Source organism: Nerophis ophidion, linkage group LG03, assembly GCF_033978795.1.
Source record: "Nerophis ophidion isolate RoL-2023_Sa linkage group LG03, RoL_Noph_v1.0, whole genome shotgun sequence".
Lineage (NCBI taxonomy): Eukaryota > Metazoa > Chordata > Actinopteri > Syngnathiformes > Syngnathidae > Nerophis > Nerophis ophidion.
The window spans coordinates 89964382-90108560 of NC_084613.1; the positions used below are offsets into that span (position 1 = coordinate 89964382).

The window sequence follows — 144179 nt, forward strand, 5'->3', positions numbered from 1 at the left end:
GCAAGAGCGATCCGGACCGAGAAAGTGACGATTTCCCCATTAATTTGAGCGAGGATGAAAGATCGTGGATGACGATAGTGAGAGTGAAGGACTAGAAAGAAAAAAAAAGGTGAGGGCAGTTGGAGCTATTCAGATGTTGTTAGACACATTTATTAGGATAATTCTGGAAAATCCCTTATTTGCTTATTGTGTTACTAGTGTTTTAGTGAGACTATATGGTACCTAAAAGTCGGAGCGGTGCAGCCAGTGTCTCCGGTGGTAGAAGGTAGGAGAGTCCGCAGCTGCAGGAGGACGCAAACTCCACTTATGTCTACGGTAAGAGCCGACTTATTACCACAACTTTCTCACCGAAACCTGCCGGTTGACATGTGGTCGGGAACTATGTTCGCTTGACCGCTCTGTTCCATAGTAAAGCTTCACCTTCGGGAATGTAAACAAGGAAACACCGGCTGTGGTTGTGTTGCTAAAGGCACCTGCAAAAATGATTATCAGTTTTAACATCAAATATGTTGTCTTTGTAGCATATTCAACTGGATATGGGTTGAAAATGATTTGCAAATCATTGTATTCCGTTTATATTTACATCTAACACAATTTCCCAACTCATATGGAAACGGTGTTTGTATAAAATCAACGTTAATGTAACTGGGGGTGTACAATTGGACCCAAAAGGGTCCATTACTATTCACTATCTGTCATTTAGCTGGCAACACCCTACAAGTACCTCAAGGGGTCCCTACCCCTCACTTTTTGTATTTATTTAGTTTGCCTTTTCTCTGGGCCACCCCTACAATGTTATTAATTTTCTCTACCTACAGTAAAAAACAGTATCTATATCTGTAACGTACGAAGGAGAAAGGAGACGACACACAGGTAGGGATCAGTTCAATAGGTTTATTGAACCTGATGATAATGTGTATGGGTGTGTATGCTACTCTAAGTAAATGGTGCAAGACGATGTGTAGAATTAACAGTGTAAATGTTACCAGAGTTGGTTGTATGTGCATGTTGGATGACTCCTTCATCAGAACAAAGGGGCAAGGCGAGAAGGCAGTCAATGAGCAAGCAAGCGGTCGGGGCCTGGAGAGAAGCAACAGGGTCTGTGTCGAAACAGGGGTCGAGGATTAAGGGAGGCAGTCCGGAATCCAGAGGGAAGTCGAGGCACGCAGCTCTATCATGGGAAACAGGGGAAGCACTGCGGGGAAAACAGATGACTTAAGACACGGGAACAGGGAAGGCACAGAGAGAGAGCAAGTACGCAGGAGGGAAGCCCCAGACGGGATCCTTACTACGAGGAGCGAACTACATTCTGGCACTGGATGTTTGGGTCCGCTGGTCTTTATTCTGTATGTCTTCATCACCACCGCGTGCGCTGATTGCAGATTGCCTGCAGCTTTGCAGACGCTTGGCCGCGATGCGGGTAGTACGAGCAGGGGTGTGTCCCGACGCGCATCTAGTGGAGGTGCCGGCAGAGCTTGCCGCAGATGACATGCAGGGTTGTGCATGCGCCGTGACAGTATCGCCCTCTTTAGACGAGGCTCCCGACGAGCATCGGGGAGCATTGGGGTTAGCACAGTAAAAATGCTCAATAAGAGAGGGATCAGCAAGGTAGATCTGTCCTCTGGCCCATATCCTTCCCAGTCGACCAGGTATACGAGCCCCCTACCTTGTTGATGGACCCTAAGGATTTTTCTGACCGTCCACACCGTGTTGCCAATTTCCAAGAACCTAGGGAGGGGTGGGTTGGGGCCGAGCGGCAGGGGTAGAGGGGAACAAAGCGCTCTCCGCTACCGGCTTAATCTGGGAGACATGTACTAAAGGGTGTTGCTTGACCGAGGGTGGGAGAGCCAACTTGACAGATGCAGGGTTTATAACTGACAAAATAGTATAAGGTCCAATGTAACGTGAGGCTAATTTCCTGGAAGGTCCCTGAAGGTTGAGGTCTTTGGCAAGCAACATAACAAGTTGTTCCAGCTGACAATATGGAGCCTGGATGCCGCGCCGGTTTCCCCTGTAGCGCGTCCTCTCCATAGCCCTTTCAAGTGCCGCCCGAGCGGGTCTCTACATCTTCTGACACCACTCTTGTTCTTGCTGGGGAAACATGGGGGATTGATAACCCAGTGAGCACTCAAAGGGAGACATACCGGTAGCGGAGCTCTTCATGGCACTGTAGGAGTATTCATCCCAATGAATAAACTTGCTCCAAGACGCTGGCTGGCGGTTAGCAATGCAGCGCAGCACGGTCTCTAAACTATGGTTGGCCATCTCTGCCTGCCCGTTGATCTGAGGGTGGTATCCAGAGGTGAGGCTGATCGAGGCCCCGATCCCCTTGCAGAAGGCTCTCCGTACTTGTTAGGTGAACTGAGTACCCCGGTCAGATACGATGTCCATCGCAAAACCATGTTGCTTGATGACGTGCATATGAGGAGGTCAGCCGTCTCCGAGGAGGAAGGAAGCTTACAAAGCGAGATGAAGTGAGCTGCCTTGAAGAAATGGTCGACAATAGTCAGTACTGTGGTGTTACCTCTGGAAACTGGAAATCCCGTAATGAAGTCCAGAGCTATGTACGACCATGGATGGGCAGGAATCGGCAGAGGGCACAGGAGACCAGCAAAAGGTCTGTGCGAGGGTTTGCTGCAGGCACAAGTGGTACAGGCAGCGATGAACTCACGTGTGTTTACCGCCTTGGATGGCCACCAAAAAGGTTGTCGTGTGAAGAATAGTGTTTGTTGAATCCCCGGATGACAGAGAACAAACTGGATTGCCTCCAATCCAGGACCCTGGATCGAAGCTCGCAGTAGACAAAAGCTTGCTGCGAGGTCCACTTCCAGGTCTTGGATTGGAGCGAAGTGCAGTCTTGACAAGGTCCTCCACCTTCCAAAATACCATTCCAACAATGTGTGCAGGAGGAAGGATGGGTTCGGCTACCGACGGGTAGGTGGGTTCTTCCATGAACTGTCTTGATAGTGCGTCAGCCTTAGTATGTTTCGACCCCGGTTTGAAAGAAAGAACATAGTCGAATCTACTGAAAAAAAATTGCCATCTTGCCTGCCGATTGTTCAGTCTCCTGGCTGAGTGGATGTGGAGAAGGTTGCTGTGGTCTGTCAGGATCTGGAATTGGGGCTTGGCTCCTTCCAACCAGTGTCTCCATTCTGCCAGAGCCTCGGAGACCGCCAGTAGCTCTCTATTTCCAGCATCAAAGTTCCGCTCAGCTCGGGAAAGACGCCTAGAAAAGAAGACACATGGGTGAAGCAGATTGTCAACCTTGCAGCTTTGAGAGAGTGTAGCCCCGATCCCAGAGTCTGAAGCATCCACCTCCATCAAGATGGCACAGTCCAAGTCTGGGTGGATCAGGACCGGAGTGAAGATGAAGCTCTTCTTCGGTCCTTTCAAAGGCTTTACTGGCCTCATGAGTCCATAGAAAAGGAGTATTAATAGATGTGAGGGAATGAAGTGGGGTGGCTACCCTGCTGAAGTCCCAGATAAACCAACGATAGAAGCCAGCGAACTTTAGGAATCTCCTTAGTTCCGGGTGGTGGCCAAGCTAAAACTGCCTCGATCTTCTTGGGGTCAGCCCTGATGTGGCCTCTCTCGACTACAAATCCCAAAAATTCCACAGAAGATGCGTGGAACCTACACTTCTCCACCTTGACGAATAGCCGATTCTCAAAAAGGGGCTGTAGGACGAGATGGACGTGCTCTTTGTGCTCCTGCAGACTGCGAGAAAAGATTAGAATGTTGTCCAAATAGACCACGACGAACTGATCCAACATGTCCCGGAGAATGTCATTGATGAGTGTCTGGAAGACAGCAGGGGCGTTGGTGAGTCTGAAGGGCCTTACCTTATATTCGTAATGCCCTAGAGTGGTGTTGAAAGCCGTCTTCCACTCATCGCCCTCCTTGATTTGTACCAGGTAATAGGCGTTCCGCAAGTCCAGTTAGGTGAAGGTTGTGACTGGTGCAAGAGGTTCAAAGGAAGAATTAGGCCGGGGTAGAGGGTACTTGTTCATAATTTTATTCAAAAGACAGTAGTCAATGCAAGGTCTTAAAGATCCATCCTTCTTGGCCACAAAAAAATAATCTAGCCGCCAACAGAGATTTAGAAGGTGTGATGATTCCTGAAGCTAGGGACTCTGTAATGTAGTCCGTCATGGCTTCCTTTTCAGGGAGTGACAGGTTGCACAAGCTCCTGGATGGCAGGGTAGCGTTAGGGAGCAGTTCGATGGCGCAGTTATAGGGTCTGTGAGGAGGAAGGGATTGTGTGTGTTCCTTGCTGAACACAGTGGCGAGATGGTGGTAGAAAACCGGTATCTGGGCCATATCAATGTGAGGAATACTGGGTCTGGGTTTGTTGATCCAAGTAGATGCAGACTTGTGACAGTTAGCGTGGTATGGGGTGCTCCACGCCATGATCTTGCCTGAGGTCCTGGAGATGTGTGGATCGTGTTGCCACAGCCATGATATCCCGAGGACTAACGCGACCTTCTTCTCCTCGACCAAGAAAGTGGCCGTCTGATGGACTCTTCCCACACTGTTGCCAGCGATGCGCAGGACCCGGTCATGGACCCTTGGGGGTCCTGTGACAATCCGTCACTTAATTTCTGTTGTTTCCTTGTTTTGTATTTACTTCCCATCAGTGCTCTTAATGTGTTTCCATTTCCTGTTTGTCCTGCTAAGCACAGCGGGTCTTCCCTCACCTGCTATTGATTGACAGCCGGTCCACACCTACTGCCAATGAGCATGTCTCTATTTATGCCTGTCTCGAGCAGTCCTCAGTGCTCGATGATTGCTTTATGTTTGTGAACTGTTTCATGCAAGACTGCATCCTCCTCTGTTTGTTAATTAAAATCATCTTACCTGTTCATCGTCTGCTGGTTCATGCATCTTGGGGTAAAACAATTGCAGCCAGGCGAGTTCCTCACAGAAATTGAGTAACAGTTAGAGCATCAGTTGCTCAATTAGCAACATGTAAACGTTTTTAATTTAGCTACCAGTATAGTAGGGGTGATGGGGTGAGTGAACAAATTAGAGGAGTATTGTGAATCTAGATGCAGGAAAAACCTTGCGAGTTTTGAAAAATGTGTTCATAACTGCCACACCTTTAGTTAAAATGTAAAACCTATGGACAAAATATAATTAAATTGGCCCTGCTTATTCTTACTTCTTTTCGGACATTTGGATTGTGGAAGTGTTTCAATGTAATGTTTCTCATTGTCACTTCTTAAATCTGTCAGAAATACATCAACTTTTCTACCATATGAATGAATAAAAGAAAAACATGCACAAATTAACCTAATACCTTTTCAAATACCTTAAATTTAGTTTTCAAACAAATATTTTTTTGTGTGTGTGTGTGAGATTTTCATTAATAAAAAAAAAATAATGTGCCATTTTGTACTACTTCATGTAAAAAGTGTAATGAGACTGTTGAAACTACTGCACCTTGCCGTGACCCACATATAACACGTCAGGGTCGCCATAACCAGTGGGAACTAATTATCGGTATTTGCCTTTTGCTTTAGTTCCAGGTGCACGTGCACTGTGGCTCTAAAGATCGTGGGAGATCTTCTCCTCTGAAGCATGGAAATTCTCATGGGAGGTCCAATATTGACGAGGAGCTGTTTTTACACCTTTGAAACGTTTACCGATCAAACTTGTGAAAGAAAATCTGATGAAATCCACAACTAAAGTTAGGACGAAGTAATAATTATGTTGTTTGTGTGTGTGCGTGCGTGTGCGTGTGTGTGTGTGTGTGTGTGTGTGTGTGTGTGTGTGTGTGTGTGCGTGTGTGTGTGTGTGTGTGTGTGTGTGTGTGTGTGTGTGTGTGTGTGAAAATAAAAGAGTGAGTCATCTGTAATGGTCAGTGATGCATAGCATATAAAGTGCTATATTGGTCCAAGTCAGTCATCCTCACACCAATCTTTCCAACAAGAGTAAGTATTTAAATATTTATTGAGCTTTGACAACATCTTTATATTTCACGTCAATGACACACACATACGTCAGGTCCTTAATCAACACACACACTTCAACTACAACATTCACATGTCGCCGCGCGCCTCACGAGTAATGCTGACAATTAGCAGGATGAGGGGGCGGGATGAAGGAATGAGCGGCAGAGAGAGAAAACAGCAGGGGGAGTGGGGTGATATGGTAAGAGTGTGTGTGGGTGTATAGATTTTCTCGCTGAGGATGGCAGTTTCTCACAGACCATCGCTTCAGAGCATGTGACACGCAAGGCACAAGCCCGAATGTACACATGAACTAATGCAAACTTACAGCAACAGGCTGGTAAAAGTCCAAATACACTGTGCAGTTTATTTGAGGTACTTTAAATAAACCAGGGGGAATCAAGACTTTTTCTATATACAGTGTGTATAATAATGGATTAGATTTATATCGCGCTTTTCAATTGTTAGATACTCAAAGCACTCACAGAGAAGTGGGAACCCATCATTCATTCACACCTGGTGGTGGTAAGCTACATATGTAGCCACAGCTGCCCTGGGGTGGACTGACGGAAGCGTGGCTGCCATTTTGCGCCTACGGCCCCTCCGACCACCACCAATCATTCATTCATCATTCATTCACCAGTGTGAGCGGCACCGGGGGCAAGGGTGAAGTGTCCTGCCCAAGGACACAATAGCAGCGATTTGGATATCAATAGGTGGGAAGCGAACCTGCACACACTACGCCATGCCGCCCTGAATATATATATATATATATATATATATATATATATATATATATATATATATATATATATATATGTCTTGATTGGATTATCCAGAGAATAGTGCTCGATACCGTGGTAGAGCGCAATATCAGGAGATGATTGAGGGAACCCCTCATGAAACAGTTCTGTAGAGATGAAGTAGTCTTGTGATTTTTTTCCCACACCTACATATATATATATATATATATATATATATATATATATATATATATATATATATATATATATATATATATATATATATATATGGATATATATATATATATATATGGATATATATATATATATATATGGATATATATATATATATATATATATATATATATATATATATATATATATACATATATATGTCCATTTTCTATCGCTTGTCCTTCTCGGGGGGTCGCGGAGGTGCTGGAGCCTATCCCAGCTGCACTCCCACCAATCATTTATTCATCATTCATTCACCAGTGTGAGCGGCACCGGGGGCAAGGGTGAAATGTCCTGCCCAAGGACACAACGGCAGCGATTTGGATGTCAATAGGTGGGAAGCGAACCTGCACACACTACGCCATGCCGCCCCGAATATATATATATATATATATATATATATATATATATATATATATATATATATATGGATATATATGTATGGATATATATATATATATATATATATATATATATGTATATATATATATATATATATATATATATATATATATATATATATATACATATATATATATATATATATATATATATATATATATATATATATATATATATATATATATATATATATATAGGGCTTCACGGTGGAAGAGGGGTTAGTGCGTCTGCCTCACAATATGAAGGTCCTACAGTCCTGGGTTCAATTCCAGGCTGAGGATCTTTCTGTGTTGAGTTTGCATGTTCTCCCCGTGAATGCGTGGGTTCCCTCCGGGTACTCCGGCTTCCTCCCACTTCCAAAGACATGCACCTGGGGATAGGTTGATTGGCAACACTAAAAATTGGCCCTAGTGTGTGAATGTGAGTGTGAATGTTGTCTGTCTATCTGTGTTGGCCCTGGGATGAGGTGGCGACTTGTCCAGGGTGTACCCTGCCTTCCGCCCGATTGTAACTGAGATAGGCGCCAGCGCCCCCCGCGAATCCGAAAGGGGATAAGCGGTAGAAAATGGATGGATATATATTTATATATATATATCTATATATATATATATACTGTATATGTGTATATATCTATATATATGTATATACTGTATACATATATATATGTATATATACTGTGTATATATATATATGCATGTATATACTGTGTATATACAGAATATATATATATATATATATATATATATATATATATATATATATATATATATATATATATATATGTATATAGTTTCGGTAACACTTATGTATGGGGAACACATTCACTATTAATTAGTGTCAGAGTTAGTTGTTGACGAACCCCAAGATGCAGAGATGGAGGCAGGCATGGAGTGAGGAAACATGATTTAATTAATATATAGAGGTATTAACAAAGGACGCGCACAAGGCCGATAACAAACAAATGAGTCTTTAGCATGGAAGCTAGCAAGAAACAAAAAGGGGCTCAGCGTGGAAGCTAGCTGGTAGCAAACAGGAAAATAGAGGTCGTTACTTGTAGAGTGAAAACAAAACGGAAGCAGGGACCAAAAAACAGTAAGCTACAAACAGATCCCGCAAGATAGCTTACCGCTACGCTGCAATGACTTGACATGAAACGACATGACAGGAGCGACAATACGGAAGTCATAGATAAGACAAATCAATAATCCAGCACTGACTGGAAGACAAAGCAGGTACAAATAAGAGAGGGCTGATTGACACCAGGTGTGGCCAGGTGCCAATCAGCTGCAGCTGAGGGGAAACAAAGCACTCAGGGAGACAAACAGGAAGCTGAACCAAAATAAGAGTGCTGACAGGAACTAAGGACAGGAAATACTAAACACAGAGGAAAAACTAAAACACAAACAAACTGTCAGTGGCAAGCCTGACAATTAGTTGCTTATTAACATGCAAATTAGTAACATATTGGCTCTTAATTAGTCATAAATAAGAACTTATTAAGGGATAGGGTTAGGATTAACTAACAAAATACAAAACTACAAATGTCGGTAACACTTTAGTATGGGCGACATATTTACCATTACTTAGTTGCTTATTAACATATATGTTCCCCATACTATAAAGTGTTACCATAGTTTATTTTGTTTTGTTAAATTACCAATATTTAACGACAAAGCATTGTGTTTTAATTAGTTATTGCCATCAACATTTAACCTTTTTCTCATTGTGTCTTTTTGCTTTATTGTTTTTCCCCATTTTCGGTGGGGTTTTTACCAATTTAATTTAATTTCTCCAGTGTGCTGCAGACCAATCAAAAACAATATAAAAATGCCCCTCAGGACTCACTTTGGATACCCCTGTGTATCACTTTAATTCATACAGGATTCATACATCTGTTTTTTATATCGCTTGTGCTCATTTACCTTTACTGGCAACCTTTATTAACATTTATTCTGTTCAACTAATATTAAAGTGTTGCATGCCACGTGATCCCAAGATGCAGAGAACAGCAAACGATGTACAGGTTAAATAGTATTTAATATACAATGCAACAGCTATTGTGCAGCTGGGAAGTGCGTCGGAAGCAAAGGGAAAGCTACAAGACCACAAGCACACTTAACAGACTACAAAGTAATGAGCCAGCAAGCTGCAACAGCTGAAACTAAAAAGACCTGATTAGACAAACGAGACACAGGTGCACTGGCAAAGTAAAAGTGCTGCAAGACAAAGATAACCGGAAGTGGAACTGAAAAATAAGTGCACAAGACTGGAACAGAGGAAAACACAAACATATGACCAAACACACAGGAGCCACCCTGAACAATATACATATATATGTCACAAAAAATAATGCAAAAATACAAAAACCATCTCTATTTTCCTTTTTAGTTTGTGTACAACAAATATGGGGGTCATACTCCATGCCAGTGACGTGCTGACAGGGGAGGCAAGTGAGGCAGTGCCTCACCTGCCACCAGGTGGCTTAACCATGAGATGTTCCAAAACAAAGTAATAAAATAAAATAAGTTTTAATATTCATCTTTTGGTTTATGCTTTCTATGTGATTTTGGTGTGGTTTCTGTATATTTTGATCATTTTCATGGTCAAAATTGCGGAAATTCCATGTTTCCTTATCAAAACAACGCAGCATACAAGAAGCGAGGCAGACACAGGCGGTGCCTCCACGGCTACACACAGTGTGTATTGGGCGTGTGCGTGCGAGGGGGCGCATGATTGTTGCCAGGGGAAAAGGCTGGCCATGAGGCAGCATGTACCTCTGCCTCAAGGTAGGGGGCGATATATTGTCAACTTGCAGCTCAAGGCCTCGCCACACTGGGAGAAGTGGGGGCGCTCAAGCTAGAAGCCAGACTTTTTTTTCTTTTCTTTTTTTTTTAAACTGTATTTATAACAAACAGGCATTTTTATTAGAGTAAGCCAGCCTTTGTGGGTGTTTTTTGTCGGATGCAAAAATATTGTTTAATTTTTTGGTATTAAATTCAATTAAATGAATGTGTCTGCCAATATGGAGGATTAATTATACACTGCATCCAAGATGAAATACTTCTCTAAACTGGACTTTAAGACAAAATTAATGAGGTCATACAAAGTATGTTTTCATAGAGGATAGCTATTGCTGGTTCAGATACAAATACAGAAAGGTAATATACACTCACAATACTTGATTTATTTTGTTAAAAGGAAATGGGACCTAAAATTATTTAATAACAACTTTATTAAATACTTTTTGGAACCATTTATCATATCATTATATCATTATGATAACGGTTTTATGAAAGCGAATAACTCCCTTTTTTTGCTGTATCTCTAATGTGCGTCCTAAATCAACAATAACTGGAGCTGCACATATGAATTTAAGTAAAAAAAAAAAAAAGGAGAAAAAAAAGTATGCATGTCTCATCTGGTGTTTAGCTCACCGCACGTCACTGCTCTATGCACATTAGTTGTCTTAATATCAGTTAAATTCAGCTTCAAACTACCGTATTTGCTTGAATTGCCGCAGGACATATAGTATGCGCCTGCCTTGAATTACTGCCGGTCAAACTCGCTTCCCAAAATAATTAGCGCATGCTTAGTATTACCGCCTGGTCAAACTCGTGACGTCACAAGTGACACTTCCTCTGTCATCATTTTCAAAAAGGAGGAGGCTGATTTATTTGAAATCGCATAAAGGGAAGAGGATTAAGAGCTATTCAGTAGGATTTAAGGTCCAACCATACATCACACTCAAATTTTTACTGCATACCTTTGGTAAGTGCCGGAGTGAGAAGAGGTTTTAAAATAATTAGCGCATGCTTACTTTTACCGCATGCCTTTGGTAAGCGCAGGAGTGAGAAGAGATTTTAAATTATTTAGCGCCCCGGCGGCAATTCAAGGAAATACGGTAAATGACGGTGATCATTAAAGTTGTTTTTATTTGCTTGTTATATAGCTACAGGCGACATATCTACCTCCGTTCCCATGGCGGCGAGTGTGGAGAAGTAATGTGTTTCAGTTGCTTAAGCGGTTTTCACAGAAGAAACGATGTGGCTTGTGGAAACAAACTGTCATCCATCTTTGGCTTTTCTGTCCACTCAGGTGAGCATTGAGATATTGTGTTTAGGCCTACACTGTATCCCAGATCTCGCCAGGTGTTTAAATATATTTCCTTGTTTTTTGACGCCAACCTGCAATTCATTTGAAGAACTGGAAAAAAAAAAATTCCACCTCACATAATGCTGAGATGGAGTTACAGGAACGGGAATTAACTCAAGTTTGTTGCAATTCAAAGTATCCAAGTAAAAATGTAATCATATAAAAGTAATTATCATGTGTTTCACATTTTTGACTTAAATTCCAAAAATACTTTGCAAAGTATTTCCAAATATATCAATTTTGAATTATTGGATACAGAAAAGAGTTCTAGGAAATGGAGGTACTTTTCCACTATTTAGAATTCCTAAGTAAGAACAATTTCCCTTGAGTATCATTTAAGTTTGTCTAAGTCTAAGTCTAAGTAAGGATGGTGAAATCAAATTTTTGGATGTGATTAATCACAAAAAAATGATTGCAGTTTTATTGTACTGTATAAATGCAGATTAATCACAAAATGTGTTTTGACCGCACACGCTCCTTTACTTAACTGTGGATGGTTACCTGAAAGGTGGTGTGGGATGTTATACGGTTAGTGATCATGTCAATGCATATGCTAGTACTCCAACTAGTGTGCTCGCTGGCAACGTTTGCTTCAAAACACATCCTGACTGAAAATAATACTGTTAATAGGTTTTGAGCAATTAAATGATGTGCATTCAATCGAAAAACATTCACATATGACATTCTGACAATAAAATTATATTTGTGTCAAAATATGAGGGCCTTTTTTTAAGCTAATTCAAATTACCCAAACAAGTAATTTACTGTGATCGTCGCGATTTATCGAAATTCAAAAACTACAATTGAATCTGATTGGAAAAAATTATTAGCACTATTTATAAAACATTAGAATAAATGATCTGTTTTATAGAAATTCTCAATTGTTTACTGAAAAACCTTTGCTGTATAAGGTAAACAAAAACTCAATCTACTACAGCATTTTGTACCTAAAACTTGTCTGAATGTAAGAAACTAAACATATAAAGTCCACATTAGATTAAGGGTGTCTCGATACAACTTTTTTACTTTCGATACAGCCTTAAGTAGTCACCAATACTGATATTGAGCCGATCAATACCAGCACAAATCATATTGCACACAGGTGTGAAATATTTAGAAAATGTTTGATCAAGTAAAATTACTCAGAGAACAACGGTGGGTATGAAAAACAATAACCCTATGACTGTTCTGAATTAAGGGAGAGTGGTAACATGTTTTTAGCGCCACATGGTGGACGACATTAATTCAGTAAATTAAGCTCACGATGCACTAAATTAAATGATGCGGACACGTTTGTTACAGGATACTTTCTAATATGCTTCTACTTCTAAGACTTCGTATGTATAAGTAATATGCAACGATAATTATATGATAAGTGTTTGTATTTTACGATAATTATATGATAATTGTTTGTATTGGACTGCAATATAGTTCTATGAAGGACCCTTATAATGTATGTCTAGCTTGTGTGCCTAGCTGTGTAGCTGTTAGCTCCATGTAGCCTATAGACTACCATGTTTACCTTTTGTTAATGACTTCACTAAAATCCAAGAAAGGACCAACTTTTTATTGGAGGACATTTCGATGTTAATTGCTTTGCACAAGTAACTGCTTGTATAGAAGCTAATTATTGCAGCGATTTTACATGCAAGCCAATATTAGTTTTTTTGCTGATATCTGATAGCAATATCAGATTGGGACACCCTATACATGCAGATCATAGTAATATTATTTCCATGAAACCAACATTTTTAATTGAAATTTCGCGTCATTTCAATTCTATTTTCTTTCATTTTAATTGCAATTGTACTTCCAGTTGCAATCTTAATTCAGATTCAATTCATATTTGTGGGGACTGCTTTGGAATTCTCCACTCTGTTCAAAATGTTGCACCAGCCATGCTCCATAAAATCAGTATAAACAAATGAGGATGTTGGGTGGGATGCATTGTGATCGTCTACATCAGGGGTGTCAAACTCAGTTTAGATGGGGGCCACACGGAGAAAAATCTACTCCCAGGAGGGCCGGGCTGGTAAAATCACGGCACGATAATTTAAAAATAAAGACAACTTCAGATTGTTTTCTTTGTTTAAAAATAGAACAAGCACATTCTGAAAATGTACAAATCATAATGTTGTTTATAGTATTCTATTTGTATTTGTTGTTATTTATACTTTCTCAATAAATTATGCAAAATTGTTCATCAGTCAACTCATTGGTGTTAGTTATCAATCTCATCATGATTCAAAAATTATATCAAAATCAAATTACAGGATGTTATTTATGTGGTTTGCTCATGTTCCTCGACTGATGTACTAACATGTGGTTTATTTTGTTTACATATTGAGCATCATCTGCAAAGATAAAAATAATTGCTATTGCCACATCTAGAGGACACATTTAGAACAGCGGTTTCTTTCATTCAAAAATTTCAACAAATTTTTATACCGCGTAAACTCGTCCCGTGGGCCGGATGAAACCGGTTAGGCCAGCGGGCCGTATGTTTGACACCCCTGATCTACATGCATTAATGAGTCCCCTTTTTTTTTACCATGATATGCACGCTTTATAGACACTCTGAATTTGTTAAACACACACGTTGTGCTTTCTATGTTTTGTCATTATCGCTGTCTTTTCTGTGCTGGATGTCCCCACCAGACTTAAGCTCCATCAGCTCCACTTCATGCTTTGCTGCAGTCTCCAGCTCCTTCTGCTTGTTGTAAAACACCACAAAGTTGTTAATGATAGGGTGTATAGGTAAGGCGATGGCTATGACTCCACACAGGAAACTCAGGGCTGCGTTACACTTGCCCAGAGTGGTTTTGGGGTAGATGTCTCCGTATCCCACCGTAGTCATGGTGATGATGGCCCACCAGAAGGATTGTGGAATGCTCCCGAAGAGAGTCTTGGGGTGACTTTGCTCCATTGTGTAGCCCAGGGCGGCGAAGACAAAAATCCCCACGCCCATGTACATGAGGAGCAGCCCCAGCTCCTTGAGGCTCCTCTTGAGGGCGTGTGTGAGTGTCTGGAGTCCTGAGGAGTGGCGCGCCAACTTGAAGATGCGCGCTATGCGCATGATGCGCAGCGCCTGCACCGCCTGCTGAACGTTGGCCAGCTCCATCATGGAGAAGGTGCCGAGGTACGTCAGACTGAGCACCACGTAGAAAGGCATGATGGCCATGAAGTCGACGATGTTCATGAAAGAGAGCGCAAAGTGCAACTTGTCGGGTGAGGAGGCGAGGCGCAGCAGGTACTCTGCCGTGAACCACATCATGCAGGCGGTCTCTATCGCCTCCAAAGTCGGGTGTTCCACCAGCTTCCCCTCGGCGTCTGACACCTGCAACTCCGGGATGGTTCCCACGCACATCACCACCGCCGACACCAGGACGGAGAGGAAGGACGCGATAGCAATTACGCGCGCCGGGAAGGAGGAACCAGGCTTCTCCATGAGCCTCCAGACGACCCTCTGACACTGCTGGGTGCCAGAAGCGTTCTGGTCCTCCTCCAGATCCTCCAAAATTACCTTCACCTTGCCGGCGATGTCCTTCAGCTCGCCCTCCTTCTCGCTCAGGTAACTTTTACAGCAGTCATCCAAAACACTCTGGTCGATCTTCCAGAATTCCATCTCCTTGATGAAACAAATGGGGCAAATGCCGCGTTTTATGTGGATTTCATCCAGGTAATAAACATCCATGATGCACTTGAAGGCATCTGGATCTCGGTCGAAGTAAAACTCTTTCCTGTTGGGGTCAAAGTCGTCACAGAGAGAGGAAATAAGTTCGTCGTTGTGCGCCGAGGAGCTGTTCAGCAACTCGGCCAGTCGGCTCTCCGGGTAACGATTGAGAACATCCCCAAAAAGCACCACTCGGACCCCGCCGATGTTCACCGTGATCTCAGGCTCATCCTCGCACCTCCTGTATCTGGGCTTCGGGATCGTCCACATGTTGTTGGAGCAAACACACTGCTGGATCCTATTAGTAGAATTAGCGCGTACTGCAGATTTTAAAGTGCAATTGTTTTCCTCTTCAAGCTGACAGAGTGACTGACACAGCTTGTGTGTGTCTTTTTGTAGCAAGGAGAGTGAGAGGGAACACTTTCACTGCTTGCATTGAGCTCACCTAGCGGTGAGCTTCCGTATTACATCGTTGCTTCACTGATCCATCATCAGACCTGATCTATTGGGTAGGGCAGGGGTCGGGAACCTTTTTGGCTGAGAGAGCCATGAAAACCAAATATTTCAAAATGTATTTCCGTGAGAGCCATATAATATTTTTTTTAACACTTACAACGTGTATTTTAAGACCAACATTTTTAGAGTATAATAAGTCTCTTATTCTTTTTAATAAGATTGTTATTCTAAAGCTAACCAATAATAAATATAATACTTCTAGAACAGGTGCGATAGAAAATGGATGGTTGAATTAAAATGCATGAGAATGTTTTATAATTTGAACGTTATTTTTAACACTGCGATTAACAGCGGAATTATTCATTACTTATCGTGTTAAGCGATATCAGCTAAGATTTATCTGAGAGCCAGATGCAGTCATTAAAAGAGCCACATCTGGCTCTAGAGCCATAGGTTCCCTACCCCTGGGGCAGGGCAATCTTTTTTCGGTCCTGTTCTGAGCTTTTTTTCCCAAACATCTGTTTTTGCTGTGTTGTTCACATCGTAATTGTTATCAAATTGTTTGATATTGTTAAGGGTGGGCGAAACTGCAAATTTTGGCATGGATCTGATACCAACTAAATCAGTGGTTCTTAACCTTGTTGGAGGTACTGAACCCCACCAGTTTCATACGCACATTCACCGAACCCTTCCTTAGTGAAAAAAAAAAATAAAAAAATTTCAAATTCAAGACAAATGTATATGTTTTGGATAACACTTTATTATAGGGAACATATTCTAACTAACAGACATAATTTAGAGTTATTTGGACACTAGGGGAACATATTATAAGTAATAAAGACTAGTTATTTGGTTTGGGTTAGGGTCAGGGTTGGAGGGCTAGGGTAATAATAAGGCCATGCCGAATAGGACATTAATAAGTACTTAATAATGACTAGTTAAGAGCCAATATGTTACTAATTTGCATGTTAATAAGCAACTAATTAATGGTGACTATGTTCCCCCATACTAAAGAGTCACCATGTTTTTTTACTGGTGCACAAAATGAACCGTGCATGAACATCACCTTGTTCAAACAACAAAACCAACACTGTGCATAACCTCACAACAAATTACACACCTGCAAATCAGTCAGCTGTTGCCGTATCCGTAATACGCCGATAAGGAGAAGTTTGTATTTACGCGATGAGTCGGGTGTGTTTTGACCTCCGCCGAACCCTTGAGGCCGACTCACCGAACCCCTAGGGTTCGATCGAACCCAGGTTAAGAACCACTGAACTAAATAAAGGTTTGGTATATTACTTTTGAAGATCCATCCATTTTCTACCGCTTATTCCCTTTTGATGTAGCCTGTCTCAGCTGCATTCGGGCGGTAGGCGGTGTACACCCTGGACAAGTCGCCACCTCATCGCAGGGCCAACTCAGATGGACAGACATTCACACTCACATTCACACACTGGGGCCAATTTAGTGTTGCCAATCAACCTATCCCCAGGTGCATGTCTTTGGAGGTGGGAGGAAGCCGGAGTACCCGGAGGGAACTCACGCGGTCACGGGGAGAACAAGTTAACTCCACACAGAAAGACCCCAAGCCCGGGGATGGAACCCAGGACCTTGGTATTGTGAGGCACATGCACTAACCCGTTTCACCGTGCTGCCCTGATATGAATATGATTGCTTTTAATTTGTTAATCGTATCAGAATCATTTTTGTAACACCATCAACCAAAAAACAGTAATTCCCTTTAAATACATACAATTGTTTGAGCAAAATAAAATGAATGCATGTAAACAAAAGCCACAACTTCCATTGACTAATTCAAATATTTAGGATTTTTGGCCAAATATTTTGGATTTTTGCCTCCAAAGCCCTTCTTGTGTCCATCTTATCACATCTGACTCTAATGCTACTCTCAGTACCAAAAACCAATACTATCCATATTTTGTTTAAGTATTTTGTACTACTGCGATGAGATGGCGACTTGTAGCTGAGATAGGCACCACGCAGCGGCCCCCGCGACCCCAAAGGGAATAAGCGGTAGCAAAAGGATGGATGTTTTGTACTAAAAGCTACATAAATACATACATTAAATAAAAAGGTAAATACTACTATTGACTTTCTGTTCAAACAATTGTATGTAATAAAAATAATTGGGTTATTTTTTTTACATTGTTATCTAAGTATGTTTTAGAGCACTGACACAAAAATCCTCAACAGTATTGATGTTATCTTTGACCAAAGCTTGCTGACATCTTAGTTTTTTTAAGTACCAACACGAAGATACATGTAAATATTTTGCACTCATGCTGTGCCTTTTTATGCAATTAAAACAATTTCACTTAACATTTGAGATCATTGCATTTTGCACTCATGACTACACAAAGCTTTTCTACAATTCACTACACATTTCTTGGTAGAAACTCGAATATTCTTGTGATAAACAAGAACTTTGATTTTAATGACGTCATTAGGAATAAAAAGACTCGCAAAAGCAATATTTACATACACCCAAATCGTCAGGCGGATTAGCACTTCCAAACATGAGGTTTTACTCCTGGGCCACCAACATTAAAATTCTTAATAATGGCTGTAATATGAAGCATTTGATCGCCTTCTGTTATGGCTGGTTATGGAGGCTAACTCAACTAAACCAGTATCTCTTAAGGCTGTGGTTCACTCCCCTATCCACTCTCCTACTTCCGCTTTTTACGAAAAATCCTATTGTAAGCGCTATTTTGTTTTACAGACTATTTTTAGTCTTGCACCCATCACTGCTAATTATGCTTTCCCTCCCTTTCTTGGTCAAGTCTGGGGATCAACGACATTAAATATGTATACATTGTCAACACTTTTGCCTATCTTCAACAATTTTGTGATACATTTTCATTCCCTAATTAACCCTTTCTTTTTAAAATATCTAGAGATCCAGGGTTTTGTTCTTAATACTTTCCCTAGGTTTCCAGATTTACCGACGGACAGTCTTAGAAGCGTTTCTGACGCATATTTACAACTAAGCTGTTATTTTACGTCCTGAGTCTCTAAATTCATTTATGTCACTTTGGGAGGAGACTTTAGGAGTGAACCTATCTGAGGATAGCTGGACAGATATTTTAAGTAGAGTTCATAAGTCTTATCTGTGCAAGACAAAGCTTCATCCAATGCAAGCTAATACATCATACTTATTATACCAAGGTTTGACTAGCTAAGATGTATGAGGGAATATATGAATAAAGTGATCTGTGCCAACAGTCTCCAGCTAATGCACATGTTTTGGATCTGCCCATCCCTGTGCAGTTATTGGACAGAAACTTGTCTGTGGTCACTGATGAAAGGATTGAACAGAATCCTTGAAGGGGATGAGGTGGCACCCCATTTATCTACCCGTAACAAATCAAAAAATAATCTTGTAGCTTCCACTACTCTGGTTGGAAGACTGTGTTGAATTGGAAGGCGACAACGCCTCCTTGCCACACACACTGGTTTAATGATGTTTTGTATTTTCTCAAACTGGAGTAAATATTTGTTCTGCAGCGTTTCAAGAACTGCAGGATGCCTTTCAAAGATATGTAGGAGAAACTGATCTGAAAATTAACACTTATTGAAACACAACTGTGTTGTGGGTGGCTGATGTCTTTTGTGTGCTTGTTGGTTTTTATCTAAGGCCATTCAAGAATGCAGATGTCTTGTGTTTTTTTGTTGATATTAGTCTGTGGTTCCTTTTTATTTTATTTTTGTATTTGTTTCTATTAATACTATAATTGGATAAATACTGTATATATATATATATGTTTTATTAATATTTTACTTGGAAAAATCATTTGATGTACTTGTGTATACTTTCGTAAATTGTCCATCCACCCATCCATTTCCTACCGCTTATTCCCTTTTGGGATCCCGGGGGGCGCTGGCGCCAATCTCACCTACAATCGGGCGGAAGGCGGCGTACACCCTGGACAAGTCGCCACCTCATCGCAGGGCCGACAGACAGACAACATTCACACTCACATTCACACACTAGGGCCAATTTAGTGTTGCCAATCGACCTATCCCCAGGTGCATGTCTTTGGAAGTGGGAGGAAGCCGGAGTACCTGGAGGGAACCCACGCATTCACGGGGAGAACATGCAAACTCCACACAGAAAGATCCTGAGCCTGGGATTGAACCCAGGACTGCAGGACCTTTGTATTGAGGCAGACGCACTAACCCCTCTTCCACCGTGAAGCCCACTTTCGTAAATTGTATGTTTACAAAACTTAATAAACACATTTTTAAAAAAACAACAGGAATTCGGGTCATAGGACTTCCATGTGCCCCACAGAATAGCAATGTAACCGTTGCGGTGGTGTAGAATTGTAGACGACATTATACTCTAATTTGCAATATTGACAATGGACACAAATTTTACAAAATATTGGGTTTTTAAAAAGAGTGTATTTATAAACTTGCATAAACATGGAGGATTCTTAGCAGAACATGGAGGTTTCTTAAAAGGAAGTGTCAAATGTATTTGTGGCAGTCCAAATGTATTTGTGGCAAGCCTCCACAAATAAATTATTGTCTGGGAATTTTTGTGACTTGCTGTTGCTACAGTATTTAGGCAATGTGCTGAGGTGTAAAATATGGAACCAGGTGTAACAGATGCAAGCTAGTGTGACCGTGCGATAGTAGTGCAAACCTCACACCCTGATGCATTAAGCGCTGCACTGGACAATGAGTTGACAAAGGCTTTTGTCATTGGTTAGCAGTGCTTGACTTAACTCAATCTGTGGGGATATGTGGTCACTGGTTCGAGTGGTTCAAGTGTGCAAGGCTGGACTGAGAGGTATGAGCTGTGTCACTATATAAATTGTATGTGTTTTTGGTGTTTTGTGTTGCTATCTTAAGTCCAACAAGTTGATGTTAACGGGGAAGCAGATGTAGGAGAAGTAGTCCTGTTGGCTGAATCCTGGGATGTCACAGGTCACCTGTAAGCAACGAACACTCTCATACATCATTGATTACACAGCATGCCTATGCAGGTTCTCATTTATCCAGGTCATTGTCGTCATTCCACAGTAATCGTTTATAAATGACTGTCGTTTGCTTTGACCGTTAGGATTGCTCGTTTGCATTAAAACAGTTGTTTTTCTCACCATGATAGGGTGAAACCATCCTTGCCCAGGCACACCCTCCAGGTTTTTGGAGTATAAATACTTGGGGTTTTGGCACCAACTCTTTCTACTAGATCCGACCAATCAAAGTCTACGAGCACGAACTGGTGAAGCATACTCGGATGAGCGTCTTCCCAGACAAACTAAGCAGTCCAGTTGCGACCGATTGAACGCCCTGAGATTAAACAGCAGTATTATTTCACAAGTGTGCCTTAGGCTGCCCACAAAACAAGGCCACTCTGAAATGTGCAGTTTTGCTTTGTTGCGGATCTGAGGAGGAGTGTTAAGAATGGCAGTCAGTATCTGGAGTTACCACCATTTGTGTCACACAGTGCAACACATCTCCTACACACAGAGTTCATCAGGTTGTTGATTGTGGCTTGTGGAATGTTGGTCCACAGTTCTTCAATGGCTGTGCGAAGTTGCTGGATATTGAACAGGCTGTCTTATACGCTGATTCACAGCATCTCAAACATGTTCAATGGGTGACATGTTCGGTGAGTATGCTGGCCATGCAAGAACCGGGATGTTTTCAGCTTCCAGAAATTGTGTACAGATCCTTGCAACAGGGGACTGTGCATTGTCATGCTAAAACATTAAGGTGATGTTCTCGGGTGAAGAGCACAACAATGAACCTCAAGATATTGTCATGGTATCTCTGTGCAAATGCCATCAATAAAATGCACTTGCGTTTGTTGTTCATAACAAACGCCTGCCCATACCATAACTCCACCCCCACCATGAACCACTCGATTTACAAAGTTGATATCAGCAAACCGCTCTTCCCATGATGGCACAGAGAACACCTCTGCCAACGTGCCAGGCGCCATCGAATGTGAGCATTTGCCCACTCAAGTTTGTTACAATGACAAACTGCAGTCAGGTCAAGACGCTGATGAGCTTCCCTGAGGCGGTTTCACAGTTTGTGCAAAAATTCTTCGGTTATGCAAACTAATTGTTGCAACAGCTGTCCGGGTGCCAGGTCACAGACAATCATGGAGGTGCACCTGCCGGATGCATAGGTCCTGGGCTGGTATAGTTACACATGGTCTGCAGTTGTGAGGCTGGTTGGACGGACTGCCAAATTCTCTGAAATGCCTTTGGAGACGGCTTATGGTAGAGAAATGAACATTCAATTTACGGGCAACAGCTTTGGTGGACAGCCCTGCAGTCAGCATGTCAACTTCACGCTCCCTCAAAACTTGCGACATTTGTGGCATTGTGCTGTGTGATAAAACTGCACATTTCAGCATGGCCTTTTATCGTAGGCAGCCTAAGGCACACCTGTGCAACAATCATGCTATTCGTTCAGAATCTTGATATGCCACACCTGTGGGGTGGGATGGATTGTTTTGGCTAAGAAGAAATGCTCACTAACGCATAATTAGTCAAAGTTGTGAACGATATTTGAGAAGAATGGGTATTTTGTGTATATAGTAATAGTTTTAGATATTTCAGTTCAACTCATGAAAAATGGGAGCAAAAACAACAGTGTTTTGTTTATATTTTTGTTCAGTGTATGTAGTAGGCTTTGCACGCAACTGCAATTCCAAGAAGCTAGGTGGCAGTAGTGTATAGACTACTTAGCCAGGAAGTAGTCTGTGTGTTTATGTTGAATGTGCCACGCAGTGTAATTATTGTATTTATTACACACTGATTTGATTGTACCGTGCATCTTAGTTGTATTTTTCTTAACCAAAATTGAAGCTGTTGAAATTGCCATGTAAAATCGGAAAGGCTAATCGGCAGCATGTCTACGAAAATTCAAATGTAAATTAACATGCAGCCAGCACATTTCTAAAAAAATGGAGCCGTACAGTACTTTTGAGTGCCTTCTTTTCACTTTGTTGGCATGGAAAATTGCAACATTGCCTAAGGGCCGTCTGACTGAGTCCTTTCTGAGTGCTAACCTGCTTGTTTCCTGGCCAAGGGTTTGAACTGATGCTGAGTATGCAACTGTAAAAGAGGTCACGTGCAACAAAGGTATAAAAATATGGCATCATTTGATTGTAAGTGAATCTGTGCCCAGTAGTTCCGACGAACATCGGTCAGTACCTATAAAAGTTTTGGGGGTGATCTGGATCACTGCTTGGATTCAGGAAAGTCTTACTATTAGGAGGTATACTGTAGGACCTGGTGGAGGTCTGCGCTCTCCAAGTGATTTTATTAATTAAGAATATTTATTTGATTAGGTTAGGTTAGGTTAGGTTACTTTATTAGTACCCAAAGGCAAATTTGTTTTGCAGCCAGCAAGATCAGGACATCCATTTAAACAACAAATTTGATTGTTCTGTGACTATAGGACCTCATACTTTACTTAGATTGTGTTTGTTTCTGTTTAACAGTAATGTGTTGTTTGCAAACGATGCATCTCTTTGAAGTAAACAAATTATGTGGGGGGGTAGGTTCATCGTTTTTACTATCAAAACCACACGTAATTGGCCAAAATGTCCTGTATGGCACCGTATGGCCAAAATGTCCTGTATGGCGCCGTATTTGTCGACACTGAGCAGAAAGTGTGATGGAGGGGATACACAGTCATGGGCACACAAACAAGAGTGGGAGAGGGATGAATTTATGAGATAAGATAATATTAAGATATAACTAAGATAATTATAGACTACATGCTGGAAAGCTGAGGAAAATGAACATGAGGGAACAAAAGCTGAAACACTTTTTGAGTTTCTGGTTTCCAGAATATTGTAATGGTTTGTCTAATACACAGTATTTTTGTTGTCGATTTTCATAATAGAAATTTAAAGCTTAAACAAATCAGAGAAAGCCACGTGAAGCCAGGGAATAAAATAACTACCCTACCCAGCATGCAACAGGAGTGACGAGCATGCGCGGTAGCCCGGTATAGGTTGTGTCGCCATGACGGCATCTTGTATGTTGTGATATGCACGCTCTGAAAGTAAACGTTAAGAACTCAGCCAACACTCGTCGTCTGCATTATTCATAAATAGACAGACAACACATATACTCCGCTGTATATGCCTGGTTGTCTGGATTTCGAACTACCTCACCGACAGGCCACAGTATGTCAGACTGAAGGACATCACGTCCGACACTGTGATCAGCAGCACCGGAGCACCGGAGCACCGCAGGGAACGGTGCTGGCCCCTCTTCTCTTCACCCTGTACACCGCTGACTTCTGCTACAACTCAGAGCTGTGTCACATCCAGAAGTACGCGGATGACACAGCCATCGTCGGGTGCATCAGGGACGGCAGAGAGGAGGAGTTTCGGAACCTGGTAAGGGACTTTGTTGTCTGGTGCCACACGAACCTCTTGCAGCTCAATCCGTCAAAGACCAAGGAGCTGGTCATTGACTTTGGGAGGTCGAGTCCACGGTCACAACCTATTGTGATCGAGGGAGTTGAGGTACAGACCGTGGACTCATTCAAGTACCTCGGGGTTTGGGCGGACAATAAGCTGGACTGGACTGTCAACACGGACCACCAGTACAAGAAAGGACAGAGCAGGCTGTACTTCCTCAGGAGACTGCACTCCTTCAACATTTGTAGAAAACTCCTGTGGATGTACTACCAGTCTGTGGTTGCCAGTGTTTTCTTCTACATGGTAGTGTGCTGGGGGGGCAGTACATCTAAGGACAGCTCCAGACTTGAGAAACTGATCAGGCGGGCCGGTTCTACAATGGGAATGAAACTGGACTCACTGGTGACAGTGGCAGAGAAGAGGACTGTTGACAAACTAGTGAGCATCCTGGATGATGGCAGTCACCCTCTGCATAGCGTTATCAGTAGCCAGAGGAGCCTGTTCAGTGCTAGACGGCTTCATCCCAAGTGCAGGACTAATAGACTCAAAAACTCCTTTGTCCCACACGCCATTAGACTGTACTACAACTCTCTGGGACGGGGGGCGGTGAGTACTAGGATGACAGGGGATGCAAAAGAATAACATTGCAATACGTTTTCATAACATGGTCACTACTGCCTACTTTGTCTTGTTATATTTTTATTTTACTGTTATAATTTTATTCCCATTGTTGCTTTTTATTTGTTATTCTTATTGTAATATTTCTCAATTTTGTTCTCCATTTAAACCCCCATTATTTACTTTTTACTTTTTTTAAATTGATCTCAACTCTGTACACTGCTGCTGGAATTTTAATTTTCCTGAAGGAACTCTCCTGAAGGATTCAAAAAAGTACTATCTATCTATCTATCTATCTATCTATAGATATATGTATATATGTAATGTAGTAACAAGCACATTAATAACAACATTTAATATTTATGTATTTTGATCATTTTAAGCATACACGACGCATTAACATAAAAATGCATCACGTTTGCTTTTTTTCCCCTTCATCTCTGATTATTACTCTCCGCAGATTTCATGAGAGCCAACAAACAAAATAAAACATCACTTACTGTATAAAGTCTGCTGCCATTAGGATGCTGACTGCTAGGATGTTCATACATTCCCATTTAGGGGAAGAATGTCTCATAATGCTCGCGAAGAAACGGGGTAGAGGAGCAAGGGGAACAAATGCTTTTCGTGTCGTCCTCGACAGTTCCAGGACCGATGTGGTTGTCAGTTTGTCCCAACTTGTCGGATTATATCAACAACCACTTTGTCCAGGTGAGAGGCATGATTTATGATGTACAATAAACTTACATGGAGCAGAGAAACAGGGAAGCAGATGATCAGTCGATGATGTAAACATCGGCACATAGTAAGTGATAATGGTGCCGCTATAAATAGTTTGTCTGCGTTAGCGCTTATGATATTAATATCACTAAGACTTGTTAATATTCAAATCACCAAATGTTGTATTTTTGGCGCATTTTGAACGAATGTTTATCAATTTTATGGGTGGAATAGTGGAGGTCCCATTGGCTTTACTGTAAACTGACTTTTATTTACGTTTAAATTAAAATTTAAAATTTTTTTTTTTCTTCTAAAATCTCCATCCACTGTCATGTCTCTCATGATTGTGAACAATAGGCAAAATTCCCCCCCAAAAATGCAGTTACCCATTAAAAGCGTATGAATTGGCTCCATCCCATTTAAATTATTTTTTCATGATCACTTATACATTTACCTACAATCTTTCAAAGTACGCCCAAATCTGCACTGATGCAGGTAAATTAAACAGTAACCTAATGTGAAAATATTTTGTTCAGTAATGTAACACAAAGTGTATCTTTTTTTAATTGGGATTTTTGCATTTTACCATTAGGTTTTGCAATCATGTTGAGCAAATACTAAAGCCATCCATCCATACTCTACCGCTTGTCACTCACGGGGTCGGGGGGGTGCTGGATGAAAACATTTAATATAAGTTTGTTTTTTACAGGACAAACAATCTCACATGTCATTTGGTTATAATCATTGAGGAGTCTTTTTTAGGGAGCTGAATTTCCATTTACTATTTTACATCATCAGTTCTATAGTTTTTTTAAGTGTTTTTTTTTCCTTTTTGGACTGGTATTCTACTCTTCCTGTCGTTGTTTTATTAGTAGAATGTACACATATGCTTCAAAGGAATTCTCACTGTGGTATACTGAAAATGAACAGGGTGCCAATTTCGGTCACTTACGTCACTGACTGCAGAAGTTGGGTCCAGATACGCAAACAAAGAAGAGAGTTTTTCACTCAGTTTCTCAGAACACTTCCTGTCTGACTGAAGCAGAAGAGCCTGATAGTTAACAGGCAGTCCGTACCTGGAGAGACCATTGAGACGTCATTAAGAGACAGCAAATGCATTCTATAACATGACCACTATTACTCACCTGAGAACTGACTCCACAAAGATCCTTAAGGCTTTCAGGTGAATCCAAGAAATGATCACCTGGTTGTATATTGCCTTTAGCCATTCCATAAAAGTGCCCTATGGAGAAAGAAGGCATAGCATTAACACAATTATGTATTTAGACATGTCAACACGTTCACCATCAATCTAGATCAGGGGTGTCAAAATTATTTTTTTATTGAGGCCCAAATTGCAGTTATGGCTTCAATGAGCCACTTGTTAGTGAAAATATATTAATTTTAATGTATAATCTCCTTGTGATATTATTACACAATTCCCTATGTATTTTTTGGGGGGGGGGGGGTTTTGGACAAATTGATGGATAACAGACATACTTTTGAAATCATAAGTCAGGAAAGGGAATATACCGATATGTTAATATAGGCGTGTTCAAACTTTTTCCACCAAGGGCTGCATACTAAAAAGTCAAAGTATTTTGATTACATTTTTTTAAGAGATGCTAAAAACGGACATTGACTATCCAGTATATTGAAAGACAAGACTGTCATATTTGTGTTACACGTGACAAAGCACACTATTCTTATTACAGTGGTAAAAAAATAGTAGTCTTTTTTTTTTTTAAAGAACAAAAAAATGTAACGTAATGACAAAAAGCTAAAATTTTGACACTAATAACTACACTTTGACAACGCTGACCGGAACTTTTGCAGTTGGCCAAACAGCTAAATTTTTGTTTCATCTGACATCACATGGACAAATATAAGAACTTCTGGAGGAAAGTTCTGTGATCAGATGAAACAAAAATTTAGCTGTTTGGACACAATACCCAGCAATATGTTTAGAGGAGAAAAGGTGAGGCCTTTAATCCCAGGAACCCAAGCGTCAAACATGGTGATGGTAGTATTATGCTCTGGGCCGGTTTTGCTGCCAATGGAACTGGTGCTTTACAGAGCGTAAATAGGACAATGAAAAAGGAGGTTTACATCCAAATTTTTCAGGACGACCTAAAATCAGCCCAGAAGTTGGGTCTTGGGCGCAGTTGGGTGTTCCAACAGGACAATGACCCCAAACACACGTCAAAAGTTGTAAAGGAATGGCTACATCAGGCTAGAATAATGTTTTAGAATGGCCTTCCCAAAGTCCTGACTTAACGTGTGGACAATGCTGGAGAAAAAAAGTCAATTTCAGAAAACCAACACATTTAGCTGAACTGCACCAATTTTGTCAAGAGTGGTCAAAAATTCAACCATGCAGAAGCCTGCCAGACGCTTGCCAAGGGACATATGACCAAATATTAACATTGCTGTATGTATACTTTTGATCCGGCAGATTGTCACATTTTCAGCAGACCCATAATAAATTCATTAAAGAACCAAACTTCATGTTTTTGTGACAAACAAGTTATATGCTTTGATCACTATCACACAAATTATTGGAAACTCAAGACAGCCATGACATGAATCAAGTGTATGTAAACTTTTGACCAAGACTGTGTATATATGTGTAGATGAGATAGGCACCAGCGCCCCCCGCGGCCCCAAAGGGAATAAGCGGTAGAAAATGGATGGATGGATGGACATATATATATATATATATATATATATATATATACATATACATATATATATACATATACATATATATATATATATATTGTATATATATATATATATTGTATGTATATATATATATATATATATATATATATATATATATATATATATATACACACACAGTATATATACACACAAGCACATGTATTAGTATGAATATAGACTTAGACTTAGACTAATGTTTGGGTCAGCTTTGTATTATAAGTGACAAAGTATAGTTTTTGGTATAAAAAAATTCAGCTTTTTCTCATTGCATTACATCCATCCATCCATCCATTTTCTACCGCTTATTCCCTACGGGGTCGCGGGGGGCGCTGGCGCCTATCTCAGCTACAATCGGGCGGAAGGCAGGGTACACCCTGGACAAGTCGCCACCTCATCGCAGGGCCAACACAGATAGACAGACAACATTCACACTCACATTCACACAGTAGGGCCAATTTAGTGTTGCCAATCAACCTATCCTCTATATTTTTTTTACTATATACACACACACTAATATATATATATGTATATATATATATATATATATATATATATATATATATATATTCAACTTCAGGAAGCACCAGTCCAGCCACACTCCAGTCTTCATCAACGGCACAGCGGTGGAGATGGTTAGCAGCACCAAGTTCCGGGGGGTGCAGATAACTGACAATATGACCTGGTCCCTACACACCGGAGCTCTTGTAAAAAGAGCTTAACAGCGCATGCATTTGTGCGCGATTGAAAGGAGCACAACTCCCTCCCCCCGTTCTCGCCATACTCTACAGAGGCACAAAAGAGAGCCTACTGACCAACAGCATCTCTGTCTGGTCTGGAGCCTGCAGTGCCTCAGACTGGAAGTCTCTACAGAGAGTGGTGAGGACGGCTGAAAACATCATCAGGACTCCTCTTCCTCCTATCCAGATCATCGCAAAAAGCTGCTGCCCGACCAGGGTTCAGAAAATCTGCAAAGACTCCTCCCACCCCCACCAAAAACTGTTTTCACTGCTGGACTCTAGAAAGAGGTTCTGCAGCCTCCGTAGGAACGTCCGTAGAAGAACCTCCGTGTTCTGTAAGCGCTTCTTCCCTCAGGCCGTAAGACTATTGAACGCATTAAAATAATCCTTTCAATTCCCCCCCAAAATGGATTAACTCGCTGGAATATAAAGACAATATAACATACATCCATAATCGTGGCTGCATATGCAAAAGTGCAATATATTTATCTTTACAGTAATCTATCTATATCTGCACCTTATTGCTCTTTCATCCTGCACTACCCTGAGCTAATGCAATTAAATTTCATTCTTATCTGTACTGCAAAGTTCAAATTTGAATGACAATAAAAAAAAATCTAAGTCCAAGATACATTATATATATATATATATATATATATATATATATATATATATATATATATATATATATATATATATATATATATATATATATATACATATACACGTATATATATATATATATATATACATACATATATATATATATATATATACATATATACATATACATATATATATAGAAAAGGTTTGGACATACCTGAGTTATTAGGGTAAGATTTATAACTTTTTTGTCATTACATCGCAAATCTTTGCTTCTTTATTTTTATACATGCTCACTGTTGTTTTACGTAGAAAAAATATGCTGCGGGACAACAGAACTCGAGTTGTGGACACCCCCGTGTTAACACAATGTTTTTTGCATGGTCAGATAATTCTCAAGTTTAAAAGACATGCAATTGTATGCAGTTCATGCAATTTTTCTGACAAAATTGAAAGAACAAATATGTTTAATGAGAAAGATGAAGTGCACATTATTACCAGGCTTTCGCAGGCCATATAAAACGATGTGGCAGGCCAGATCTGACCCCCAGGCCTTAAGTTTGATACTGGTGATCTAGATAAACATACGTAATGCTCTTTTTTGTGAACACTGAGCTCCATCCTCTCCTGTTGCTGCTTCTCGTCCAGGTCAAAGCTGTACTCACGCACATTGAACCTGTGTGGGTTCAGACTACACAATGGTAAACAAAACGGACAACACGGTTTCATTTCAAAACGTTATATTCCTTCCAGTAACGCATCTTGCTTACTTGTTTTCCTTGGCTTTGGCTTTGAAGTCACACACCACTCTCTTGAATAGTGTCACAGAAAATATACCTACTGATCTGTCTTCACAAAGTTTTCTGATGATGCACAAAAAGAATGTGTCAACAGAGTTTTAGAAAAAAAAACATCAGAGCAGTTACATTCTGATTTACAAACCCCGTTTCCATATGAGTTGGGAAATTGTGTTAGATGTAAATATAAACAGAATACAATGATTTGCAAATAATTTTCAACCCATATTCAGTTGAATGCACTACAAATACAAGATATTTGATGTTCAAACTCATAAACTTTTTTTTTTTTGCAAATAATAATTAACTTAGAATTTCATGGCTGCAACACGTGCCAAAGTAGTTGGGAAAGGGCATGTTCACCACTGTGTTACATCACCTTTTCTTTTAACAACACTCAATAAACATTTGGGAACTGAGGAAACTTATTGTTGACACTTTGAAAGTGGAATTCTTTCCCATTCTTGTTTTATGTACAGCTTTAGTTGTTCAACAGTCCGGGGTCTCCGCTGTCGTATGGGGGAAAGGTCTGGACTGCAGGCCGGCCAGGAAAGTACCCGCACTCTTTTACAACAAAGCCTCGCTGTTGTAACACATGGCTTGGCACTGTCTTGCTGAAATAAGCAGGGGCGTCCATGATAACGTTGCTTGGATGACAACATATGTTGCTCCAAAACCTGTATGTACCTTTCAGCAATAATGGTGCCTTTACAGATGTGTAAGTTACCCATGCCTTGGGCACTAATACACCCCCATACCATCACAGATGCTGGCTTTTGAACTTTGCGCCTACAACAATCCGGGTGGTTATTTTCCTCTTTGTTCCTGAGGACACCACGTCCACAGTTTCCAAATATATTTGGAAATGTGGACTCGTGAGACCACAGGACACTTTTCCACTTTGCATCAGTCCATCTTAGATGAGCTCGAGCCCCGCGAAGCGGGCAGCGTTTCTGGGTGCTGTTGATAAATGGGTTTGGCTTTGCATAGTAGAGTTTTAACTTGCACTTACAGATGTAGCGACCAACTGTATTTACTGACAGTGGTTTTATGAAGTGTTCCTGAGCCCATGTGGTTGTATCCTTTCCACCAGGGGTGCCCATTACGTCGATCGCGAGCTACCAGTCGACCGCGGGGGGTGTGTCAGTCGATCTCGAGCCAGGCTTTTAAAAAAAATAGACCTAAAAATTAGTGATCATCAATCTTCACCAAGACGTCACTTAAATGACATTCACGGTACCGGAGGGTCTTGTGAGATGACGCTGGCTGCTGCAAGATCATTATTATTAAAATATGACCGAGAGGAAGGCGAGAAACACTTTTTATTTCAACATACTCTCGCGCCGTACCTTCCGTCAAAACTCTAAAGGCCGACTGCACATTTCCTATCTTCACAATAAAAGCCCTGCTTCATGCTGCCTGCGCTAACTAAATACAGAGTCTCGGAAAACTAGCGTGCACAAGCGATCCCTCAGAAAGCTGGCGTGCACATCACTTGTGCACGCCAGTTTTCCGAGACTCTTATTTTGTTAGCGCAGGCAGCATGAAGCAGGGCTTTTATTGTGAAGATAGGAAATGTGCAGTCGGCCTTTAGAGTTTTGACGGAAGGGACGGCGCGAAAGTCTGTTGAAATAAAAAGTGTTTCTCGCCTTCCTCTCCATCATTTTTTCATAATAATGAACTGGCAGCAGCCAGCGTCATCTCACAAGACCCTCGGGTGCCGTGAATGTCAATCAAGCAAGCTACGGAATTTGCCGCCAATGTTTTTCTTGTAAAGTGTATGGAAGCTGGATGAATTAGATGCCAAAAACCAACCACTTTCATGTGGTATTGTACAGAAAGGACAACTTTTTTTCTCCTCCATTTGAAAATGTGGGCTTTATCATCATTACTGTCTGATTCCAATCAATGCAAGTCATCAGAATCAGGTAATACACCAACTTATATTCTTGTCTTCGTGAAAGAAAGACATCTATATGTGTTACACATGCTTGTATTATCATTAAACACATTTAACTTGTTTACAAAAATGTCTCTTTCAAAAATAAATAAATATAAATGATATATATAAATGAGGTAGATCCCCTCGAGTTGGTCAATTGAAAAGTAGCTCGCCTGCAGAAAAAGTGTGGGCACCCCTGCTTTACACACGGATGTCCGTTTTTGATGCAGTACCGCCTGAGGGATTAAAGGTCTGTAATATCATCGCTTATGTGCGGGGTTTTTTTTCAGATTCTCTGAACCTTTTGATGATTTTCTTTGTAATAGCTCGTTGAGAAATGTTGTTCTAACACTGTTCAACAATTTGCTTACAAAGTGGTTACCCTCGCCACTGTGACGCTTGTGTGGCATTGTAATGCCGGATTGGTTCTTCCGGGGATGCGTCGAAGCGATGAACACAACAAGGTAAGTTATAAATGGATTTATTAAATAAACAAATGGCTTAGCGTAAAAGCTAGCGAGAATATACATACAAAGATGAAGGTCGAGAGTCGTCACTGTTGCGCGTGGGCAAATTAGGATCCGAGACTGAACAAAGAAAAGAGGAAAGCTTATATAGGGAGAAATCAAGGAGAACCAGGTGTGTAGAAAACGAGGAGCAGGTGAAATCAATGTGTAACCATGGTAACGGACTAAACAGGAAGTAAGTGGGTCAGAAGAGAATGAAACAAAGATGGAAAAATAAACATGTGAAGATCTGAGTCACAGATCGCAACAGTATTCCCCCCCCCAAAAAGACAGATTCCAGATGTCTCAAAGAAAATAAAAACAAATAAGAAACAACTTGAACCCCCTCCCCAAAAACAGAGTCCACAAACGAAGGGAGGGCGGAGGGAGGCCACGGTGGAGGGTCGCCAAGTCGTGTGTCCCCGAATCCACCGAGGACAAGTCAAGTGGCGGCGGCGGATGGAACGCCGCTGCCGAAAAAGTTTTGGCGGGCGACCTCGAAAAGGCCACATTAGTGGCCGCATCGCAGGATGAGGTGCCCGGCGAGGCGGACGACCCGGGCACGGCCACATCCGTGGCCGACATGGAGGAGGGAGTGTCTGGCGAGGAGGATGACCTCGCAGAGGCCACGCCCGTGATCGACGTGGTGGACGACGCCTCAGCACCGAAATCCCAGCAGGCTTGGAAGCAGCAGACGAGGGTGCGGGGACTGCAGCCAAAGCAGGCCCGAGTGCAGCTGGCGAGGATGATGCGGGTGCTGCAGCCGAAGAAGGCGTCGGAGGCGGCCTGGGAGCCGCAGGAGTCGTCGGAGGCGGCCTGGGAGCCGCAGGAGTCGTCGGAGGCGGCCTGGGAGCCGCAGGAGTCGTCGGAGGCGGCCTGGGAGCCGCAGGAGTCGTGACTGGTGTGAGCTCCAGCCTCATCGTCGGCGCCGGTGTGGGCTCCAGCTTCTTCGTCGGCAGTGCTTGGCGGCGTGGAGCTGGTACCGGCGCTTGTCGAGGAGCTGGCACTGGAGTGGGCTCCAGCCCTGTCGACATAGGTGAAGGTTCCAGCCCCGTCGTCGACGCTGGTGTGGGCTCCAGCCCCGTCGTCGACGCTGGTGTGGGCTCCAGCCCCGTCGTCGGCGGTGCTTGGCGGCGCGGAGCTGGTACCGGCGCTTGGCGGCGTGGAGCTGGTACTGGAGTAGGCTCCAGCTCTGGAGCTGGTACTGGAGTGGGCTCTAGGCTAAAGTCTGTAACTGGTATGAGAACCAGTTCTGGGTCGGAGGCTGGTGTGAGAACCAGGTGGGAGTCTAGTGCTGGCTTGAGAACCAGGCTAGAAACATTTTCTGGTGTGAAAACCAGGCGAGAGTCTAATTCTGGCTTGAAAACCAGGCGAGAGTCATGTGCTGGTGTGAGAACCAGACTGGGAGCAGTGCAGAACACCGGTGGTGGAGGACGTGCTGGAGGTAATGACCTCGCGAGTCCGAACACCGGTGGAGGAGGTCTACAAGGCCGTTGAGACTTGGCCGGGGGAAAAACAGGTGGAGGAGGTCTACAAGGCCGTTGAGATTTGGCCGGGGGAAAATCAGGTAGAGGAGGTCTACAAGGCCGTTGAGACTTGGCCGGGGGAAAAACAGGTGGAGGAGGTCTACAAGGCCGTTGAGACTTGGCCAGGGGAAAAACAGGTGGAGGAGGTCTACATGGTGGCTGTGGTTTAGAGGGTAGTATCTGTGCTACCTCCGTAGCACAGCTATAGGTCATAGCCCCTTCCTCCAGACGGGGATCCCAGACCCGTTCCCTATGGTCAGGGACTGACCTTAAGGGAGGGTGGTGGGAGGCTTGGAGGCGGGCCGACTCCTCCCCTTTAATTTGTCCAGAATTTCCTTTAGAAAAGGGAGGAAACACCTTGGACTTGGCCGGAGAATGAGGTTTTAAAGGAGGTGTAGGAGAAAAACTAGGTGACTGAGGTTGACTAGAATAATAAGAAAAAATATCCTGATAATTCTGTATCTTGTCATGAATGTTATTGATATTCAAAAAAGGTTGGGAATGAGAATTACTGTCCACAATATAAAAATCTTCTGAAAAAATGTCATCAACAGAGGCCGGTGTTGCGTCACCGGTGGGCGTTCCCCAATTGACGTCATCGCTTGTGTCAGAAAAAGTGTCATGGCAGCTTAAGGAATGATTTGAAAAAAAACAAGCAGGATTACCGGTAATGACGGGTGAATCCTGGACGGGGTGAAACTTGCTGTGTCCATGGGGAGGAATAAGTGGTGCTGGAACATTACTGCCGTGCGGGGGGCCTCTCCACTGGACCCCCCGCCTCTTCGGGGCAGCGCGAACGGCTTCGGAGGGGACTTCAGGCCCACAGTCAAGTCTTTCCTGCTCCCAAGCCACGAGCTCCAACCACAAACCCAAGTCGAAGGGTTCCTCCCGTGGTTTCGACGCGGAAAAACATTTTGATGCTCGGATCCTACTGTGACGCTTGTGTGGCATTGTAATGCCGGATTGGTTCTTCCGGGGATGCGTCGAAGCGATGAACACAACAAGGTAAGTTATAAATGGATTTATTAAATAAACAAATGGCTTAGCGTAAAAGCTAGCGAGAATATACATACAAAGATGAAGGTCGAGAGTCGTCACTGTTGCGCGTGGGCAAATTAGGATCCGAGACTGAACAAAGAAAAGAGGAAAGCTTATATAGGGAGAAATCAAGGAGAACCAGGTGTGTAGAAAACGAGGAGCAGGTGAAATCAATGTGTAACCATGGTAACGGACTAAACAGGAAGTAAGTGGGTCAGAAGAGAATGAAACAAAGATGGAAAAATAAACATGTGAAGATCTGAGTCACAGATCGCAACAGCCCCATCCCTGTTTGTGAATTACTGAGCATTTCATGGAAGCTGCTTTTACACCCAATCATGGCACCCACCTGTTCCCAATTAGCCTGCACACCTGTGGGATGTTCCAAATAAGTGTTTGATGAGCATTCCTCAACTTTATCAGTTTTTATTGCCACCTTTTCCAACTTCTTTGTCACGTGTTGCTGGCATCAAATTGTAAAGTTAATGATTTACAAAAAAAAATGTTTATCAGTTTGAACATCAAATATGTTGTCTTTGTAGCATATTCTAATGAATATGGGTTGAAAATGATTTGCAAATCATTGTATTCCGTTTATATTTACATGTAACACAATTTCCCAACTCATATGGAAACGGGGTTTGTAGTTAACTAAAACATAGTCAGATGCTTACTGACCACGGACTAGTCTCCAAAGTCAAAAGGATGCATTAATTTAGTATTTGTCAGTGCTATAGCCTATCCGGTGAAGTAAAGGATAAAACCAGCTGATAGTTGTTAGAGTCTCGGTTTTATTACGTATGCAAATTGAAGCAATTGTTCCCATTAGAAATATTGTACATCCAAATTATCAGTTCCAGAAACCCAAAAATATTAACACTAAACACCTTTGATAATGTTAAAAATGTCAATATAATAAAACTGTGTGTAATCACGTGCCTTTATTTCCATCAACTGATGCATGACACCGCTGTTGCTCTACGGCACAATATGTCCCAATGTTGAGACGTCACAATGCTTACAACTTTTTTTGGCCCGATGCTGGGTTATTTTGCATTTGAAAAAACCCGAGAGACTAAGTCACCAAAGGGTCGGATTTGGAATTTTTTTTTTGGGCTTGTGGGTAAATTTTGAGGGGGAAATTTCCACAAAATTCATGGAACCGCTGTTTTATCCTTTACAAACAAGCAATCATATACAGACTCTCTTATTTGCTGTAGCTAAATGTTTCAACATTTTCAATCAAAGTTTATTTATATAGCCCTGAATCACAAGTGACTGCACAAGCTCCAACGACATCATCGGCTCAGATCCCACATCAGGACAAGAAAAAACTCAACCCATTGCCTTATTTAGTTAAGATTTTTGAATATTACAAGCACATGTATTAGTATGAATACACCAAAAGGCTTATGATATGAGAAAGACCACTCACCTGCTTGACCGCGGCACCACAAATTCTGACAAAGATTCATATGTGTTTTCCCACTGCATATAGTCCCTCCTGTGATTCCAACACACAATGAAAGCAAACTAACTATGGCAGAAGTGTCCCATTTGTATTATCCCTCAACATACTCTAAACATCAAACAATTTCATTACTAATGCTATACATTATTATGTATTACAATAATTTGCTTTGCCACCTACAATACAGAGTTATGATGAATGTTTTTTTCAAATAGTACAGCACATATTGATCAAATTTGGGTGGATTTTAACATTTTGATCAAAGCTCTGACACCCCCTGAACTATGGCAATGAAACAATCCAAATAGGATTATATAACACAATTGTAAAATCCCTTATTTTCACAGCGTCTGTTTTCCTGACCTGCTGACCAGCACCAGGAGAGTAGTCAGATACTCTGAAAACACCAGATCTTCTCTCCTCACAATGCCATTCATGCTGCATGTTTGCAAACTGCCTCTGAAAATATAAATGTACTACTTTAATATGGAATAATGTCATGCATGTGTCAATTTAAATTAACTCACTTTTGTTGTTGCTCCAGTCTCTGCAAACGTGTTTTCACACTGTTGTACGTTGCAGCTCTGGATTTGAATTCCATCTTCACCTGGGAAACTTCCTGACACAGACACATGCAGCCACCAAGAGCACAGGCAAGTGTTATTTATTTATAGTACTGAAACATATTTGCAGCAGTTATATTGGTGTTTGATTTTATGAGAATAGTTTAATATTGCCGCTATTATCTTTTTATATGTTTATCTAATGTAGAGCAGTCATCAAAATAAAGTCCAAAAACTATATTAAGACTAAAATGTAATCAGATTGGAATTGTGTGAGTCTTAAAACAGTTAAAACATCTCTTTTGTTGGACTACTGTAGCCCCAATACACACAAAACTTTAAATAATGCAGTTGACTTTTGAGTTGAGTTCCTGATGTCACTGAATTAAATCTTACATGACCAACATTCAGCATTACAAAACTTGTCTATGCATTTTATTTCACAACTTCACCACTGAACAAACTATCTTTTACGACCTTTATACACCTGGTTTTCTTTATAGGCCCCTTAAATGCTACATAATACTTTTTAGCAGTGGGAAACATGTTAGAATTCAGTGTAGTTTTTTTTCTGATGTTCATGGTGTACCCCGACTACCGCCTGAATGCAGCTGAGATAGGCTCCAGCACCCCCCACGACCCTGAAAGGGACAAGCTGTAAAAATGGATGGATGGATGTTTGTAATACAGTATATAGTTTTATTTAGTGCTGTCAAGCTATTTACAAATATAGTGAATAAATAATTAATTATGATACTCTTAAATCAATTAATATAATCTATATTTAATCTCACCTTGAAGAATGCTGAGGAAAGCCCCCGACTTGAGGTATTTTTTGTATAAATTCATTACAATATATAACAAAAAAGTGGAATTTAAAGTAATTTGTTCTTTTTAACAGACAGTGTTTTATTTACTGAAATAAAACACCAGGTTCAAAAGTACTGAGGTTATTAACACATCAAAATAAGAGGAAGAAAACTTTTCTGAACAATAATCATTGAATGTTTATTTTGTTGCCTTTTCTCTGCTGCAGATAATATAAGATAAATAAAACAGAGCCATCAATCCAAGTTCTAGCAAATGTTACTAATATTGGTTTAAGAGAACAGATCAAACAAATATTTTTTTTATATTGGTCACAATTACATGTTATACTTTGTAAACTGGATCGAGGAAAGGCTGGCTTTGATTGCCTTTCCTGACTGTCAATCGCAGCTGTCTCATACGCGTATATTAATGTGCAACATTACAGAGCATCCGGAAAGTATTCACAGCGATTATTTTTCTCCACATTTCATGTTACAGCCTTATTCCAAAATAGAAATCAATTCATTTTTTGTCCTCAAAATCCATCACATATTCCCCATAAGACAATGCGAAATGTATTAAGACTAAAAAAATAAGAAATCACATGTACACAGGTAGTAAAAGCCTTTTCCATGAAGTTCAAAAATGAGCTCAGGGGCATCCTGTTTCAACTGATCCTCTTTGAGCTGTTCCTATAGCTTATTTGGAGTCCACCTGTGGTAAATTTAGTTGGTTGATAATTATTTGGAAAGAAACACACCTGTCTATATATAAGGTCACACACTTGACAGTGCATGGCAGAGTCCAAACCAAGAATAAATTCGAAATAACTGTTTGCAGACCCCAGGGACAGGATTGTCTCAAGGCACACATCTGGGGAAGAGTATGGAAAAATATCTGCTGCCTTGAAAGACCAAATGAGCACAATGGCCTCCAACATTCGTAAATGGAGAAAAGTCAACACCACCAGCACTCTTCCTATAGCTGGATGAGTGTCTAAACTGCGCGATCAAGGAAGTGGAGGTGACCAAGAACCTGATGGTTGCTCTGTCACAGCTACATCATTCCTCTGTGGAGAGAGAAAACCCTTGCAAAAAGACAACTATCTCTGCAGAAATCCACCAATCAGGCCTGTATTGTATAGTGGCTAGACGGAAGTCATTCCTTTGTAGAAGTTTGCCAAGATATTAAAGGAATTGCTACAGGAAAACTATGTAAATGATCTCGAGTGGCCCAGCCAGAGCCCAAACTTCAATTCAATTAAACATCTCTGGAGAGATCTAAAAATTGCTGTGCATCGACGCTTTCCATCCAACCAGATGGAGCTAGAGAGGTGCTGCAAAAATGAATGGGTGAAACTGCCCAAAGATAGATATGCCAAGCTTGTGGCATCGTATTCAAACATACTTGAAGCTGTAATTGCTGCCCCCAGATACATCAACAAAGTATTGAGCAAAGGTTGTAAATACTTATGTACATGTGATTTTTTTTTTATTGTTTTTATTTCTAATACATTTGCAAAACTTTGTGAAAATAAAACTTTTTCACATTGTCATTATGGGGTATTGTCTGTAGTATTTTGAGGACAAAAATTAATGTTTTAAATTTTGTAATGATGCTGTAACAAAACAAAATGCGTAAAAAGTGAAGCGCTATGAGTACTTTCAGAATGGACAGAGTATATCATGTCTTAAACCAGGGGTTCAAACTCAAATTTACCTGGGGGCCACTGGATGCAGAAACTGGGTGAGGCTGGGACGCAAGAAAATATTTTTTAAAAAATCTAACATGCACTTTTTAATGAATTCACCTTCTATGAATGGCTTTCCCGCCCTAGCAAACATACTTGCCAATCCTCACGATTTTTCCGGGAGACTCCTGATTTTCAGTGCACCCCCCGACAATCTACCGGTGCAACCATTCTCCCGAATTTGTCCCAATTTTCACCCGGCCGACATTATTAAGGGCTGCCGTTACTGCACTGCCTTTAACGTCCTCTACAACAGTGGTTCTCAACCTTTTTTCAGTGATGTACCCCCTGTGAACATTTTTTTATTCAAGTACCCCTTAATCAGAGCAAAGCATTTTTGGTTGAAAATAAGAGATAAAGAAGTAAAATACAGCACAATGTCATCAGTTTCTGATGTATTAAATTCTATAACAGTGGAAAATATTGCTCATTTCTTGAACTATTTGGAAAAAAGATATAAAAATAACTAAAAAACTTGTTGAAAAATAAACAAGTGATTAAATTATAAATAAATATTTCTACACATAGTCGTAATCATCAACTTAAAGTGCCCTCTTTGGGGATTGTAATAGAGCTCCATCTGGATTCATCAACTTTATTATAAACATTTCTTCACAAAAAAAGAAATCTTTAACATCAATATTTATGGAACATGTCCATAAATCTAGCTGTCAACACTGAATTCTGGATTGTTGTATTATTTTTCCACAGTTTATGAACTTACATTCATACTTCATTGCGGTATTATTCAATAAACATATGTATAAAAGATTTATGAATTGCTGCTGTTTTTTAAATTGTTTTCAATAAATGTCACTTGTCCCTTGGCATACTGTATCTTCAAGCACCTCCAGAGGTTCGACTCTGCGCACCCCCAAAAGTAAACTACTGCTCAACTACATGTCATCGCGCACACTTTTGTATCCCACAACCAATATACCAGTTCTGAATCATGTTGTGTGAGACTTGTGCAGAACAACGTCAGTGGCTGCATGACGTACTTGTTCAACAGCCATACAGGTCTCACTAAGGGTGCCGTATAAACAACTTTAAAACTGTTACAAATATGCACCACATTGTGAACCCACACCAAACAACAATGGCAAACCTTTTTTGGGAGAAATTCCGCACCCTAACACAACTTAAACACAAGAGAACAAATACCCAGAACATCTTGCAAGGCTAAGATATACAACACCTCAACAGACGCAAGTAGGGAAGGTGGGCTGTGGGGGGTTGGTGGTAGCAGGGGTTTGTATATTGTAGCCCTGCAAGGTGTTCTGGGTATTTGTTCTCTTGTGTTTAAGTTATGTTAGGGTGCGTAAATTCTCCCAAAATGTGTTTGTCATTCTTGTTTGGTGTGGCTTCACAGTCTGGCACATATTTGTAATAGTGTTAAAAGTTTTTTTACGGCCACCCTTAGTGTGACGTGTGTAGCTGTTGATCAAATATATCTTGCAACAACACAAGTGGTCTCACATGGCCAAATGCAACATACAACTGGGCTGGAACGCTGTCAGTTTAGGATGTAGGGGGCGCTATAGACAGTGCCATAATGAAACTCCCTGATTATTGTTGTTCTGGTAAATATCGACAGGGGCTTAGAGAGAATTGTTGCCATTTATTTAATTCAGGAGTCTCCCGTGGAAAAATGGGGACGTTGGCAAGCATGAGCTATCAAGCGCCGTTTATATTAAACTCGCGGGCCGCACCAACATTAAATTGTCATATCGAAGCGCGGGCTGCATAATAACGTCTCGCGGGCCGCAATTGGCCCGCGGGCTGCATGTTTGAGACCCCTGTCTTAAACCTTATACAACGTCAGAACATGATGTAATTTATCAGCAGCAGACATGCGTGCATGCACCTTATGGCACGCATAACAACATTTCTCACGATGTAAAGGTGCTTTGATTTTTATCATAATGTACACATCATTGTACATTTACTTTATCAATATATTGATGCACATGTGTATAATACAAACGTTTGTAGCATGAAGTCAGTTTGATGGGGGTCAATCCCCACCCGAAAGTGATGCCATTTCTACATACCTTGTCTAATAGTTGCGCATTACAGTAAAAAAATAAAACATTGCCTCTCTACGCTAAAAACAAGACAACATTCAAACTTACACAAATCATAAACATACTTCTGACATGACTAAGTTTATTAAGAATATTTGCCAGATATAATTAATCCTGTAACAAGTATTTAATGTGGGCAACATCAGTCTTGTGACAGAGTGAAACCTCATTTTGGCTGTGGCTATATAATATCTTTATAGTGTAGAGATTAAAAATGAACATAACTCGCTAAATATGCCTGTAATGAATTAATCGCAATCAACGAGACGATTTCCCAACCATATTCTTATTATTCAATGTTACGCAAATGTTCTTCATTTGTACCTTTTTGATGATGTTTACCAGGCTGGAGAGAGGCAGCGACGTGGGATACTTGACTTCGTCCCACTGGAAGTTGGTCACATAGCTCATCATGTCCACTGACATATTCACACACATACACACACATTCATATGTTGGAATATAAAAGTATGAGGGAAAACGATAGGGCAAAACTGCAAAAAAATACCTCTTAAAGACTTCAAAAGGGCCTTGAGGGTAGAATGAAGATCCTTCTGCTTTGTGATGTGGGCTGTTAGTGTTTGAGGAATTAATTAGAAATATGATGTCTACTGTACTGTACTATGTCTACGTACAGAGCTGAAAGCTCCAGACTGTATGTGGGTATTTATGTATATTGTTCCCACATTTAGCCTTATTTGCCTGAGGCATCTAGGCACATTACTTAATGGGTTTCCATAGCGTTTCATTAACCCCACAATATAATTAACGTGTGTCTGTATGTGCGGCTGTGTGTGACTCACCTCCATTGGCTAAGATGTCTTCCATCACTTTGTCACCGGCTTGCTCCATCACCTCCCTCATACATTTGCATGTTTGTATCATCACGCTTGGATCACACAGGAAGAATAGCACCATTAAAGGCCTAACTAGGAAAGGTCTTGGCAATCACTTGTGCATTTAATGAGTGACACTCATGAAAGTAATCAAACTTACGTTACTTGAAGAGCACAAGAGGCCTCCAGTGGACAATTTTTTTTGGTTTTCAAATTTCTCATCAACGCAAATACACTCCTCATTAATATAAAATCAGTAGAGAAAACTAACCATCAGTCGTCTTTAAACATGAATTAATCATTGTGCGTACTTCAGTTAAGCTCAGTTATTCATTTTAAGTAGGACTTACAAATATACGAAATACGCTAAGAGAAAAGAAAAATGTTTTACCTTTCAGTAAATATGTCGAGTGTGGAGAGTTCATCTGACACGCTTAGTAGGCTGTCCAATATTCCCACCTTAGGTCAAGGCATACATAAGTCTTAAAAAGTGGCTATCACAAACAAATTATGCCTGAAATTTAAAACTGTTTGAAAATGTGACAGCATACTGAAGAGCTCATTAGGTTGGATGGAAATTTCACAACAAACTTAAGGCAGCAACCTTAGCATCAAATCACAGAAAATATTTGAAAAAAAAAACCCCTCACTAGCCTTTAGATCTGGAATGGAGAATTTGCAGCAGGAGGCCAAGTTAGTTCTGCCAACGAAGCGTTTGAGTTTCTCAACACTTTTTGAACTGGTCTTGTCCAGTGGGACAGATATCACCCACGCGTCTTGCATGACTCTTGGTTCTTTTTAAAAATGTTGTTTGGCACTAAAAAGACAAAAAGCAAACATTTTGACCAGAGTAATATGTTCATATGGGAAAACAAACTCTAAAAAATCTGTTTTGTTAAAATTGTCAGAAAATTCTGAAAGAAGGCACTCACAAAAATGAAAATTGGAAAGAGAGAATTTTCTTACCTTCAAGATATATCTTCTTTGGAATCCTGAGTCAGTCTATGTCAGTCTCCAACAGAGGATGCAGTGAGTCTCCTAAACTTGAAAGACAACTGATTTTAAGGTCATAAAAGCCAATATATATCCATGCTGTATGTCTTTAAAAAACGTGTCACTCATAGAAAAATGTTTACATCGTAGTTAAACAACTTTTGACAATTTTTCCACATTTGATATACTTCTTTTGTCTCTCTGGTAATCGGATGTGTCATGCTCCTACATTTACAATCATAGCACTCAAATTTGATCACGTTATACCTGCTACAATACTTGCGTTTCTGAAATAACTCTTTTTTTTTTTTTTTTACTTCAGATGTGTCCAAACAAACAAATAGGCCAACAGCAATACTAAAACAAATCAAAGAATGCAAAGACCGCTTTGATATTTTTGACTTTATTGTTTAATATAAAAAGACTAAAGCCCGCAATATTTATGCATATAATGACAGAACATGAATTTGTTATTCGTACCAACATATAAGCTCTTTCTCTTTGTTGTGCCCGTTAACTATATTAGCCTATCACTATTTTAACTGTTTTAGTTGAGGGGTTATATTAAACGGGTCATAATTTTTTTTTTTTAATCAAATAAACTGTAATTTGTGAATAACGTGAAATAAATCTATACTTACGGGAGGAACGTCCTGTAAACTTTAAGTCGAACTCTTCTGCGGTTATTTATTATTCAGATGAAAATGACCAAATGTCGTTTATTGACCCAAATGATAGCGGAACTTCCATGGACTGTATTGGTTCCCAGGCGGACACATTTGTTGCACGGACGTATACTTCCTGTTTAGCGCCGAAACATCAACGTGGGTACTGTACCCCTCGCCGCTGTGTTATGAGTATTCACAACCTTGTTAAGCTTCCAACATGCAGGTTTCTAGTGTAAATGATGTGAAAATTTACAATTTGAGCCATGGGAAGTGTCTACCAGAGGTAAGAACTACCATAACTTTGCTTTCATTAGCCAAAATATTGGTAGAAATTGAATATAAAATATTTTATTGATCCCTGGGGGAAATTCAGCAGACATACCTATTTGGCTAATTACCTGTGTTTTGAAACACAACTTAACTGATTTGTTTTAAAATATGTTCTATGTCATGAATTAAAATGGCTGGAGAGCTACTTGAATGAGAGACAGCAGATGGACCAACATCAATCTACACTCATGAACATAACCTGTGGAGTCCCCCAGGGGTCGATACTGGGACCCACAGTATTTATAATATATATCAACGAAATATGTCAAGTATCAACAGTGCTGAAGTTCTTCCTCTTTGCTGATGTTACAACCATTACATGTGCAGGTGACGACGTGAAGCAAATTCTGACTTCTGTAACTGAGGAGATGATAAAGTTTAATACAAACAAATTGTCTCTGAATTTAAAGAAGACCAAAATAATGCTCTTTAGCAATTGCAAAAGTAAAATACCGATCAAGATTGTTATTGATGATACACCAATAGAATATGTTCAACAAAATTCTTTCTTAGGAGTAGTAATAGATGAAAATATCTTATGGGAGCCTCATATAAGTTACCTCAGGACAAAAGTTGCAAAATATATTGGAATGATGAGGAGATCATGTCATTTATTGAACACCAATGCTCTGCTGTTGTTGTTTCATTCATTTATTATGTTATGTTTAAACTATTGTGTTGAAGTCTGGGGAAATTGTTGTGAATCACATCTAAAGCCTTTAGTCACTCTGCAGAAAAAAGGGCATCAGGATTGTGTCCAATGTTCACTACAGACATCATTCAAATCCACTATTTATGGACTTAAAGCAACTTAAACTGAACGATGTGATCAACTTTAAAACTGCTCAAATTATGTTTAGGGCATCCCAAAACTCTCTACCATCCAATATAAAGAACTTATTCCATGATAGAGATGTTCACCATAATTACAGTTTAAGAGGAAACAACAAATTATATTTGCTTGAATTTAGAACCACTTTAAAATCAATATCCATTTCAGTGCCTGGAGTCACTCTGTGGAACAATTTAGGGGACAAGTTAAAAACGTGTTCTAACATTATTCAATTTAAAACACTGTTTAAAAAAGAAGTACGAGGAGGAAAGAGAGTGATGCCCTCAGCACAGAGCGATGGTAGAGAGGTGTATGGTCAGAGAGTGTTTGGGCCCGTGTGTGTGTGCGTGTGTGTGTTGTCTTGTCTTGTCTCATAGTATTGTTAGTGTGCAGGAGTTTTTCTTGTTTTTGTTTATAGAGTATTGTTCTTGTATTATATTGTTTATGTTAAATGTGGAATGAGTGAGAGGGGTTGGGCTATTATAAGCAGCTGCTTCATTTTAATTAAATTCAATTCAAAATAAACAACAGTCTAATCCGTATTTGTTTTCAACTTCCAGTGGTTGTCAGACCGCAAGAAGAGACAACTGCAAAAGAAAGATGTTGGTAAGTTCCAATGTATTCATGTTGCAATAGTCAATAGTTGACATCTTAGTCTGTCTTACTGTATTTTTTATTTCTAGACATCCAGCGGAGGATTGAGCTTATCCAGGACTTTGAGATGCCCACCGTGTGCACCTCTATTAAGGTGTCTCGAGATGGGCAGTTCATCCTTGCAGCTGGTAAAAAAAACAAAAAACGTTTATCTTTGGTGTTTGTTTTCAAGTATGAAAATGGCAATATCCATCCATTTTTTACCGCTTGTCCGTTTCGAGGTCACGGGGGTCACTGGAGCCCATCTCAGCTGCATTAAGGCGGAAAGCGGGGTAAACCCTGGAGAAGTCGCCACCTCATCTCAGGGCCAACACAGATATGAGCTAAAAATATTAACTCTACAGTATATGAGACTATCGCTCCTAAAGTCGGTTCAGTGTGTTATTTTCTTTTATTGGGTATACTATACTGGATATCCATCCATTTCCTATCACTTATCCCTTTTAGTGTTGCGGGGGTGGGTGATACCTCATCGCAGGGCCAGCTCAGATAGACAACAGTCACACTCACATTTACACACGAGGGCTAATTTAGTGTTGCCAATCAACCTTTACACAGTTGAATGCCTTTGGAGGTGGGAGGAAGCCGCCGGGGTATCCAGAGGGAACCCACACAGTCACAGGGAGACCATGCAAACACAGGACATTCTCGCTGTCAGGCACAGGCACTAACCAATGCTCCACCGTGCCACACTATATTGGATAGATGAGTGTAAAAGTGACTTAAAGGTGTTATTTCATACTTAGAGGGCTCTCATACTGTAAATATCCAGTAGTTATCCTCCTTTCATGGCATCTTCCGGGTCCTGTTTTTAGTTTTTTGCTATTGCAGCGATCAAGTCGCTTAACTAGCCTCCATCCACGTGACATGCTCCATAATTCAACATATCTGTTTACACAAAGTTAATATTTTGGCAGAAATGTCTTCTCCGTCGTTTAAGTGCTTCCAGCTCTTTCGCGTTGTCAATTTGATCAAATCAAATACATTGCAAGTTGCCACGCTCCTGTCATGAATGCGCGTTCACCCGAGTGATGCTGAGGTTTGAGTCAAACGGACACGATTGCTGGCAACAATACGACTGAGGATAATTTTTTCATTGAGAGCAAAATCCGGGGAAAAACGGGATCAGTAAAACGCTAACAAAGGAGGAAAAAATTCGTTATTTTCCGGTAAAAAAGGGAACTTTGACAGTTATGCTTCACAGACAGTGTGGCTCCTACCCCGCCACACTGTGAGTGGAGGAGGCATGACAGCACCCAGTGCAGACAGAATGAGCATAGAGACTTCTTCGTTAAACATTTAGGATTACATATATCGGTATGGCGGTATTGTCTCAAATACATACCTCTATCTAAAATATACCGGTATAATTCCTATTACTGGTATACCGCCCAGCCCTAAGGAGACTTATTATATAAGTAAAGAAGAGTGGACAGCCGTTTACACATTTTCATGCTTTCTGTGACATCAAGGAAAAAATTATATCAGTGAGCTTTAAAAATGCCTCACCTATAAGCTACGTGAAGGAGCCTGGAATTGTTTTTGTTTAAATGTTTGCAATATTTCAGGGTTCCTCACAAGGAAACCTTACAATGTATTCAATTCATAAACTGCGTAGTAGTTGAGTACTAATTGAGTAGATGGCAACTTATTGAGATGTAGAGAAATCCAGTATTTTTTTTAATACATTTTCCCTAGATTTCCAATGTTTTGAAATGCAAATCTTAATGCTTTTCTGACCCACAGCATTCAAATTTACACTAACCATAAATAAACTTCTGACATGTCTTATGTTTACAAACCCCGTTTTTCTTATGAGTTGGGAAATTGTTAGATGTAAATATAAACAGAATACAATGATTTGCAAATCCTTTTCAACTCATATTCAGTTTAATGCACTACAAAGACAAGATATTTGATGTTCAAACTCATAAACTTAATTTTTTTTTGCAAATAATAATTAACTTAGAATTTCATGGCTGCAACACGTGCCAAAGTAGTTGGGAAAGGACATGTTCACCACTGTGTTACATCAGCTTTTCTTTTAACAACACTCAATAAACGTTTGGGAACTGAGGAAACTAATAGTTGAAGCTTTGAAAGTGGAATTCTTTCTCATTCTTGTTTTAGTCGTTCAACAGTCCGCGGTCTCCGCTGTCGTATTTTATGCTTGTTAATGCGCCACACATTTTCGATGGGAGACAGGTCTGGACTGCAGGCGGGCCAGGAAGTACCCGCACTCTTTTACTACGTAACCACGCTGTTGTAACACGTGGCTTGGCATTGTCTTGCTGAAATAAGCAGGGGCGTCCATGATAACGTTGCTTGGATGACAACATATGTTGCTCCAAAACCTGTGTAGACCATTCAGCATTAATGGTGCCTTCACAGATGTGTAAATTACCCATGCCTTGGGCACTAATACACCCCCATACCATCACAGATGCTACCTTTTGAACTTTGCGCCTATAACAATCCGGATGGTTATTTTCCTCTTTGTTCCGGAGGACACCACGTCCACAGTTTCCAAGTATAATATGATATGTGGACTCGTCAGACCACAGAACACTTTTCCACTTTGCGTCAGTCCATCTTAGATAAGCTCGGGCCCAGCGAAGACAGCGGCGTTCCATGGTGTTGTTGATAAATGGGTTTTGCTTTGCATAGCAGAGTTTTAACTTGCACTTGCAGATGTAGCTACCAACTGTAGTTACTGACAGTGGTTTTATGAAGTGTTCCTGAGCCCACGTGGTGATATCCTTTACACATTGATGTCGGTTTTTGATGCTGTACCGCCTGAGGGATCAAAGGTCTATAATATCATCGCTTATGTGCAGTGATTTCTCCAGATTCTCTGAACCTTTTGATGATTTTACGGACCGTAGATGGTAAAATCCCTAAATTCCTTGCAATAGCTCGTTAAGAAATGTTGTTCTAAAACTGTTCGACAATTTGCTTACAAATTGGTGACCCTCGCCCCATCCTTGTTTGTGAATTACTTAGCATTTCATGGAAGCTGCTTTTATACCCAATCATGGCACCCACCTGTTCTCAATTAGCCTGCACACCTGTGGGATGTTCAAATTAAGTGTTTGATGAGCTTTTCTCAACTTTATCAGTATTTATTGCCACCTTTGCCAACTTCTTTGTCACGTGTTGCTGGCATAAAATTCTAAAGTTAATGATTATTTGCAACAACAAAAAAATGTTTATCAGTTTGAACACTAAATATGTTGTCTTTGTAGCATATTCAACTGATTATGGGTTGAAAATGATTTGCAAACCATTGTATTCTGTTTATATTTACATCTAACCCAATTTCCCAACTCATATGGAAACGGGGTTTGTATTTTGAGTATTTAACATTATTTGTTAGATATAATTCATCCTGTCACAAGTATTTAATGTGGCCAACATCAGTCTCATGACAGTATGAGACCTCCTTTTTGCCGTGGCTACATGTTATCAATGTAGTGTTAATGCTCAGTCAAGCACAATAGGGCGAGACAACTTGCAGGTATACAGAGCCAGTAACGTTAGAGATTAAAATTAATATCACTCACCAAATGTGCTTATAATAAATTAATCACAATTAGGTGACAATGTGACAACTTTTATTTTGTTATTCAATGATCCATTAAAACAAGAAAATGTTCTTCATTTCTATCTTATTGATGATATTTACCAGGCTGGAGACAGGCAGAGATGTGGGATACATAAACTTGTCCCACTAGAAGCTTTTAACATAGCTCATCATGTCCACTGAAATATTCACACACATACATGCACACATTCATATTTAGTTGGATTATAGAAATGTAAGGGGTTAGTTAAAAAATACCTCTTAAAGATTTCAAATGGGCCTTTGGTGGAGAACGAAGATCTGTTTTGAAACTTCTCTGACCCGCAGCATTAGATACATGTAATAACGGTGTTTATGAAATCCCCTGATTTTTGGGGTGTTATATTAACCACAACATTAGTGCTGCATAAAACATGTTGCTACTTGACTGAAGTTTCCTAAAAAATAATGTTTAAAAAAAAAAGTACTAAAACTACTTAAAGCCTTGTCCACATGTTTACTAACATATACTAATCATGTTTAAAAAACATTTATTGCAAATTAATATGTGTTACAAATATCATTTATCGGCCTCCTTGACTTGAACAAATCATATCGGTCAATTTTTAATCTGTATGTATCATTTCAGGCACGTACAAGCCCAGGTTTCGATGTTATGACACCTACCAGCTGTCACTGAAGTTTGAACGTTGCCTGGATTCAGACAGTAAATGCTAACTTTTTGTCTTGTTGCATGTCCATATCATTCACGTAATTATATTCTGATGAATTCTATTTTCCTCCCTTAAAAGTTGTGGCCTTCGACATATTGTCTGATGACTATTCAAAGGTAATTAAAAATGTATTGTTTCTGACTACTTACTCAAGTGAATATTTGTGTTGTGAATTGTTTGCCATAGTGTCATGTTTTTTTTAATTAAATATTTTTTTATTTTCTATTTAAGGAAGCAATGTAAACTATCTCATAAATGCTCACGTTACAATACATTTATTTATTCATTCTTTTATTTAACTTCAATTCTGAATGTGTCCTCAGCTTGTGTTCCTACTCTCTGATCGATATGTGGAGTTTCATTCCCAGTATGGTTACTACTACAAAACCAGAATTCCAAAGTTTGGACGGGACTTTTCTTACCATTACCCCTCGTGTGATCTTTATTTTGTGGGATCTAGGTGAGGGCATTTTACATTTTGAGACATTAATCCCTTTTAATTTGACATGTTTTATAGGACATATCTTATATTTTCTGTAAGAATGGATTAGTTGTATGTTGGTTTTTTTCCCCCCAGTTCAGAGATCTACAGACTGAATCTTGAACAGGGTCGTTTCCTCAACTCATTTCAGACAGATGCAATGTGAGTGTTTTCCACATTAATTGCCAAGGATCTTTTCTCTGTCTCACTGTTTTTCCTTCTTGTCTTCTCCACCAGAGAGCACAATGTGTGCGACATTAACCCTGTCCATCATTTGTTTGCCAGTGGAACCTCTGAGGTACTTTATCATATAGTGCTGTATCTAAAACAAGGCAGTGAGTGGTCACTTGTAGACACAAGTACACGCATGGTAGTAGTTGCTCACTGCATAAAAATCTAAATTTAAAAAGTCAAATTTAAACCACTTTCTTGTACCAAAATAATTACTTTCTGTAACGATGACAAAAGTTATGCTTAGCTTTGTTAAAATGTATTTTTTGCAACATATTTGAGCTAGTTGACCAGTTACACAGTTGACCTGCACGTAGTCTCCACCCAGAGATTTAAAGAAATGTTTTGACCATTCTACCATTACCAGTCATATAGTGACTCAACATATGCAATTTTCTGATAATGCAGTAAATCCCATGTCATTTATTGCATGGGGTTCACGTGTCAAACAGCAGTTTTCAATGCCACCACTGACCTCATCCAATAGGGGAACATTTGTTCTGCCAATGTATCCCCAGATTATGAGTGTTATGTTTGAAAATGCTGTAAAAATGGCTTTATTTTTCCAGTTTTCAAAAAAAATTATTGAGCAGTGGCTTTGATTCTTGAACTGAGCTTTTCAAACTTTCCAGGTATTACAAAAGTTAAATGTGTAAAAGTATTAGGCCCACATTAGATTTGTTGTTGAGCAATGTTACAGAATATTATGTAAGACCTTCCTGTGCCCAGACTGAACTGCTAACACAACACATTCACTTTGGCGAATTCTGGGGGTGGACGGTTATATTTTGTGTGAATGCTTTTTATCAATCACACAAAATGGTATTCTAATTATTATTCCACCCCATTTTCTGTCCACCGCCATCTCCCACTTTTTTTAACCAATTTAAAGCCATTCTACTTTTTAAATGTTCACCCCTGGCCTTGTCAATAAGTCCATTAACCTACGACAAATGAAAATTAAGTTGGTGTGTTTTCCAACGACGATAGATATGCATGTCCATGTTTAGGTGGCATTCACACTTTTTTTTTATCGCTTTCAATATTTAGGTGCAACTTTGTTTGTCAATACTTTATTTAGCCATTTTATTTATTATTTTGGTTGTGTATATCAATAGTTATTTGGTCTCGTAAAAATAACGCCAATAATATTGTTTATTGGCAATAATTTAAGGGTCAATATATCTATAAGCAAAGTGTATATTTATATATTATTATTATTGTTATCAGCCCAGGCCTAGTTTATCAACATCTGCCTCAAGCAACTCAAGGAACAATGAAATATAATGTCAGTTACTTTTTCTAAATAACTAATTATTCTTCCAATGAGGTAACTGAGTTACTAACTCAATTATTTATTTATTTTTTATCTATATTATATTTTATTTTTTATTATTTGTGTAGAAAATTTGTAACAAATTAATTACTTCAAGATAATATGACCAACACGAGTAGATAATATTAGTCAATTATCCTTGATATCCTTTTTTTAGCAACTTTTGCAAGTTTAAACCTCAGTCATATACAGTATGTTTCTTACTTGATTCGCACATGTCTTGTAAACATTCTTACTTTTTTTGGCTAATTTCGATGTTTGTATAATGATGCATGCATGCTGGCTTTTTGAACACATTTTTCAGGTATACACCTACGGAGTCTTATATTTGATACTTGACACATGCCAATTGTTTGTAGCTCATTTCAGTTCTCTCTTAAATTGCTTTTTGTAGTTGTTGGAATTAAAATTAGCTTTGGAATTTGGTCTTAAATTTTCCTGCATTTTACTGTTTATTCCTGTCTTATAGGGAAGGGTGGAATGCTGGGACCCTCGTGTCAGGAAACGAGTGGGTCTTCTCGATTGTGCCCTAAGCAGCCTCAGAGAAGGAATGCAGTATGTAACAACCTGTCACATAAATATGACAAATTATTTCTGTTGACCTCAACTTTTCTTGTGCATTGAAAGCTGGCACTGTCAAAAAAAAACGACTGACACGCCATGTGTCATTCTGCTTCTCTGTAGGAGCCTCACAGATATTTTAGAAGCAGTAGTAGCTTACTGACAATCCATTGTTTACAGATAACTTTTATGCCTTTCAAGTATATTAAAATGTACCTTTCTGCAAATAATGTGATACTTTGTTTATGTTCTTGTTTCCAGAATTCTCAGTTTGCCCTCTATAACTGCACTGAAGTTTAACGGCCCTCTCTCCATAGCAGTGGGGACCAGTACTGGACAGGTGAGCCTTATGTACTGAAGAGACACTATAGTAGAATATTTGGGAAAAGGAAGTTATATTTTGAATATAGCATATCTTTGAATGTACTCGCACAAGCAAGTTGGTGTCCTCTGGAGTGATGGTAGCCTGTTGGTTGTGTATGTATGTGTGTGTGTGCGTGCGTGCGCAGGCATGTATATATGTACTGTATATGTCCCTTGATTTTCTGACTAAAGGTGCTGTTGTATGACCTGCGATCCAACCAACCGCTGCTCGTGAAAGACCACTTCTACAACCTCCCAATTAAATCGCTCAATTTCCACAACGAGATGGACCTGGTTGTGTCAGCGGACGCCAAAATAATAAAAATGTGGAACAAAGACAATGTAAGAAGTTACAGATGTTAGTGTTATATTATATACCCTCTGGTCATAACTTTTAATACACATTCTCTCAAGACTCATACTCCATGAAACAGATTAATGCTCTTTGTATGACATGCTCTTCTTCCACGACTCACCACAGGGCAAAGTGTTCTCTTCCATCCAGACTGAAAGCAACATTAATGATGTGTGCATATATCCCAACTCAGGTGAGAACAATGTATTACCACTGTTGTTTGAATATAGGCCTCACAATAAACATTTAATGGTAATGTATGTCAAAAGTAAGTAGAGTAGCAAATGACAAAATGAGTTTATATACTGAGCAAATTATTTCTATGTATAAATATGAACACATTCAACAAAGAAATTACAAAGCAGTACCTTGTTTCCACTTGGTTTGACAGACTAAGTCTGTTTTTGTGCCGCAAATAAGTTATTAGAAGATAGAAGAGCCAATTGTTTTAATATTATCTAACATAAAGAGAGCTTTAGACGCAATCCATCTAACAAAGTTTTATAATAAAGGATGACACAGCACTAAAATATTTAAACACAAAAGTGGTGTTCAAAGAAATTACTGCATAAAAGCAGTCAGCCAAACATTTGGATTAGTATTCTGACAATTAACTCTTGTAAAATCATGTTATGTGGTTTTGATATGAACAAGAACTAATGAGAACATTAAACCCATGGTCTGACTCTAAAACGAGATCGTGAGGAAGTGTTAATTAATGATCCAGCTCATAATAAATCATGAAAGGAGATTTTTTTTAAATAAGTGAATGCTTTTGTAAATACATAAAACCATAGGAGAACCTATAAGTATGGGAAATTATGTTTTTTTTTTCTTAAGCGACATTTGCACTTATTTTGTTACATTAAGTAATTCATATTTTGAAAAGAGAAACTGGAAATTGTGATGTATCATGTTGTAATTGTAGTGCATGTTCAAAAAAGACTTAAACCATAACCCATATTTTTAACAAACAAGCAAACGTTGCTGTCCACCTTTGGGTGGCGCCAGTTGATCTTGGCTTGAAGGTTAGTAGGTTTATACTGGCTACAAAGGTGACCATAATCTTTAGTTTTAAAGCTATCCATATATTAAAACAATTCTCATTCTTGAATATATTGTTGTGTCACTTGGCCCATTTAGCTTGAGAAAATACTTTTTTCATTCTTAATTGCAATGATTTTCTCTTTTTATGCATTTGAAATTGTGAATACATGCTAGCAATAGGTGCATAACACTGCAAGTAATTGCATTCGATCCATTCCACATATACAGTGCATCCGAAAAGTACTCACAGCACTTCACTTTTTCCCCATTTTATGTTACGGCCTTATTCCAAAATGAAATGAATTCATTTTTGTCCTCAACATTCTACACATAATACCCCATAATGACAATGCAAAAACGTTTTTAGGAGCTTTTTGCAAATGTATTACAAATGAAGAACTAAGAAAAAAAATATATATATAAATGTGTGTGTGTGTGTGTGTGTGTGTATGAGGGCTCCAACTAACGATTAATTTGATAATCGATTAATCTGTCGCTTATTGCTTCGATTAATCGATTAATAATCGGATAAAAGAGACAAACTACATTTCTGTCCTATCCAATACTTTATTTTAAAAAACAGCATACTTAGACTTAGACAAACTTTAATGATCCACAAGGGAAATTGTTCTGGCACCATGTCCTTTCGACTTGCCAAATAAAACAAGGCAAGTGTTACAAAAATGTTTTTTTTTTATAAAGTGCACCATTGTCCTGCACAATAGCAATAATTTTGCTTAGGGAAATTTCAAACCTGGCTACTACATTTTCCAACTATTCTGCGATGTTGGATGCTGAATGTCTTTCCTCTAGTGGCATGGTCGTAAGGCAGATTGACTTCATGTTCCATTTGTCTCCAATGTAGTGGCATGTATTGCCAAGGTAGGCTACACTTGTCCACACATCAGTAGTGAGAGCAATTTTGCTCTGGGTGGCTTTTATGTCAGTCTACAACTGCATGGAATGTCCGCTCGTACTTCCTCTCCATCAGTTTGGTAAAATGGTTCCTCGAGGGAAGAGTGTAACCAGGGTTGAGGACGTAAATCATTTGTCTAAAACCTTCATCCTCCACCATTAATAGTTGCCTCATGTCAGTTAGCAACATATTCAGGATAGCATCAGTCAATGCAGCCGCTTGCTGTGGTGTGCACACCTTCCTTTGTACCAAATCTCTAATGCTGCCTTGTTTCTTTCTGAAATGAGAGAAACCATATTACGAATGTACATAGTAGCATCATTTACATGTAACTCAATACATACCCAGTTGATTTAATTAATAATTTCTGACGTAAAAGACAAATACGCCACCACAGTAAAAAAAAAAACAACTAAGTTAAATAAATGGACATTGGAGTTGCAGAATACACCAATAACAACACAGAAATGTAACTCATCACATCAAAACTGGATCAGATATAGTACACGTTTCTTTTCTGAATAATAAAGGATTCACTTTAGGCTACCTCTGAATAATAGCATGAAATATTCCAGCACCTTCATAACGTTTAGTTATACTAAAGCGTCACTCAAGACTAAATAGATTTATATAGCTTTATTGGGCCCAGCTACATTGATCCATTATCAAAGCAACCTGAAATATTTCTGTCTGTTACGTTTATACGTGCGTTTTCTCTCTGAAAACGGAGTCAAATGTGCCGGAGACACATTATCAGCCCCGCGTTGCAACAAAGACATAACGTTAAAGTTACTCACAAAAAATGCTGAACTTATGAATGAATGCCTGTTGCGACTCAAAACAACATAGAAAATGAAGTCACCGCACTATCCAAACAGTTCCTAACACTGAAAGTTAATACACAACAGTTGCTGCTGCGCTTCCAGAAAAAAATCTCCTCGTTAACAAAAGATTAAAAACACACAAAGATGGACACAACGGATCAATATACTCGGACTATGGACTTAAAAAAGTTACGTACCGTGAGTTCTCTTCATCCATGGCTCCAACATGCTTCCTGTACAGTTGCTGCTGAAGCAATGTTGTCCTCCGTGCCATGCGAGGTCCATGCTGCACGTTTTGCAGGAAATGTCTTCTTTGAAGTCTTTAAAGTAAAGTGTTCTGAGACTTAGGACAACTTATGTCGTACACTTTTCTCAATTGAAGCAATAACCTCGAGATGTTTCTCCGCTGAACTATCCGTACTGTTTGCCTCCACCATTTTTCGAACGTTTCCACAAAGGAGACGGTGTGGTCACGTGAGCTGCACATGGCACATCATTGGCTGGTTCACTGTTACCTCATGAGACTTAGCCTCAGCGCAGCCCTGGCGCTGTTTTGTACTGTTTTTGTACTTATTTTGATTATTGTTTTTCAGCTGTTTGTAAATGTTGCAGTTTATAAATAAAGATTTAGGGGGGACAAAATATATCTAAAAAAAAAAGCCTGCGCATTGCATACATCCAACGAATCGATGACTAAATTAATCGATTTAATCGATTAGTTGTTGCAGCCCTAACTGTGTATGTATATATATGTGTGTATGTGTATATATATATGTGTGTGTGTGTGTGTGTGTGTGTGTGTGTGTGTGTATATATATATATATATATATATATATGTGTGTGTGTGTGTGTGTATGTATGTATATATATATGTGTATAAAAACATATACACATATATATGTGTATATATATATATATATATATATGTATACACATATATATGTGTATATATATATATATATATATATATATATATATATATATATGTATATATATATGTAGGTGTGGGAAAAATCACAAGAGATGAAGTAGTCTTGTGATTTTTCCCACACCTACATATTGCGCTCTACCACGGTATCGAGCACTATTCTCTGGGTAATCCAATCAAGACATATGTATATATATACATATATATATATATATCTACTTATGTTTATATATATATATATATATATATATATATATATATATATATATGTATGTAGGTGTGGGAAAAAATCACAAGACTACTTCATCTCTACAGATCTGTTTCATGAGGGGTTCCCTCAATCATCAGGAGATTTTAATGGAAGCATTCACATACAATGGTTTATATAGAGCACAGAGTGGGTGGGTACAGGCAGGCGTAGGGTGTGGTGATTGGCTCATGTGTTACCTAGCTAAAAATAGTTCCTCAGCATTAGTTTTTATAATAACAATGACGCTAATACTTGGTTAATAAGCAGGTCACAACATGTAAATAGGGTATTGTTGGAAGTTTTTTTGGAGCGCTTTTTGTGATTGATTGATAGCTGGATAAAATAGTTTAATTCACGACATTGTTAGCCGCGTGGTATGATACATATACCGGTATTACACATTAGAATGCTGAAAAACAAAACAGATGTGTGTTCTTATCTTAAAATGGGATTATGAATCCTGGGTAAAATTACGAAAAAAAAAATTTAATGTACTGTTTTTACACTATTTTAGATGTATTTGTTTCTCATTACACTATTCTTTCTCCTTATGTCTGTTTGGCAGGTATGATGTTCACTGCCAATGAAGATCCAAAGATGAACACATTCTACATTCCGGTGAGTAAAGAAATAGTTTTTCCTACAACCCACAGACAAATACTACCAAGCACATATCTCAGTACTTATCTTAATGGATGTTCTCACAATTATTGGTGCAATAAAAGTTCTGGTTGGTGTGCACATTACAAAGTTGCCAAACACAGTTACTCACATAATTGCACCACGTGTGGGCACTTGTACTACTCTAGTGTACTAGCAACGAGACCAAAAAGAATGACGGGGGGAAAAAAAGCAGTCGTTTTTTTAGACTTTGTACTTGGAGCCTTTCATCAGCATTTCCAAGAGTGTAAGAGACACATCTGTCTATTCCAACTAAGTTAAATGTTATGACAGATCTCGATCCAATCCAATATGATGTCACGTCGTGGATTTGTGTTGATAGCATATGATATGTTCATTTTCTAAATTCTTATGACCATTTGTTGTATCCAACAACAAGATTTACAATATTAACAGGGATATCGGCAACATTAAATATGGCTTCTTTCAAATAATCCCTTTTTTAACTTGCATAGAAAACAAAAAAATAAGAGAATACTGGGCTTGTGCTAATAATACATTTTGTTGGGCAAAATATTGTCCCACAAATTATTCAGGATAAAAAAAAAATAATTTAAAAAAGGGATGATATCATTGTAGACGATAGATAAATTATATTATTGTCAGCATTATTGTGAGACCAAGTCGAGCACTATTGCAATCATAATATATAACAAAAAATAATGCAAGTATTGCTTTTCAGAGGCAATACATTTTAATTTGTCTTTTTTTTTTCACCATTGCAATTCAAAGGTCAATAACTTTTAACTATCCTAAATAAGTAAACAAACAATCAAATACTTTTGAATCTCAATATCTGTTAGCAAAATGTGCACTTGAGTAGATGTTGTGCATTTTTACCCCAGTTGGAAAAACTAGGTCAGTGGTGGTAAATATCAAGTTGAATAATTTCCTGGCACACTAACGTGTTGGGAACCACTGCCTTGAATAATACAGAATAAAGTGTAGAACTTTATCAAAGATGAACAATCCTAGACAACTCTGGCACACTTTAAAGTTGAAGTTATGACCTGTCAGGGTCACTCCGGTCCTATAGGTGGCAGTGTTGTGCATTACAATTTGGCTGCCCAACTGATACTATATTTAAAAATAATTGACTTATTGGGTCATTCTTTGACATGTGTCCCTCAACACAGTTTAAAAAAATGTATATGTAGTATATGTTCAATCCTGCTGACAGAACACGTTGGTTTGGGTTAGAACATAATCAAACTCAATCAATATCGTTGATAGAAGTTCCTTTTTAGGACTGCAACTATACCAGATCCTTTCAGTGTTTCAACTATCTTATAAATGTATTAAGTGTACTGGTGTGGATTTACAGTGCACGTCAGTGTAATACCAGAACATTTATCGTCTACAATGATATCATCCCTTTTTTTAGATACTGATGAGTTTCCTAATCTTCATCTCACTAATGTTATACTTTGTCAAATTTTTGTTTTCTTCAGTCAGCGATTTAATCCGAAATTTGTGTTTTTCTGAGTTCAGGCTCTAGGCCCGGCACCTCGCTGGTGCTCCTTCCTTGACAGCCTCACCGAAGAGCTGGAAGAAAGCCCTGAGTGCACTGTGTATGACGACTACAAGTTTGTCACCCGCAAGGACCTGGAAACTTTGGGTAAGGCCTTGTTGCATTAATGTTTTTGTTTTTCTGCTGGGTAATACACATCTTATTTTGTTTTATTCTTACTGAGAAATATAAATGTATATTAAATCCCCACTTTTCACGGAGGTTTGGCTGTGGACACAACTAATTTATGGTAATCGAGCTGCTCACCCGCTCCCCCACAGCTGTGGTGCATTCAGGGCTGCAGAGCAAAGTGGGACATCTCAACGCTTAGTAAAAAAAGCATTACAAATAAGCAATTGCAATAATTTGCAGGATCACAAATGCTGAATTGCAAACATGCTAAGTTCTACTGTTATTATTTTAATGCTTCTATAAAAATTAAAAACTGCACCTAACTTTCACCGCAACCTAACTTTGGATGCATGGGGGGAGGACTAAGGAGGGCTGGGTGTGGGCGTATCCCTGAGGAATGGTTGAATGAACATTGGAATGCAGTCTCAGCAGTAAAAAAGATCAAATGGCAAAGAGCAGAGAGGTGGTTGGCTGCTGTCGAATAACGGTTGGACACAGCAGCGGTAACGTGGCCTGTTACATAACTTTGAGTAGACCACGTCAATGGAAGATCCTTTGGGAGCATTTACACACTCACAGGCATTAAATACATACCGGTAGCTTCTTTACGAGTGAGTCATCTGAGGGTGGAGAGCACATATCGCTACATTCTTACAAAATGTAACGATATGCTTTTCATTGGATTGCAACAATATTAATATTATCCAATTTACCCTAAAACTGGTCACAAACACCTTGGAATTAAAGTTGGATATACAAATATTATATAATGTAGCTCATCAAAGCTTTATATGAATCACCACCCCCATCCTAAAGAACAATGTACATCACCTTGATTTTCTTTTAAGGTTTGTCTCATCTGGTTGGGTCGTCCCTACTGAGAGCGTACATGCATGGCTATTTCATGGACATCAGGCTCTACCATAAGGTGTGTTGTTTCATATTCCTTTAATATATGAAGAAAAAAAATATCAGTGCAATCGTTTATGTCATATTTATGAATCTTAAGGATTTATGACATCACTGACCAGCCACTTCATTAGAAATAATAAATTGCCTTCCTTGTGATATTTAGCTTATTTTATAAAACTTTAGAAAAAAATCATGCAACAGTAATGCAACATACACTTTGTGATTACAATTTTAGCAGCAGGTGAGTTTTCATGATCATAAGCAGTTTTATTTTAATTATAAACATGTAGCGTACAGGTGTTAAATTTAACACTTAGGCTTTTTGGTCTCAGGTCAAAAGCTTGGCAAATCCTTTTGCATTTGAGGAGTACCGCAAAGATAAGATCCGGCAAAAGATCGAGGAGACCAGGACTCAGAGAGTACAAGTTAAGGTAAGCCATTCTGACACCATAACATGACCCTGGCAGTTAGCATTAGAGCTGCACCATTTTGATGAACAGAATGTGCCAATTTTTTATTTAAAGAAGTATGCTGTTGTTTTGGCTTACTTAAAGCCACTGAAATTCTAGTAGTTGTCGATACAGGTTATTAAATCATGAACCGTAAGATGCTTCTTGTCTGAACTTTTAAAGTACAATAAATGACTTCTGCCGTGTAGAATATTATCTTCAAAATTTAGACCTAATTAAATAATCAAACTTAAAAGTTATTGTGGCCTTCATGTCAAGTTTGGTTTAAGAGTTTGATATTTATTCCTAAACACATATTGAAACTGTAAAAAATTGAGGGGCATTTAGATATTTTACCAAGTCAAATTGTCCCTGACGCAAACTATATGTGGCCTCCATAAGAAGTAGTATACTCTATTGACTACAGTGAGGTAGAATATTTTCTCTAAACAAACACCGTTTTCTAATAATAGTAATAATAAGTAAGATTAGTTTAGCATCTTTCAAGGAGCCCTCAACAATATTGCAGTTATAGATATATGTGTCTGTGAATGTATGTTGGGGATGTGATATTTACAGTAGAGTAGTATCACTACTTTGGTGAACAGGTGGCGTTTAAGGAGTCTTTAAAAAAATATCCAAGAAAGTAACATCACAGATTTTAATGTGGAGAGAGCTTCAAAGTGAGGAAGCTGTGATACTGAAAACTGTGTCACAAAGTCACTGCAGTTTGGTGTGCGAATATATGTAAACAGGTGGTGTATAGTTAGGAAACGATATTTTTCAGACTATATGTCGCAGTTTTGAGCGACTTATGTGTGAAATTATTAACACATTAACGTAAAATATCAAATAATATTATTTATCTCATTCGCGGAAGAGACGTAGAAAATGTCAGCAATTGTCACACACACTTCAGCAATCATCACACACACGTCAACCAATAAGAATTTGGCGGGGTAGGGTCATGGCAGAAGTCATTGTGGGTCATGGAATGCTAACTGCTATATGTTATATGCTACTGCCGTAGCTATTAAAATGGATCATTTCATCGTTGGCGGTAACTTATAAAAACTGAGAAGAGCTGAACAAAAATGGCACCAAAAAGGAAGTCATGTACTGCAGATTACACAATGTCAAATCATATTATTTATCTCATTCGCGAAAGAGACGAAGAAAATGTCAGCAATCGTCACACACACGTCAGCAATCGTCACACACACGTCAAACAATAAGAATTCGGCGGGGAAGGGTCGTGGCAGAAGTGCATTGTGGGTCATGGAATGCTATATGCTATATGCTACTGCCGTAGCTATTAAAATGAATCATTTCATCGTTGGCGGTAATTTATATAAACTGAGAAGGGCTGAACAACAATTGGACCGAAAAGGAAATCATGTACTGCAGATTACATGCTTGACGTAGTGAAATATGCAGCAGAAAACGACAAGAGGAAGTGGCGCATACCTTTGGAGTTGGCAGAGTTGTTCAGAAGCGACATCGATGTAGAAGATTTTATCGGCTTTATCGATTTGGAGTGACAGATTGTTTGGTAAACGTATAGCATGTTCTATATGTTATAGTTATTTGAATGACTCTTACCATAATATGTTACGTTAACATACCAGGCATGTTCTCTGTTGGCTTTTTATGCATCATATAACGTACACTTATTCAGCCTGTTGTTCACTATTCTGTATTTATTTTAAATTGCCTTTCAAATGTCTATTCTTGGTGTTGGATTTTATCAAATAAATTTCCCCCCAAAAAGCGACTTATACTCCAGTACAACGTATATATGTTTTTTTCCTTCTTTATTATGCATTTTTGGCCGGTGCGACGTATACCCTAGAGCGACTTATAATCTGAAAAATACGGTACCTGGGTCGCTTTACCATTGGCTGTTGAGAGTGCAGTAGTATTGTTTTTGTGTCTTTTTTATGATCTCAGTGGTCGTGGCTAGAGACGCCAGATATAGAGCAGGTTTAGTTTGCCACCTGATTTCGAGTAGCTTCCTATTAGTGGGTGAACAATCCGACGCTTGGTGAATTCTACTTCACAATGACAGGAAGAGCCGAGATCGAAGGATCAAAAAGCGACGTCACTATGAACGCTTGGCCGCCACTAGCCATTTATCCCTGTGTTAACTTTTCTGACACTTCCTGCTTGAAACCCAAAACAGACATACCTTTCCTTAATGACAAACTACCACATAATCACATAAAAACAATGACTGTATTGTTTGAGTGAAGATCTGCTTCATAAAGGCCAATTTAAATGTTGGCAGTCATATAATTGAAACACAAATAGTACACCCAGCTTTTCGTTTTGTCAAAGTACCTCTAGTAGTGATGAAGGAGAGGGGCTAATGCTAAGCAGTCAATCAGTGAGAAATTTCTGTGGCCACTAGACTGTTATTTCATCCGACATGCATGTTTATATCACCAAGTACCAAAGTAGACAGAGACAAAAAGCAAGGTCAGGAGTTCAGATAGTTCACACAGGAAGGTAGATGACTATGACCTGGAGTAGGGCAGATTCTGCCAACTTGAAACCTGAAACAAGGCACCCCATAAAAGTAGCTTTGGGTGTTCGCACAAGAAATCGCAACTATGCACTTTTTTTAACATCTTAGTGCAAACCCAGCTTACTGCAATTATCCAACACGATCATACTTTATTTGTAGAGGACTTTAAACAATCACAATGTACCAAAGTGCTGTACAGAAAAAAATATAAAATACATATTTGTAAAAAGGCACAGATACTCCCAAAAGACAACATGGTACATGTAAAAATTCCTGAAATAAAATTAAAAGACATTAAAACATGTAGAAAAATATTAGCCAAAAGAAACCACAATAAACAGATACTACGGAATCAGTAAAAAATAAAATACAACATAAGTAAAAATAACATCAACAACTTAAAACTGTGCTACAAAACAATGAAAATGAGAAAATATTTTTAAAAACAGATTAACGTGCAAAGGCAGATCATTATGATGAAGACGGCATTAAAAAAAAGTCATCGCATAAAAAGGATGCATCTTTCTACATTAAAAAAAAGATGCCTGGGTTCTTTAACACTGATAGCTTTTTGGAACTATACCAATTTGTCAACAACTGCATAACTGCAAGTTAATGACTGAAACCAGGTGACTGTGTGCAATCAAGTTAATTAAGAGTGTGGACAGTATCATCTTTTTATTTTTCTAACAAACGCTACCCGTTTGTCTGCCCGAGTCAGACGCTGCCCAAAGTCAACAAGGAGTTGGCTCTCAAGTTGATGGAGGAGGGAGACGATGAAGTTGATCTGGCGTCCAGGAAAAAGAAGGGCAAGGTAAGAAGATGTAGAAGACAAAATGGACAACTTTAAAGTTTCAGATTGTGTATTGTTTTACTTAATTCAACTTGTTGAATTTGCAGGCCCTTCCCACCATTCTGGGCGACAACCGCTTCAAGGTGATGTTTGAAAATCCAGACTACCAGGTGGACGAGCAGAGTGAGGAGTTCCGCCTGCTTAATCCCATCGTCTCCAAAGTCAGCCAGAAGAGGAAGAAGAAGCTACACCTGCTAGCTAAACAAGATGCTGCTTCTCAGGTGATTCTGCACTACTTAATGAATACTTGAAAAGCAATGAGGCTCTCACATGCGGCAAAGAAGGACCAACATGTCTATAATTCCTTCCAGGAGGAAGAGGAAGAAGAGGAAGGTCGGGCTAGCTCTGAGGAAAGCTCAGATGACGACAAGAGCTGGGTGGAGGAAGTGAGGGAGCAACGTCGACTACTGCACGAAGAGGGGCGAGATAGGAGGCGGCAGGAGAGGAAGGTCGCTGACCGCAACACCATCCTGCTGGACAGCAAGCGCAGTGGAGGAGATGAAACCTCCATCACAGCTGAGAACATAAAAAACAATCAGCCTCAGTTCTATCAGATCAAAAGCGGGGAGGAGTTCCGCAGCTTTAAAGACGTGGCCCACAAGCAGAAACTACAGAAGTATGTCTTTAAAGCCAGTTGGGACTAATTCTAAGAATTTGTAGTTATTATTAACTGAAATTAGCTTTTCATATTATAATAGGCGAATAATGCATTTTCCAACAATTTCCTAAGCACCCAAAAAATGTTGTTTGTTTTTGTCTCCCCCTCAGGGCGTCCTTGGAGGAGCGTCTGAAATTAGAGCACTCTGAAACCAACAACTTGGCTGACACTTCAGTGGGCAGCAAGCAACTAACCTTTACTCTTAAAAAGGTAAACTGTGCATCATTGTCACCCAAAGTTTAGGAAAAGCCATGCTTAAAAATAGCAACCGTAAAAAACAGTAAACCACAGTGGAACATTGGCCCCAATAATTGCAATTTTGGTGGCTATAAAAAAACACATCCTGAGACTCATAAACTGGTCTTCTCTGACCCCCCGCCAAGTACATATGAAAACATTTAACAGAGCAAGATTGACCACATACACTTGTCTACTCTGCAGTCTGAGCAGCAGAAGAAGCAGCAACAGGCAGAGCGGGACCACCACGAGGAGAGAAAGAAGCTCCGCCGCTCAGCTGGACACCTGAGCAGCGCTCGAGGTAGGGGTCGTGCCGGCAGCAGAGGAAGAGGAAGGCACTAAGGAGGGGAAGCCCAGTCTACAAATGTCCCAAGTCAGTCACACCATTTAAGCACATATCTAAAATGGCAGAATGTTGTTTTTAAACCCAGGGAATTTGTAGAGGCTATCTGCTTAAGATTGCCTATGTCGAGACTGTGTACATGCTTTGAAAAGTCTTTATCCAAAACACCTCTAGTACATTAAATGTACACTGTATATATTTTAGCTGTGATTAGACCTGCGGTTTACACTTTCACGCCATGAATAGGGTAAAAGATGTACCACTGTATGTTGTGATACCAACTCTTACTAAAATGTTTGATAAAACATGTCTCAGCTATGTTTTTATTGCCAAAGAGGTAAAATTCTAAAACCTTCTCTCCCTGTGAGAATATTCTTGCTTCTTCCCTATGCAAACTAAAGCTGCCATCCTTTGTTGCAGTTAAGCACCTACTTGCGTCAGCAGTGAAAGAAAGGGAGGGGGAGAAATGTGAGAGTTTTTTTTCCTTTTCCATGGCCAACAACTGCAGTTCTTAGAAATGGGACAGCCGAGGTGTCCTTCCCCCGCTTCTGCCGCATATTAGCTGGATGGCGCCAACCCCCTACTTTATCAACATTGTCCATTTTCAAAATGTGAGGGAGGGAGGTTTCATTTGAGTGTTCTTGTAGCCCCCAGTTTATGTCAGATAACAATGCTTTTGCATATTAGCATGTAAGCCATACAGGATGGATATATTTTGCAAAAGTACCATGCTATGCATTTGTCATTTGAACTATTACTTTTCTAAGCAAACAAAACCGACTGAAACGTAACTTCAACACAATTATCTTTTAGTAATACACTCAAGTGGAATTCTTTAGAAAGGAGATGAAAGTGAACTCATCCAACAGATATGATTATAACACATTTGAACAAAGCTGGCGTGTAGAAGGCGGCTCCGGTCTGAAGGAATCTGCTCCCGCATACCGCGACCACCACTTCCCTGAAGACAGCAGGAACTTCACTCGGGGACAGAAAATACCGTCGGTATGAATCTCCGCGCTACGTGCACCGTTCTCATGGATAGGCTGGCTCCGCTAGAGGGCCGTGTCTGCCAGCAGAGTAATCTCGTAACTTTATATTTTGCGGACACATCTGCTAGCGTTTGCTGTAGCTAGCTAACTAACTCCGCTTATAGCAGTCCTAAGCGGCCTACAATCAACGGTGAACCGGTTGAGACCTATAATAGATTTATCCCTTTATCTAGTCCTACACCCCAGTCTACCGGTCACCACACCTTAATCATAGTGGACTCCGTCACCCGAAACATAAAGCTTAGGAAAAACAGCCACAATTAAGTGTATTCCTGGAGCCAGAACACCTGACATTGAAGCTAATCTTAGGGAGCTAACTCGCAACAGGCTAATCGCACCACTAGTTATGTGAACATAGTTGTACACGTTGGCTCCAATGACACTAAGATGAGACAGTCAGAGATTACAAATAGAAACTTAGCCAGGACTTGTGATCTCGCTAGAAAGATGTCCAGGCATCGAGTAATTGTCTCTGGCCCCCTGCCTGCGAGAGGCAGTAATGAGAGATATAGCAGTTTAGTCTCGCTTAACAAGTGGCTGGCTAGCTTCTGTGGCCAACAGGGACTAACGTTTATTGATAATTGGCCCTCTTTCTGGGACAAACCAGGCTTACTGATGAGAGACGGCCTTCACCCTAACCAGGAAGGCGCCATCATCCTGTCTAGAAACATAGATTTCTGTTTGAGTCACACTTGACTAACTTCACTAGAGCAAGCCCGGTCACAGGCAATTACAGAGTGTGCTAGTCCGGGTGAGGAGTCAGTTAAGCTAGAACTAGCCAGCGTCAGGCTGGAAAATCCCTGCACATAGCAATTATCTTTGAATAATACACAAGTCACATAATGTTTTTTCTGCAGTGACTGTGTAAGAAGTGGACATGCATTCTACTGATGTGGCAAAGATTATGATGTGTTCAGTGTATTGCAGCACCAAGCAAACAATCTGAAAATCTCCGTCATATCAATTCCTAGATATGGTCGAAATTATTTTAAGTGCACTACGCATAATAAACGCAACATTATTAATATTGCTACCAAGAATAATTTCAAGAAATACTCCTCAAAACAGCCCACTACCTATAATATGGGATTTTTAAACATAAGATCATTGTCTCCCAAAACGTTATTAGTTAATGAGGTCATTAGAGACAACAATCAAAGTGGCCGTGCGCAACCCTAGGGTCCCTGGTTCAAACCCCACCTAGTACCAACCTCGTCACGTCTGTTGTGTCCTGAGCAAGACACTTCACCCTTGCTCCTGATGGATTCTGGTTAGCGCCTTGCAGGGCAGCTCCCTCTATCAGTGTGTGAATGTGTGTGTGAATGGGTAAATGTGGAAGTAGTGTCAAAGCGCTTTGAGTACCTAGAAGGTAGAAAAGCTGCATACAAGTACAACACATTTATTTATCATTGGTCTCAGTGAAACCTGGCTCAAACCAGATGATTTTTTTTTCCCTGAATGAGGCATCTCCTAATTATATGGATGGGCATATTGCCCATCCTCTTAAAATGGGTGGGGAAGTCGCACCAATATACAATGAAAACTTCAACCTTAACACTAACCGAAATAATAAATATAAATCGTTTAGGTGCTTACTTTAAGGTCTGTCACACCGCTGCCTCTCTACCTGGCTGTTATCAACCGCCCCCCAGGGCACTATTCGAACTTTATCAGTGAATTCTCAAAGTTTGTTGCTGATCTAGTGACGCACGCCGACAATATAATCATAATGGGGGACTCTAATATCCATATGAAGTTAAAGTTAAAGTACCAATGATTGTCACATACACACTAAGTGTGGTGAAATTTGTCATCTGCATTTGACCCATCCCCTTGATCACCCCCTGGGAAGTGAGGGGAGCAGTGGGCAGCAACGGTGCCGTACCTGGGAATCGTTTATGGTGATTTAACCCCCAATTCCAACCCTTGATGCTGAGTGGCAAGCAGGGAGGCAATGGGTCCCATTTTTATAGTCTTTGGTATGATCCGGCCAGGGCTTGAACTAACAACCTACTGATCTCAGGGCGGACACTCTAACCACTAGGCCACTGAGTAGGTGTACCATCGGACCCTCCGTGCTTGAAGCTCCAGACTATAATTGATAGCTGTGGTCTTACACAGATAATAAATGAACCCACGTATCTCAACGGTAATACGATAGACCTAGTGCTTGTCAGGGGTGTCACCATCTCCATAGTTATGATACTCCCGTATACTAAAGTAATGTCCGATCATTACCTTATTAAATTTTAAATTCTGACTCATTGTCAACAAGCAATAACTGCTTTGGCAGCCGCAACATTAATGCTGCCACAACGATGACTCTAACTGGCCTAACGCCTTCGGTAATGGCACCATTCCCAAATTATGTGAGCTCTATTGATAACCTCACTAACAACTTTAACGACGCCCTGCGCGAAACCATTGATAGTATAGCACCGCTAAAGCTAAAAATGGCCCCTAAAAGGCGTACCCCATGGATTACAGAAGAAACTAAAGCTCATAAATTATCATTTAGAAAGCTGGAATGCAAATGGCGCGTGACTAAACTTGAGGTTTTCAATTAAGCATGGAGTGATAGTTTAATAACTTCTAAATGCATGCGTAATTACCTTAGCTAGAGCTAAATATTACCCAATTCTCATCCACCTCAACAAAAACGCTCCTAAATATTGTTTTAGTACAGTAGCATTGCTAACCCAACAAGGGACTCCTCCCAGTAGCTCCCCTCACTCGGCAGATGACTTTATGAATTTCTTTAATAAGAAAATTTAACTCAACGCATCCCAGCTACAACTGGGTTCTATTAACACACATACAACTGTATATACGATGGATACTGCCATTCAAAATAGTCTCTCTTTTTGATGAAAATACGTTATGGGAATTGCTACGTAGTGTACTGTATTTTTCGGACTATAAGTCACAGTTTTTTTCATAGTTTGGCCGGGGGTGCTACTTATATTTAGGAGCGACTTATGTGTGAAATTATTAACACATTACCGTAAAATATCAAATAATATTATTTAGGTCATTCACGTAGGAGACTAGACGTATAAGATTTCATCGGATTTAGCGATTAGGAGTGACAGATTATTTGGTAAACGTATAGCGTGTTCTATATGTTATAGTTGTTAGAATGACTCTTAGCATAATATATTACGTTAACATACCAGGCACGTTCTCAGTTGGTTATTTATGCGTCATATAACGTACACTTATTCAGCCTGTTGTTCACTATTCTTTATTTATTTTAAATTGCCTTTCAAATCTCTATTCTTGGTGTTGGGTTTTATCAAATAAATTTCCCCCAAAAATGCGACTTATATATGTTTTTTTTTCTTTATTATGCATTTTCGGCAGGTGCAACTTATACTCCGGAGTGACTTATAGTCCGAAAAATACGGTAAATGTGATAAAACAAACAACATGTTTACTTGACCCACTTCCTGGGAAACTTATCAAGGAGCTTTTTGTATTATTAGGTCCATTAGTGCTAAATATTATAAACTTCTCACTTTTCTCTGGCACTGTTGCCTTAGCATTCAAAAAAGTGGTTATTCATCCTCTGCTCAAAAGACCTAACCTTGATCCTGACCTCATGGTAAACTACCGGCCGGTGTCCCACCTTCCATTAATTTCGAAAATCCTCGAAAAAATTGTTGCACAGCAGCTAAATGAACACTTAGCGTCTAACAATCTATGTGAAACCTTAAAATCCAGTCTCAGGGCAAATCACTCTACAGAGACAGCCCTCGCAAAAATGACTAATGATCTATTGCTAACGATGGATTCTGATGCATCATCAATGTTGCAGCTTCTCGATCTTAGCGCTGCTTTCGATACCGTCGATCAAAATATTTTATTAGAGCGTATCAAAACACGAATTGATATGTCAGACTTAGCCTTGTCTTGGTTAACTCTTATCTTACTGCTAGGTTGCAGTGCGTCTCCCATAACAATGTGACATCAGACTATGTTAAAGGGGAACATTATCACCAGACCTATGTAAGCGTCAATATATACCTTGATGGTGCAGAAAAAAGACCATATATTTTTTTAACCGATTTCCGAACTCTAAATGGGTGAATTTTGGCAGATTAAACATCTTTCTGTTTATCACTCATGTGGTGATGACGTCAGAACATGACGTCTCCGAGGTAATACAGCCGCCATTTTCATTTTCAACACATTACAAACACCGGGTCTCAGCTCTGTTATTTTCCGTTTTTTCGACTATTTTTTGGAACTTTGGAGACATCATGCCTCCTTGGTGTGTTGTCGGAAGGTGTAACAACACTAACAGGGAGGGATTCACGTTGCACCACTGGCCCGAAGATGCGAAAGTGTCTGCCGCCAGACCCCCATTGAATGTGCTGGAGTGTCTCCACATTTTACATGGCACAGAGATGTAAGGATAACCTACAGATGCATTTGCAACGATAAAGTCAACTAAATCACATAGGTGAGTTTTGTTGATGTTGACTTATGTGTTAATAAGACATATTTGGTAGCGGCGTGACTGCCATCTAATCGATGCTAACATGCTATGCTAATCGATGCTAACATGCTATTTACCGGCGGTGCTAAAGCAGACATGGCACAAGGATGTATGGATAACCTGCAGATGCATTTGCAACTTTAAAGTCAACTAAATCACAAAGGTGAGTTTTGTTGATGTTGATTGCCAGCTAATCGTTGCTAACATGCTACACTAATCGATGCTAACATGCTATTTACCGGTGGTGCTAAAGCAGACATGGCACAGAGATGTTTCTTTCCACCCATATTTAATGCGAAAAAAACACTTACCAATCGACGGATTTAAGTTGCTCCAGTGTCAAGAGATGCGAAAGTCCTGATCTTTTGGTGCGCAGATTTTACCGGCGATGCTAACGCAGCTATTCGCCCATGCTATGGCTATAAATAGCGTCAATAGCTATTCGTTCAATAGCTTCAATTTCTTCTTCAATACTTTCATACTCCAACCATCCGTTTCAATACATGCGTAATCTGTTGAATCGCTTAAACCGCTGAAATCCGAGTCTGAATCCGAGCTAATGTCGCTATATCTTGCTGTGGTATCTGCCATTGTTTGTTTACATTGGCAGCACTGTATGACGTCACAGGGAAATGGATGGTCGCATCGCAAATAGCGAAAATCATGCACTTTAAAGCTTTTTTTAGAGCTATTCGGGGACCGGTAAAATTTTTAAAAACACTTCAAAAAATACAACAAGCCACTGGGAACTGATTTTTATTGTTTTAACCCTTTTGAAATCGTGATAATGTTCTCCTTTAAGATAACGTGTGGAGTTCTCCATTGTTCGGTTCTTAGCCCTGCACCCTTAAGGAACTACATGCTGCCGCTAGGCGACATCACACGCAAATACGGTGTTAACTTTCACTGTTATGCTGATGACACCCAAATATACATGCCCCTAAAGCTGACCAACACACCGGATTTTAGTCAGCTGGAGGCGTGTCTTAATGAAATTAAACAATGGATGTCCGCTAACTTTTTGCAACTCAACGCCAAAAAAACGGAAATGCTGATTATCGGTCCTGCTAGACACCGACCTCTACTTAATAATACAACTTTAACATTTGACAACCAAACAATTACACAAGGCGACTCAGTAAAGAATCTGGGTATTATTTTCGACCCAACTCTCTCATTTGAGTCACACATTAAGAATGTTTTTAAAACGGCCTTTTTTCATCTCCGTAAAATCGCTAAAACGTGTTCCATTTTGTCCACTAGCGACGCTGAAATTATTATTCATGTGTTTGTTACGCCTCGTATTATTTTCGAGTCTCTCTATGTCTAGCATTAAAAGATTACAGTTGGTACAAAATGCGGCTGCTAGACTTTTGACAAGAACAAGAAAGTTTGATCATATTACGCCTATACTGGCTCACCTGCACTGGCTTCCTGTGCACTTAAGATGTGACTTTCAGGTTTTACTACTTACATACTACACGGTCTAGCTCCATCTTATCTTGCTGGTTGTATTGTACCATATGTCCCGTCAAGAAATCTGCGTTCAAAGAACTCCGGCTTATTAGTGATTCGCCGAGCCCAAAAAAGTCTCCGGACTATAGAGCATTTTCTATTCGGGCTCCAGTGCTTTGGAATGCCCTCCCGGTAACAGTTAGAGATGCTACCTCAGTAGAAGCATTTAAGTCCCATCTTAAAACTCATTTGTATACTCTAGCCTTTAAATAGACCCCCTTTTTAGACCAGTTGATCTGCCTTTTGTTTTCTTTTCTCCTCTGCCCCCTTCTTCCTTCTGCAGGGAAGGGGGGGAGGAGGGGGGGCACAGGTCCGGTGGCCATGGATGAAGTGCTGGCTGTCCAGAGTCAGGACCCGGGCTGGACCGCTCGCCTGTGCATCGGTTGGGGACATCGCTGCGCTGCTGACCCGTCTCCACTAGTTATGGTCTCCTGCTGGCCTCACTATGGACTGGAATCTCACTATTATGTTAGAGCCACTATGGACTGGACTTTCACAATATTTTGCTGGACCCACTCGATGTCCATTGCATCTGGTCTCCCCTAGAGGGGGGACGTCACCCACATCTACGGTCCTCTCCAAGGTTTCTCATAGTCAATCACATTGACATCCCACTGGGTTGTGATTTTTTACTTGCCCTTTTGTGGGCTCTGAACTGAGGCTGTAGTTATGGCTTTGCAGCCCTTTGAGACACTTGTCATTTAGGGCTATACAAATAAAAATTGATTGATTGATAACGTTATCTCAAAGTAATCAGCATTTATTCACCATTCCCACGCTAGAAAATGCAGAATGTGTTTTCCTAGTTAAAAAACAATGGGTGGTAAAGTTATCTAATTTTTTATTTTCGGAAATTGTTCTTTTCCTTTCACAGTGGTCCAATTTCACCATGACAAAAAGCATTCCACCGGAAGCAGATCAAGCAGCTTTGTCACAAACAATAAGGGGATGGGTGGGATTTCGACCCAAATTAGGATAGTGAGATACACTTTACAGCCAATAGTAATAATAGTAACAATCTCTGGTGCACTGAGTGTTTTCTTTTCTTAAATGTATCAGAGCTTCTGTACATGTAGGAACACTTCTAAATAATCCAAATAGGTTTCTGTTTAAATCTGAAACATCAGTATTAGTAATAAGAACAAATATTGACGCACTTCTCTGTGGCAGAAAAACCTGATTCATAATTACTCATTTCAGTTATACCATAGTAAAAGTTTTGAAATCAAAAAATATGTCAACACTGCTGACACAAGGGTGTTTAAAAGTATGTAACGTGTACAGTCTTACCCAATATTTGTTTACTAGTTTGGCCATGAAGTAACCGGGATAGGCCACAGCACACTTAACCCTAAAATAATAAACCGTAAAGAAAATTAACGGATGGACACATTATCACTACACTTGCATAATTCAATATGGCCGAAAAGGAGGAGGAAGAAGCAGAGGTTATTTAATCATACCTCTTCTATATGTCTCAGCTCTCTCTACTCACTTCACAGTTACAACAACTCATGTGTTTGCCATTTTATAATCATGAAAGAAAAGAACAAACAACATCTAATAATAATGAATAACTTGTTAAAATAAATATAAGAAGCTACCTAATCAATAGGAAGCAATGTGTGACGCTAGAAGAACAAACGTCTGCAGCTTTAAATATATCTTGCGGCGTACCTCAGTGATAAATCCTGGGACTAATATAGTTTAATTAATATATTAATTAAAATTGTAAAGTTGCAGACAATACGATTGCATTTTGTCCAGGAGAGAACACATAGATGCTAATAAAATTTATAACAGAAGAAATTGATACTTTCAGAATATGGTTTGAGAAGAAAGACTATCCTTGAATCAACGCTAAAACTAAAAAAATAATGTTATCTATAATAGATGCTAAAATGAACTGAAAATCCCATATAAAAAATACAAAATAGTGTGGCAAAAAATACTTCAATAATAAAGCAAAATATTTTCTGGACCAAAAATCACTCCATAGTCTCTACCACTCTCTAGTGTTACCATATTTAAGATATTATGTAGATATATGGGGAAGTAACTTCCCTGACCGTGTTACAAAATAGGTCAGTTAGGATAATCCATAATGTTGGTTATAACATTAAAGCCCTTTATTTTTTAATCAAAAGTTTTGAAAGTCAATGATTTGGTACATTTGCGAAAGGCTAAAATTATGCACAAACAGGACTATTACCTGCTTCCCAATAGTTACATTTCATTAAATAACCTCTACTTCTTCCTACTTCTTTTTGGACATGTAGTAATGAGAAACTGTAAATATTTGATGTACCACACTCTAACTATGCATGTTCAAAATCAACTAATACCATTACCAATTTACCATAAATACACGAGCAAATACTGACAAAAAAATGCACAAGATATAAATACAGATCACATAATTAATAATCACTTAGAATTACATATTGAATACATTCAAACACATGACATTTCTAAATATAATGCAATGTAGTTCTACACCACTGTTAGTTACAATTAGATGAGCATTGTTATATTTGGTCAAAGCATAATAATACAACATATACAAATGTGTCTAATTTTATGCAATGTCCTCCAACTAACTCGGACACCTGAAGACATAGATTGTTGCGTCACAACCACAACACAACTCTTTAGACACCCTGTAATCCATTTCACCACTGTCCTGTCTATGCTTCCTAATCAACAGTAACATACAGGAGATTTCATGTATCCACTGTGTTGTCTGTCACGTTTACTATGAAGCTCAGTTGGCCGAAATTCACAAGGAAGGACAGGGTAGAGTTTGTATACAATCACAAGAACATTACGCACACAGTACTATTACTCCTGCATGCAATAGAGGGCTAGGCAGTATACAAAAGGGACGTCTGTACTGTATTTCAATTTAGTCTTTTTTATTCACAAAATGTGTTTAAGTACTTTTCAGTGTGGCTAAAAGAAAATAGATGGAGTGTGTCTCTTGTAAGTTTTAAGGAGAATCATCAGTCTTTTTTGGAAGCCGTGTATTTTTATCTTGGTGATTCGATCTATCAATTAATTTTCTATTGTTTGTACTGTTCACGGGCCCAGGGAGCTGTCGCCTTCGGATCGTAGAAATCCTGGACTGGTTGCTGGACAATCATGATCAGACTTGCTATTTAACTGACGCCTCGGGGGCCAAATCCAGCCCAGGAATGACACCACACCACATCAAAACTTGGGAGACCAACATTTTTGCAGTAAATTCCTAAAAACACAAGAGTGTGCCTACTGTATAGAGGAACTTGGACCACTGTAAACACATAGGCTGATCCTTGCATTGACATTTTAACATTGCTAGCAAACATAGAACACTGGGGTCCAAACTTGTGATTTACACAATTGAAGCGTTCTTCAAGGCACCCCTTTAAGTCCTCTTCTTTTTGTCAGTTACACATTTTTTTTGTAACTGTGATTTATGTAACTGAGGTGTTGCTGGAGCTTATTTACTTAAAGATGCAGTCAGTAGTCATTCGTTGAACTTCTTCAGTTATACTGGTAGCGTTCCTCACGGTTTCATTTTAAGTCCTCTCTGTTTCATCATTTGGGCCATTCTACTGGTGGCCAGAGAGTTTGATACAAAAAAAACTTTTGAGACTCACACTTTTGCTGCAAATTCTTAAAAACACTGAACTGCTGTCATAGAGACGATCTTTAATTAGCTTTTCTACAGAAGGTCCTTTAAAAAAGCAGAGTGCTCCTGTAACTCTGACAAAACAAATAGACAAAAAATTAAATGTCTACTGTAAAGAACAATGGTTCTCCGCAAGCATCAAAATAAGACTTATAATGAAGGATCCTTCCTTGGTTTTCTGGAAATGTGTACCCTCCAAAAATCTAGTTGAATGTCCCTGCTTTATAGAAACACAACCATCCACACTAATTCATACAGTTTCGCCGATTGACGGAAGACATACAATGTTGGTGTTCGATTAAACCATGACTCAAGGAAATATTGGTCGAAGAACTCAAAATAATCTCAATTGACTGCATTGAAGTGTGCAAATTTGACCCAAAAACCCAAAAAGTTGGACCCCTACCAGAGTTTCTCTGTGCACTAATGCGGTCACATTCCTGTGGAGGTGTAACTGTCGTCCTCTGTGGGTGCAATGGTTTGTTCTTTGTCTGTTTTTGTATAGTTGAGAGTGAAGTAGTAAGCCTGTGCGTCAATCTGTGTGTTTTAACTCTAAAAGGATCAAAGGGGTAAAATGTGCTGATGTTGGCAGTTCAATCTTACGGCCACAGAAAGCTGACACAGAACGCTGTACTAAAAATGTGATCTTTTTCTCTCTTCTTTTATTTTTTTTGTCACTTAATTGCTTAGTAAACTAAGTCTGGTCAACTCTCAACCCCGAAAGAATAAACACTGATAAATCAGCCAAGAACCAGTTGACATTTGACATTCCAATTGATTGTAAAATATTAATAGTTTATTTAATGAAAGGGCTTAGGGACTACAGCAGAAAAGTATACACATGTTCATGAACTGCAGCACTTAATTTCAAAGCAAAGTGCAGATTGTTGACTCGGTACCACCACTCAAAGCAAAATATTGTGTGCAAAGTGAAAAAAGCTGTCAATCATTTCAATGAGGTATACGTGTTTATTTTACAGACCTTACTACATGACAATGATTATCATTATAATAGCTTTGGTTATCTTCACTATTAACTCAAGGTTTACACTGTTTTGATCAATCGTGTCTTTGCCTTTAAAAATAAACAAGCGTTCATAATATCATCGCAAGGTTTGATTGATTTATTGATTGAAACTTTTAATAGTAGATTGCACAGTACAATACATATTCCGTACAATTGACCGCTAAATGGTAACACCCAAATAAGTTTTTCAACTTGTTTAAGTCGGGGTCCACGTAAATCAAATCATGGTAATTCATGGACTTATCAAGCTTTGTCAGATTTTGTTGCATTTACATTTCACAGTGGTACTGGAAGACATTTTGACAAAATATCACAGTTATGATGCTTTCACTGAGAAGGAACTTCAAACTAATTGAGCTGAAACTGTCATGGACCAAATATGATATACCATAACCTATCACAAACGCAAAAGCTAAATCATGGCAGAGCAATTGTAAAATCCCCTTTATTTGACTGAAAAATCAGCATGACACACCAATAAATAATGTTCTACTGTAGAATACTGTAAGTTAATGGCATGGATTAGTTAAAAAAGTGAATTTTTTGTCATATACAGTAAGAAATTAGTGCCCTTTAAATAAATAAAACCATATGGTAAATATAAATTTACCTGCACTCTTAAATGAGAAACATATGCACAGTGTTCAGTGCAAAGTAAGCAAATACATATCGTTTGAGAATTAATCTATTGACAAAGAACTAGCCTTATATTGCATTCCACAAGACGTCACTAGGTGCCAGTAAGCTGTGATCAGGTGTTAAAAGATATGGTTGGTCATTTTCTCATTTGCAATTGTACTGTAACAGTTAAAGCACAGTAAAAATAGATTATTCAAACAAAGTTGAAAGGGTCTGAAAAGGCCCATAATGTCACGATGACTACAATTTCACCAACAAGTTCTCTTTATGTATGTTTTTTATTTTGTAGCAGCCCTAACTGGCCTACAAGCAATGGTGAACCGGTTGAGATGCATAATATATTTACCAATACTTGCCAACTCTCCCGGATTTTCCGGAAGACTCCCAAAATTCAGCGCCTCTCCTGAAAACCTTCCGGGACAAATTTTCTCCCGAAATTCAGGCGGGTCTGGAGGCCACGCCCCCTCCAGCTCCATACAGGACCGAATGACGTGTCGACAGCCTGTTTTCAAGTCCACTTTCCCACGATATAAACAGAGTACCTGCCCAATGACGTTATAACTGTGTAATGATCGAGGGCGAGTTCTTGGTTTCTTATGTGGGTTTATTGTTAGGCATTCTCATTAACGTCCTCCCAGCGCGGTAACAACACACAACAACAGCAGTCAACTTTTCGTCTACGGTGAAGCAGTTCGTCTGCCGTAAACAGCAATGTTTTGACACTCTTAAACAGGACAATACTGTCATCTACTGTCCATGCATATGTGACAATAACATCTACGGCTTTTAGAGCAGTGGTTCTCAACCTTTTTTCAGAGATGTACCCCCTGTGAACATTTTTTTAATTCATGTACCCCTTAATCAGAGCAAAGCATTTTTGGTTGAAAAAAAAAAGACAAGTAAAATACAGCACTATGTCATCAGTTACTGATTTATTAAATTGTATAACAGAGCAAAATATTCCTCATTTGTATTGGTCTTTCTTGAACTATTTGGAAAAAAATATATAAAAATAACTAAAAACTTGTTGAAAAATAAACAAGTGATTCAATTATAAATAAAGATTTCTACACATACTGTGATGAGGTGGCGACTTGTCCAGGGTGTACACTGCCTTCCGCCCGGTTGTAGCTGAGATAGGCACCAGCGACCCCAAAGGGAATAAGCGTTAGGAAATGGACGAGACAGTCAGAGAATACAAAGAGGAACATAGCAAGGACTTGTAATCTCGCTAGAAATACAAACCCCGTTTCCATACGAGTTGAGAAATTGTGTTGGATGTAAATATAAACGGAATACAATGATTTGCAAATCCTTTTCAACCCATATTCAATTGAATGCACTACAAAGACAATATATTTGATGTTCAAACTCATAAACTTTATTTTTTTTGCAAATAATAATTAACTTAGAATTTCATGGCTGCAACACGTGCCAAAGTAGTTGGGAAAGGGCATGTTTACCACTGTGTTACATCACCTTTTCTTTTAACAACACTCAATAAACGTTTGGGAACTGAGGAAACTAATTGTTGAAGCTTTGAAAGTGGAATTCTTTCCCATTCTTGTTTTATATAGAGCTTCAGTCGTTCAACAGTCCGGGGTCTCCGATGTCGTATTTTACGCTTCATAATGCGCCACACATTTTCGATGGGAGAAATGTCTGGACTGCAAGCGGGCCAGGAAAGTACCCGCAGTCTTTTATTGCAAAGCCACGCTGTTGTAACACGTGGCTTGGCATTGTTTTGCTGAAATAAGCAGGGGCGTCCATGATAACGTTGCTTGGATGACAACATATGTTGCTCCAAAATCTGTATGGACCATTCAGCATTAATGGTGCCTTCACAGTTGTGTAAGTTACCCATGCCTTGGGCACTAATGCACCCCCATACCATTACAGATGCTGGCTTTTGAACTTTGCGCCTATAACGATCCGGATGGTTGTTTTCCCCTTTGTTCCGGAGGACACCACGTCCACAGTTTCCAGATATAATTTAAAATGTGGACTCGTCAGACCACAGACCACTTTTCCACTTTGCATCAGTCCATCTTAGATGAGCTCGGGCCCAGCGAAGCCGGGGGCATTCCTGCGTGTTGTTGATAAATGGCTTTCGCTTTGCATAGTAGAGTTTTAACTTGCACTTACAGATGTAGCAACCAACTGTAGTTACTGGCAGTGGTTTTATGAAGTGTTCCTGAGCCCATGTGGTGATATCCTTACACACTGATGTCGATTTTTGATGCAGTACCGCCTGAGGGATCACAGGTCCGTAATATCACTTACGTGCAGTGATTTCTCCAGATTCTCTGAACCTTTTGATGATTTTACGGACCATAGATGGTAAAATCTCTAAATTCCTTGCAATTGCTCGTTGAGAAATGTTGTTCTAAAACTGTTCGACAATTTGCTTACAAATTGGTGACACTCGTCCCATCTCTCTTTGTGAATTATTTACCATTTTTTGGGAAGCTGCTTTTAAAACCAATCATGACACCCACCTGTTCCCAATTAGCCTTCACACCTGTGGGATGTTCCAAATAAGTATTTGATGAGCATTCCTCAACTTTATCAGTATGTATTGCCACCTTTCCCAACTTGTTTGTCACGTGTTGCTGGCATCAAATTTTAAAGTTAATGATTATTTGCACACAAAAAAAGTTGATCAGTTTAAACGTAAATATGTTGTCTTTGTAGCATATTCAACTGAATATGGGTTGAAAATAATTTGCAAATATTTGTATTCCGTTTATATTTACATTTAACACAATTTCCCAACTCATATGGAAATGGGGTTTGCACATTATGTCCAGGCATCGAGTACTTGTCTCTGGTCCCCTGAGCTCTATTTGGCTTTATCAGGGAATTTTTAGAGTTTGTTGCTGATTTAGTGACGCACGCAGAAAATATAATTATAATGAGGGATTTTAATATCCATATAAATACCCCATCAGACCCTCCAAGCATGGCGCTCCAGACTATAATTGATAACTATGGTCTTACACAAATAATAAACAAACCCACACATTGCAATGGTAATACTAGATCTAGTCCTTGTCCGGGGTGTCACTACCTCCAAAGTTATGTTACATCCGTACACTAAAGTAATGTTCGATCATTACCTTATAAAATTTGAAGTTATAACTCATTGTCAACAAGCTACTAATAACAAATGCTTCAGCAGCCGCAACATTGGTGCTGAAGCCTATTTTTGACCCAACTCTCATTTGAGTCACACATTAAGAGTGTTACTAAAACAGCCTTCTTTTGTCTCAGTGATATCGCAAAAAGTCATGCCATTTTGTCGGATCATTATTCATGTGTTTGTTGCGTCTCATCTCGATTACTGTCACTTATTATTTTCGGGTCTCTCTTTGTCAAGTAAAAGATTACGGCTGCTAGACTTTTGACAAGAACAAGAAAGTTTGATCATATTACGCCTATACTGGCTCACCTGCACTGGCTTCCTGTGCACTTAAGATGCGACTTTCAGGTTTTACTACTTACGTATAAAACAGTGGTCCCCAACCACCGGGCCGCGGCTCGATTGGTACCGGGCCGCAGAAGAATTTTTTATACATTTTTATTTTTTATTTTTTTTCAATTTTTTTTTCTTTCTTTTTTTTTATTAAATCAACATAAAAACACTATATACACTTACAATTAGTACACCAACCCCAAAAACCCTCCCTTTTTCATGACAAAAAATAAATAAATCTCTTCCCTTGATTGATTGATTGATTGATTGATTGATTGATTGATTGATTGATTGAATTTGACTAGAGCGCTCCATGCTTTCCTCCTTTTTCTACCGCTTATTCCCTTTTTGGGGGCGCTGGCGCCTATCTCAGCTACAATCGGGCGGAAGGTTGTGTACACCCTGGACAAGTCGCCACCTCATCGCAGTCCTCATACTTCCTTGGAAATGTAGGCATGCTTACCCCTTCTTTGGTTTTCTTTCTACAACCTGCAACAATGCCTCTAGCAGGAATATTTGGTAATTACTTTAAATTCTGCTCGGAAATATTGTGATTTGTGATGAAGACGCTACTAAAACACATACTACGCAATATGAAATTACTTTCAGTGTTCTGAAGGTGACGTCAGCAGGCTGTTGCAGGCCTGCCCACATTTTGGAGCTAACAGTAGGCATTCCAAAATGTGCTGAAAACAAATCTAAAATCGCTACGTTCTGTTTTGGGGAGATTTTTACCTGTAGACATATTTTTTTGGTCCAGAACTATGAAATTATTTGCAATATTATCAGCATTAGAGTGGTCCTTTGAGGTCCTAAAGTGTGGGATCTGGGATCTGAACTGAGGATGTCGTTGTGGCTTGTGCAGCCCTTTGAGACACTCGTGATTTAGGGCTATATAAATAAACATTGATTGATTGATACATTTCTTACTTTTTTGCAAAGTTTTCAGTTGGTAATTGAAACGCAACATTACTGTATTTAGTGAAAGTTAAAACAAAAATACAATAATGGATCTGCCAACAAAGTAATGGCTAAACCAATAATTACTAGTTTTACTTTTTACATACATCTGGGATCTGAACTGAGGATGTCGTTGTGGCTTGTGCAGCCCTTTGAGACACTCGTGATTTAGGGCTATATAAATAAACATTGATTGATTGATACATTTCTTACTTTTTTGCAAAGTTTTTAGTTGGTAATTGAAACGCAACATTACTGTATTTAGTGAAAGTTAAAACAAAAATACAATAATGGATCTGCCAACAAAGTAATGGCTAAACCAATAATTACTAGTTTTACTTTTTACATACATCTCTTTAAAATGGTTTCAGACTTTCTGAATGCCATATCCGAGAGCCAACAAGCACAAGGCCTCTGTTAGCCTCACAGTATTGCAAAAGTGCAATATTAAATTTAAACTTCCACAGTCTGTGATAATGTGCAAGCTACCAGCAAAAGATAAGTCCTGCTGTCCACACAACACAAACATGAGAGATGTGCATTGCAATCGGTAAAAGGCTATATATCCTGTATAATATGTGAAACAGCTTTCAGAAAATGTGTCAAAACTGTAGAAATACTTCTCCATACACTAAACCAAACCGGGGGTCGTGGTGGTTTTAAAAGACTGTCTGTCTGAGTTTAAGTCTGCTTTTTTAAGTTGATTATCAGTTTGTCAACATGCTGCTGAAGGTGTGCTGCAACAAGGCCATTCTCCTGAGTTCACTATGTCAAGTAGACCTCAGTTAGTGGTCAATAAATACTTTGAGTACCATCTGCTAATTTGGGTCTGAAGCAGATAAACACCTCGCCTTTGCAGTCTGGGCCAAACAGAAACTCTTAAGTACTTTGAGGTCAAGACTTCCTGGATTATACTTGCTAAACACTTGTGGAGACTGCCATCTTTAACCTCTGACTCCCACACAGACTGAGCAGGATAAATGAACAAAGACGTCGGAGATAGTGATATTGTGACTCTTTAAAATGTGATTATTAGATACTGTACAATTGTACCGCGACTTATGATTGCCCCGACTTACATTTTTGTTTCGGAGGCGAAACAATCTGTCTCTCTGCTAATTGTAATGCTTTAGATTGCGAACAAAAATTTGGGTTATGAGTAATTGAAATAGCGACTGTTATAGTGAGTGAGCCCTGTAAGATTTGACCAAAACATCTAGTGTCTCACTGTATAGCTTGTTAGTTAATAGCTAGCTATTAGATGGCTGGTTAGAGGTCAGCAAAGTTAGAAAGACAAACTTTGTTTGAGTGTGAAGGACAGTGCTGAAAAGAACCAAAGAATATTCACTGAATTAAATAAATATGGGAAAACATGACAAACCACCTGCTCTGAACCACCTGGAGCAGCAGCAGAGCTACGTCCGGATGCTTTCTGTGGATTATAGTTCTGCCTTCAATACAATAATACCGGACAGACTCTGCAATAAACTGGACACTCTTGGCCTCCCCCCTCTCACAAGCGCCTGGATAAGGGACTTCCTAACGGACTGACCCCAGAATGTGAGACTTGGCCCCCACCTCTCATCCACCCGCACGCTGAGCATCGGCTCCCCACAGGGCTGTGTGCTGAGCCCCCTCCTCTACTGCCTCTACACCCATGACCGCAGTCCGGCCCATAGTGACAACCTTATCGTCAAGTTTACTGACGATACCACAGTAGTCGGGCTCATCTCCAGGGGTGACGAGGCTGCCTACAGGGAGGAGGTCCTGAAGATGACGGCCTGGTCTTCAGAGAACAACCTCGCTCTCAACACCAGCAAGACCAGAGAGATCATTGTCGACTTCAGTAGGAACAGCACCGACCCTGCCCCCCTCTACATCAACAGCAAGCGTGTGGAGAGTGTCCACTCCCTCAGGTACCTTGGAGTCTACATCTCTAACGACTTTTCCTGGACAGTCAACACCACATCAATCATCAAGAAGGCTCAGCAGCGGCTACACTTCCTGAGAGTCCTCGGGGAAGTACAACCTGAAGCCTTACCTGCTGCTGACCTTCTACCGCTCGTCCATCGAGAGCCTGCTGACCTACTGTATTACAGTATGGTACGGCAGCTGCACTGCAGCAGACAGGGAGAGGCTGCATAGGGTGGTCAAGGCGGCTCAGAAGATCATCGGCAGCCCTCTCCCCTCTCTGATGGACATCTACACCTCCCGCTGCCTCGACAGAGCCAGTGCCATCATCAAGGACAGCACCCACCCTGGCTCTGACCTGTTCCACCTGCTGCCCTCTGGGAAGCGCTACAGGTGCATTAAAACCAAGACAAACAGGCTAAAGAACAGTTTCTTCTCCAGGGCCATAACCACCCTGAACGGACTGCCCCATTGACCCTCATAACTGCCTTCTCTTCGGTGTACACATTGTTTTCTTGCATGCACACATTGCACTGTATGGAATAGCCTCAATCTCGTTACCCTGCGTAATGACAATCAAGCTGATTCTGATTCTGATTCTGAAAAGTGTGCGTGTACAGCCGACTTGGCAAGGCAGGACTATCAGAATAATGAGTTAATTACGCCAGCCAAGGATGTTAAACTACTTACCCATTAAAATATGGAGAAGCTGCTGATGGTGTGTTGATGGTGTGTTTGACGGACAAAGCAACTTGCTGGAGATACAATAGAAGTCCGCTCTCCAAGGTAAAGGGTGTAGATTATTATTACATTACTTCATAAAACTACTGTAGTTCTATAGATACAATAGTCGTTATTAAGGAGTTAGTATTTCTTATTAAAAAGTGTGTAACACAATAAAAATGTGGTGCTTTTAGGGTGGCTCTGAACGGGAAAATTTAATTTCAATTTATTTGAACAGGGAACATACATTTCAGATTTGAGTATTTTGGGTAATAAGCTCTGTCCCAGAACCAATTCATCTTGTAGCCAAAGCACCACTGTAATTTTTAAAAGCACCTTGATTTGTGGCATATCTATGTATTAAGTTTAGACATTTTAAATTCCCAATATAATCCATCAGTCTACCTCGTATCCTGTTCAGGGTTTGAAACTTTGCTGGAGCTAAAGTCTATTCCAGCTGACAAAAGGCACACCACCTGTTAATTGCAGGGCACAAGGCCGGATCCCGGCGTAAACACCCTATGCTGTTGTTCCGGGTGCTGAGCACATTCAAGTCCATTTAGATCATACTTGCCAACCCTCCTGGATTTTCCGAGAGACTCCCGAAATTCAGCACCTCTCCCGAAAACCTCCGGAAAAAATGTTGTCCCGAAATTCAGCCGGAGCTGGAGGCCACGCCCCCTCCAGCTCCATGCGGACCTGAGTGGGGACAGCATGTTTTCACGTCCGCTTTCCCACTATATAAACAGCTTGCCTGCCCAATCACGTTACAACATCTACGGATTTTAATAAAAAACTGCACACACGAGACGAAGCAGAAGAACGAGGAAGTTACAGTCGACGAGCAAAATGAAAAAATACGCTTGCAAGTTCCAAAACAAATGGAAACAAGAATTTCAGTTTATACAGGAGAGTTCGAAAGGGGAAGGAGTTTGTTGCCTGTAAATTTTGTAGAACAGACTTCTCCATTGAACTCGGTGGCCGAACGGATATACTCAGTCATGAACGGTCAGCGAAGCACAAAGCGTCCGCAGCGCAGCATCGTTCACAACCCAGTATTATGGGCCACCTCGCAAAATGGAGAGCCGATGGTGTAACAAAGGTTACTCAAATAGTGAAAGGTAAGTGTTGCTGTTTTTTTTTTAGTAACCAGCAAGCACAGTACAGTTAGTAGAACTGTGTTTTTATTACTGTGTATTTGATAGGTGCCTTCTAAAATTCAACTATTTATTTAATTTATATATACATATATGTAATAAAATAAATATATATATATAGCTAGAATTCACTGAAAGTCAAGTACTTCATACATATATATATATATGAAATATATATATGAAATATATATGAAATACAAATACTCGAGTTGGTGAATTGTAGCTGTAAATATACTCCTCCCCTCTTAACCACGCCCCCCGCCACCTACCTCCTACATTATTTATATTTTCAATGACTAGTGACAAGGGTTGCAAAATTTCAGGAATATTCAAAGTTGGAAACTTTCCATGGGAATTCATAGGAATAAACATTGAATGCAAAATGCTAGATTTTGCAGCATGATTATTAGCTAAAACAACCTTATATAATGCAAATTCAGTAAAAATGTCAACCCTTTACAGCACTGGTTCTCAACCTTTTTTCAGTGATGTACCCCCTGTGAACATTTTTTAATTCAAGTACCCCCTAATCAGAGCAAAGCATTTTTGGTTGAAAAAAAAGAGATTAAGTAATAAACAGCACTATGTCATCAGTTTCTGATTTATTAAATTGTATATCCATCCATCCAATTTCTACCGCTTGTTCCCTTTTGGGGTCACGGGGGGCGCTGGCGCCTCTCTCAGCTACAATCGGGCGGAAGGCGGTACACCCTGGACAAGTCGCCACCTTATCGCAGGGCCAACACAGATAGACAGACAACATTCACACTCACATTCAAACACTTGGGCCAATTGTATAACAGTACAAAATATTGCTCATTTGTAGTGGTGTTTCTTGAACTATTTGGAAAAAAAGATTAAAAAAATAATTAAAAACTTGTTGAAAAATAAACAAGTGATTCAATTATTTAAAAAAAAGATTTCTACACATAGAAGTAATAATCAACTTAAAGTGCCCTCTTTGGGGATTGTAATAGAGATCCATCTGGATTCATGAACTTAATTCTAAACATTTCTTCACAAAAAAAGACATTTTTAACAATATTTATGGAACATGTCCACAAAAAATCTAGCTGTCAACGCTGAATATTGCATTGTTGTATTTTTTTTCACAGTTTATGAACTTACATTCATATTTTGTTGAAGTATTATTTAATAAATATATTTATAAAGGATTTATGAATTGTTGCTATTTTTTGAATATTTTTGAAAAATCTCACGTACCCCTTGGCATACCTTCAAGTACCCCCAGGGGTACGCGTACCCCCATTTGAGAACCACCGCTTTACAGTGCATTCCTCCATCACATGTGCAGATAATTCCCAGCATGCTACACACTACAACAGGGCTATTGAGGCCACACTAGTATTTGAGCCCAAGGACTTCATCCAGTCAGGTAAGTGTTGGGGTAAATATATTTGATCTATGGTATTTAAGTTTAATAGAGGTGAAATTGCTTGTTACTGGCTAGTGCAGCAGACTTCCATTTAAGCAAGCTAGCTGTTCCAGTACTTGTTAAATAATTTTGGGGCCAATATCTCTAGCTAGCTAGGTTTAGGTTTATGAAAATATTTCTCCGTTAACCGTGATGCTAATCTTCTCTATGTTAAATCCCATTCATTTATGCTAACACCGTTAGCGATCCGTATTTACATTTTTTTGTGATCTGTAAAGTTCAAATAGCGAATACTAAATCAAAACCATTTATTCATCTAGCCTATTTCTATTCATTTGTCCATCAGTAAAATATTTTTAAAGACTACTCCAATTGTTAACTGACTATTTATATCTGTGTGTGTCATTGCATTAGTGTTTTACAAGAATAATTAAATACAAACAGAATAATGCCACGTACACCATCTGATGTGTGGGGACATTTCACCCCCACCAATGTAGGCGAGTAGGCTGGTACATTTGCAAAGACTGTGCAAAGAGATATGTCCAAAATGCCTCAAAACGCAGCAGCATATAGAGAAGTGCCCGATAATATATAATTATTGTTATTCCCATTAATTCCCATGGACAATTAAATAATCTAATAATCATAATAATTAAAAAATGATCAATATTTCCATCGTTCCTGCGATGAGGTGGCGACTTGTCCAGGGTGAACAGCGCCTTCCGCCCGATTGTAGCTGAGATAGGCGCCAGCGCCCCCCGCAACCCCAAAAGGGAATAAGCGGTAGAAAATGGATGGATAGATTTCCAAAATTCCCCAGCTTAACTTCCTGTGGTAAGTCTCCGGAAATTTACCAGAAACCTTCCACCCCTTTGCAACCCTACTAGTGACATATGGAGTAACTTATAAAATTGAACTCTACTAATAGTATTACAAGCTGAAATACGGGCCACAAAAAGCCAATAATCTGGCACTGACAGTGACTAACATCTAGGGATGTAACTATCAAAATCTCACCGTATGAAATCATCACAGTATTAAGGCCACGGTACAATATTATTGTGGTGTATGTCCCAAAAAAAGATGCTGTAGTGTGTAAAATTAAGTGGCAGAAATATTTAAGAGCAACACATTTACTGTGATTGAACGCAAACATAATGCTCAATTGTTCAAATCATATTTATTACAACAAAGATGTACTATAAAATGCAAACAATTGTGCAGGAACAACTGTTTCAAACAAAATTCGACAATGTAAACATCAAGTGTAAAAAAAATTGTGTTCAGTTTAGTGTATTTCAACTTTCTGAGAAGCAGTGTCCTCCACAGTGGACATATTTTTATCTGTTCGGAAAATGCTGTTTCTCGGAAAAGCTAACTGATAATTTAACTTTTAATATTGTAAATATCTTGCAAACTTATGTTTAGCTTTGCTGGCTTCAAATATATTTTCTGGGTGAAAGTTTTTGAGGTGGCGACTTGTCCAAGGTGTACTCTGCATTCCGCCCAAGTGGAGCTGAATAGGTTCCAGCTGTGCTTGGGCATATGATTCCCTTTCCTACTGTAGTTGCCAAATCGAAATGTACGTATTGCATTAAATCCAAGGCAAGTATAAACTGGCTTAGGTTTGTCATCATTTGTCAACAGTGCACATATCTGAGGCACGATCAATTAACTGTATCAGCACTGGTCAGTTGTTTGGTTTTTTATTCAAGTCTGGTTATAACATGCCTCAGATAATGTGCGGTCTCCATTCAAACCCTTGTTTATTGTTGAAATAAAGTATTATGTTGTATTCAATGCAGTCTAACTTTTACCTTTTGTTTCTATTGTTTTTCTTGTATTGTTAATTTAATCCTGCAAGAAAAAAATGTCATTACTGTATGAAAGAAGCTGTATAAATAAAGTATAAGCAGACAAAAATCTGTGACCATAAATGCACTGATTCAGCAATATATCCTTGGTATTCATGGGAGTGCCCACTGAAGTGTTTTTGTGTGGGTGTGTAATTACAATCATCATCCTTGTGTTTTGTGAGTCCTTGCAAAATCAAGGTCAAGTCACAGCGTTCCACAGCAGCAAAAACAGGAAGACCACACAGAGCAAGTTTTAGACATTACAAATGGAGAATCCTAAAAAAGAAGGACTAAATACGTCCTGAGTTGAATCATTTATATAATGAACTATTGTCTTGTGATGTGGACCAAGCATACCAAAAATGTGCTGCAAATTAGTTAAGTGTTAGCTAATTTTCTGTCCGGCAGGCGTAGAGTGGCACAGTTCACAGTGAGGGCAAGACTACAAGGAAATCATCAATGTGCAAATATAACTAAAGAGCATGCACTGTATTCACTTTTAAACCTGTGATTTATAGTTTCACATTACTTTAATTCAAAAGATGTTTTTGCATAGGAAATTCTTCTTGCACAGAAATCTACGTTCAAAGAACTCCGGCTAAGGATTCCCAGAGACCCAAAAAAGTCTCCAGCCTTAGATCGTTTCTATTCGGGCTCAAGTACTCTGGAATGCCCTACCAGTAACAGTTAGAGATGCTACCTCAGTAGGAGCATTTAAGTCCCATCTTAAAACTAATTTGTATACTCTAGCCTTTAGATAGACCCTTATTAAAGGCCTACTGAAACCCACTACTACCGACCACGCAGTCTGATAGTTTATATATCAATGATGAAATCTTAACATTGCAACACATGCCAATACGGCCGTTTTAGTTTACTAAATTGCAATTTCAAATTTCGCGCAGAAGTATCATGCAAAAAACGTCGCGGTATGATGACGTGTGCGCGTGACGTCACGCATTGTAGTGGACATTTTGTTCCAGCACCGTTGACAGCTACAAGTCGTCTCTTTTCATCGCATAATTCCACAGTATTATGGACATCTGTGTTGCTGAATCTTTTGCAATTTTTTCAATTAATAATGGAGACGTCAAAGAAGAAAGCTGTAGGTGGGAAGCGGTGTATTGCGACCGCCTTTAGCAACACAAACACATCCGGTGTTTCATTGTTTACATTCCCGAAAGATGAGGGTGAAGCTTTACTATGGAACAGCGGTCAAGTGAACACGGTTGGATTGGACCACACACACAAAGTACAGTGTATTATGCAGCGATCATTTCGAAAGATCGTGTTTCTAAGAGGGTCCCTTGCGAAGGGCAGAGATGGGCATTGCCACCACCCGTCGACTGGTGCTGAACAAAGGTGCGGGGCTGACCTTCAGGTTGTACAGGTACTACCATATAATCTCACTAAAACACTAGTAACACAATAAGCAGATAAGGGATTTTCCAGAATTATCCTAGTAAATTTGTCTAATAACATCTGAATCGCTCCCACTGTAGTCTTTTTTTTTCTTCTAGTCCTTCACTCTCACTTTCCTCTTCCACGAATCTTTCATCCTCGCTCCAATTAATAGGGAAATCGTCGCTTTCTCAGTCCGAATCGCTCTCGCTGCTGGTGGCCATGATTGTAAACAATGTTCAGATGTGAGGAGCTCCACAACCCGTGACGACACGCGGATATTTTCTACTACTTCCGATACAGGCACGGCTTTTTTATTAGCGACCAAAAGTTGTGAACTTTATCGTCGATGTTCTCTACTAAATCCTTTCAGCAAAAATATGGCAATATCGCGAAATGATCAAGTACGACACATAGAATGGACCTGCTATCCCCGTTGAAATAAGAAAATCTCATTTCAGTAGGCCTTTAAGACCAGTTGATCTGCTGTCTCTCTTTTCTGTTCCGCCCCCTATCCTGCCTGAAGAGGGTATCAGTTGACCACGGATCAGCCTCCACGGATGAAGCGTTAGCTTTTCAAAGTCGGGACTCAGGATGGACCACTCCTCTTTGCACCAGTTAGTGACGTCTCTGCGCTGCTGACTTGTCCCCCTTTAAGATGATCCCCTGCTGGTTTCCCAATGGACTGGAATTTCACATGAAGTCGTGACCCAGGTTGACCACTCAATATGCATCAGTCGGTGACGTGTCTGTTCCCCGACTTGACAACATGCAAGAGGATCCCCTGCTGGCCCCTTCATAAACTGGACTCTCACATTATTAACTGTATCCACTCGGCATCCATTGCACCGGTCACCCATTGGAGGGATCCCCACATCTGCAGTCCCTTCCAAGGTTTCTTGTTGTTCCCATTGGGTTGAGTTTTTTTCTTGCCCTAATGTGGGATCTGAGCCGAGGATGTCGTTGTGGCTTGTGCAGCCCTTTGAGACGTTTGTGATTAAGGGCTATATATGTAAACTTTGATTGATTCTAGTGCAAAAAACAGACATCTACCCACTAGAAAGCATATGTGATGTCCCTGTTGATGTCCCTGTGCATAGGTTGAGTCACACAAACCAATTATGGCTTTTTTTCAACAGTACCAATAATAATTAAATTATTCATAATTCAACTATCAGCATCAGATTAAAGTGTATATTGTCAGCTTTAACAATTTTCCACAAAATATGACATTCTACCATTTGAATCGATGCATTATCGATTCCCGGGACTCAACGGTATCAGTTTTTGGTACTTTTGTTAGTGTTCAAATCAATTAATCAATCAAAGTTTACTTACAATTCCCTTAATCACAAATGTCTGAAAGGTTGCACAAGCCACAATGACATCCTTGGCTCAGATCCCACACCATGGCAAGAAAAAAATAAAATCAGTGGGCAATATGAGAAACCTTGGAAGGGGTCGCAGATGTGGGGAACCCTCCCTGGGTGACCGGTGCAATAGATGCAGAGTGGATACAGTTAATGATGTGAGAGTCCAGTCCAATGTGTTAATGTTAATGCTTTAAAAAAAAAAATCTCAATTTTTTTATTCAGCATTAAACACTAAGCAGGGCTGTCTAAGTTGTTACACTTCTGTGTCTCATTTGCATGCACTGTACTGTAATACATACGAAAGAATCTTTGGGCAGCACGCGATTTGATTTGATTCTTGGGGGCAACAATTTGGTCCACAATCGATTCTCGATTCAAAAGGATTCTTGATTCAAAATCAACACTTTTTAATAACATTGTGTACCAGTTCTATGATCAACTACATTTCTCTATAAAATACATAAATAGCTGTGATACATTTGTATATTACTTAAATGAGAGCTGTTTTTATGTGATATATTGCTACCCAAACATTTTTTAAAGGCAACAAGAGAAATATCCCACACTTTTCTAAGTAAATCTGTACAGCAGATTTGGGCATCTACATCAACAACATGTTTTGCCTGAATGACTGGACAGGACAGGATTGTAATCATGAGCAATAGGGTTCGTAAGGTCACGTGACTTCACAATGCATTTTGGGGGCTGGGTAGTCATTGTTGCTGGACAAGGTTTTTGCTTATGTAACTGTACTCAACTAGCGGTATTGTGAGAGAGAGCAACAACCTAGATTAAAATGGGTCGTACAAAATAAAAAAAAATCTTGGGTCTGTATCTCGGTTGTCAACGGGGTCAGTTTTTTTCAGACGAAACATTTCGGAATGTAAACCAACTTTGAGTGTGTGCAAGGCCTCAAAATTTTACATCAGAAAGAGAAGATTGTCGTCCTTTCAGAGGTAAGTCAACAGGACTTGTCACCATGTGATGTCTCCTGGAGAAATTTGATTCAAACTAAATATATTTCAATTCTGAAATACACTATGCATTAATGTGGAAAATATTTAAAGTCTTCTCAGTTAGTACAACCCATACATCATATCATATATATTGTTCTATGAATAGGGGTTTTGCTTTTTCCCCAGAATACTGTACTGTACGTTGTTCATAACCTCCTCAGCTTAGCTAATGCTAACATGCTGTGAAATGCTGCGTATGTAACAGAATAAAATATGCTTTGATTCAAACTTACTAGTGTGAATTATGCCGTGAACACACCAACATGTACCAGGTGATGGCATTAAAAGTAACCTTTGATCATCTCACAGCTGCTATCCAAGCTATTCATTGTCTCTCTATTAGCTTTGCTCCTGCGCTGGTAATGTCTTTCCTGAAGTGATCATGAAAACAATTTAGATTAGATAGATTAGATCGTACTTTATTTATTCCGTCAGGAGAGTTCCTTCAGGAAAATTAAAATTTTCAGCACAATCCCATTCAAGATCAAACAAACATTACAGGGAGACAGAACAGGATCGCTGACGGGTCTGCCGGCTTCCAGCGCCCCTTACAAAACAGATGAGATACAGGTAAACAAGGGCGGGGGGATTAAAATTAAATAAAAAAAATCGGTCGTAGCCTAGGCCCTGGAGAGGGGGTCCAGACTGAGGCCAAGGGAAAAAAAACAACTCATAGCCATCGTACACATCCCTCTTACATCTGTGTAAGAGGGAAACATCAAAGAACACAGAGGACATTAAAGAAATTAAAGCAGCAGATACAACCAGACACTATTACTTACAGCTATGAATAAAAAGTAAAAGAAACATATCCACTGTGGTGGCCTCTGCGGTGTTCTACGCCATTGTCCGCTGGGGTGGAGGGAGCATGGCCAGAGACAGGAGCAGACCCAACAAAGCAACCAAGACAGCCGACTCCACTCTCGGCCAGTGTCCAGTCAGAATGGATGAGCGATGATACGTCCAAGGAGACTGAGGTGTCCGACACCTGCTCACCCAGGCAAGACACCACGAAGCCTCTCCGTCCCAGCGCTCAGTGCTAGCTCTGCAGCCCTGTCCCCTCATCCGCATCTCACCCAGTCCCTCCAAACTGACACCCAGCAGCTGGTCTCCATGGCCAAAAGGCTCCCGGGAGGCAGATCCAGAAGTCCACAAAAAAAGCACCACAGAGGTCACGAAAGTGCCACCCATTGTTACACAGTCCCAAAGGGTCCCGGACCAAAAGGCACAAAAATATAATAACACATGAAAACAAGAGGGAAACACAAAAGGATGACACAAGAGCACAGAGCTCCTGCCAACAGCAGCCACTACAGCAGCGGCATCTTGGAAAAAAAAAAAATTGTAGAAGTTGAGGATTTTGCACCTCCGTGCAATGTTTTGAACTTGTTAAAGAAAAGAACAAAACTTTAGTGCACAGTCCTGCAGTCAGCCATGCAACTATAAGCTATTGAGAGGCAGTCCGGCTGAGTCCGCTCTGGGTGCTCGACTGCTTGTTTCCCGGCCAAGAGCATGAGCAGATGCTGAAGCTTTAACTGGACAGGATGTTACATGCAACAAATGTATCGAAATGTGGCATTTATTGATTTTACATAAATTGGTACCTGGTAGTACTGACAGACTTCGACCTGGACACAAAAGTACCCATCCCTAAGCATTAATCAATTTCATGGGGCTTACTCCTGCATAATAGAAAATAGCAGCATTTGCACTGGTAATTCATATACGCCAATAATTCACTTGTTTTGCTACCTTATCGTTTGTCTTTAGTGTATGAAAACCATGCACTGTTAGGTTCAAAAAGTATTGAGTTGTTTTCAAAGTACGTCCCATCGCTATATTTTATTTAGCGGAATGTGAGCAGATATACATTCCCATACACGTCACAATTCTTTTTGCTACTTCCGTCAACATAGTGTCATCAATAAACGCCCGTGGTCGGACTCGATGTACTGTACATTGCCTGTTCACCATGCTTTTCGATTAATATTGCAGAGTCTAATACAAATAATAAATGCACTTAGAGGTAAGGATCACCTGTTTGACATGAGCACCTGTGTTGACAGCTTGCTATCTGAGTCATTGTGGGATCTCATCAGCTGGTCAAGAACCTCTAAGTGACAATGAGTGTTGCTAGCCAAAGCAGATCATGGACAGTGACATCTGTCACTCAGAGCCAATAGAAGGTTATAATCTGCCAGCATCCGTCAACCAGATTAAAACACATACAGAGCAAATTGACCTGAATGTCGTATTCTGCAATTATTCAGGGTTTAGTAATTAAATAAGTCAGGTTACTTAATTTCAACACTTTTCTTTCTAATATTAGCAACAACTACTACGTGTGACTCGGTGGGACTGACAACCTGGTACAACTACTCAAAGTACAGTATGTGTACAATGTAAATACTGGTCAATTTTGGTTGAAACTGTTAAGAGGGGATTTATTAAAAGTTAGTAATAAACATCAGTGACGTGCTGTCAGGGGAGGCAAGTGAGGCAGTGCCTAACCTGCAACCAGGTGGCTTAACCATGAGATGTTCCAAAACAAAGTAATAAAATAAAATAAGTTTTAATATTTCTCTTTTGGTTCATGCTTTCTATGTGATTTTGGTGTGGTTCCTGTATATTTTGATAATTTTCATGGTCAAAATTGCGGAAATTCCATTTTTCCTGATCAAAACAATGCATGAGACAAGAAGTGAGGCAGACACAGGTGGTGCCTCCATGGCTACACACAATGTGTATTGGGCGTGCGTGCGAGGGGGCGCATGCTTGTTGCCATGTGGAAAAGTCAGGTCTTGAGGTAACAAGTACCTCTGCCTCAAGGTAGGGGGCGATATATTGTCAACTTGTAGTTCAATGCCTCAGCAGTACTCTGACTCGCCACACTGGGAGAAGTGTGGGTGCTCAAGCTAGCAGACACAGGTCTCTCCAGCAGAAGCCAGTATTTTTAAATTTTCTTTTTTTTTAACTGTATTTACCATATTTCCTTGAATCGCCGCCGGGTATACAGTGTGCTCCTGTCTAGAATTACTGCCGGGTCAAACTCATTTCGCAAAATAATTAGCGCATGCTTAGCATTACCGCCGGCTCAGGATTAACGCCGGGTCAAACTCGTTTCGCAAATTATTATTTTTATTAGCGCATGTCTAGAATTTCCGCCGGGTCAAACTCGTTTTGCAAAATAGTTAGCATATGCCTAGAATTTCCGCCGGGTCAAACTCGTCACGTCACGAGTTTTCAAAATGGAGGCGGCTGATTTCAATAATTTAAAATCGCATAAAGGGAAGAAGATTAAGAGTTATTCAGTAGGATTTAAGGTCCAAGCTATTGAATATTCTAAAAAGAACAGTAAGCACCTATGTTTTATTAATATACCGTAGCTGCGTGTGTCAAATATGAGTCATTAAATGACTCCTGCCTTCTGTTGGTAGAGGGCGCTAGTGATCCTTCTTGCAACTACGGTACTCGGCTGCAGAAGAAGTGACCACAAGCAGCAAGAGTTGTGATGTTATGAGCCAGGGAATATAAGAACTACACTACCCAGAAGCAACAGTAGTGACGAGCAAGAGCGTTAGCCCGGAAAAGTTTTGTTGTTTGTCGCCATGCCGGCAGCTAGAATGTTGTTATGAGCATGCTGTGAAAGTAAACGTCAAAAACTCAGCCAACACGCCTCGTCTGCATTATTTACAACTAGACAGACAACATAAGAGTGAGCAGCGATCGTTTATTTTTTCCTCTGGCTTGCATTTTTAACATGGAGGATTACATATCCAAAATAAAACAGTTGTCTAAACTGGACATTCAATCAAAGAAGGAGGTAATAAAGGAAGATTAATTACTTAAACAAAAAAAAAGTTAGTTTTATTTTAATAATTTGTGAAACAGTTTTGCTTACTGTGGAAAATGAGTGTCAAACTTGTTTATATTGACGGCCACATTGCAAATATGGTTGCTCTCAGAGGGCCGCTTGCTACAGTGACTGTATATGAATCATGATGCATAATCGCCTTATGTTATTACACAATTCCCCAATGAATTTGATTGTTTTATTTATTTACATGAAAATTGATGTATAACGTACTTGTTTTTAAAATCATAGTCAGGGGGAACGAGCATTTTATTCTAACAAAAAAGTTTGTTGAAATATATAATAATGATACAGAGGTGTCGCAACTTTTTTCAACAACATACTAATAATAATAAGTCACATTTTCATATCTTCTTATATTTAACAAAACATTTTAAAAACAGACTTTATATATGTTTAAAGACAAAACTTATTGTCATATTTGTGTGATAGGTGACAAAATGTAGTATTATCCCATGAGATCCTGTTCGGTCTCCCTGTAATGTTTGTCTGCTCTTGAATGGGATTGTGGTGAACATTTTAATTCCCCCTCAGGGATTAATAAAGTATTTCTGATTCTGATTTCAAATTTATACTTATTACATGGGTAAATTATAAAGTATTACCGCCTGGTCAAACTCGTGACGTCACGAGTGACACTTCCCCTGTCATCATTTTCAAAATGGAGGAGGCTGATTACAACACCGGTAATTTGAAATCGCATAAAGGGAAGAAGATTAAGAGCTATTCAGTAGGATTTAAGGTCCAAGCTTACATCACACTCGAATTTTTACTGCATACCATTGGTAAGTGCCGGAGTGAGAAGAGGTTTTTAAAAAATAGCGCATGCTTACTTTTACCGCATGCCTTTGGCAAGCGCAGGAGTGAGAAAAGGTTTTAAATTAATTAGCCCCCCGGTGGCAATTCAAGGAAGTACGGTATATATATATATATATATATATATATATATATATATATATATATATATATATATATATATATATATATATCAATATATATATATATATATATATATACATATATATATATATATATATATATATATATATATATATATATATATATATATGATTATTAACACTATTTACACAAAGCTGACAGTAGGTTTTGTCTTTAAATACTGGATATATAATATCTGTTCCTATCATCTTATACATTTTTTATTTTTACAAAAAAAACCTAAATGACCCATTGCATCACCCATTCATCCATCTATTTTCTACCGCTTATTCCCTTTGGGGTCGCGGGGCGCGCTGGTGCCTATCTTAGCTACAACTGGGCGGAAGGCGGGAAACACCTGGGACAAGTCGCCACCTCAGGGCCAACACAGATAGACAGGCAACATTCACACTCACATTCACACACTAGGGCCAATTTAGTGTTTCCAATCAACCTATCCCCAGGTGCATGTCTTTGGAAGTGGGAGGAAGCCGGAGTACCCGGAGGGAACCCACGCATTCATGGGGAGGACATGCAAACTCCACACAAAAAGATCCCGAGCCCAGGATTGAACCCAGGACTACTCAGGACCTTCTTATTGTGAGGCAGACATAATAACCACTCTACCACTGTGAAGCCACAGTTTTTTTAAAAGTTTTTTTTTAATAAATGGCCTTTTTTGGTTTTATCCAACAATATGCTGCGGACTGCACTTTGGAGACGCCTGTGTTGATATTATGTTTTTTGCATGGTCAGATCATTCTCAAGTTTAGAAGACATGCAATTGTTTGCAGTACATGTAATTTGTTTGTCAAAACTGAACAAATAAACGTGTTTGGTAAAAAAAAGCCGAATTCCTTGATTGACGCATTTCCAGGCTTTTGCGGACCACGTGAAACCATGTGGCGAGCCAGATCTGACCCCTGGGCCTTGAGTTTGACACATGTGCTGTAGTGCCACACGTTGAAGCACTAACAAAAAGTTATACAAATATGAAAAATAAAAGAGTCATGTTGTCTTCTATAATGCTAAAAGTCTTATAGTGTATGCTGATTTTAACTCATGTTTCAGCAATTGTCTGAGACATACATAAAATAATACAAAATAAAGGACATTTAAATCGTTTTATTTGACATTTAATGTGGTCATCAAAAGAGTGGGACAAGAAAATTTGAATTTTAATGGGTAGACCAGTGCAATTTATTAATAAACTACTTATATCGTACATTAATTATATGAAATTAAAACTGTGTGACGTAAAATGTCCTCCAATTTGTGTTGTAGTTGTTCACGCAATGAGCAAATTAAGAGAAACGTTATAACTATAATCCATAACGTTACATTTGAAACTTCTTGTTAATGCAGGATGGGGGACAAGCCCAAACCGGTTCTTGCGTGGATGCGAGGCCGGTTTCAGCTGGCTACGTTGCCATGACAACTCGCTCTCTATAAATACAGCCCGGGACGCTCGCCGCCTCCACTTCAGTCCTTCAACCCAGCAGAGGTGTAGCATAGCCATATTTGGCTCCATTTTCTCAACAAATTGCATTTTTTTCACCCCAGCGTTTGAGTCTAATGGACACACACTTTGTAAATGCTTTTTAAGGTAAGATTTTGACTTTTTTACCGGGTTATGTGCTGTAGGCACTCGGTATTAGCGAGCCATTACCCGAGGGAATGGATTGCCAGAAACACGTCGGTGCGGTTAAGATGTTTATGTATGTTTTTGGTAGTTTATTTACATTTTAAAGTTTTATTAAAGGTTCAAATTGAAGTGAAGGCTTTTCTAGTAGCAGGCGGTTTGCTAGTCGCATTGTGTACGAACAAACATGGCTAAAATAGCCTCTTCGCTTTAAGCTGAAAGTAACGTCTCGATATTATTATTTTTTTTAACGTTCTAAGTTTTTCTTGAGCAGGCTGTGTAAATGTGTGAATCATCGCTACCGTTAGGTCACCTCATGGCAGAAGAAATGCGAAAACGGAACCGGCAAAATGACGTTTGCGTAATTTGATTGGTTCATTTTGATGCCACTCTTAAAAGGAAGGCGTGTCTACGCAGTGATTGGAGGAAATGCGTCGTGGGCGGGCTCTTTTTTAAGGGTAATGTGCATATGGGCGCATATGGTGCCAAGTTTTCCTGACACGTGAGCATTGCTATAGTTATTTATATTACACAATAGATAAAGGAACTTAAAGGCAAACGTGACGTAAAAAGTAGAAATTTTTTGGGTGGTTGGGGTTAATTGTTTATATTCCATACTCAACATTTGATCAGAGCATGATTTAAAGCAAAAAAAATAAAAATAACACATTGTTTTTTAGACCAAATATTTACTTTAGAATTAAGGGATTTTCATTTTTCAATGTTCATACAATGCAGTAATAATATGACTTGTCTATCAGAATCAACACTCCAGGAGAACACGCGCTGTCTGCTCAACAGGCCCTGGCCTTGAGGCTTATCTAAAAGGGTTTAACTTCACTGGTGAACCACCTTGGATATCCTGCACTTGAAGAACTGTGACATAAAACATTCCATCTCTTTTGTATCCTAGTAAGTGACACTTTGCGTCTTTCCTACGAGTATAATCTAACTTCAATTACATACACGATGCTGAACCTGTCTCGGGTGCAACTCTTTTTCAGTTTTGAAGTGACCAATCAAAGGACTTCTTGTGACCATGAATACACCATCTTCTGTCGAGTGTGATGTATCTTTCTTGGAAGAGGGATTTTCCGCAAGGGATATTGTAGAGCAGAAGATCAATGAGTCATCAATGACAGTAAGCTTTAGGGCTGCCTTTGTTTATTAATTTTAATTTTATGATTGTTTGTGTTAAACTGGTGCTACCTTTTGAAGGATGACCGGGATGCCTTCTATGTGTGTGACCTGGGAGACGTCTTAAAGAAGCACCTGCGCTGGGCACGGGCGCTTCCTCGAGTGTCTCCTTTCTACGCTGTGAAATGCAACGACAGCAGAGCTGTTTTGATGACACTGGCCTCTCTGGGAACTGGTTTTGACTGTGCTAGCAAGGTAAATGTTGGGCGGGAGAAATCCCATTGGACTGTTTGCTCTGAGAATAGCAGCATCTGAAACACACTTGTATTGGTCCCCTCTAGACTGAGATTCAGCTGGTTCAGTCCCTCGGAGTGGATCCCAGCAGAATCATCTATGCCAACCCATGCAAGCAGCTTTCTCAGATCAAGTATGCGTCTGCCCACGGTGTTCAGATGATGACCTTTGACAGTGAGGTGGAGCTGATGAAAGTGGCTCGCTGTCACAACAACGCCAAGTACGGTGTCTCCTAACAGTCACATTATTGCAGTTCGTGCTTCATTTGTATTTTCCTCTTAATGCTTAATGTTTATCTTTTTGTCCAGGCTGGTGCTGCGTATAGCTACAGATGACTCGAAGGCAGTATGTCGCCTGAGTATTAAGTTTGGTGCCCAACTTAAATCTTGTCGTGGCCTACTGGAGCGGGCTAAGGAACTGGGGCTTGAAGTGATCGGCGTTAGCTTCCATGTTGGCAGCGGATGCACGGACTCTGCGGCCTTCACGCAGGCCATTGCAGATGCCCACTGTGTCTTTGATATGGGGGTGAGTAAACTATAAGGAAAAAAGACACTTACCACATTTGGTATAGCTCCGCAATCTAATCTGAGTGTTATAAACTATAGTGAGGGATGTCAAATATTATATTTTTTCCCATGTAAATTCCCAGTCTCAAGCATTATCTTTTGTAAAAGCAACATTTTTATTTATTTATATTTTGTTACAAAGTATCAAGTAACAAAGTCCGATGGATCATCCAATTTACTGTCAGTCCGTAATTATAGGAATTAATGAATCAATGCTGTCACCAAAACACATCACCACTACTTTGAAAGCATTCATCCGTCATAAGGGTTGTGTTTTCATACTTTACATTTTTCTTTTTAGAAATTTCACTTGATCAAACCTTTTCTAACATTGCACACTGAAAAATACTTTTAAAAAAGGCTTTCACACCTTAAGGTTACTGTTTTTCATACTTTCCATTGTTCTTTTTGTTTAATTTCACTTGCTCAAACATGTTCTAACATTCTTCACTACAAAATATTAAAAGTATTTACTATGGTTTATTTACCGCAGCATTAGGCAACACTCAAGTCTCCAATATCTATCGTTCGTATTAGGTTGTCTGATTTAATATACGAACCCCGTTTTCATGAGTTGGGAAATTGTGTTAGATGTAAATATAAATGGAATGCAATGATCTGCAAATCCTTTTCAACCCATATTCAGTTGAATGTACTACAAAGACACAATATTTGGTTCAAACTCATAAACTATTTTTTTTTTTTGCAAATAGTAATTAACTTAGAATTTCATGGCTGCAACACGTGCCAAAGTAGTTGGGAAAGGGCATGTTCACCACCGTGTTACATCACCTTTTTTTTAACACTCAAACGTTTGGGAACTGAGGGAACTTAATTGTTGAAGCTTTGAAAGTGGAATTCTTTCTCATTCTTGTTTTATGTAGAGCTTCAGTCGTTCAACAGTCCAGGGTCTCCCCTGTCGTATTTTACGCTTCATAATGCGCCACACATTTTCGATGGAAGACAGGTCTGGACTGTTGACGGGCCAGGAAAGTACCCGCACTCTTTTTTTTTTTTACAAAGCCACGCTGTTGTAACATGTGCTGAATGTGGCTTGGCATTCTTTTGCTGAAATAAGCAGGGGTGTCCATGATAACGTTGATTGGATGACAACTTATGTTGCTCCAAAACCTGTATGGACCTTTCAGCATTAATGGTACCTTCACAAATGTGTAAGTTAACCATGTTTTGGGCACTAATACACCTCCATACCATCACAGATGCTGGCTTTTGAACTGTGCGACTATAACAATCCGAATGGTTATTTTCCTCTTTGTTCTGGAGGACGCCATGTCCTCTGCATCCAAATATATAATTTGAAATGTGGACTCGTCAGACCACAGAACACCTTTCCACTTTGCATCAGTCCATCTTTGGTGAGCTCGGGCCCAGCCAAGCCGGCGGCGTTTCAGGATATTGTTGATAAATAGGTTTGGCTTTGCATAGTAGGGTTTTAACTTGCATTTACAGATGTAGCGACCAACTGTAGTTGCTGACAGTGGTTTTATGAAGTGTTCCTGAACCCATGTGGTGATATCCTTTACACACTGATGTCTGTTTTTGATGCAGTACCGCCTGAGGGTTCAAAAGTCCGTAATATCATTGCTTACGTGAAGTGATTTCTCCAGATTCTTAACTTTTAGATGATTTTACAGACCATAGATGGTAAAATCCCTAAATTCCTTGCAATAGCTCGTTGAGAAATGTTGTTCTATAACTCTTCGACAATTTGCTTACAAAGTGGTGACCCTCGCCCCATCCTTGTTTGTGAATTACTTCGCATTTCATGGAAGCTGCTTTTATACCCAATCATGGCACCCACCTCTTCTCAATTAGCCTGCACACCTGTGGGATGTTCCAAATAAGTGTTTGATGAGCATTCCTCAACTTTATCAGAATTTATTGCCACCTTTCCAAACTTCTTTGTCACATGTTGCTGGCATCAAATTCTAAAGTTAATGATTATTTTCAAAAAAAAATGTTTATCAGTTTGAACATCAAATATCTTGTCTTTGTGGCATATTCAACTGAATCAATCAATCAATGTTTATTTATATAGCCCCAAATCACAAATGTCTCAAAGGACTGCACAAACTACAACATCCTCGGAAGAAAAAAAAAAGGGTTGAAAATGATTTGGAAATCATTGTATTCCGTTTATTTACATCTAACACAATTCCCCAACTCATATGGAAACGGGGTTTGTATCTTGATGTATCTGATTTGTTGTCATTAAAACAAACTACCTCTCATTAGGTTGATCTGGGCTTTGACATGAAACTTTTAGACATCGGAGGAGGTTTCCCTGGTTCAGAAGACGCTGAACTCAAATTTGAAGAGGTAGCTTTTTCTTTCATCTGCTGGTTTGGGAATGTTTGTTTACCGATCATTCTGCGTTTTTTTATAGATCACAGCAGTAATCCACTTAGCACTGGAAAAATATTTTCCTGCTGACAGTGGTGTGAGGATCATTGCTGAGCCAGGTCGCTTTTATGTGGCCTCTGCGTACACCTTGGTTGTCAACATAATTGCCAAGAAGGTGCTCATGGATGATGATGACACAGCCTCTGATGGTCAGAACCAGTTTGTTCACATTATATTGAAAAAAAAAAACAGTAGTTGTGATTCCACAGTATTTTAATGCTTTCAAAACAGAAGAAGATGAAGGGATCTGTGACAAGAGCCTGATGTACTATGTCAACGATGGAGTGTATGGATCCTTCAACTGTATTCTCTACGACCATGCGCATTGTCTGCCAACACTGCACAAAGTAAGCAAAAATATTTTACTTTGTTGATGAGGAAAAGTCTAACCTCTTGTCATCTTCCAATAGAAACCCAAACCGGATGAAGCCATGTATCCCTGCAGTATATGGGGCCCAACTTGTGATGGTCTTGATCGCATTGTTGAGCAGTGCAACCTGCCAGACCTGCATGTGGGCGATTGGCTAGTCTTTGAAAACATGGGTGCCTACACTGTGGCTGCCTCCTCCACCTTCAATGGTTTCGAAAAGCCTGACATTTATTACGTCATTTCACGCTCGGCCTGGTGAGTAGCTGAGTGTTTAAGCACGGCTTGATTCCACCTGTAGGTGCTAACTTTGTGTGGTCTGTTTCTAGGCAACATGTGCAGCAGATCGGCTCTCTGGGCCTACCGACCTCTATGGAGCCCTGCTTGCTTGACGTTCCAGCTTGCTGTGGAAGAGCGAGCAACCTTGAGATGGCAGCTAAGCCCCCTCAGACCCCTGTTATTTAAAAACATCACAACTGATCAAGCATTCTTTGTCAGTGACAAGACCTTGTTTTGTGACACATCTTGGCCAGTAACCTGGAGAAAGAGAGGGGTTTATTGTTGCACACATAATTTGGTGTTTGGTATGATTTCTTAGAAGAATGGCTGCTACACAGTATTTAAAAAAAAAAATGTTTCATCATCTTCGCAACAGAACCAGAAGATTTTAACCTTGTATTCTGACTGTTCATGAAGTACTATTTTTCTTATTTGTAAATGGAGTAATTGACACGTCAATTCATTCAACATTACCAATATAATACTAATGTTTCTTAGTGTTAAACTCCTCCATGTTTCCAGTGCAATTCATGTGACTTCACTTTGTGTACTCTAGAAGTACAGCACCCTGTTTAAAACAAAACTTTAAGGTTACCACTAATCCACTGGGACTCAAAACACTGCCCCTCCCCCTTTCCCCGTCGTCATAGCCTACAGAAGGCAAGAGGTTTATTTACAGAAAGAAGCTGTTTAAACTACATTGATAAAGATGGGTTTGCAATATCATGAGTTTTCCTATGGAAACTTTCTGAAGTTTTGTATTTTTTTAATAAACTGGTGCAGAGCTGATTATTTTTTTGTGAACTTTTTTGACTACAATGTGATGTCAAGGCCTGAGTACATCCACTTATAGTAGTTTCATCTAATGCAGGGGTCACCAATGCGGTGCCCGCAGGCACAGGTAGCCCGTAAGGACCAGATGTGTAGCCCGCTGGCCTGTTCTAAAAATCGCTCAAATTACAGCACTTACCAGTAAGCTGCTTCTATTTTTAAATGTTATTTATTAACTTGCAAGCTGGTCTCGCTTTGATCGACATTTTTAATTCTGAGAGACAAAACTCAAATAGAATTTGAAAATCCAAGAAAAAATTTAAAAGACTTGGTCTTCACTTGTTTAAATAAATTCATTTATTTTTTTACTTTGCTTATAACTTTCAGAAAGACAATTTTAAAGAAAAAATAAAACCTTAAAAATGATTTTAGGAATTTTAAACACATATACCTTTTTTACCTTTTAAATTCCTTCCTCTTCTTTCCTGACAATTTAAATCAATGTTCAAGTAATTTTTTTTAATTGTAAAGAATAATAAATAAATTTTATTTTTATTATTCATTTTATCTTCTGTTTTTTTTTACCAAGAATATTTGTGAAATATTTCTTCAAACCTATGATAAAAATTAAAAAATAATATTCTGGCAAATCTAGAAAATCTGCAGAATCAAATTTAAATCTTATTTCAAAGTCTTTTGAATTTCTTTTAAAATTTTTGTTTTGGAAAATCTAGAAGAAATAATGATTCGTCTTTGTTAGAAATATAGCTTGGTCCAATTTGTTATTTATCATAACAAAGTGAATATTGGATTTTAACCTATTTAATACATGTCATCAAAATTTTCCAATTAATCTTAATCAGGAAACATTACTAATGATGTTCCATAAATTCTTTTTTGAATTTTTTCAAAGAGATTCGAAATAGCGGTTGAATTTTGAATTTTAAAGACTCAAAATTGAAGATAAAGTGTTTCAAAATTTAAATTCCATTTTTTATGTTTATTCCTCTTTTAAACCGTTCAATTAAGTGTTTTTATCATTTATTCCCTACAAAAAATCTTCTGTAAAAGGAAAAAAAATGTTAGACGGAATGACAGACAGAGATACCTATTTTTTTATAAATATATAGATTTATTTATTAAAGGTAAATTGAGCAAATTGGCTATATCTGGCAATTTATTTGTGTATCAAACTGGTAGCCCTTCGCATTAATCAGTACCCAAGAAGTAGCTCTTGGTTTCAAAAAGGTTGGTGACCCCTGATCTAATGTGTGTAGACAGTACTGTATTAGTTCTACTGTGCCAAATGGGCTGCCTGTCCCTTACAGTTAAACATTTTAAGTGCTTGCATTTACACAGGAAATAAATTGCAACGTAATATTTTGACAGTTTTTACAATGTACAGAGCAGTGGTCCCTCGTTTATCACTAATTCCAGACCGACTGCAATATTTGAATGTCTGCAAAGAAGGAATTCTTGATTATGAATCAAATATTTTAATAAAGCTTAAAAACGCTGTTCTTGGGATGCAACTCAGTATTCTTCTTCCTCCAAACATGACGAGTTGAGTTTATACCAAAATGGATACATGGATGATACAGCAGAGGATTGGGAGAATGTCATGTGGTCAGATGAAACCAAAATAGAACTTTTTGGTATAAACTCAACTTGTCGTGTTTGGAGGAAGAATACTGAGTTGCATCCCAAGAACACCATACCTACTGTGAAGCATGGGGGTGGAAAAATCATGCTTTGGGGCTGTTTTTCTGCTAGGGGGACAGGACGATTGATCCGTGTGAAGGAAAGAATGAATGGGGCCATGTATCGCGAGATTTTGAGCCAAAACCTTCCATCAGTGAGAGGTTTGAATGGTTGATTAAATACTTATTTTCCACCATAATTTACAAATAAATTCTTTAAAATTCCTACAACGTGAATTCCTGGATTTTTTTTCACATTCTGTCTCTCACAGTTGAAGTGTACCTATGATGAAAATTACAGACCTCTGTCATCATTTTAAGTGGGAGAACTTGCACAATCGGTGGCTGACTAAATACTTGTTTGCCCCACTGTATTTGCAAGACCATTTTCAAGAAGGATATGTAAAGAGAAACTACATCTGGTGAGACGATGTCAACCAACCCCAGAAACTAGCTCAGCTGTTGATGAAATGTGAGTTCAGATATTTTTTTTCTATATTTTTTCATGTTTAAAATGTTTTTTGCAATTTTAGTTTTGACAGTACCGCATATGATATGTTTTAATTGCTGTTGCGTTTTTTTTAAGTTTTTTTTAAATGCGCCAGAAAATAACCCGTTTTGTTCAATGCCCAGTAGTAAGTAAATGTGTTCCTGTATAGTATTTCTCCAGCAATGGTCATGTGGTGACATAAATAGTGGTATTTTGAGACTTCATCACTGAAGTGGGATATCACTGAAGGCCTAGGTGTGAAACGCACGGCCACTGATAAAATGATAACAGCAATTCGGTTGACCAGGATAGATGCAGCAGAAATTCCATCCACCCATCCATCCATTTTCTACCGATTGTTCCTTTTAGGGTTAAAAGTATCTCAATGTTATTTAACAACAGACATCCCTTTCTCCTCATAATGCTTCCGAATATACTCAGTGATGGCTTTCTTGTCATTGATCTCCTTCCTTAACACCATTATGTAACACTTGGGAGCCAGGTGACAGCAAAGAATGCTGTAGCTAGAGACGAGAATGGCAGCGCTCTCAATGGCTTGTTTGTATACACCGAACAAGTAGATGTATATGGGGATAAAAAGGATCCAGATGATTAAATACAGCAGCATACTAATGGCGACTAAACTTGCATTCTTGTACAAATCTGGCAACCGCTTCCCTTTGAATGCAAACAGGAAACAAATAAGGGCCAAAAGAGCGTTGTAGCTTAACATGGAGATGAAAAAATTGGTGGAGCCTTTATGGCATTGCAGCAGGATGCTCTTAGCTAAACTGGTCTGACTTGGTAATGGAGGGTAAAGGCACAGCCATGGCACACACAAAGCCAACTGTATTCCAGTTACCACTGCGACCACAGCCACCGGGTGGTTGAGCTTTTTCAACCACGACTTTGTCTTCAAGTCAAACATAAAACCCACTAAGATTTGCAACAGGTTTGCCAGAATACAAGAGATGCACAGAGAAAAGGCTATTCCGAAGAGAGGCATTCCGATCATGCAGGAGGCAACAGTGGGCTTCCCTGGAAAACTAAATGTGAGGCAAAAGCATGTCAGCAGAGAAAAAAGCTCCAAAAAACACAAATATCCTCCCACTGCCTTCACGATGGGTGTGTTATGATGGATGGCAAACAAAACTGCAAACATAATCGTTAAAATAATTCCTAAGCCGTCCAAAGTACTTAAAATGATTATGAACACATTCGACCAGTCCAGGAACTCAAATGTTTTTTTTAAACATTCGTCCCTCGTGGGAGACGAATACTCATTTGTCCCGCAGCGTTTACACTCTCCACCTGTGGAAGGAAAGGCAGAATTGGGATCAAAACAGAGTTGCAAGAAATGTATGCAAGTTTTAAGTACTTAAAGTGACTCATAGTAATTTTGGTTCTATTTTCGCATGTGCTGTGTGGAAAAAAAGTTCACAATTGCTGCAGCTTTCTCTTACGCGACTAAAATCTGTTGCGCCTTCATCCAAGATGCACTCTTTTTGGTGGAGCAATCCTAAATTGTGGGCTTTCACTGTCAAATCTGGCCTTAGGTGTATTCTCCCATCGACTTGTCTACTTCTGTTCCTACACACCTCTGGGGGTGGAATAAGTCTAATGGCAGTCACCTCGGGAAGGTGAAACATTAAATTGCACTTGAAGTTTGAAAGCAGTGAACACAAACACTTACTACAATGTTAAAAGAAACTTCCAGAAAATTCTCAAACCCATTCTGATCACTTCAATGAGAGAAACCTGGAAATATTCATTGAGAAAAGAATAAAAGCACCATATAACCTGACTTTGAATTAATTATCAAACAAATAAATGATATATTTGTGATATAAATGTTTTTAGAGTCATTAGGGCACCCCACATATATGTGCCCTGTTTGGACATCCTGATAAAAACATAGGTACAATTAATCTGGACATGATTGTGGCTATTAAACTATGTGTATATTCAACAGATATTACATGTATAATGTAACATCTGGCAGTTGATTTGATTGTTGTTTTTTTTTGGCAGTTGATATCAAACTGTCATGCTCCTCCAAGCAAGTGCACGCACACAAAAAGTGTCTTCTAAGCCCATTTGACTTGTCACGGCTTCACAAACATTGTACTAGACAGAACTTTCAACATCACAAATAACATCTTTAGGAGTTAAACATAGTTTAATCTACGGATTATTCTTCATGTCCAGCCAGGAAGAAGAAGCTGTTGTAGCGTGCATACACACACTACATCACCATTGCGACACATATAACAACACCCTGGATTGACACAGCCTTTTAAAATTTCAAGTGCTATCCTTTCCATGGATTTCAATGACCTTTACAAGTGTGATTCAAACTTCATGTTCCATAATTTCCACACAGCCAAGAAAAAAAGACATCCCGTCTTGTGACTGACTTACGCTGCGTGGGTGTGTCCTCACTCAGGTTGGATGGGAGAATACGAACAACAGAAACTTGCTTAACTTCAAGCGCGTAAAAAACGCAAACGGGAGACTAGGGCCCTATATTCATAAAACCTTACCTTGTCCAGTGGAAAATTCTCCCTCTGCACACGGAACACAATCATGGCAGCATTTCAACTTTATATCCTGCTTCTTCAACTCTTGTCCAGGTGGGCAAGTTTTGGAACAGTTGTAAGCAGTTACCTGTATGACGAGAGTGAGTCAGCAAACAGGACTTCCGTTCAAATACAGTAAGCACGATAAGCTCACCTTCACATTGTGCATCTTTAGTACCAAGTCACGCGGGACTCGGATAGTTCCGTTTGGCCAGTACTTGCCAATGACTTGAATGACATTTAACCATGTCTTGGCTGACATGTCCCAGTATAGAATGTCATATCCTAAACTGGGATCCCCATTAGCATCAAAAAATATATGGGTGGTGTCCACAGTAAAGTTGACCTTCTTAATTTCCATGAGAAGCTGAGGAGTCAAACATAAACAAAACTGCACTTAATATCTAGACAAAGCAAGTTTTTTTTAGGTTCAAATCATATACAGTCAAACCTTGGTTTTGTACAGCCCACTTTTCGTATGATTCGGTTGTCGCCAAAACATAATTCCACTGGTGCCCGAACTAAACCTCCTACACATTGATGACTCAGTCTTTGTTTATTGATGTGAATGCTATCCTCACAGATTGAAGCAAATGTTGGATTAGCTTTCATGACTTTCTCATACACACAATAATTGCAAACGCCACTACACAACAACTTTATGACACAATTTAAAAACATTGGGCAGTTTTGACAGACACAACAGAGGTGACAAGAAAGTGACTTCAATCACAATAACTTCCTTTCACGCAGTTTTTCAACTTTGTTCATGAAAACTTCTTCAACTTTCCGGCATTTGGGCCATCGGCTTAATGTTGTGTTTTGGCTTTGTGTGCTTGAAGTGTGGCGAAAAGTGGTTGTGTTTTGGTGTTTGCAGTTGTAGTGGCTCATGTAATCGTGTTGTGGCTGAAAGTTGTTGTGTCGTGGCTTTATGTTGTTGTGCTGTGGCGTTTGCATTTTTTGTGGCTTTTGCAATCGTTTTGAGGCTGAACCTATATATATATATGTATATATATATATATATACATATATATATATATATATATATATATATATATATATATATATATATATATATATATATATGTGTGTGTGAATGGGTAAATGTGGAAGTAGTGTCAAAGCGCTTTGAGTACCTTGAAAGTAGAAAAGCGCTATACAAGTACAACCCATTTATTATATGTATATATATATATATATATATATATATATATATATATATATATATAAATAAATATATATATATATATACATATATATATATATATATATATATTTATATATATATAAATATATATATATAAAGCGCTTTGACACTACTTCCACATTTACCCATTCACACACACACATTCACACACTGATGGAGGGAGCTGCCATGCAAGGCGCTCACCAGCACCCATCAGGAGCAAGGGTGAAGTGTCTTGCTCAGGACACAACGGACATGACGAGGTTGGTACTAGGTGGGAATTGAACCAGGGACCCTCGTGTTGCGCACAGCCACTCTCCCACTGCACCACGCCGTCCCTATATATAGATAATTATATACATTGTATATATATATATATATATATATATATATATATATATATATATATACACACACACATATGCACATACATATATAACATGTATGTATGTATTTATGTATGAATGTATGTATATATACATATATATAATGTGTATATAATGTATATATATATGTATGAATATTTGTGTGTATATATAAATATATATGTATATATATATAAATATATATATGTATGTATATATATGTATATATGTATACATTTATATATATTTATATATTTATATACATATATATAAATAAATATATATATATATTATTTATTATTATGTGTGTATATATTATTTATATATACACACACATATTCATACATATATATATACATTATATACACATTATATATATGTATATATACATACATTCATACATAAATACATACATACATGTTATATATGTATGTGTAATGTGTATATATATGTATATATATATATATATATATATATATATATATATATATATATATATATATATATATATATATATATGTATATATATATAACATTTTATTTTTGTGTTGTTTTTTAAACACAAGCTTTATGTTGTTATTATTGGCTGATGTCCATCAATCCATCTATTTTCTGCCGCTTGTCCTGTTCGGGGTCGCAGGGGGTGCTGGAGCTTATCTCAGCTGCTCCGGGCGGAAAGCTGGGTACACCCTGGACAAGTCGCCACCTCATCACAGGGCCATCACAGATAGACATACAACATTGACACTCACATTCACACACAAGGGCCAATTTAGTGTTGCCAATCAACCTATCCCCAGGTGCATGTCTTTGGAGATGGGAGGAATTTGGAGTACCCGGAGGGAACCCACGCAATCATGGGGAGAACATGCAAACTCCACACAGAAAATCTTTCTGTGTGACTTTCGAATTGTGAGGCACACACACTAACCCTTGTGCCACATGTAATGTTTACATTTGTATCAATAAATCAAGACAAAATCTGTACTTTGAAGCATTGATCACCGACTTTAGTATTTGGCTTGTTAGCTTCCTGTCGCAGGCAAGCGATGATAGTTGTGGTGGAGGGAAACGTTTTTTGATGTTGGATGCCAGAAAATATCAGATGCGTCACAACAGTCAGCCTTTATGCATTGCAGCAGCTCCATGATTGTTGTGCATATCATACAACGCGCGTTTGTGAAACGAAGGGGGGAAGTGTGCAGCCGTGCTTGGGGTGTGTGGCTGCGGTGTCGAGTGCCTCCGGATGAGAGGCTGACGAGAGGGAGTCGAGGCGTGTGGCCGTGTTCAGGGGTTAAAATGTATGCCTGTTGGTGGGTCTGTTGGTCACTCTCTAGGTAGGGGTGTCACTGATGTGATATTAATAAAAATACAATTCCCTCTTATATGTTCATGATCAACCAATAGCGTCTCAAAGATAGTCATTGTGATTAAAGGGTTGGCGACCCCTGTTCTAGATCATTAAATGCATCTCACCTCGATAGTAGAAGGATGAGGACATAATCCGACAAATTGGTACACTTTGACAGCCAATTTAGACCCGGAGATGGCGAAAAAGACACAAAAAGATGCTTGATTCCACCCCCCTTTTCGTTGCAAGGATTATGAGTCATTCTTCATCCAAACGGGAATATATCAATATCCTAACAGTCGGGATACTAAGGACAGCAGACCTTGTAAGTGATGTTTTATTATGTTTGGCTCTCATTAGGGGTGTGGGAAAAAATAGATTCGAATATGAATCGAATCGTTTACGTTGTGCGATTCAGAATCAAATCTCATTTTTTTTTAAATCGATTTTTTTTTAATAAAATTTTTTTTTTTTTTTTTTTTTAATCAATCCAACAAACCACTACACAGCAATACCATAACAATGCAATCCAATTCCAAAACCAAACCTGGCCCAGCAACACTCAGAACTGCAATAAACAGAGCAATTGAGAGGAGACAAACACAACACAGAATAAACCAAAAGTAATGAAACAAAAATGAATATTATCAACAACAGTATCAATATTAGTTATAATTTCGGAAAGCAGTGATTAAAAATCCCTCATTGACATTATCAATAGACATTCATAAAAATTAAAACAAAAGAACAATATTGTCACAGTGGCTTACACTTGCATCGCATCTCATAAGCTTGACAACACACTGTCTCCAATATTTTCACAAAGATAAAATAAGTCATATTTTTGGTTCGTTTAATAGTTAAAACAAATTCACATTATTGCAATCAGGTGATAAAACATTGTCCTTTGCAATTATAAAAGCTTTTTTTTTTTTAATCTACTACTCTGCTAGCATGTCAGCAGACTGGGGTAGATCCTGCTGAAATCCTATGTATTGAATGAATACAGAATCGTTGTGAATCGGAAAAATATCGTTTTTGAATCGAGAATCGCATCGAATCGAAAAAAATCGATATATTATCTAATCGTGACCCCAAGAATCGATATTGAATTGAATTGTGGGACACCCAAAGATTCACAGCCCTAGCTCTAATGAAGTCTGCAGTGAGTATTAATCAGTGATGTTGTGGAAGGAAAAAGCAAATGTGATGCGCTTTTAAAAGTATTGCACCGCATATGCTTAAAATGAGAACAATACATAATTATTAAATGTTATCATGAATGAGCCTATTACTACATTACATATTTACAGTGGTTAAATAAAATGCTGATGGAAGTGTTTGGATGTTTTTTTAAGTGCTTTATACTGATAGGCAAATTTCTCCTAAAAACTGCCGTTCCCCTTGAAGAGCTTCCACTGTACACCAAGTTGATAACTAGGGCTTTGCTTAGTCTCAAGCACGCTTCTCATTTAGAAGAACCCAGGTTCGAGTCCTGGGCAGAAGGAAAGCAGGGGCTGGACTAGGTGAGTTACTGAAGTCTATTTGAACCTGCATGTATAATATTGACCCGAATAACCATGCACCTGGGGATAGGTTGATTGGCAACACTAAATTGGCCCTAGTGTGTGAATGTGAGTGTCAATGTTGTTTGTCTATCTGTGTTGGCCCTGTGGTGAGGTGGCGACTTGTTCAGTGTGTACACCGCCTTCTGCCCAAATGCAGCTGAGATAGGCTCCAGTGAGGGACAAGCAGTATAAAATGGATGGATGGATAGATTAAGTATGTAAACTTCTGACAACAAATGTATGCCTGCTTGACCAAAGGTCTTATTCATACTCATATTACCTCCAAGGGAGTGAAGTCATCGACGCGTTCACATTGCTGGCTGTCACATTTCAGCAGGCGTCGTAGCCCCTCGGCAATGACTTGCACAGCTAAGTAGATGTTGTACTTTTCGTCCTGGTCGATGTGATTGGTCAAGCATCTTAGGTCCACACATTGTCCTGACTCCTGTTTGCTGTGTGTGCATTTGGCGTCCAGGTGTGACCCGTTGGAACAAAGTGGGTAATGAGTCAAGTGATGATCCAGGAGGGCATTTGTCGTTCCGTTGAACATAGACATAACGTAATCTTTAAATCCGGCAACTGAATTCCTCTGAGAGTTGAATCCGAACACCAGTCCTGCCATGTCAATGTCTGGCAAAGTAGCCAGCTTTGTGGAGCTGGACCAAGAGTCACTTGCTATCCACGTTCTGTTCAGCTTGTGTTTAACTGCAGCTTCTATGACGATATCAACATTTGACTCCTTGGTAAAAACGATTACTGCCTCAGCAGTGGATTTATTGATGTTGTCCACAAGCACTGACATCTTCTTATGGGTTTGGGAATTATTCTGGGAAAAGTAACCAGGCAGGATGTCAATGAATTCAATGCAGACGTCCTCCATCTCTCTGAAGAGTTGTGCGAGTCGATCACTGCCATACTTTCCGTACTCGTCGTCACTTCCTATGATGGCCACAGATTTCCAGTTGAACTCCCTCACCAGCTCGGTAATGGCCTTTGTCTGATATTCATCACTAGATATTGTTCTCAGAAAAGTGGGGAACTTCAACTTCCTGCTGAGTAGCTCACTCGTTGATGCGTAGCTAATCTGCATCACACAAGAAGGACAACCTCATTAGCATGCTCTCTAAGCAACACCTTTGGTCATTGAATTGTACTTTCCGGAATGGGAATTAAAAAACAAAATAAGTTTCGTTAATATGAATATTATTTTGAAATACAAAAAAAATAAGCAAAACAAAGTGTTCTTCTTTTTTTGTTTCAAGAGCGATAACTATATCAACGGCAAGGCTTGTACAAGTACAGGGGGGCCTCTGGCTGGACTTTTGTAAAGTTTAAAGATGTTTTTCATAAATGTTAACATAAAATTAGTACAGCCGTGAATGTTACATGATAAAGTAGCTTGAGCAAGCTACTTGGAAAATGTAGTAAGCTAAGCTACAAGTTACTCTCGATTAAATGTAATTGTTGCAAGCTACACTACAGGCTACACGGCAAAGAAGCTTGCTACATCAAAGCTACATTTAACAGCATTTCTATCTATGGGCCCACATGTATAATATCAATGTCAATGTATTAGAGAGTGTACAAATGGACCCAATAAGGTTCCATTACTATTAACTGTCTGTCATTTAGATGGGGATACCCTACAATTAGTGTGTGTGTGTGTGTGTGTGACAATCATTGGTACTTTAACTTTAACTTTGACTACCTCTAGGGGTCCCTGCTCCCCACTGTAGTTAGTTTACTTTTTCTTTGTCGCACCCCTATAATGTCAATAATTTTCTCTACCTACAGGAAAAACAGCATCTATCTATATCTTGACAAAATAGCAATGACTTGTGTGTTGTTTGGGAACAGTTGAAAATAGTTATGTGCAGTAAAACATTTCAAGCACTCCACTCACCTTAATGTGTGTTCCACATTTTCGATGAAAGGTGCTGTTATGATTTTGGTTTACAGAGTAAACAACTACAAATTAAGATTTGGGGCATTTTCTCTAAACGCATATATTTGTCTAAATATGGCCAAGGACTCGCATTACTGTGGATTTCCTGCACGTCATTTTCATCAGTAAAAGGAAATATCTAATCTGCGTGAAAGAATTCCTCTGACATTTTCAGTTTGTTTTTTTTGTCATCAGCTTGAAGAGTCCCACTGTCTCTGAGTCCCTCGTCATCATAGGACATGAGTGCATGGCTGTCATGAGTTTGCTTACTCGTTTTGATGTCCCGTCTAATTGCCAGTCTGTAATGTTTTGCCCAAATCTTAGCCAATTGTGACTCATTATACGAACAACAATCAATCATCAATGATTTTCTCTGTATGTATGGATATTCTCATCCATCCAGGTCATTGTATTTTCTTAAAATTTTTGGGCCTGGATTCACAGTCCATTTTCTCTCTTTGTAGCTTGTAGCTTTGATGTAAGCCACCTAGCTATACGAGTCTAAAAGTAGCAAAGCAACAAGAAAAACTATTTGTTAAAAAAGTAGCTAAGCTACCACCAAGCTACTGGGAAATGTAGTTAAACTACATAGTTAGCTACATGTAGCTTGCTACTACTCATCACTGGAAAATGGTTATTTACGTCTAGATAGCCACAAACCTAATATCGAACATTTGACTCAACACACATGACATAACGTTATCAAAGCTCACCTTTAAGGATTCACACACCGCACCAACATTTCAGAACAAGCATGAGGCAAAAGAGTAAACTTGACAGATTAGTACTCATATTTACGTGAAGAATGACAGGTTTTATGATGATCTAAATTCCAGTTCTGGCCACTTTGTATTTAATTTATGACAGTTGACAGTTGTGGTTTTATTATTAGTTTCCTTTTTTTCTGTGTTTATTTCCTGTCCAGCCCTTTTATTTTTTTTCCATTTCTTGTTGGCCTCCACCTCTTCCCTTGGGCGCTGGCCCATTCACCATTTACCGATTGGTAACCAGGGACACACCTGTCCCTGGTTGCCAATCAGAATGCTTGTTATGAGCTGGATCGGATCATTTGCTTGGTGCTTTACAGCAGTGGTCCCCAAACTTTTTGTATCCGCGGACCGGTCAACGCTTAATAATTTGCCCCGCGGCCCGGGGGGACGGGGGGGGATGCTTTTTTTTTTTTTTCTTTGTCATGAAAAAGGGACTTTTTTGTCATGAAAAAGGGAAGTTTTTGTGGTTGGTGCACTAATTGTAAGTGTATATTGTGTTTTTTATGTTGATTAAATTAAAAAAAAAAGAATTATTATTATTTTTTTAAAAATAAAAATCTGTGTTGGCCCTGCGATGAGGTGGCGACTTGTCCAGGGTGTACACTGCCTTCCGCCCGATTGTAGCTGAGATAGGCGCCAGCACCCCCCGCGACCCCGAAAGGGAATAAGCGGTAGAAAATGGATGGATGGATGGAAAAATGAATTAAAAATTATTCTGCGGCCCGGTACCAGGCCGCGCCCCAGTGGTTGGGGACCACTGCTTTACAGTGTTTGGGCCTTGTCGCAGCTGTACACTTTTATTTATTGTAATTAATTACATTTTTACTTGCACTATGCCTGTCATCTTTGCATCTTGATGTTCCAGACCAACAGAAGGTAACAACTTTTTTGTAAAAACAAACAAACATTTTTTTGGAATCAGATTCAATAGGGGAGGTTTTATTTAGATTTGTTTTCATTTTCTGTAGTCAAAAACCTTATTATCCTTTTACATGTGTTTTAAAAAGTTGTTTTCAACCATATCCATGTAGTATTTTTTAGTGCATGTAAACATACCAAGTGTGTGTGTATAGGCCAGCTACGTGTGGGTTTATGATGGCATTGGTCACCCTTTTGCATCTTGTGTATAAGAGGCCCCAAAATTTGGTGCTACACCTTTCATTATATTTGGAAAAAAACTAGTCAGCAGAAACAAAAAAACTGACCAAAAATATATGTTTATGAAGTTGCTACTGAGAGACGAGACCCAGACTGGCCAGTCCGAAGACAAAAAACTGGTGTTGTATCCCGCGTCAATATTATTTTTTATGTATAAATGCTGGTACTTGTACTTGTGTAGCTTTTTTCTACCTTTTTAAGGAAGTCAAAGCGCTTTGAAACTATTTCCACATTTACCCATTCACACAACACAACACAACATTAACACCACTTACGGCGCATTGTTTTATTCCTACAGGCTTGTCCGCTGTCTTGTCTTTAAAATGCAACGTCCAGTTCTGGTGTCAGAATATGGATATGGATTTAATTATTTGAAAAATAAAATGAAGATTGGTTTTGGGTCTAGTTGTTGCTCTTTGACACTGAAAAAGCAGAATACTTTGTTTTTCAATGTTTATTTTTTTGTTTCATAATGAAATTAAACTAAACCAATAATTTATTAGTTTTTCAATTCCTACTCATGAAAATAACATGTAATGACTAAAACATACACTGACCCACTTTTATGGGGAAATAACAAATTTTGGTTAATTTAAGTTAAGTACTTAAGTACTTTCATGATTTCAAGTCATAATTAATGTTTATGATAATAAAATATTAAGTATTGTCAATAGGGGGGATTAATATTCATACTGTAATTGTTTGTCTGCCCTGCGATTGACTGGTAATCAGTCCAGGTCAGGGTACTGTACATGCATCCATTTATCCACTTTCACTACCACTTGTCCTCATTAGAGGCCTACTGAAACCCACTACTACCGACCACGCAGTCTGATAGTTTATATATCAATGATGAAATATTAACATTGCAACACATGCCAATATGGCCTTTTTAGTTTACTAAATTGCAATTTTAAATTTCCCGGGAGTTTCTTGTTGAAAACGTTGCGGTATGATGACGTGTACGCTTGATGTCACGGACTGTTAGGAAATATTAGCGCTGCGCACACACACAGCTAAAAGTCGTCTGCTTTAACCACATAATTATACAGTATTTTGGACATCTGTGTTGCTGAATATTTTGCAATTTGTTCATTTAATAATGGAGACTATAAAGAACTTTGCTGTTGGTGGAAAGCGGTGGATTGCAGCTGTCTTTAGCACCGAGACCCAGAAAGCAGAGCGGTCAAGCGAACATGTTTTCTCTACGTCAACCAGCATGTTTTTGGATGGGGGAATTGTGATATACATCTTACCGAAGACATCCGTGGATTATTGGTCGTTCTGCAGCAGCTGTGAGCTTGGCTCCTCGGCTTCTCTCTGAGACACAGTGTGTTCAACGCAGCCATCCGACCTCGAGGTATGTCTTTACAATCTTTACTTTACAATCTTTAAAATCTCACTAAAACACTATTAAAACAATAAGCAGATAAGTGATCTTCAAGAATTATCCTAGTACATCTGAAACGCTCACACTGCCGTCGCCCGGAACTGTCGCTTTTTTTTTCTTCTTTGTAGTCCGTCGCTATCAATATCCTCAAACACAAACTTTAATCCTCGCTCAAATTAATGGGGAAATTGTCGCTTTTTCGGTCAGAATCGCTCGCGCTGCTGGCGTCCATGATTGTAATCAATGGGTGGATGTGAGGAGTCCGACAATCTGTGACGTCACGCGCACTATTTCCGGGAAAGGCAGGGATTTTTTAAGAGCGACCAAAAGTTGCGAACTTTATCGTCAATGTTCTCTACTAAATCCTTTCAGCAAAAATATGGCAATATCGCGAAATGATCAAGTATGACACATGGAATGGACCTGCTATTCCTGTTTAAATAAGAAAATCTAATTTCAGTAGGCCTTTAAGATTACAAGTAAGCTGGTGCCTATCCCAGCTGACAACCTGAATACACCCAGAACTGGTCACCAGCCAACTACAGCGCACATATATCCTTTAGACAACCATTCACACTCACATTCACACTGCTAGACAATTTCAAGTCACCAATTAGCCTAAAATGCAAAGTAAGCAGGAGAAAATGAACAACTAAACAAATTATATCATATATTTAGGCATACTAATGCTAGTATAATGTCATTAAAAAATATAACTTCATTTAGATTATATGTGTATTTTAAATTAATGCTCCATAAAGCACTGAAGGACTGCATTGTTGTTGTTGTTTAAATGAATGTGCTCAAATACTTTGGGTGCGATCATTTTCTGGTACTTTTTTAGCTTTTGGTTACTTACATAATTGATACAAATGTAAACTTAAATGGGTCCCCTGCTGGTTAAAAACAAAACATTGAAAGTTCACAAATAATGGTTAAGATTTGATAATGTCAAAAACAGCGATGACCAACCTGAGCCACTGAAGATAGAGCCATAACTCGTGAAACTGCGATTGAGACCTCAGAGAACCTCTCACCAATCACTGCCATCAAATTGGGTGGAGCAAACTGAGTATTTTCCGGAAAAAAACACTTTCGACTATCCAACTGGTCCTTGACGAGCTGAAGAGTGGCCCTGATGGCAAAGGTGACATCCCCGCATGTGTCGTAGATGTGATATCCCAACGTGATGTTAGGGAGAAGCCTTGGCGTACGATGGTTAATTTCTCTGATTGCATATATCATCATTTGCGATTGTAAAAGCATTTGGAAGTTATACCTGTCAGGGAAAAAACTGAAATTAGTAATTAGAGAGGAATTAAAAAAGGTGAGCTTGGACTTACTGGCTGCAGGAGACAGGTCCTGGTATTGTGCTTCTGTTGGTTTGGAGGTGAATAGGGAAAAGTCCTCCAATGACGATGTCTCCTGGATAAAAGGCATTCAGCAAACTTCCATCTCCTAAACCGAGCACAGCTATCACACTCACAACTAAACCTAAGTAGAACATTGTAAACATGGAGTGTATGTCTACTGTACATATATGCACAGTGTCCCTCTCTATGAAGGATGACACGATTCCTGAACAAACAGCCCTATAGAGTACATCAACTTCCCTGTATTTAGGACATGTTCTATTGTCTAACAGACTTTGTAATGGAAAGCAGAAGTTCACTGACAGGCGTTTGAAAGGTTTCAATAAAATCATGTCTCTACAAATCCAACACGGCTTCGTTTGGATTGGTCACTGAAATTTGTACACACACACACACACATATATATATATATATATATATATATATATATGTATATATATATATATATATATATATATATATATATATATATATATATATGTATATATATATATATATATATATATATATATATATATATATATATATATATATATAGGGCTTCACGGTGGCAGAGGGGTTAGTGCGTCTGCCTCACAATACGAAGGTCCTGCAGTCCTGGGTTCAAATCCAGGCTCGGGATCTTTCTGTGTGGAGTTTGCATGTTCTCCCCGTGAATGCGTGGGTTCCCTCCGGGTACTCCGGCTTCCTCCCACTTCCAAAGACATGCACCTGGGTATAGGTTGATTGGCAACACTAAATTGGCCCTAGTGTGTGAGTGTGAATGTTGTCTGTCTATCTGTGTTGGCCCTGCGATGAGGTGGCGACTTGTCCAGGGTGTACCCCGCCTTCCGCCCGATTGTAGCTGAGATAGGCGCCAGCGCCCCCCGCGACCCCGAAAGGGAATAAGCGGTAGAAAATGGATGGATGGATGGATATATATATATAATGATAAAATCCTAAACGATCTAGTGAGTTGAAATTGATTCGCTAAATTTTTTTGCAAAAAAAAATTAAAAATCAAACAGTACTATATACTGGGCATTGCAGGTGAAGTTTCTTATATTCCTGTTTTTTTTTTTGTAAGGAAAGTAGTTATACATGTATACATGAATTATGGATACAAACACAATGAATGGCCAATGCATTCACATCTTATTTGAATAAAGTGCAATCAACAGTTTAGGTTGAATTAACAAGAGGAAACCTTTCTGCTCACATTGTAAAAATTCAAAACATTTACAATAAAAGTACAGTAACCAATATTTTAACAGTAGATTTACCCTGCTACGTTTGCTGTTGTCTTAAACGTGAAAATAATACTGTCATGATCTGCTGCTCGGATCATGTCATATTCTGGTTTTGTTCTGTTTTTGTATTACATCCCGTTTGGTTTTTGTCTTCCTTAGTTCCTGGTGGCACTTCCTGTTTGTCTCTGTTACCATAGCCACACATTAGTGTCACCTGCATCTTGTTTTTTACGCGCACTTGCCTCGTGATTATCATCCTTATTTAAGCCTGCCTTTTCCGTTTGCTCATCCTCGCATTCTAGCTTTTGTTGCATGCAACTACTGACAACGCTGCTTCGTATTCTGGTAAAAACCTGCTTTGTTCTGGCTAGCTTCCACGCTATGCTTTGGTGTTTTTCTAGCTCCCATGCTAGCTCTTTGTTTTTTCCTCTTTGTGCCTAGTGCAAGTTTTCTGTTTTTAGTCTGTTCTTAGTTTTAATAAATCAATCATTTCTTACCTTCACGCTGTGTCTGAGACCGATTTGCATCTTGGAAGAACGCACCATCACCCCCATGCCACGCAATCGTCACATTAGAATGCGAGCAGAAGGAAGTTTTCTCGCAGCGGAGATCGATGAGTTCTACGAATGTAAGTGAAGGTTAGCCCTAGCGATGGAGGCTGGGACATTCCGCTGCGCGCCGGGTAAAGAGATGATCTGGGGGCCTGGAGGTCTCCAAGCCCCTCTCGGCTCCACCTGGTCCGGTGATGTTCCCTCTCGCCCTGCTCGCACTCGTCAGCGAAGGCGGAAGTCACAGAAAAAGGCTTCGCCTCGCGACAGAGACGCGCTAAACCCACCATCACTTCCTCCGGAACACAGCCAGCTTCAACCCGTCCAGCACTCTCCTCACTTGTCTGGTAAAACCTTTTCGCACCCTTCTATGGACTCCTCCGGCTGGCCTGTCAGTCACACGTACTGCAGCCGTGATGTCACTCCTCTGACGTCTCCAGAGGACAGTGGTGACAAGGATTTTTTTTTTTTAATTCATTCCCTCACTCATCCACAAGGGAATTGAATGACACTATCAGACTTGTTCAGGACATTTGTTTACAGTCCCAATATCAGTCTCAGTTTTCCGAAGTCCAACCCCCAATGACTATTGTTCCCACCCAGTCTACCTCCTTCCTGACCTCCCTCCACCCACCCATAGGGACATTTTCAGACCACGGGAAGCGCATCTTGCGCCCAGCCAAACCGCAACCTCCAGCTAGACTTCCACCACCGGTCTTTCGGCCTGCCATTCTGCAACTTCCGGCGCGTCCCCCTCCACCGGTATTCCGGCCTGCCAAACTGCTACCTCTTATTAGGCTGCCTCTACCGGCACCACGGCTAGCTGCACCTGTTGCTAGCCCTAGTCCTAGCCCAAGTCCTAGCCATAGTCCTAGCTATAATCCGAGGCATAGTCCTAGCCATAGTCTGAGTCCTGGTCCTAGCCCAGGTCACAGTCCCAGTCATAGTCGTAGTCTGACTCCTAGTCCGAGTCATATTCTTAGTCATAGTCTTAGTCAAAGTCCGAGTCCGAGTCCGAGTCCAAGTCTTAGTCCGAGTCTTAGTCATAGTCCGAGTCCAGGTCTGGATCCCACTCCAGCACCTGACTCTATAATGGATACAACTCCAGCACTGGACTCTTTGCTGGATCCACCTCCAGCAACCGACTCTATGCTGGATCCCACTCTAGCACTTGACTCTATGCTGGATCCCACTCCAGCACCTGACTTTATGCTGGCTTCCACTCCAGTACCTGACTCAAGGCTGGATCCTACTCCAGCACCTGTCCCTCATCAGGTACCAGTACCTGTGCCTGCTGCTCGGCTGGCACCAGTGCCTGCTCCTCGGCTGGCACCAGTGCCTGCATCCTAGCTGGCACCAGTACCTGCACCTCGGCTGGCGTCAGTACCAGTTCCTGCTCCTCGGCTGACACGCTAAGCTTTGGCACCAACTTCGTCTGCTGCACCAGCTCGGGCTTCATCTGCTGCTCTAGAGCCGGCTTCCTCTCCTCCATCAGCTCTGGCTTCGTCTGCTGCACCAGCGCCGGCTTCGTCTGCTGCATCAATCCCGGCTTCATCTGATACTTCCAAGCCCCGCCACGACAATGGCTCCGACGCGCCCGCCTCCATGTCGGCTAGGGATGTGGCCATTCCCTGGTCGTTCTCCTCGCCGGGCGCATCTTCCTCGCCCACCAAGACTTTTGCGACAGTGGCGTTCCATTCGCCGCCGCCACCTGACTTGTCCCCGGGGGACTCGGGAACACACGACCCTCCATCTGCTGCTCGGATCATGTCATATTCTGTTTTTGTTCTGTTTTTGTATTACATCCTGTTTGGTTTTTGTCTTCCTTAGTTCCTGGTGGCACTTCCTGTTTTTTTCCGTTGCCATAGCCACGCATTAGTGTCACCTGCATCTCGTTTTTTATGTGCACCTGCCTCGTGATTATCGTCCTTGTTTAAGCCTGTTTTTCCCATTAGCTTATCCTCACATTTGTTCTGGCTAGCTTCTACGCTATGCTTTGGTGTTTTCTAGCTCCCATGCTAGCTCTTTGTGTTTGCCTTTTTGTGCCTAGTGCTAGTTTTCTGTTCTTAGTTTGTTCTTAGTTTTAATAAATCAATAATTTCTTACCTTCACGCTGTGTCCAAGCCCAATCTGCATCTTGGAAGAACGCATCATCACCACCATGCCACGCAATCGTCACAAATAAAATATTAATACTAAAAATAATGTGCAATGAGATGTACCTGAGAAATTAAGTGCAACCAAATATTTCCAGGTTAATTGAGCAGTGGTTTAACCTGCTACTTCTCTATTTTTAATAAACATGGAATATCATGCAGACGTCTCAAGTTTTGGCGACAAACAGACCAAATGGCTGAGGGTGTAATGAACAAAGTTGGAAAAGGAAGTGAAGTGTGACCACTTTTTCAGTCATAAGTAACTTTTGAAAAACGTTTTCAATAATACTAATATACAAAGTTATTTTCGGAAGTTTATATTTTAGACTTATATTTTAGACTTATAAGAGTATGTGGAAGGAAGCATGTAGCATTTAAAGTAGAGGAATTTATTGAAGTTGCCAAAGTTATTTCCGCAATTTCAAACAAAATCCCAACCAGTACGCCATTGCTTGTCTGTTGGAGAGTTCAACATAAAAAATTTAAATTTAGAGTTTTGCAAAAGAGACAAGCGGTAGAAAATGGAAGGATGGTTGGATGGATTTAATATTATTAAGATTATAATGACTTAATAATTGTTATATTTTATATAATAATGATTTTAATATTTATATTATTAATCACATGAATAAATAAATAAATGTACTTCTACAATAAATAAATACATGTTGTAACCAAATTATGGTATTTATGTCCCTTTATAATGAATTCTTTACACATTTAAGTTATTATTTAAAGATGTATGTATTTAACTTCGTCCCATTTGACCCTCCATATACAATACATTGACGCCATTTTCAAATATGTTATTCAAAAAAATTCCAGTAGAGGTCAGAATTTCTCAAGAATTAAAAACATCCAAATGAACAGCGTTTGCAGTCTAAGTAGAATCCTGTGCATACAACGCAATAAAAAAGGTAAAAAATTAGTAGACCAAATATCACAGTTTATTGTTTATGCATTCAAACCTTAAAAATGGATAAAGAAATGTTGCTTTCACAATAAAAGTAATTATTAATGTATATATATATATATTAGGTCGTTGCAGAGTATAATAAGAGGTTTTCTGACTTTTGCACCTCTACCATGGGTGCCTTCCCTTCCTCTTCCTCCTCCCCATCATCCTGGACTGGGTCTAAGTTCACCCACGCCTTGTGGGCAGTGGATCATATAAAAAGACCACGATCACATGTACCAACAGACTGAAGGGCAAGCAGGAGTAAACCAACAGGCAACATGAGATCATTAATGTGGGGATTGGTCTGTCTCATTGTCCTCCTGGCCCAGGGAATCCAGGGGTCACAATTAAGGTCACGCCACCGACAGACCCTCCCAGGCAGTCCTCTTCTTCCCAAGGTTTCGCCACAGGTGTCTCCAAGAGTCAATGGCAGCTTTGAAGACCTCAGATCTACTGAACAAGTCTCTGATGAAGTACGAAGCGCTGAAGTTTTGAGTAACCCACAGCAGGACGAGCGGGCTGAAACAAGCAACTACTTAACACAGGACAGACGGAATCTACTTTCAGCAAGTAGGGTTATTTATGTATTTAATATTATCCTATTGCATGCTTAACCAACCATGATTATTTGTCGAGCATGTTGCTGTAAGACAGCAGACGAAAAAATACCTTTCGTGGCTTCAACATTTTTCTCACTATTATATCTCATTTTTGTGATGCAAAGAGTTGTGTTTTGATCACAAAAATGGCTAAGACTTGTTCTTTTGCATGCTGTTTTCCTTAATTGCTAAAATTTCCTCTAATACACATCCTCATCTGTCTTTTGCCAAAAGCTGCTGGCACTAATTCCAGGTTTTATTGCAATCAGCACTCCCTTCAGCAGCTTTCACAGCTTCACAAAGCAGCAAAGCATTCTCAGCAATACGTTCAACATTCCAACTCTCCTGCTTTCATCCGATCTGGAACAGGTACTTCATTTGAATGATAATGAGCTTTTTTGCACATACAACATTCTCTTAAGCATGCCATAAAACACAATATCCTGGAGCAGTGTTTTTTTTATACATATAAAAAACCTGACAGTATAGAAGGAAACATGGAAAATACTCCTATTCTCAGCTGGTGTGATGTCAATTTTATGAATTACATAAAACCTCATTCAAAATTCCTTAAAAAAACAGAATATGGAATTCTGGCAAAATAAGAGACACAGCAATGTAGATGAAAATAATTGCTTGGATCTATTTCCCTGGACACTTGGCAGTATGACAAATATTGCATATATTGCAATATTCTTTTTGAAATTGTGACTACTATAGAATGGAAGACGAGGAGCTGATGACGCCGTGCCCCTGAGCAGAGTCAAGGTACTGGAAAGGACAGTCCAGCCGATAGTCAAGGCGTATTACCGGGTCCCCCGGGAGATCATGTGGGAGGTGCTGAGGGAGTACTGGGTGAGGGGAACCCTGCTGAGGGCCATCCGATCTCTGTACAACCAAAGCGAGAGTTGTGTCCGGGTGCTTGGATGTAAGTTGGATCCGTTTCCAGTAGGGGTTGGTCTCCGCCAAGGCTGCGCTCTGTCACCTATCCTGTTTTTAATTTTCATGGACAGGATTTCTTGGCAGACTCGTGGCCATGGCGGAGAGGGTATATGTCTCGGGGGGCTAAAGGTTGTGTCACTGCTGTTTGCAAATGACGTGATCCTGATGGCACCTTCGGTTCGTGACCTTCAGCTCTCACTCGAACGGTTCGCAGCTGAGTGTTCAGCGGATAGAATGAGGATCAGCATCTCCAAATCTGAGGCCATGGTTCCCAGTAGGAAACTGGTGGTTTGTACAATCCGGGTGGAGAATGAGACTCTGTTCCAGGTGGAGGAGTTAAAGTATCTTGGGGTCTTGTTCACGAGTGAGGGAAAGATTGAGAAGGAAATCAGCTGGAAAATCGGAGCAGCTGGGGCAGTATTGCAGTCTCTCTGTCACACTGTTGTGATGAAACGAGAGCTGAGCCAGAAGGTAAAGCTCTCCGTCTACTGAGCTATTTACATTGAATCAATCAATCAATCAATCAATCAATCAATCAATCAATCAATCAATCCATTCCTTTTTATTGTCATTTCATAATAACACTTAAGTCCTACATGTCAACAAGTTTTCGTTTGGGCTTCGTCTACTGTAGCAGTGTAGAAACTGCATTGATGTGCAGGTTGACAATAGTTTACATTTTAGCATCGTCAAGAAGTTTGCTAATAGAGGGGTGTGGGGGTGGGAAGAGTCAGATGTCTGATGGGTGTTACGTTGATGTTGCAGCAATGCAATGTCCAGAGCACAATTATTGAGGTGGTGAAGAGTGAGGTAATAAGATGGTCGGGGGCAGTAAAGGGGCAGACAGTTCATTTAGCAGTCTCACAGCTCGGGGATCCAGACTGTGAGACATTCTGGTGGTCCTGGCACGAATTGATCTATACCTCCTTCCAGAGGGTATCAGGTTGAAGAGGCCATGTTCTGGGTGGTATCTGTCCTTCAGGATGTTGCGTACTCGCTTTAGGCAGCGAGCTATGTACATGGCACACATCTCTGGGAGTATTGTCCTTGTAATTTTCCCCGCCGCTTTAACCACTCGCTGGAGGACATGTTGGTTCGCTTTAGTGCAGCTGGCAAACCACACTAAAAAGCCATAAGTTAGGACACTGGTGATGGCACAATTGTAAAAGTTTACCATTGATTTCTGCGGAATGTTTGCACATTTTAGTTTTCTTAGCAAGAAAAGACGTTGTTGGGACTTTCCGACTGAAGAAGCAGTGTTAATGTGATTGATTGATTGAAATAATTATTTCAATCTGCACAGTACAACAAAACAGTTTTTTTTTGTATTTTACATTTTGGCAGAGATAATCATGCAAGGCTTGAAAATGGGGTGGATGAAGCAGATGTTTATAATATCCCAACACCGCTCACTCATTCCACATTTAAAATAAACAATATAGATCTTCTGTTGTGTTCCCCCTTAAAAATTTGAATTGTTTGACTCTTTCTACAAGGGCAGTGCTGAGTCTGTTTTCCTTGTCAAAGCGGACATAAAAATGATTCAATTCCTCAGCTAATATGGCGCTGCCTTTCACTGAGGAGGAAATTGCTTTTTTTAAATTTGTAACTGCTTTGACACTTTCCCACACCTGCCCAGGGTCTGAGTTATTTAAGCAATCCTGGAGTTTATTATAATGGTCCAATTTGCTAGCATTGATCCCTTTCCTTAAAGCATTCCTGGCTGAACGGTAGGCATTTGGATCGCCTGATCTAAATGCCATGTCCCTCTCTTTTGAGTAATTGTGTCACTTTGTGTGTCTTTCAGGGTTTTTTATTTGGTAAAACATGGATTGTTTTAAATGATGTTACACAGTCTAGGCAGAAGGTAATATAGTTCAGCACAGTTGAAGTGTATTCATGAGACTCACGCAAAATCATCCGCTCATCTCTAAATACGTCCCAAAGAGTGTGATTCCCACTCTCACCTACGGTCAGTCATGAAGTGTGGGTCATGACAGAAAGAATAAGATTGCAGATGCAAGCGGCCGAAATGAGTTTCCTCAGAAGGGTGGCTGGCATCTCCCTTAGAGATAGGGTGAGAAGTTCAGTCACCCGGGAGAGACTCGGAGTAGAGCCGCTGCTCCTTCGCTTGGAAAGGAGCCAGCTTAGGTGGTTCGGGCATCTCGTGCGGATGCCTCACGAGCGTGTCCCTATGGAGGTCCTCGTTGCACGTCCCAATGGGAGGAGACCCCGCGGCAGGCAATGGACCAGATGTGGGGATTACATCTCCTCTCTGGCCTGGGAACCCTTTGGGGTTCCCTAAGAAGAAGTTGCTAATGTTGCTCTAGAGAGGGAAGTCTGGGGGTCTCTGCTGGAGCTGTTGTCCCCACGACCCGATTCCGGATAAACGGTTGAAGATGGATGGATGAGGAATATTATTATTTTTCATTGAAATTTAGTAGGTCTATGATTTTGATATTTTTTCCCCTAACGCAATCCTTCATAAACTGGGTTGGATTGTGTGTCCCTGGTTTTGTTTGACACCATGTCGCCAATATATTATTTGCAGAAACATTTATAATACACAGTGACCCCCAAAAGGGACAAGCTGTAAAAAATGGATAGATGGATAACTTTAATAAAAGTGTGACATTATTGTTCTTGCCAATCGTACAATAAAATGCGGAGAAATGTCACACTGCACTGCGCACACGACTCTGGCTCACAGTAAAAGGGGTTGTTCATGAGACCTGCTGCTGCAGTCTTTTTACAGAGAGGAAAAAAGCAACTAAAGCAAAATAAAAGGGATTTTTACAAAAATAAATTAAGTTTTCTTAGAGAAGGATAGTGTTGTGTATTGATCATTACCCACCACCTCCGGCGCTCCATAGTTCTTGCCTAGGTGTCACCAAAAAACTTCAATTACCACTCCACTTCAACTTAAAGAGAGGATTAATAATAAATAGGTCAGTGTTTTTTATACCTACTATTGTTCTATGTCAGACTAATTTAATTTGATAAAGCCTTTTCGAACATTGCGCACTACAAAATAATAAAAAGTTTGTATAAGTTGTGCTGATATTGTATCGGATAATACAGGTCAGTGCTTTTAATTTTTTTTGGAAATGAATCACCATTGCTAGGTTGTATATGACGTCACATCCGTTTTTCTCTTCTGCGGCTTAATTCACATGATGGTCAACCAGCTTGAGCATAGCAATAAAACAAGTGAGAGTGAGTGTAGATTTTGGGCTGAAAATGCTGTATTGCTGTTCTGTTGTACAGGGTGTTCCTGTCGTTCAAATAGAGAGATAGGAAAAAGCTTTCATGGAGTCCCGATAGAAGTGATTCATAAAGGTAGTAAAGTCTGGGAAAAAACAAAAGTGCGTCGAAAGAAATGGCTCTTCAAAAAAATATCACTTTCATCATCTTGTCAAACACAATCGGACCATGATTGTGTCTGCAGTGATCACTTTGTAAAATGTTTGTTTGAGCATTTAATCTGTTTGAGAAACTTTCCGGGATGCAATCAAGTTTAGCTATGCCTAAATATAACTTTGAAGACCTGGTTGTGCAAATAAAGTAATACATTTTGTAATTGTTGGTACAATCCACAGTATTTTCATTGGCAATTTTCATAATAGAAAGTTGTCGTGCTGCAAAGACTAATGTTTTTTTCGACACGGATGACGGATTGTAATATTTGTTTGCACCCAAAAAATATCCTTCATGATATTAATAAACTGGATGAATAAACGCCGTCCTCATATGTATTTTCCTCGAAACCTTTCAAAATACACTTAAATCTGCACTGATGCAGGTGAGTTAACAGTCACCTAATGGGACTTTAGACCATTTCCTGAAACCCAAAAGTTCCTTTATGATATTTATTTATTTATTTATCGGTACAACACATTGTGTGAGATACATTCTTCATACATGCTGCTGATGACCAGGGATAGATCCTGAAACTTGTTTTCTTAATGGCACCGGTGACAGAAAGGACGGCACAGCCTTGTCTCGCTCCAAAACACAGTAACCGTGACAAGCCCTAAAGACCAACATTAAACTTCCAGCCTTCACAATAAGGGCATGCACTCTGAAATAAGAGCGTCAATAAAATAGCTTATATAAGCATGTTTTCTTGAGCATTTTCTGTGTATGTTATTTTGGTTTTCAATGACAATATGCTGTGTTTTGTATTAATATTGTTGAATTTATTACATAAAATATTGTATTGGCATAATTAAGATATTTAACTTACAATTCAGTTCAACTTGCATATCACAAAATATTGAAAACATTTTTAATCCAACTTTTTTTTATTGACTTTTTCACATATACAGAAAAAAGGTGCAAGTCAAAACAGTACATTTTTAAAGTCAGTGAAATTCTTCATACCTTTACCCCTAAAGCTCTCCTATGAGGCTTTTATCACTGATAAAGAGTTTGGAGCAACTGAGCTTAAGGAGGTATATATTACAGAGATACATTTTTTATCATTTGGGCTCAGAGATAGCAATGTATCTATAAGAGTTTCTGGGGGACGATTTGGGAAGTGTGGGAACTGCTTCTTTACGAAGTCCCTCACCTGAAAGAAACGAAAAAGGTGGGAGTTTGGCAAATCGTATTTGGAAGAAAGTTCAGTGAAGGATGAGAACACACCGTCTGTATAGAGGTCTTCCACAGTGATACCGTGATCGTGCCAGGTCATAAATGCGGAGTCGGTACGGGAAAGTTTAAATAATTGGTTTTTAAGTAGCGGAGTCAAAATAGATGGGCTCTGAAAACCCAAATGTTTCCTTAGCTGGATCCATATTTTCAAGGAGATCGATACAATGGTGTTTGCGCCTTCAAGTTTAAGTGGAAAAGGGAGTGGTGAGCATAAGCAACAACGTAATGAAAAGTGTGGGATTGCCGTTTCAAGGGATACCCAGGCCGGGAGGGTCTGAGAGCTTCCATCCATCCAGTATAGGAGTTTCTGTACATTAGCCGCCCAATAGTACTGTCTAAAATTAGGGAGTGCAAGCCCTCCCTCAGATTTGGGAGATTGTAGGACCGACTTGCGGATTCGGGCCGATCCGGCCCCCCATAAAAATTTGGATATTGATTTGTCTAATTTATCAAAAAAAGATTTAGTAATAAATATGGGGATATGTTGGAAAAGGTAAACGAATTTAGGCAGAGTGATCATCTTGATAAGATTGATCCGGCCAGCGAGAGATAATGGTAAAACAGACCAGCGGGCAAAGTCCTTCTCCATTTTTTCAACTAGGGGTAGAAAATTTCCCCGGAGCATGTCAGACATAGCCGGAGTAATAAAAATTCCCAAGTAATGGATCCCGTCATGTGCCCATTTGAATGCAGCTAAAGATCGCGGTAACTGTTTAGCTAGGGAATTGATCGGAAATAGTTCACTTTTTTGGTAATTAAGTTTGTAGCCAGAGTGTGTGCCAAAGCGCTCCAAAATGTTAAAGATTACTGGGAGTGAGCTAGCAGGATCTGAGATGTATAGGAGCAAGTCGTCCGCATAAAGCGACACTTTGTGCAACGTGTCCGACCGGGTGATACCTTTAAAGCCCCTCTCCGCGAGCAGCCAAAGTGCAAGGGGTTCTATCGCAATAGCAAACAGTAATGGAGACAGCGGGCAACCTTGTCTGGTACCTCTTTTAAGAAAAACTGGGGAGGACAGTGTATTATTTGTGCGTACTGAAGCTACAGGGGACGAGTATAAAAGTTTAACCCAAAGAATAAAATCTTCATTAAAACCAAACCGACCCATCACATCAAATAGATATTCCCATTCGACCCTATCAAAGGCTTTCTCCGCGTCGAGGGACACCACCACTTCCGGGGTCGAGGGGTTTGGCGAATGAATAATGTTTAGGAGGTGCCGAGTGTTGTGTGAGGATTGCCGGCCTAACATAAAACCTGTTTGATCCAACGAGATGATGGAAGGCATCACCCTTTGGAGCCGGAGAGCAAGAATCTTGGACAGAATTTTTAAATCTACATTTAAGAGCGAAATTGGTCTATAGCTGCTGCAAAGCTGGGGGTCTTTCTCTTTTTTTAGTATGAGAGAAATGGTGGCCCTCGATAAGGAATCTGGGAGGCGATGGTACAGGAATGCTTCATTATACATGTCTCTTAGAGCCGGAGCAAGAACACTGAAGAAAGTTTTATAATATTCTGCACTGAAACCATCTGGACCGGGCGATTTATTACTTTGTAAGGATCTGATGGCTTCTGTGATCTCGATGACACTAATGGGCTGACCCAAGCCCCTCGCAGCTCCATGTTCGATCTGGGGGAATGTTATATCATTAAATAGTTCATGTGAAGAAGGGGGGCAGTCTGACGTATATAATGTTGTATAAAATGCGGCAAATGTTTCATTTATCTTAGCTGGATCAGTATGTAGTTCACCTGTGTTAGAGCGAATAGATGTGTTTAGCCTCGACGATGCTTCCTCCCCAACCGGTGGGCTAAGAGCTTTCCAGCGTTTTCCCCAGATTCAAAAAATCGTTGTCTGGATTTGAGTAGTTGTAATTTTGCTCTATTGACAGACATAAGGTCAAAGTCAGTTTGTAGGCGAAGACGTTCTTTATATAGTGTCGAGTCCGGGTTTAAAGCGTACTTATCGTCAAGATCCTTAATCTTACGGAGCAGCCCATTGATTTGAATGGTTTCTGTCTTATTTAAATTTGAAATAAAAGATATAAGTTCACCTCTAATATAAGCTTTAGATGCCTCCTATAGTGTACCTCTTCCAATTTATGGTGAATCGTTCAGTTCGAAAAAACACTCAATTTGATCGTGGAGGAAATTCCTATAATTGTCTTCTGCTAGTGAGGCTGAGTTGAATCGCCACTGTTTAAGGGGTCTAGGTTGAGTGTCCATATTGATGTCGACTGAGGTTTAAAAACATTTTTAAACAGAATTTCCATGTTTCACATTTTCTTTGTACAGGTGCCGCTTCAGCACCGGCACCAATTCAGAAGTACAAAAATGGTACCAGTATCAGAAAAAAAAAAAAAAAAAAAAAACTCACATTACAATTTTCTTTTCACTCCTCTCACAAACTTATCTATCATTTTGCCTCTGTTCGCTCTGTACACGTGTCCCTGTGTACTTGCCATTACTACTGGGTAGACCAGGGAGCCTGTTGAGTAGATTGCTGCCACCTAGCTACAAGTGTGTGTATCGTTATAACAGGAATACTAGATTGTGAACAAAAATTATGAAAATCTCCCCTGCCGCTCACCACCCACTATTTGAGAAACACTGGTACAGGCCAACATTCAAGGCTCACATATCGGTATTGTATCAGAAGTGAAAAAGATGTGTCAAGACACCTTGAGTATTAACACTGATTAGATGAACACAGGGATTTAAAGTTTTGATATTTTGTAAACAATAATTCTGTTTTTGTCTCATCCTTTTTACTCCTTTTAGTCACCGGATCAAACTGCAGGAATCGTCCAATCGACCTGGTTTTTGTCATTGACAGCTCCCGCAGTGTGCGGCCCGCTGAGTTTGAAAAGGCCAAGGAGTTCCTTATAGACATGGTGGACACCCTGGAGATCGGCTCAGATGCCACCCGTGTGGGCCTCGTCAATTATGCCAGCACAGTGAAAATCGAGTTTCACCTGAAGACCTATTTTGACAAGTATGCCCTAAGGCAAGCCCTGGCCCGCGTGCAGCCTCTAGCTTCAGGCACCATGACAGGCGTCGCCATTAAGGCCGCTATGGACAAAGCGTTTGTTGCAGAGGCCGGAGCACGACCCAGCTCCATGAACATCGCCAAGGTAGCCATCATAGTGACTGATGGGAGACCCCAGGACCAAGTGGAAGAGGTATCTGCAGCAGCTCGGGCATCCGGCATTGAGATCTACGCAGTGGGAGTAGACAGAGCAGACTTGATGTCCCTCCGCCTCATGGCCAGCCAGCCTTTGGAAGATCACGTCTTCTATGTGGAGACATATGGGGTCATTGAGAAGCTCACTGCCAAATTTAGGGAAACTTTATGTGGTAAGGTTGATGCTTTTAGACACAATATTGGGGGAGGGGGGGAGGGGGCGACACATTGTTAAGTTTAATGCCCTTGATCTGATGGGCAGCACAATATTAAAAATCCCCTGCATTGTAGAGTCAAATCCATTACTTTATTGATAATATTAACAAGGACATAGCTCAAAATATACGCCATGCTTGGGTACTTTGATACACTAATCTGTGCAGGAATTAAACCTTGCATGTTGCGTGTTCATAATCAGCCTTAACGGCTAATCCTGCAAGTCCAAATCTTTGTTTATCTAAGGTTTTACTTCAATACAAATCTTTTATAAAATACCAGAGGTAATTTAAAGTAAATCCAGCTTTAAATGCATCAGGTTTACCATTTACCCCAAAGTCCTTTTAGAAACAAACGACAATGGCGATATGTGTAGATCCAAGTGCTCAGAGGAGCATTTCAAGTTTTATTACAGATATAAAGAATAATAATCAGCAGAATTTTATTTGGAGGCTCTCCAACCTTATTACATTTTTTTCCCCACACTTAATGTGAAATATTTTTTTAATATTTTTTGGAAGCCTTTGTATCAATTGACGAAAACAACTGAAGTGCATGTATTTTGTATTTACAGTCATAACTAACAGTGATTAAGTAATACATAGCTCATTTTTACAGCTTATTAACTTACTAATAAAATGATAACCTAAGTGAATCAACTAGAGTTAAGCCAATGAGACTTTTTATTTTTAGGTTTGGATGCGTGTGCTCAAGGACACAACTGCCAGCAAGTTTGTGTTAACAATGGTAACTCCTACTACTGTCAGTGCTGGGCTGGCTATGTCTTGAACCCCGACAAGAGGACATGCTCACGTAAGAATTTTCACCTTTGAACATGTTTTCACACACACACACACACACACACACACACACACACACACACACACACACACACACACACACACACACACGCACACAAAATGTTTTATGTTTTATATTTCATTTGATCTAAAAGTTACACTTAAACATAATGTACATATGTGGTTTATTCGTTTAGTTGACATTTGTAAACTGCTTAAAAAACTGGTCTTGTATTTGCATTGGCATCACGGTTGTTTCCAAAGAGATTGTTAGACTTTGTTGTTCTTTTATCATACGCTATTTCTGCTCAGGTCGAGATGCATGTGCCCAGGGACATGAATGCCAACAAATGTGTGTTAATAGTGGTGAATCTTACGTATGCAAATGTGGAGTAGGATATGTCCTGAATGCAGATAAAAAAACATGCTCACGTAAGTACACAGATCTTCTTTCATTATATGCCTGAATATAGTGTACATGTTTGTGTATGCTTGTTCAGTGTTTACAACAATACGACCCCTATGCATAGGTTAATAACGTAAGGGACGGCGTGGCGCAGTGGAAGAGTGGCCGTGCGCAACCCGAGGGTCCCTGGTTCAATTCCAACCTCGTCATGTCCGTTGTGTCCTGAGCAAGACACTTCACCCTTGCTCCTGATGGGTGCTGGTTAGCGCCTTGCATGGCAGCTCCCTCCATCAGTGTGTGAATGTGTGTGTGAATGGGTAAATGTGGAAGTAGTGTCAAAGCGCTTTGAGTACCTTGAAGGTAGAAAAGCGCTATACAACTACAACCCATTTATTTAAATTATAAATGCTTTGTAAAACCTTAATAAATATGCAATAACAAAGTGTTTAATAGTTTTACAAGGCATTTTACAGTATTTGTGTACAACACTAAATACTTCAACATTTTTAACAGCTGCCCTTTCCCTTCTTTTGCAATGAATTATTTCATGCTACTCCGCAGGCATGATTCCGGAAACCTACCAAAACAAAATAAAAAAACCTGTTGGCATGATTATGAGAGGTTTTTATAAAGATGAAGCAGAGTTACCGAAGTGGATTGGAGAAGAGAAGAAAGCTTTTTTATTCAACCTATTTCAGTGCAGGATACAAGTGGAGAGGGACACGTCTTACCTCAAATATGCGGGAATTCATCATCAGCCGTTGTCAGTCCACTGCTGGACGAAAGCCTCAGCATGTTTCTGCCATTTGGCGTACTTTTCATGCTGGTTATTAGCCTACACCTTCCACACTGGCTTGGTGCAGGTTGGAAGGGGTATTTTATATCAGAGATCCTTCTCCTAGACTAGTTGCCTTACTGGGCTGTTGAACTTAGTCTGTCCTGTTGGTTGTCCGCGCCCCATTTACCCAGGGACCCGCTCAGCTTTATGGCACTGACCGCCCGCCAGTCACAAGAGAAACTGCAAACGGTTCTTTGTGTGCATTTTATAGACGTTAGTTGGGACTCACTATCACCACACACAACCTCCCATCTCATGCCTGGATGTAGTTTAACGTCATACCCAGAACACAAGCGGGAATTAAAGCGCTCTAAATTGTAAACTATTACAATATGATATGATGGATCTTGAGAGACACTTTTTCTCGTTCAAACACGGCCACGGTCAAGAACTCTTTTTTTCCCACCAGTCACACACTTCCGACCTTCACAATGGTAGTGTTACTCGCCACATCCACGGTCCAACTGAGCTAAAATAAGGCTCTCTAGAAAATTTGCTTACACTTTAATAAATATTGATTGAAGTTCCAGTTACAGTAAATGGGTTAGGTTTAGTGATACTCATTGCGCACCTCGTCAAGCTTTAATGTGCAGCTTCCATTGTAGTTTCTAACAACATGCTAAATTACCAAATAGTTTTTGTTATGTGGATGGTCCCAAACGACTAGATACACCCCTTGAAGTTGCCAGGTTTCTGGCAGTAATATAGTCAAGCTACCAAGGGTACCAAATATGAAGGATATCCCTCATTACCTTGAGATATTTAATAGTATTATTGAGCAATCAAGTTTTACAATCAAGTTTTTTGGCCACTCTCTCTTATCTGACAGATATTCTTCAGGTATGTTATTGGCAGTATTCACTCACCTTGACTGTTTGTGGGTGTCAGGTTTAATTGGTAACCTCTCACCTGGGGACATTCGGTCACAGGCTGCAATCTTAACCATATTCATCAACAGCTGCCTCATTTTTGAAGATTCCTTTCTAAAGACAAGAAGGCCATGGAGAGACATTGTGACTTTATCAAGTGATTATGATGTCCTATAACTGGGGTTTCCTAAAATTGTTCACATGACAGTTTACACTAATGTCTCGTCACAGGTGTAGATGCATGTGCCAATGGACATGAGTGCCAACATATTTGTATTGACAACGGAGACTCTTACATCTGCAAATGTCATCCAGGGTTTACATTGAACCCAGATAAGAAAACATGTTCACGTAAGATCTGCATCCCAATGACAAAGTGTTGATTTGTACCTTGTGTCAAAGTGTTGATTTGTACCTTGTGTCAGGGTAGAACTCTCAGAGTTGTGCATGTTTATGTTTGCAGGGATAATAGCTGATGCATGTGCCAGGGGAAATGAATGCCAGCATATCTGTGTCAACAATGGAAACTCCTATTACTGCAGATGTCAAGTGGGATACGTACTAAACGTGGATCAAAAAACATGCTCACGTACGTATGGCTTTCACACTTCACATTTCACACTTCACAGGATTCCTTGACTCAGTCATTTAGAAGTAGGAGTGTTTTTTTTCCAGGTGCGGATGCATGTGCTCTTGGACACAACTGTCAGCATACTTGTGTCAACAGCGGTGATTCATACATTTGCAGGTGTCGAGCGGGATATATTTTGAATGCAGACCAGAGAACATGCTCACGTACGTACTGCTTCCTTTTTCAAAATGAACCTGTCCACTCACAAAGTGAGGAAGCTTTCACACTTCACAGGATTCCCCGACTGAGTTATTTACAATTTGGGATTTTTTTTCCAGGTGTGGATGCATGTGCTCTTGGACACAATTGTCAGCATATTTGTGTCAACAGCGGTGATTCGTACATTTGCAAGTGTCGAACGGGATATATTTTGAATGCAGATCGGAGAACATGCTCAGGTACGTACGGCTTCCTTTTTCAAAATAAACATGTCCACTCACGATGTGTGGAAGCTTTCACACTTCACATTTCACACTCACAGGATTCCCAGACTGAGTTATTTATAATTTTGGAATTTTCTTTCCAGTTGTGGATGCATGTGCTCTTGGACAAAGCTGTCAGCATACCTGCGTCAATAGCGGTGACTCGTACATTTGCAAGTGTCGAACGGGATATGTTTTGAATGCAGATCAAAGAACATGCTCACGTACGTATTGCTTCCTTTTTCAAAATAAACATGTCCACTCACAAAGTGTGGAAGCTTTCACTCTTCACACTTCACAGGATTCTTCAACTGAGTTATTTAGAAGTTGGGACGTCTTTTTACAGGTGAGGATGCATGCGCCCTTGGACACAACTGCCAGCATACTTGCGTCAACAGCGGTGATTCGTACATTTGCAAGTGTCGAAGTGGATATATTTTGAATGCAGATCAAAGAACATGCTCACGTAAGCCACGTCACTTGTTGAACAGTTAAGCAAACTGGGGAGAACGGGGGTTATATGTCACACCTTTTTTCTTTTGTGTGAATTTCTCATCAACCAATCCAATTGGACTTTAATGGGAAACATTTTTATATCCATCCATTTTCTACTGCATGTCCCTATTGGAGTAGCGGGGGGTGCTGGAGCCTGTCTTAGCTGCATTCGGGCGGAAGGCGGCGTACACCCTGGACAAGTCGCAACCTCATTGCAGGGCCAACACAGATAGACAGACAACATTATATGTTTTTTTAAATGCACTAAGACAGAAGAAGTTGAATTTCATTCACAGGTTGACAGATACATAATTTAATGCATCTTAACACAAAATGAGTAAGGAACAGATAACACATATATTTGTGTGACATGTAAGAATATAAGAGTGTACGTGGCGACCAATCCCGAATGACATTGTCCTGCTTTCATCAAGGTTAAGGTTTTGTAAATTTCCACAATTGACCTGTGTGACTACTAACTTTGTTCTTCCATACTGTAATCACTTTTTCCATTGGAAAAAATATAAATACAAAAAAAAAGTTATTCAGGGTCATACTTGCACGAGAAAAGTATTCCGTAACATCTTCAACATTAATAACTACACAAAAATAGGCAAACTGCTGTTAAATTATGATGTGAACTTAACATGATAAAACTTAAGTGACGAATGCATCAGTAGAGGAGAATATTCCCTGAAAAGAATGCAACCTATGAGAAGACTTAATGCATTAATAACTGCCATAGAACAGTAAGACACTAATATATATATATATATATATATATATATATATATATATATATATATATATATATATATATACACAAACTCACCAGTGTTTCTCATACATTCATATAGTTGTAGCGGATTACCACAAATAAATTTAGCCTTACCTGTTCACCTGGCTGGCAACAGAATAATACGACAGCTATGTAATAATAATTATAATAATAATAATGAATTACATTTGTGACACACTTTACAATTGTTAAAATCTCAAAGTGCTACAAAGTATAAAATAAAATAAATAAATATAATAAAATAGAAAGTTAGAATATATAATAGAAAATTAAAATATAAATAAAAACATTAAAAACACTGGATAAACACTAGATAAAACAGAAACATAGATAAAATTGATATACAAATATGAAAGCACGGGATAAAACAGATAGGCAAGCAGTGCATTTAAAAACAAGAAGGCAGAGAAATTAGATAAAAGCTGTGCTAAAAACTTGTAGCTAAAAAGTTTGTCAGTGTTCTCTGAAAGGTTGAACTGTACATTTCAAGTCAGAGAAACTTTATGAAATACACATTTTTACATACAAATATAAATGATTTGGGATTTTCAAAGAGGTTATTGTTAGGAGGATGTTGTTTGATTTGTGGGCATATGGCCGGTTATTTTATTATGTTCTTCTTTGTGCATTCTGCAGTTACGGACATGTGAGCGGTTTCCTTGTGGCCATGACGGCTGTGTCCAACGACCGGCTTAAATAAACCTCATTGTCCTTTATGGAACCATTTAACACTTATGAATGGACTCCGTTCCTTTTGGTTGGATGCTTTTTTAAATTTAGGAATGAGTCAATCATTCTTTTCGTTGTTGCAATGACCATATTTCTTACACATCTGGCTCACTGAGCATATTGATCATATTAAGCAATCATTTTGTAGACAAGTTGATCAACGTGTATTTCCAAGTATATTTCTAATCTAATGTAAAAAAAAATTATTGTCTCACCCAAATTAATCATTAATATGATTTTTAACACATGCACAAATTGAAGATCATACTGTCACTCTATATGTTTTACATGCAGGCTTCAAATGAACATTGTTGTCATGTTCTACTGCAGGGGTTCCCAAACTTTTTGTCTCAAGGGCCACATATATGAATATATATTGTTGCCTTGTACCCCTCGTATTTCCCCACTAGTTACTCCTCCTTATTCTTTTTTCCTTCTTCTTAATATTCCCTCCTTCTCTAGTCCGGCTGCGCCTGACATTAAATATATACCCAAACATTTAATAAAGTCAAATACAATTTTTTAAAGTCAATCTTTACAGCAGATATGGGAATCTACACCAACAATATGATTTGCCTGACCAGCTGGACAGGACAGATTTTTAAAAAACATAACATTGGAATGTCCCATGCACCGGATTGTGGATGTTGGCGGGCAGATTTGTAGTTTGGGGACCACTCTACTGCATTGAGTATATGATATAACATATTTTCCCCTCATTCTTTCAGAGGAAATGAGAAGTGAAATAACTCAAGATGCCTGCAAGTGTGAAGCTCAGATTTTGTTCCAGAAAAACGTGCAGTCAACTATTCAAGAGTTGAGCAGAAGACATATCCTTTTGTTTCTCACTGAGACCACAATTCAATTCACTTACAACGAGAATCAATATTTTATAGCCTGATTATATACTGTACACGGTTATTTAATTTTCCGAAACCCTGGGTTGTAAGTGGAATAAAAATCACAGCTACGTACTGTATTTCTTTAACCAATTGCCCACTTGATGATCTTTCAGACCGAGTCAACCAGATTGAGGACCAGCAGCAGTACTAAGAGCAGTGCTGATGTCACCAGCCCATCACAGAATATGTATAGTTTAGATTTGGGACTTTGCCGTGGAATAAAAAAAAAAAAATCCTATGTGTGGGACTCTAATAGCACTTAAGTTAAAAAAAATGTACTCTGACATGTTTACATTACTCTTTTATAGACATATTCTTAGATAGTTTGTTCTACACAATATTATGGTCTTTTTTCTGCAACAGTTTTAATAGTTGAAAAGAGTGGTTAGTCTGTAACTGAAGGTTGATTAGATGGTAGAGTGAAAATATGTATGAAATTCGTTACATCATCTCTGTTCTTGTATCTAACTAAATAATGTGTCTAAATTATAACAATAACAATATATGCTCAGCATGTGTACAATATTTTGTGTTGTGTCACTCAGCCATGGTACACACAAATATAAAGAATGGTTTGGTTGTCAGTAATTTTGTAATGATTCTTTGTAAACTCATACATAAGCTTATATTTTGGTGCTTTTGTCAGGAAATTTGTGTATTTGTCCAAGCCGCATATTATCTGTTGAACATTTTGTTGGTGCTTTCTAAATAAACAGTCTGAAACTATGAATCAATTTGTGTTTCTTGCAGTGTGTATCTCTGGTGTGTCTTGTTAAGCCAGTTCAGCATCATAAACCCAATTTAAGACTTCAGTCAGGCA

General features: G+C 39.5%; 6 protein-coding genes across 12 annotated transcripts; 3 read left to right on the forward strand and 3 right to left on the reverse strand.

Moving 5' to 3' along the window:
- Positions 1-12982: 12982 nt before the first annotated feature.
- Positions 12983-15534, reverse strand: LOC133550223 (potassium voltage-gated channel subfamily F member 1-like). Its single transcript, XM_061896375.1, has one exon. It carries the CDS (start codon positions 15423-15425, stop codon positions 14091-14093), a length of 1335 nt encoding a protein of 444 aa, XP_061752359.1. The 5' UTR covers positions 15426-15534; the 3' UTR covers positions 12983-14090.
- A 4510-nt stretch (positions 15535-20044) lies between these two features.
- LOC133550224 (V-type proton ATPase subunit C 1-B-like) lies at positions 20045-43805 on the reverse strand. Its single transcript, XM_061896376.1, has 13 exons — positions 43734-43805; positions 43422-43584; positions 43159-43226; positions 42735-42820; positions 42256-42350; positions 37249-37340; positions 37085-37180; positions 36686-36754; positions 30212-30304; positions 30030-30117; positions 26523-26620; positions 26330-26453; positions 20045-20575 (listed from the first exon to the last, which is right to left on the reverse strand). Exons 2-13 carry the CDS (start codon positions 43548-43550, stop codon positions 20486-20488), a joined length of 1128 nt encoding a protein of 375 aa, XP_061752360.1. The 5' UTR covers positions 43551-43584; positions 43734-43805; the 3' UTR covers positions 20045-20485.
- A 716-nt stretch (positions 43806-44521) lies between these two features.
- On the forward strand, positions 44522-73944 carry LOC133550226 (nucleolar protein 10-like). Its single transcript, XM_061896377.1, has 21 exons — positions 44522-44711; positions 46151-46196; positions 46274-46372; positions 50456-50533; positions 50619-50656; positions 50864-51000; positions 51118-51183; positions 51259-51319; positions 53058-53143; positions 53411-53489; positions 53705-53854; positions 53994-54060; positions 58398-58450; positions 60005-60131; positions 61004-61083; positions 61400-61498; positions 64765-64857; positions 64944-65117; positions 65208-65512; positions 65665-65764; positions 65996-73944. Exons 1-21 carry the CDS (start codon positions 44646-44648, stop codon positions 66131-66133), a joined length of 2142 nt encoding a protein of 713 aa, XP_061752361.1. The 5' UTR covers positions 44522-44645; the 3' UTR covers positions 66134-73944.
- Positions 73945-100090: 26146 nt separating this feature from the next.
- On the forward strand, positions 100091-106123 carry LOC133550227 (ornithine decarboxylase-like). 2 transcript variants are annotated; one of them, XM_061896378.1, is made up of 11 exons: positions 100091-100231; positions 101029-101179; positions 101272-101408; positions 101486-101659; positions 101746-101918; positions 102007-102223; positions 104521-104604; positions 104672-104837; positions 104920-105035; positions 105099-105313; positions 105385-106123. In XM_061896378.1, exons 3-11 carry the CDS (start codon positions 101307-101309, stop codon positions 105518-105520), a joined length of 1383 nt encoding a protein of 460 aa, XP_061752362.1. In that variant the 5' UTR covers positions 100091-100231; positions 101029-101179; positions 101272-101306; the 3' UTR covers positions 105521-106123. The 2 variants fall into 2 exon arrangements, with proteins under 2 accessions (XP_061752362.1, XP_061752363.1); XM_061896379.1 differs by having other exon boundaries at positions 104923-105035.
- A 755-nt stretch (positions 106124-106878) lies between these two features.
- Positions 106879-122174, reverse strand: LOC133548836 (G-protein coupled receptor family C group 6 member A-like). Its single transcript, XM_061893768.1, has 6 exons — positions 121951-122174; positions 121580-121886; positions 115625-116428; positions 111029-111241; positions 110839-110962; positions 106879-109606 (listed from the first exon to the last, which is right to left on the reverse strand). Exons 1-6 carry the CDS (start codon positions 122121-122123, stop codon positions 108684-108686), a joined length of 2544 nt encoding a protein of 847 aa, XP_061749752.1. The 5' UTR covers positions 122124-122174; the 3' UTR covers positions 106879-108683.
- A 4917-nt stretch (positions 122175-127091) lies between these two features.
- LOC133550228 (matrilin-3-like) lies at positions 127092-144089 on the forward strand. Of its 6 annotated transcripts, XM_061896381.1 has the most exons (12): positions 127093-127441; positions 135850-136425; positions 137162-137281; positions 137581-137700; positions 139613-139732; positions 139845-139970; positions 140057-140176; positions 140291-140410; positions 140539-140658; positions 140781-140900; positions 143186-143285; positions 143456-144089. In XM_061896381.1, exons 1-12 carry the CDS (start codon positions 127150-127152, stop codon positions 143508-143510), a joined length of 1989 nt encoding a protein of 662 aa, XP_061752365.1. In that variant the 5' UTR covers positions 127093-127149; the 3' UTR covers positions 143511-144089. The 6 variants fall into 6 exon arrangements, with proteins under 6 accessions (XP_061752370.1, XP_061752365.1, XP_061752367.1 ...); XM_061896383.1 differs by lacking the exon at positions 139613-139732; XM_061896382.1 differs by lacking the exon at positions 137581-137700.
- Positions 144090-144179: the final 90 nt, after the last annotated feature.

Bases quoted from the DNA above. Each gene is read 5' to 3' on its own strand.
- LOC133550223 (XM_061896375.1), bottom strand. From the start codon at position 15,425: ATGTGGACGATCCCGAAGCCCAGATACAGGAGGTGCGAGGATGAGCCT.
- LOC133550228 (XM_061896381.1), top strand. From the start codon at position 127,150: ATGAGATCATTAATGTGGGGATTGGTCTGTCTCATTGTCCTCCTGGCC. The intron at 140,411-140,538 runs GTACGTACGGCT...TTTTCTTTCCAG, and splicing joins AGATCGGAGAACATGCTCAG to TTGTGGATGCATGTGCTCTT. The intron at 140,901-143,185 runs GTAAGCCACGTC...TCATTCTTTCAG, and splicing joins AGATCAAAGAACATGCTCAC to AGGAAATGAGAAGTGAAATA.
- LOC133550224 (XM_061896376.1), bottom strand. From the start codon at position 43,550: ATGCAAGACGCGTGGGTGATATCTGTCCCACTGGACAAGACCAGTTCA. The intron at 43,227-43,421 runs GCTAGTGAGGGG...CCTTGACCTAAG, and splicing joins TCTCCATTCCAGATCTAAAG to GTGGGAATATTGGACAGCCT. The intron at 20,576-26,329 runs GTAAGTGACCGA...CGTTGCTTACAG, and splicing joins CAACTTCTGCAGTCAGTGAC to GTGACCTGTGACATCCCAGG.
- LOC133550226 (XM_061896377.1), top strand. From the start codon at position 44,646: ATGCAGGTTTCTAGTGTAAATGATGTGAAAATTTACAATTTGAGCCAT. The intron at 46,197-46,273 runs GTAAGTTCCAAT...TTTTATTTCTAG, and splicing joins ACTGCAAAAGAAAGATGTTG to ACATCCAGCGGAGGATTGAG. The intron at 64,858-64,943 runs GTAAGAAGATGT...TTGAATTTGCAG, and splicing joins CCAGGAAAAAGAAGGGCAAG to GCCCTTCCCACCATTCTGGG.
- LOC133548836 (XM_061893768.1), bottom strand. From the start codon at position 122,123: ATGTTTACAATGTTCTACTTAGGTTTAGTTGTGAGTGTGATAGCTGTG. The intron at 121,887-121,950 runs GTAAGTCCAAGC...TTTCCCTGACAG, and splicing joins GGACCTGTCTCCTGCAGCCA to GTATAACTTCCAAATGCTTT. The intron at 110,963-111,028 runs GTGAGCTTATCG...CTCGTCATACAG, and splicing joins TAAAGATGCACAATGTGAAG to GTAACTGCTTACAACTGTTC.
- LOC133550227 (XM_061896378.1), top strand. From the start codon at position 101,307: ATGAATACACCATCTTCTGTCGAGTGTGATGTATCTTTCTTGGAAGAG. The intron at 101,409-101,485 runs GTAAGCTTTAGG...TACCTTTTGAAG, and splicing joins TCAATGAGTCATCAATGACA to GATGACCGGGATGCCTTCTA. The intron at 105,036-105,098 runs GTAAGCAAAAAT...ATCTTCCAATAG, and splicing joins GTCTGCCAACACTGCACAAA to AAACCCAAACCGGATGAAGC.